We start from the raw sequence: 102,420 nt of genomic DNA, 5'->3' as shown, positions 1-102,420 counted from the left end.
TATTAATTTTTAATTATTATTCTTTAAAAAAAATAATAAAAATAAAAAATAAAAATAAAAATGTACTGACCCCAAACTTTTGAAAGGTAGTGTACATTACTATACACACACATATTAAAATGCACAATTTCAAGTTATTTATTTTTTACATAATGCAGGGATTTCTAAACTTTTTGGTCAGCCAAACCTCTTCCACCTAATATATTAACTTAAAGTATCCCTGAGACTTTAAGGTAGCAAGTTAATAATTAAATAGCACATTTGCATGTTGCATGTGATTCTTGAGACATGGGACAAAAAAGGCGAGCAATTGTAACTGCGATTAGGTTTAAAAATACAAATATCTTCAAGTGTAAATGTTACAGTTATCCTCTTCTATGACACTTAATGCCTTCTCATACACCAAAAACAGTGTCCACAGAGAAGAGTTCAATCGTTCATAAGCAATTAAATGGTTTAAAATGTTTTTAATGATGAAAAAGTGATTGTTTTATCAAAAGCAACACTTAATATATATATATATATATATATATATATATATATATATATATATATATATATATATATATATATATATATATATATAATATATCTCATATCAAGACAAGGTTGTTTTTCAAGGACACATGCCTGTTTCAGAAGGTTTCAAAGTTGTGTCCCCACTATTTTTCAACACCGTCAGACGTTGAAAATGTTATAAAATCATTTGATATCATACGAATATGATAAATAAACAGACTGCCTTGCCACATTCCACCTCTACAGAGTAGGCTCTGGTAAGTTTTTTAGCTTTAGAATATTTTAAATCCTAATGTTAACATTTCCTGTGTCACAACCATAATATGTCAACACCATCTTTCAATTCCTGAGGAAATGTTTAGATTTTTCTCTCTGATGGTGGTGACATTCAACGTAAAGTCATCATATTTTTGTGGTTTTCAAGTAACTTTTAATTACATTAAGTATAAAACAGTGCTTAATTTTTAAAATAATGTATAATAACTAAATATACTGTAAAGCATATGTTGCTTTTGTGGATTGATAGTCATCGCTTCTAGCATTTAAGGTTGAGAAAACAGATTCAGGGAACACAAGGCTGAGGGAGCACCAAATACTGATAAAGCATCTATACATAATACAGTTTGTTTGTATTCTGATCATGTGTTCTGATCATTTGTTAATATGCTTAAAAGTGAATTTTAAGATCCTGGTTATTGTATATGGATAGAGGTAACAACTAATTGTTTTATTTGTTCAAGATAGCAGAAGCTCAGCAGAAATACTGTTCTGAGTGAAAATAGATCACTTTAGACAGAACTTTATAAACAGTGACATACTGTTTGTTGTGTTTTTTTTATACAGTTATTGATTGATTCAATGTTTTTGATATTTAAAATGACAAATTCAGGTGTTTGTCACCACCATTCAGATGTGTCAACTCCGATGGAGGGGACAGATTAATATTTTGATAATACTTCATTATGATATTTTATATTTGTTGGTCAAAACATCTTGATTGCTTGATTGTAAAATAGCAAGGTAAAACCCACATTTTCCTACTGCACAAAGATGTGAAAGACACGTCCAAACAACGTCTTTTGTACGTCGTTTTTGAATATTGACGTAATCTAGACGTCCGTCAGACGTCTAATGTTTAGTGGGTTAATAAAAGAGAAAGTGAATCAAAACATAGCTCAGTAGCTTAGTACATGTAAGATACTAAAATGCAGTGTACAAGGTTTTATTTTTTCAATATTTCTCCCTGTTTTCTATCACTTCTCAACAATCAGTGTTTGGTTATTGGTCACATGACATGCAGTACACAAACCAAATTTCATCTTTTTTAGTAAGCGTTTTAATTCAGTTGTTGTTAATTTACTTTAATTTGACATTTTTACGATCATAAATTATTAGCTTTTCATTAAACTCACCAGCTATTTCCATCGCGAAACTTTGACGGAATGTAATGCTTAACAGACTTCATTTTGTTAAGGACAATGAATTTTCTTTTCTTTGTATTTTTATAATATGTTACAGGATGATCCTATTTTAATCAATGTGATTAACGAGTTAGGTCAAGTAATCTGAAAGTAATCAAAAAGCACTGATTATATTACCTAAAGTCTGTAATGTAATGGATTCCGTTGCTAACTACAATTTTTGTCATGTAATTTGGAATCAACGAACTACAATTTTCGAGTAATCTAACCAGCTCTGTACAAATGTTTCAAGCGTTTCGAGCATTTTTGTACTTACCTGACAAAGGTGTCATGTTGTTGGTCATGGAAGACAGTGATAATCTGTTTCAATAATTCCTCTTCTTATAGGTTACACTGATACTTAAAGATAAATAATATATTACCCTCTAAGTGATTTTATATAAAGGATACATAAACGGAAGCCAACCAAAAAATCGAACTACTCAGACCATTGGTAAACACGTTTCCTGTTGAACAGTTTCATTTAACACATTGAAGTGTATACAGGTTTTTCAGGTCCGTCTATATTGATGTAAACACACATACACACGCGCGTTTACTAAGCTACCTAAATGGGGACACTTACATTGTTTTATAGAGTTTGTTAACTTAACCAACACCCAAACAGAAAACTTTCTGCATATTTACAATTTAGAAAAAAAAAAAAAAAAAACTTTATTCATACTGGATACCATTCTTATGATGGCCATAGAATGTTATGTCAGGTTTAGCTCACTTCTGATTACAGCTTTGTCCCCAAAATATTAAGAAGCTACAGGTCATCTTTTGTTTCTGTTTCTATGTATATAAATAGCACACACACACACACACACACACACACACACACACACACACACACACACATATATATATACAATGCCTTGCGAAATTATTAATTATTAATACCCCTTCATTTTTTTCACATTTGCTGCCTTATGTTAAACTACTTTAAATTACTTTTTTCCCACATCAATCTACACTCCCTACTCCATAATGACAAAGCAAAAAATAGGTTTTTAACATTTGTGCAAATTTATTAAAAATACAAAAGTGAAAAGATCCCGTTGCATAAGTATTCATACCCTTTTCTGGGACACTCAATATTGAGCTCAGGAGCATTCATATTGCTTCTAGCTGTTACGACACTTCGAGTGGAGTTAAACTTTAGCAAATTGATTTGAATGAGTATGATTTAGAAAGGCACACACCTCTCAGAAAAGGTCTAACAGCTGAAAATGCATATCAGAGCAAAAACCAAGTCCGGAGGTCAAGATAACTGCCTGTAGAGCTCAGTGACAGACTTGCGTTAAGGCAATGATCTAGGGAAGAGTTCAGAAAAAAATCTGCTGCATTGAAGGTTCACAGAAGCATTATCCATAATGGAAGACGATTGGAACAACTAGGACTCTAGAAAATGTCTGCCAGCCCCCATCCAAGCTGACAGAGCTTGAGAGGTGAAAAGGTGAGGCAAAGAATGGCAGATAATTGCCAAATGCAGATGTGCAAAGCTTGTCACATCAGACCCAAAAAGACTTGAGGCTGTAAAGGTGCTTCAACTATGTACTGAGTTAAGGGTATGAATACTTATGCAATGTACTTATTTCAGTGTTTTATTTTTAATAAATTTGTAAAATTTGCAAATCTGCTTTTTGCTTTGTCATTATTATGGTGTATGGAGTGTAAACTGATGTGGGGAAAACTAATTTAAAGTAGTTTAACATAATGCTGCAACAAAATGTGAAAAAAAAAATGAAGGGGTATGAAAACTTTTGCAAGGCACTGTATATAAACCTCAGTAGGTGGAAACAGTGGTATTTTTCCTATACCTTTTCTCAGAAATCTAGCTCTGTGCTGAAATGCCTGTAGGACAAGACAAAACGAAAACCCAAACGAAATATGCTCTGCAATAAGAATTTATTATAGCTTGTGACAGACACTCTTTGCAGGTTAGATCTCTGTTCTTTGCATTGAGGTGAATAGATTTCTGCATAGTATTTGTAAGTCACAGAGAAAGGCCATTAACAGGGAAAACAGTCTAGTGGAGTTAAAACAGGTACACCCCAAGATTTCCAAATAAAAGTACTTATTATATCCATACAAAATATATGTATAATATATACTGTGTATAAAACAAACAAACGAAAAATATTAAGGAAAAACATTTCAAGTAACATCTTGAAAGAAATGACTGTGCACCTAAGTGCACTTTGTAAACCATATATAAACTAAAATAAAGCAAAAAAAAAAAAAAAAAAGATAATATATGTTTATTTACAAGGTTAACTTAAGCAAGGCTTTGTACAAATGTTACAAAATCGTTTGACACACACATACTCGACCACATAATGTATACACAGGCAATTTCAGACACACATACACACTCATATGAAGTGATTTCACAAATGAGCCGTTACTTAATGAACATGTGGAAAGGTGAACACACCACACTGCCTCTTCTGGATCTTGATGTAGTGAGTTACTGGTAGAATTATGCACCTGCTCTGAGCTCAATGGCCTATGTTAAAACTAGTAAAACTGTCACTATCAACACTGTTCCTGTTTCTCTAACACTGTTTAACCAATACTGTACCGGCACGTTTGAAGAATTGGTTCATCTGGGACTTGAAAACACAAAAGCACTCCATGGCGTGTGAGGCGTGAGGGTCTTGGCAGTAATTTAAAGAGCAGAATGTTGTCATGTGACTGGCCAAGAACACGAAGGACATGTGAAACTTTGGCAACACCGAAAAGCCCCTTTGCCTTGCAGGTGAAGTAAATCTGAGTAGAAGTAATGTGACTTAACTGAGGGCTTCAAACTGTTTTTCTTTTGTATTCACACGCCAACCTAAAGGGCTGTTCACACCGACAGCGATTTGCAGTGACAAAATCACTGGATTCAGTTTCACGAAGAATGATTTGAAGCAACATAAGCAAAAGCAACATTGGTCGCTCAAACCTGCTAGGAAGTTTCTAGTATGCTTAATAAGAGCTTGATTAGCTGGTGTCTAATAGGGGTTGGAGCTAAATTCTGCAGGACACCGGCCCTCCAGGATTGAGTTTGGGCATCCCTGGTTTATGCAAATGAACAGCAACAGGAATATAGACCAGGGCTAGGCAAAATGTTCTGTTCTGTGTGAATGGCCAGTAAAAATACTTGCGCATAGAGTGACAGAGATCAAGACAAGATCACTGAGAGGAAGATCACATGCAACAGCAATTATGAGTCAGATTCACATCTATAACTATGAGGGCAAAAATATATATAAATAAATAATAAAATGATAACAATAATACAATTTTAAAAATAAACATAATTGCAATTAATCAAGATTTTGATTTTAGGGCATATGATTCAGCCCTGTGCACATTGTCTTGTGAAATCAAACCGAACGAAGTCCCTATTTCAGAGCTACGAGTCTGTATCACACAATTCTGAGAAAAAGTCAGAACTGCGAGATATAAACTCATAATTGTAAGTCAAAAAGTCATAATAGCAGGGTATAAACTCTGTATGAAATAAAGTCAGAAGATAACTCGCAGTTCTGACTTTTTTTCTTGCGATCACACAATTTTGACTTTTTTCCTCACTATGTAGATTTCTTCCTGGAATTCTGAGTTTATATCTCTCAATTCTGACTTTAAAACACACAATTGCAAGTCTATATCAGACAATTCTAAGAAAAAAAAAGCAGAATTGTGAGTAAAAAAAATCAGAATTGCGAGATATAAACTTCTTTCTCACAATTGCGTGTCTATATTATACAATTCTGAGAAAAAAGCCAGATTTGCTAGTAAAAAGTTAGAACTGCGAGATATAAACTCACAAAAAAGTTTTTTTATCTAACAAATTAGACTTTTTACTCGCAACTCTTACAATTCTGACTTTAAAACACAATTGCGAGTCTATATACAATTCTGAGAAAAAAGTCAGAATTGTGAGATATAAACTCAGAACTGCAAGAGAAAAGAACATTTTTATTTCACAATTTAGACTTTTTACTTGCAATTCTGACCTTTTTCTCAGAATTGCATGATATAAACTTGCAACTGTAAATAATAAAGGCAGAATAGCTGGGTATAAACTCACAATTGCCAAAAAATAAAGTCAGAATTGCAAAATAACTTGCAGTTTTGACTTTTTTCCTCACAATTTCGAATTTATATCTTGTAATTCTGACTTTTTCTCACAATTCTGACTTTTTTCTCAGAATTGCATGATATAAACTCACACTTGCCAAAAAATAAAGTCAGAATTGCAAGATAACTCGCAGTTCTGACTTGTTTTCTCGCCATTCTGAGTTTACATCACACAATTCTGCGTGTCTATATCATACAATTCTGAGAAAAAAAGTCAGATTTGCTAGTAAAAAGTTAGAACTGAGAGATATAAACTCACAAAAAAAGTTTTTTATCTCACAAATTAGACTTTTTACTCACAATTCAGATTTTTTTTTCTCAGAATTGCATGATATAAACTCGCAATTATGAGTCATAAAGTCAGAATAGTGGAATTCAGAATTGCAAGATAACTTGCAGTTTTTACTTTTTCACAATTTCGAATTTATATCCTGTGATTCTGACTTTTTTCCTTGCAATTCTGACTTTTTTTCCGTTAGAATAGAGATATAAACTTGCAATTGTGTGTTATAAAGTCAGAATTGTAAAGTATGAATTTGCAATTCTGAGAAAAAAAATCGTGAGATAAAAATTTCAATTCAGCACTGTTTGCTACTCCAATTTCTTTTTTTTTTCCAAATTTAAACAAATTCTCAATGGTGCCCAATGATGCTCACATCATCCGTCACCAGATACAGTTGGACACTACAGTGAGTATGAACGCAGTCAACAGTACTTAGCAACGGCGAAATCGCTGTCAGTGTGAACAGTGTGAACATACCGAAGACACAGCTACAACACAACCCAAATCCAGCTCTCTTGGAGTTTTACTAGCCTGTACACACCATCACTGCTACAAGAAATCACGAAAGCGCGAGGTAGGCAGGGCCCGACGTACAGTAGGGGCTTCAGTCTCTGAGCACTCTGGGTGGGACTCTCCAACGTCCTGCTTTTCAACAGAAGAGGGCAAAGCTAGCGGTTTGGGGGGTGTCGCCGGTGGTTTTTTGTCCGAACAGTCCGTAGGGGAAACCACCACGGTGTGCCTCCTCCATGCACGTCTTTTTCGGCGCGTCTCCGGCGAGAGCTGCTTCCTCAGGCCGACGCTGCGTAGGTCATCCGCCGAGCCCATCAATCGAGCCCGTACCTGATCCGCCAGGGAACCCTGCCCCGTGGACAACAAGCAGCTCTTACTTCCGGGACCGGCTGTGGACGTTGGCGTGCACTCGTTTCGCACGCTAACTCCTTTGGAGAAGGTTTTGGCTTTTGGGGAAGGAGACGGAGAGGAATCAGGGATTTGGTTTGAACCCGACCGCCGTTCTCCCTCCGAGCTGGACAGTTCCGAAAGGTCTACCGAGGGTGCTTTGGCTTTGTCTGCCTTTAGCCGACGCCTTGCAAGGGTGTCGCACTGTATGAGCCGGTGGGAGTTAAAAGAGTGGCGGCTGTGGAGGCGCTGGGAGGCAGATGATGAGTAAGAGGAGGTGGAGGGAGTAGATGAACGTGCTGCCGGATCTTCAGGACTTGTTGTGAGGGAAGGAGGAGGCGGAGCGAGGGAGGTGCTAGAAGCAACAGAAGGTGTCTGCGATTTGCAGTGTGCATAGAGGAAACTGCGTGGGGCAGTTGGTTCAGGTGAGGCTTGTGAGTTTTGGCTTGAACGGCTTGGTTTTTCTGGCCTCTCTTGGGTGAGGGAGCGTGAGGCAAATCCACTTTCGTTATCGGTTTCACTCACCAGTTCGCTATGCTCATCGTCTGCATCTTCACCCCGTCCCTCAGATGCTAAACTCCGCCCTAGAGTGGACAAAGTAGAGTAGCCTGACACAATAGACCGTGCATCGTCTCCTCGCCAGCTGCGACTTTTCACTTCAGACCTTTGCTCTTCCTCCTCGCTCAGCAGCACCGCTGGTGCCACTTCCTCTGTGGAGCAAATGCTGGGAACTACTTCTTCCTTCGGCTCTTGTGCCTTCTGTCTTTCACTTTCTTCTTCCTCTTCCTCCTCTTCCTCCTCTTCTTCTTCATCCTCTTCTCCCTCCGCCCGAGGGGCGCAGAAAGAAGCAACCTGCCCCATCTCTTGCAAGTCATCTTTTTCGGAGATGCAGGATTTAACGGGTTCATGCTCGGAATCGTCGTCTGTGCTGCTCCCGAGAAGACGGCCGTTATGCCGTTTCCGGCGTTTGCGGGTCACAGCCGACATAATCGATAACGTCAGGATGTCCTTGGCAGTAAAGTCACGTTTTGATCCCCACGACCCCTAAGTAGCCAATATATATAAAAAAATTATTAAAGTGAATACATTAACATTAATTATTATGACAAATGTATTATTAATAATAAACAATTTAATTGACAATAATAAATCAAGAGTGCAAAATAAAAACAATAACAACTTATTTTATTACTAATAAACTATGATTTAAAGTTACAAAACTGCTTTTACAGTAAAGTATTACTATTTGATAGCATTCAAAAAGCATCCAAATACCTACAGTGAGGGAAACAATTATTTGATCCCCTGCTGATTTTGTACTCTTGCCCATTGACAAAGAAATTATCAGTCTATAATTTTAATGGTAGGTTTATTTGAACAGTGAGAGACAACAAAAAAATCCAGAAAAACGCATTTCAAATAAATTGATTTGCATTTTAATGAGTGAAATAAGTATTTGATCCCCTATCAATCAGCAAGATTTCTGGCTCCCAGATGTCTTACAAGTAAGTATACAAGTAACAAGTAAGTATCTCCAAAGGGAGTGCTCGTAATCTCAGCTTGTTACCTGTATAAAAGACACCTGTCCAAAGAAGCAATCAATCAATCAGAATCCAAACTCTTCACCATGGCCAAGACCAAAGAGCTGTCTAAAGATGTCAGGGACAAGATTGTAGACCTACACAAGGCTGGAATGGGCTACAAGACCATTGCCAAGCAGCTAGGTGATAAGGTGACAACAGTTGGTTGGAAGAAACACGAAATAACTGTCAACCTCCTTCGGTCTGGATCTCCATGAAAGATCTCACCTCGTGAAGTTTCAATGATCATGCAAACAGTGAGGAATCATCTCAGAACTGCACGGGAGGATCTTGTCAATGATCTCAAGGCAGCTGGGACCATATTCACCAAGAAAACAATTGGTAACACACTACGCAGTGAAGGACTACAATACAGCAGCACCCGCAAGATCCCCCTGCTCAAGGAAGCACATGTACAGGCCCGTCTGAAGTTTGTCAGTGAACATCTGAATGATTCAGAGGAGAACTGGATAAAAAATTGTTGTGGTCAGATGAGACCAAAATCAAGCTCTTTGGCATCAACTCAACTCACTGTGTTAAGAGGAGGAGGAATGCTGTCTTATGACCCCAAGAACACCATCCCCACCGTCAAACATGGAGGAAACATTATGCTTTTGAGGGTGTTTTTCTGCTAAGGGATGGACAACTGAACCACATCAAAGGGATGATGGACGGGACCATGTACCGTCAAATCTTGGGTGAGAATCTCCTTCCCTCAGCCATGGTATTAAAAATGGGTTCTGGATGGGTATTCCAGCATGACAATGACCCAAAACACATGGCCAATGCAACAAAGGAGTGGCTCAAGAAGAAGCACATTAAGGTCCTGGAGTGGCCTAGCCAGTCTCCAGACCTTAATTCCATAGAAAATCTGTGGAGGGAGCTGAAGGTTTGAGTTACCAAACGTCAGCCTCGAAATGTTAATGACTTGGAGAGGATCTGGAAAAATTAGTGGGACAAAATCCCTCCTGAGCTGTGTGCAAACCTGGTGGCCAACTACAAGAAAACTCTGACCTCTGTGAATGCCAACAAGGGTTTTGCCACCAAGTACTAAGTCATGTTTTGTGAAGAGGTCAAATACTTATTTCACACAATAAAATGCAAATCAATTTCTTACTGTTTTGAAATGCGATTTTTTTTTTGTTATTCTGTCTCTCACTATTTAAATAAACCTACCATTAAAATGATTATTTCTTTGTCAGTGTGCAAACGTCAAAAAAACAAACAAAAAAAAAAATCAGCAGGGGATCAAATATTTTTTCCCTCACTGTGAAGTACTCTCTTCAACCTTTAAAACACAACATATTAAACAGTTTTTGGTCAATACTGACCTTAGATTTTGCAGAATCACTGTTGGTTGAGTCTGGCCAGTTAAAAACGGAGAGACAGGGAGAGAGATTTTAAGAGGAAGTTAGTGAAATTAACAAATATTTTGGCACCATGTTAAATCAATGCTGTATTAATGAGAGGCACAGAGGAGGATCAACCTTGTGATTGTCAGTAAGTTAACTTCATACATTAATAAACCAGACCTGTAGCAGCCTCTGTGTCAATCATTAAGAATCACCCCCATACACAGTGATTGTGAGACAGTGTTCACACAAGATCCAATATAAACAGCATCTGTGTAATAAACTACCAGCCGTTGATTGTCAGTTAATCTTCCAATGTGAACAGGGTCTTAGGAGAAGAAGTAAGGGAGCGCATATATGCAGAGGTAAAGATAAAGCGCACACTGATGACATCACATCACATACGGATGACATCGACCCATGAAAGAAGCTATGGGAAGGCAAGGGCAGAAACTGTAATTGTCAGAGGGGGAGAAGGACGAAACAAACACAGTTTGCCACCACACACAGGCCCCCTTTATCTGATTTGGGTGTTCATTTGTTTTTTTTTGTTTTTTCAAAAGTTACGAATTGTGAAGGCTTAGCTATGGAAGCCCGTTTCTGCCACTGACTGAATAAACAATAAAAAAGGTAATTGCAAGATATAAACTCAAAATTCAGATTTTTTCCTCAGAATTGTAAGTTTGTTTCTTGCAATTGTGACATTTTTCTCTTTATAATACTTTGTAACACACAACTGCGAGTTTATATCTTACCATTAAAAAAGTCAGAATTGCGAGATGTAAACTCGCAAATTGCGAGAAAATTCTGACTTTTTACTCACAATTCTTTTTTTCAGAACTGCATGATAAAAACTCACAATTGTGTGAAATAAATCAGAATTGCAAGATAACTCATAATTCTGACTTTTTTCTCTCACAATTTTGAATTTGTATCTCACAATTCTGACTTTTTTTCTTGCAAATATTACTTTTTTTCTTGCAATTCTGATTTTTTTTCAGAATTGAGATAAACTTCCAATTGCGTGTAATAAATTCAGAATTGTGAGATATAAACTTGCAGTGATTTTATAGCTTGAAAATTCTGATTTTATAACTTGCAATTTGTTTTACACAATTGTGAGTAAAAAGTTCAAAAAAAGTTTTTATTTCACAATTCAAATTTTTTACTCACAATTCTGACTTTTTTCTTGTAATTACGAGTTTATATCTCGCAATTCTGACTTTTTACTCACAATTCTGACTTTTTTTCTCAGAACTGCATGATATAAACTTGCACTTGTGAGTTATAAAGTCAGAATAGTGAAGTATAAACTTGAAATTGTGGGAAATAAAGTCAGAATTGGAAGGTTACTCACAATTTTGACTTTTTTCTCACAATTCTGAGTTTATCTCTCAAAATTCTGACTTTTTCTTGCAATTCTGACTTTTTTCAGAATTAAGATATAAATTAGCAATTGCGTTATATCTTGCAATTCTGACTTTATTACTTGCAGTTGTGAGAATTCTGAGAAAAAAGTCAGAATTGTGAGTAAAAAGTACGAATTGCAAGACATAAACTCACAAATTGTTCAAAAAGCAAGTTTTTATTTCACAATTTTGAAAATTTTTATGTAATTGCAATTTTACATCTCGCAATTCTACCTTTTTACTTACAATTCTGACTTTTTTCTCAGAACTGCATTATATAAACTTGCAATTGCCAGTTATAAAGTCAGAAGTTTTTATCTCACAATACAGACTTTCTCCTTGCAATTCTGACTTTTTTCAGAATTGAGATATAAACTTGCAATTGTGTTATATTTCGCAATTCTGACTTTACTGCAATTGCAGTTTCTGAGAAAAGAAAAGTCAGAAAAGCAAGTAAAAAGTCTGACTCTTTATTCACAATTAACTTTTTTGCATTTCTGACTTTATAACTTGCAACTGCGAGTTTGTTTAACACAATTCTGATAAGAAAATCTTAATTGCGAGAGGTAAACACAATTACAAGAAAAAAGTCATAATTGTGAGATAAAAAGTCATAATTACATTTTCAAAAATTGTAATTCAGCAACAGAAATGGGCTTCTATACTTATCTAAGGCGAAAGTTAGCAAAGGAGAAACTTTGCTCAAAAACATTCAAAAAATCTTACTGACCCAGTTTGAATTAATCTGTATATAGTATAATCCATACTAAGCAGTGCTTGCTTATTCAAAAGTCATTAAGGTCCTATTTTTAATTTAGACCTACATTATTAAGATCTAAAATAACAAAATATTAGCTACACCCCTGGCGTGAGCAATCCTTTTTGAATGTGTTGGTTTGAATGAGAGGATAAAAAGTATCCTGTTGACAGCTGTATTTAGCACTCTGGATTAACACAGATGTTAAGAGCATTTGTAAACGGGGCCATAAACACCTCCATCACTTGTGCATATATCCATTAAACACACACTCATGAACACACACACACAAACACACAGAGTGCATGGCAGGCAAAACCCATCCTACCGCAGTGGCTGTTCCACAGGCTCAGCTAAGAGAAGGATGCAGAAATGTACAGAGAAAGACAGCAGAAAGTGAATATAATAAAAGAGATCGTTTAAAAAAAGAAACCAAAACTCAGAAGTAAAGAGCATCCAACATGCAGGAACACAGAAACATGTTGGACCTGCTGTTTCTACTGTTCAATGGACAGACCTGTCCATCCACATGCAGAAGAAAGAATGTATTCTAGTGTTAGTCATCTAAGGTGGAATATGACTGTTAGCCAAAAGTCAACTAATGGAAACTACTTTTAACTATAACTGGCTGTTATTAATCTGAACATTGTAACTGCTTAAGCACTCTTACCTGATGCTTCCCCTAGCGGGCCCGTCCGACCAATATTAGAGAGGAGGTGATCTATGTTTGGGGCAGGCTGAACGTCCTCTGTGTCCACTGGTGTCTGAGGGGTGACATTTAAATATTGTGACCCTGGACCACAAAACCAGTCTTAAGTAGCACGGGTATATTTGTAGCAATAGCCAAAAATACACTCTAAGGGTTAAAATGATTGACTTTTCTTTTATGCCAAAATCATTAGGATATTAAGTAAAGATCATGTTCCATGAAGATATTTTGTGAACTTCCTACTGTAAATATATCAAAACATATTTTTTGATTAGTAAAATGCACTGCTAAGAACTTCATTTGGACAGCTTCAAAAGCGATTTTCTCAATATTTCGATTTTTTTGCACCCTCAGATTACAGATTTTCAAAAAATTGTATATAAGACTAATATTGTCCCACGCATCAATGGAAAGCTTATTTATTCAGCTTTCAGATGATGTATTAATCTCAGTTTCATAAAACTGATCCCTTGTGAATAGTTTTGTGGTCCAGGGTCACATTTAGACAAAAGCCAAGAAACACTGTACAGCTTCCCCAGCAAGCAATTTTTGGTCTAAAAGACGTCTATTAGCCGTGAAAACACAGCCCAGACGTCTAGGCTAATACAAGTTTGTATTTGGGCTGTCAGTGAAAATTTTATAGACGTCTAAACATATCCCAATATTAGACTAGTCATCAATTAAAAAATTAAAAATTGAAATAAAATAAAAAAATTAAACCATTGTAAATGCTGCTGAGTTTGCTTACAGGATGGAATATCATACATCTAACTAGTTATTTTGCTAAAAAATGACATGCAACCAAATTCAAGGTTATTTGGGCTGGAAGTGGGTTACACATAGCCGGACTATATCGGGTTTATAGTTAACCCAGACGGTGAAATGACGACTATTGCTTGCTGGGTAGTTATTAAATCATATACATCAATTAATGACTGATAAATTAATTTTTATGTATAGTTAAGTATAAAGCAAACAAACCTTTTCATCTTTTTCGTGTTCTTCACAGAAAAACCATGTATACTGTGTAGAGAGCAAGACAACCTTTGTTTAAAATCATAATTAAAATGTAGGCTAGCTGTAAAACCGTTGGTAATTTTTGTCAGCTGAGTGCCTCACGTGCTGAATGAGTGTTTCCACAATCTTGTAGCGGTCAGGCATGTGGGTGACCATGTCTGTCATGTTGTCCTCTGAGGTCCGGACAAGAGTGGGGCCAAACACCAGTGCCAAATTACGCGGTTCCATCTGCATATGCACAAGTGCTCAGTAAAACATCCTACAGCTAACATGAACCAGCATGCCACAGGATAAATAAGCAACTCTGCTGCTTTTTTAATATGAAATGCCAAAGTCAGATACTACTAATCAGTAATAAAATTTAAAGGGGCCACGAACTGAGAAACCAAAATTTCCTTGATCTTTTGACATATAAGAGGTCATTGTACTATAGAGGGTTTCCATGATGCAATGCCACTGAACTGAACAAAACTTACATATTTTGCTTATTATTGCTGCTTAAAATGGTCAGTTATTGTCATGTTTTGGGCTGTACTAATCAGTCAGACCAGGAAAAACATTTGGAGTACTATAGACTGCCAAAAGTTATAACAAATCAAGGAGAAGAGTGCAAAAACTGAGGAACAAAAGGCGTTTGTGGTTGGCCAAACTGAACCAGGGTTCCAGAGCAAGAATCTTGACAACATTCATGTTTGTTTGTATCATTTCCGGCTAGGAAGGTGAAATAATAGGCTTAATTAGTACTGCTCGTACATATCTTTACCACCTATTAGCTTTAGTTTGTCAAAATACTGCGCAATCACCTGCAAAGTCCTCCTCCATGAGATTTAGCAGCGTCCACACTTTTTTCAGTGGTTTAGACAGCATAAATTAACAGAACAATGTATTTAGTCGTACATTAACTGCACAGACCCTCTATAAAAGCCTCCTGTAACTTTCACGTTAGTCTAAAACCAGCTTATATTGAAGCCAATCTGCCAAAAGATCAGATTGTGAAATGTGCCACTTTTATGACGTAATAGTATGGATCTGGCAGTTGGCCACACAAGTATAAGTAACTTTTTATTATGTGGTCAATGTAGCCTTGTCTGTTATTACAGATCATTTGATATGTACTGAGTATTTCTGAGTTTTTAAACTAAATCACAGTTTACAATCTTTTCATGTCTGTTAAAACAGAGCATTTAGATGAGGGGGTCAAAACAGGACAGAAAATATCTTATTACTTTTAAGTTATGATGTTTTTTGATGTAAAAGTCTTGATAACATTTAGTGGACCTCAAAGAACAGCACAAAATAATAAAAAGGCAGTTCATGACCACTTTAATCAATATTACTTATTCAAATAGACTATTTGCAAAAGTTGGCATAGGCAAGGAAAAACCCAGGTGCTTTTTAAACTCAACACAAATCCATATATATATATATATATAAATACCCATGTAATTTAATCTAAGGGTAAAATACACTGTAATTTAAAATACTGGAATATCTGATTTACAGAAAAGCAACTATTACTCACTTTGTTCTTCTCACAGTGGTCTGCCACAGTCTTTAAGTGTCCAATTAGAAATTTTAAAGTGTGGAAGTAATAATCTGGTAGATCACGTATCTACAGGAAGACAAAGCGAGACAAAATGGAAAAGGTCAACATAGAAACATAGTACAGAGTACACAAAATCAATGTCCTCAAATATTTGGGTCTTGTTGAAATTGAAAATACACTACCATTCAAAGTATGGGGTCAGTACAGTTCTCAAAGATTTAAAACGTTTGTTTTTTTTGCAACAGTATGTGGCTTTTAAGGAATAGTTCACCCAAAAAATGAAAATTCTGTCATTAATTACTCACCCTCATGTCGTTTCAAAACCGTAAGACTTTTATTAATCTTCATAACACAAATTAAGATATTTTTTTATATAATCTGAGAGCTTTCTGACCCTGCATAGACAGCAACGCAAGGTAAACATTCAAGGTCCAGAAAGGCAGCAAGGACATTGTTAAAAGTTAATTTGACAGTGGTTTAACCTTAATATTCTAAATCTACAAGAATACTTTTTTGTGCAAATAAAACAAAAATAATGACTTTTTTCAACAATTTCTTCTCTTCTCTGTGTCTTCAACATGCATTCAGGAGAGTAATTTGCCAAAAATATTTTAATTTGTGTTCTGAAGGTGAACGAAGGTCTTACAGGTTTAGAAAGACATGAGGCAGATTTTCATTTTTGGGTGAACTATCCCTTTAAACATGCAGAAAACAAGTTCATACCAGTTTCTTCATTGTCTTTAGCCTATCACTGGCACTCTCCATCCGATTGGCCTCAATAAAGTCATTGTATTTGTCTTCAAGAGGACACAGAGAAAAGGAAACAGGAGAAAGAGAAAATGTCATCACATGACACATATTTCTTCACGATTCCATTATATTTACAGTTTTATGCACATAAAATAGCGCTAAATCACAGCTAGCACACTCAAAACCTCACCATCTGTGAAGAGGGGTTCTGGAAGTTTGCGGAAGAAGGACTTCAGCAGGCTGCTGACCACATTCAGGTCTTGCCATTTCTGTACAGGAGTAAAAAGTGAAAGCAGTTGTTGTTGTTGCACTTAATTATCATTGAGTTCTCAGTATGAGGAAGCATTTGCTTAAACAATGGGAAGTGAATATAACCAGCATGTTGACTCAGTCTCAAAGAGCCAGTGGCATTTTAACAATAACCGTGTCTCTGTGTGCGAGTAAACAGCTCACCTCCTCAGCCGTGTTGATGTCTGATCCTTTGTTGAGCTGCTCCTGCAGACTGGACACAACTGCATTGTTTCCTGGCACTCTGTAGATCCCTGTATACTCCAGACCCATGTCTTCCACCAACCCACAACAGATCTCCACAATCAGGGGAATGAACTACACAGACAAACACACAGACACATGTAAACATACTAACGTAAGCATGTACACATTCAGCACACTGCATGAAGGACATACCTTGTTGTTGGTAGCAGGCTGGCAGTCCTCTAGACGCACACCAAAGGCTTTAGGACCGGTTTTCTTGGCCTTCTTCATTATATTTATGCCCCAAGGAGATTTAGGGGGGCTGCTTTCATCTTTGGCCTCGTGTTTTGGGGAACGTGGAGGTGCGCTGTTGTCTTGCTTACTGAGCAGGAATGTCATTCGAGGCACTCTGGGTGAGGAGTCTGGTTTGTTACCTGTTGGACTACAGAAAGGAAACAAAAGCAAGCATATTATTATTATTTTTTTTTCTTGTGACAGTAAAATGTGTTAAAATGCTACAGTGGTCTCCAATCTCACCTTTGCTTCCTGTAGTCATTAAGTTTCTTATTGATGAGAGCTTGTCTTGAGAAACCCAATTCCTGCAGACAAATATGAATAAAGAGATTTACATTTAATTGAAAAATTATTCATTGTCCCAATCCAAACACCAAATTTTGCCATTTTGGCCGGTGCAAATACAGGCGACAAAGCCACAATGTTCTCAGTCTTCAGCGAAATCAACCAACAAACTGTTATTAAAAATGACAACAACGACAATGTAATGCACTAAAATAAAAACTAATTGGACAAAATAAAACTTAATTGTAAGTATTTTGTAAGTATGTTTATTTTAGCATGTTTAAAATAGAATAAAAATTGAAAACAAAATAAAACGTACTTGATTTTACTGTATGTTAGGTTTTATTTTATTTCCATAAACCAAGAAAAAAAAAAAGATAATAAAATTAAATAAAACAAATGTACTTTATTTTAATTTTAGTTTTTCTATGTATGCTGTTTTATTTTAGCATGCCCATAAAATAAAATAAAATGAATAATAATTTTAGTTTATCCAAGCATGTTAGGTTTATTTTAATGTTCCTAAATTAACATTTAATTTAATTTAATTCAAGTTCTTTATTCTGATTTTAGTTTCTCCAGATAAGTTAGATTTTATTTTAACATAAAATAATAAAACGTACTTTATTTTAATGTTAATTTTTCCAAGTATGTTAGGTTTTGTTTTAGCATGTCCGTAAATAAAATAAAATAAAACTTTAAAACTAAATAAAATGTACTATATTTTAATGTTAATTTTCCAAGTATATTAGTTTTTGTTTTAGCATGTCCATAAATAAAATAAAATATAAAATAAAATATAATATAATACTGTCTCTCCAGATATGTACGGTTTTATTTTAGCATGCCCATAATATAAATTAAAATAAATTCATAATATAAAAGTTCATTTTAGTTTATCCAAATATGTTAGGTTTTATTTTAATGTTCATAAATTAAATTACATTAAATTAGATTAGATTTTATTTTAGCATGTCCATGAAATTGAATAAAATAACAATTTTAAACTATAAAATGTACATTATTTTAATGTTTTTATTTTTATAAAGTATATTAGTTTTTTTAGCATGTTCATAAATAAAATAAAATAAAATAAACGTACTTTATTTTAGTTTTAGTTTTCTCCAGATATGTTAGGTTTTATTTTAGCATGTCCATAAAATGAAATAATTTTTATGAATAAAATCACATATGCGACCCTGGACCACAAAACTTAGTCTTAGTTGTAGCATGGGATCTAGATTTTCAAATAGTTGTATCTCAGCCAAATATCGTCCTATCCTAAAAAACAATAAATCAATAAAAAGCTTTATTCAGCTTTCAGATTATGTATAAATCTTAATTTAAAAAATGACCCTTATGAGTAGTTTTGTGTTCCAGGTTAACGTATATTATACAAGCCCATATTTTATGACCATATTCACATTTACTAGCGCACCTGGGAGAGAGAGGAAGAGAAGCAGCTCTCAAAAACAAACTATTTAAACATGCACTGCTTCCTGTACTGGCAATTACAACTTCAAAAATCAAGTGTCAATCATCTGGACAAACCCAAACCCAAACCCTTGCCATTTCATTCAGTTGAAGACCTCTATATACCACCATTCTCACACTCTCACCTCGTTGTCAGTCTTGCTGTTTTCTGTAATAACTCTGATCCACTCCAGCATATCCTCTCTGTCCTCCGCCTGTAGCAGGTATTCACAGAAGTCCTGTGTGGTCAACCTCAGCGCATGCTTGCGCTTCGTTTCGCTGTACGCAATGTCCACGAGGCAGCCCCGGATGCTGATTGGCTGCTCCTCTTCGGCCCCGCCTCCCAGCGCTGCCCCTTTGAGCACCGCCTCTCGCTTGTCTTTGTAGAGGAACAGAGAATGGGAGCGAAGCACGGAGAACACCCGCCTCCACGGCCAGATGGCACTACCAACCTTCTGCAAGAGTCAGAGAATCAGATCATACAGGTAACTGATTAGTCATATAACAGACACTTTTATCCAAAGAAACTTATAATATGATGAGTTTGAACCCAAACCTTTTTGGCTATAATCCCACATCTTTATCTAAACCACTAACAACTGTTCCCCCAGATTACAAATGAACCCTCGCTGTCGGTTTGGCTTACCTTGCCCTTCTCCGTGTGGACCTGTTTGAAGTGGAGCCAGCCTTCTCTCTTCACGTCACTGTAGCTGATGCTGCCCAGCTCCGAGGTAGAGTGTCGTTTAGAGCGAGCCTCTTCCGCAGCACCCAGACTGTCCAGAGACTAAACCATCACACAGGACAGAGAAATATACATCTGTGAACACACTGACATGGAACTACAGTACACAAAGACCCAGAATACAGCAACAAAACATTTAAAGCTGTATACCACAAAGTTTTAAATTACAATGTTATACAATGCGATTTAAAACAAAATGGACATTATTAATTTCTTAATCCATTCTTAGGTGAAAGGAAAATGTTTACATATAACTTAATACCTATTTAGGCACTGCTTTAGCAAATGTGCATACTGTATTCAATAGAAATAAAAAAAACAGGATTGAGAGGTCAAAATGGTTATTATAGCATGGATTATAATGTGGCTAAAATGCTGTATTGACTAGTGTTGTTATTGTTAACTAGATTAAAATTAAAATAAAGAAATAAGTATATACACTACCAGTCACATGTCTTTGAACGGTAAATTATTTTAAGGTTTTTAAGTCTCTTCTGCTTAACAAGCCTGCATTTATTTGATCCAAAATACAGCAAAAGCAGTAATACTGTGAAATATATTTTTACTATTTAAAATAGCTGCTTTCTATTTAAATATATTTTAAAATGTGATTTTTTTCCTGTCATCAAAGTACAATTTTTTAGCATCAATACTTCAGTCTTTAGTGTTACATGATCCTTCAGAAATCATTCTAATATGCTGATTTGCTGCTTTAAATTTTATTCTCATATTACAAAAATAACAAAATCTAAGATTACAAGATTAAAGTCGTAATATTTTGAGAATAAAGTCAAAATATTACGAGAATAAAGTTGAAATACTATGAGAATAAAGTTGAAATATTATAAGAAAAATAAAAAATACTATGAGAATAAAGTCAAAATATTAAGAGAATAAAGACGAAATATTATGAGAATAAAGACAAAATACTACGAGAATAAAGTCGAAATATTACAATAATAAAATTGAAATGTTTCGAGAATAAAGTCAAAATATTATGAGAATAAAGTTGAAATACTATGAGAATAAAGTTGAAATATTATAAGAAAAAGTAAAAATACTATGAGAATAAAGTCAAAATATTATGAGAATAAAGTCAAAATATTACGAGAATAATGTCAAAATATTACGAGAATAAAGTTGAAATACTATGAGAATAAAGTCGAAATATTATAAGAAAAAGTAAAAATACTATAAGAATAAAGTCAAAATATTAAGAGAATAAAGACGAAATATTATGAGAATAAAGTCAAAATACTACGAGAATAAAGTTGAAATATTACAATAATAAAATTGAAATGTTTTGAGAATAAAGTCAAAATATTATGAGAATAAAGTCAAAATATTACAAGAATAAAGTATATATAAAATATTGCTAAAAAACTAAACATGGCCCTGTGTTGACTAATGTTGATGTAAAACAATAATAGCCTACAGTACATTTGTTAATTGAAGTTTCAGAGTGTATGACCAATTTTTACTGTAATTCAGAAAACTACACTCACCCCTTCAGTAAAGAAGCTCTTAACTCTTTTTGGAAGCCTCCTGTTGAAGAAGCACAATGAGAACATGTTGACACATAAAATCGACTCACAACATCCATACTGAGATATAAACACTATTCAGTACTAATAGTAAAGTCCCAAAACTCACGAGAAGACCCGCCCCTCTTCTCTATATGCGTTAAGCCCCTCATCACATGACTTGGAGCGTTCAGTGGTGATGGCCAGCAGGTACGAGGAGCGACGATTAGACTTAGGATCACCTGCTTAAAGAGAGAAAAACCGAGACGTCCACTCATCACAAATCATAAAAAAGTACTGTTATACAGGAAAAGAAAGAAAGCTGATGAAGGACAGTTAGTGTGGAGTTGAGTAGGATACAGGTAGTAATCTGAGATTAGGAGGTGGGAAGGCGCTGGTCTTCATCACAGTCTCAGTGAAGTCCAAAGACGGTGCACGGCCATTATCGACGCTCATGTGAACATACTGCAGTACGGCATGCACATATACATTTGGCTTATTTGTGCTGTATGAGTACGCATGCAGTAGGAGTAGCTTTACAGCCATCTCATGCAGCTTCTACATTATTTCATAACTCGTCGCAGTGTTTTCATGTTATGACGGAGTTTTAATGCCACGTTAAAAAAAATCTAGGAGATTAAAGTCATAGTATTTCGAGTCAAAATTATGAGAATAAAGTTTAAATATTACGAGAATAAAGTCAAAATATTACAAGAATAAAGTCCAAATATTACCAGAATAAAGTCAAAATATTACAAGAATAACGTTCAAATATTACAAGAATAAAGTCAAAATATTACCAGAATAAAGTCAAAATATTACAAGAATAACGTCCAAATATTACAAGAATAAAGTCAAAATATTACAAAAATAAAGCCAAAATATTATGAGAATAAAGTCAAAATACTATGAGAATAAAGTCAAAATATTAAGAGAATAAAGTCGAAATACTACAAGAATAACGTCAAAATATTACAAGAATAAAGTCAAAATATTACAAAAATAAAGTCAAAATATTAAGAGAATAAAGTCGAGAATAAAGTCGAAATACTACAAGAATAACGTCAAAATATTACAAAAATAAAGTCAAAATATTACAAAAATAAAGTCAAAATATTAAGAGAATAAAGTCAAAATATTAAGAGAATAAAGTCGAAATACTACAAGAATAACGTCAAAATATTACAAGAATAAAGTCAAAATATTACAAAAATAAAGTCAAAATATTAAGAGAATAAAGTCGAGAATAAAGTCGAAATACTACAAGAATAACGTCAAAATATTACAAAAATAAAGTCAAAATATTACAAAAATAAAGTCAAAATATTAAGAGAATAAAGTCAAAATATTAAGAGAATAAAGTCGAAATACTACAAGAATAACGTCAAAATATTACAAGAATAAAGTCAAAATATTACAAAAATAAAGTAAAAATATTAAGAGAATAAAGTCAAAATATTAAGAGAATAAAGTCAAAATAGTACAAGAATAAAGTCAAAATACTACAAGAATAAAGTTGAAATACTACGAGAAAAATTGTCAAAATACTACGAGAACAAAGTCGAAATACGTAAAAAATTATGTTGAATGCTACAAGAATAAAATAAAAATATTAAGAGAATAAAGTCAACATACTATAAGAATGAAATATTATGAGAATAAAGTCGAAATATTAAAAGAATAACATTTTGAGAATTTAAATCGTAGAAATTAAAGTTATAATATTTTACTTTATTCTTGAAACATTTCGCCTTTATTTTTGTAATTTCGACTTTATCCTCTAATTATATTTCAACTTTATTCTCGTAATATTTTAACTTTACTCTCGCAATTTTGACTTTATTCTCGTAATTTCAACTTTATTGTCAAAACGTTTTGTATTTTCGACTTTATTCTCTAAATATTTCAACTTTATTCCCCAAATATTTCAAATTTATTGTAATTTTGATTTTATTCTGTTACTATTTCGACTTTATTCTCGAAATATTACGACTTTAATCTCGTAATCTTAGATTTTTTTTTTTTTTTACGTGGCACTAAAACGCTGTTGTATGATGTATAGCTTCAGGCAGTGACTTGATCATCAAGTAGTAACAGTAACAGTGTTTCTCCTTCTCTGCATCACTCACTGCAGTCGTGGGAGAAAAGGCGGTTGAGGGGAAAGGTGAAGGTTGGGGAGGCGGGGCTTGTGACCACAGCAGGGGCGGAGTTTATACCGCCACTGGACACGACGGAGGAGGCGGGGACATGACGTGCCCGCAGATCTGCACTTGGACTGGTCGGCTCATCTGTGGGAGGAGTGGAACCAAGGAAAGGATAGGAAAAGGGGAAAGGAAGGAAGGAAGGAAGGAGGGAAGACAAGAATAAAAAAAAAGTTATATAGGTAAAAGGAGTAAGATTGAAAGAAGGGAAACCAAAAAGAACAACAAGGAAGGAGGGAAAAGTTAGAGGGAAAGCAAAATGGTGTTGCACAGTTAATTTCAAGATATTTAAATATCATAACACACCAAAACACAAGAGACGCTTCCTCTCTGACATACTAAAGCAAACAACTGAATTTCCAAACACTCAATTTCTTGCAAAACCTAATGAGACTTTAGACAGAGGAGTAATCGAGTGTTACTGTAAGAAGAAGCTGTAGTACACACACTTTATCTGTACCTACTCAAATTAAAAATGTTAAAACATGTGATACGTGGAAAATGATCAGAGATAAAAGAAGAAAAAGTAAAAGAAAGAATGTATAAGTCATACCGCATTTTGTACCTGACTCGTGGCCCTCCATGAAATAAATGCACAATGTGGAACTGAGATGTACAAGTCCTTTTTGTATTAGCACATGGTTTCAGTTCTTGCTAAAGCGCATAGAGCTCAGCGTTGTGCTTTTCTCATATTGAAGTAGTTAGTTGCTACAGGTACAACCCTTTTTGGAGTGGTTAACTGGTTAAAGCTAATACATTAAAATATCCATCCTGTCAAAGTGTTTCTTTTCCCTAAATCCCTCATATGAAAGCACATAATAGCCAAGTGTGAGATGAGTGGCAACTTCAATGAATTTTTCAAAAAAACCCTGTTTTCAATGCCTGTGCTTGCAGTTACAGTATGTGTCAGGTCTTTCTTGCCCTGCAGGGGTAACATGATCGCTTCAAAAACACATTTTGGCAGCATGTTGGTATTTCAGTGACTAAGGAGATTCTGTCAACCGGTAAACCACCTGCAACAATGTCTATCAACACCACCAGGTGGCAGCAGAACACAAATACTACTAAACGAGAGGATTTCTATACAAGGTTTGGCTGGTTGGCATTGTCCAGTTATTTCTAGGCAAAGTTGTTCAAAAGCAATTTGATCAGATTTGGGTGCATTAGATGAAATTTTGAAAACTGTTTGTTTAAAAGAAAAAACAATTCTGAGTTGATCATTTAATCCAGTCTTGGTTTTGATCTGGATCAAACCTTTAGTATGTGTTTTAGTGGTATTGGCATACACAAGTTATTTCAATTTTGAAATATTGTTAGTGTTTAAAATAACTTCTTTTTTATTTGAATATATTTTAAAATGTAATTTATTTCTGTGATCAAAGCTAAGTTTTCAGCATCATTACTCCAGTCTTCAGTGTCACATGATCCTTCAGAAATCATTGTAATTACTGATTTGCTGTTCAAGAAACATTTTTGATATTATTGTTATTATCAATATTAAAACAGTTGAGTACATTTTAAAGATCCAAAGATCAGCATTTATTTAAAATAAAATGTAAAAAAATTGGGAAAGAAATTACAGAAATTATAGAAATATAGATGCTTTAAATTGATCAGAAGTGATGATAAAGACATTTATAATGTTACAAAAGATTTTTTATTTCAGAGAAATGCTGTTCTTCTGATCTTTCTGTTCATCAAAGCCTGAACAATTCTACTCAGCTGTTTTGAACATAATAATAATAATAATAATAAATGTTTTTTAAAGAGCAAATCAGAATATTAGAATGATTACTGAAGGATCATGTGACTGGAAAAATGATGCTAAAAAATATAGCTTTGAAATCACAGGAATAAATAACATTTTAAAATTAAAATAAAAAAACAGTTATTTTAAATAGTAAAAATATTTCAAAATTGTACTGTTTTTGCTGGACTTTGCATCAAATACGTACAGGCTTGGCGAGCAGAAGAGACTTCTTTGAAAACATTAAAAATCTTACTGTTCAAAAACTTTTGACTGGTAGTGTACATTTAATAATAAAAAAAAAAAACAGGATTATCCTTATCCCAAGAGAAGCTGGGACAGATTTCAGGACCAAAACTGATCAAAACTTGAAAGTTGTTCAAATAATTTGAATATAATAGTAAATATAGACCCCTCAAAAACACCTGTTAAAAACAAACAAAAATAATACACTTATTATATAATATATATTATATATATATTATATAATATACAGTCATGCATCATCCTTTTCAAACTATTAAAACCAAAAGTGCCATTCTTGTAGTGCCATCAGCTTATCAGTGTTATGTCATATTTTTACTGATTAGTCACAAGATGTTTACAGCTCAGGTGACTGGACCAAAAATACCTGGCTGAGGGAGTTAAGAGGAAGGATAATACTAACAGACAGCTTCCTTCATCTTAAAAACACAAATTAAGATATTTTCGATGAAGTCCAAAAGCTTTCTGTAAAAGACTCTGTATAGACAGCAACTGACATGTTCAAGGTCCAGAAAGGTCTAAGGACATAGCCCATGTGACGTCAGTGGTTCAACCTTAATGTTAGGAAGATACCAGAATGCCCAAAGAAAACAAAAATAACAACTATTCAGCAATTTCCTCTCTTCCCTGTCAGTCTTTGACACGCTTCCTGAGAGTACCACAACAAGACTGACACAGAAGAGAATAAATTGTTGAGTCGTTATTTTTGTTTTCTTTGCGCACAAGAAGCATTCTCATAGCTTCATTAAATTACGGTTGAACCACTGATGTCACGTGGACTATTTTAACAAAGTCTTTCTGGACCTTAAACATGTCAGTTGCATTGCTGTCCATGCAGGGTCAGAACACTCTTGGATTTCATTAAAAATATCTTAATTTATATCCCAGAGATGAACAAAGGTCTTATGGGTTTGGAACAACATGCCAGAATTTTCATTTTTGGATGAACTATCCCTTTAAGAAGTATTCCCCTGTTTACACTTATCAGCATGCCCTCATTAATTGTGTTTCTTTATCTCTGTGCATCACTTTTTCTCATAATAATGTGACTTTATCTTTATCTCAGCCATCCATCTCTTCTTACTTCATATGAAGTCCACTTCTTTTCTTCTTAGTCATCAGTTTATCTCAACTTCGACATTCATTATAATACACATACATCAACCAACCTCTAATTAAGCATGTTCATCTTGAATTAAGTGAATCCTATTTCTTTTAATTCCCTGCCACTGTCTACTCTTTCTCTCTCACACTGGAAGGGAGCAGGGCGGAAACATTCCCAATCTAGGATGTGGAATCTGGACTGTGCTTGTTTTCCAGCCACTGGCAGAAATAGCTGTTCTGTGGGTTTAACAAAGGCCCTCATTACTGAAGCCCGAGAATGAGCTCACACACACACACACACACACACACACACACACACACACACACACACACACACACACACACACACACACACACACACACACAACTCTATACAGTCTGTATCATGGACATACAACACTTGCACATCCATCTGTACTCAACATGGGTCATGTGCAACAGTCGTATTTTGAGCTTCTGATGAGATGCTGTAAATAACCCAACCCATCAGAAGTACTTTTCGGACTCTCGCTGGCCACGACACACAGTCTTTCTGCAGACGTATCCACAAAACCAAACAGTGAAGAACACAAATATAACGAACATGGCGAGGTTTCCTTTTATAGCATCACAAATCAAAATGAAATCAGGCCTGACAACACTGAGCATGACAAATATGAGCAAGTGTGGCCAGAGGGATTTCTCCAAAAAATGAGATGAGCTTAAAAGAGACAACGTGTGTGTGGATGTGCAAATGTCTTTGGTGAGTTAGCGTGTAGCGTGTTAGTGTGTGAAGTAGCTGGTAGTGAAGACGCCTCCTCTTTTTATTGGAGACACAATGACCACATTGAGGGCAGAAAGAGCTGAGTGTGCCGATTGTGTCCGGTAATATCTGATTGTGTGAGAGTGTGTATGTGTGTGTCCTTCACCCCTAACCCCAAAAACCCCTGCTCCCTGCCCCTCTTCCTTCTGCCATTCCCAGTTTATTACATGATTATAAAAAGTGCAAGTCTTCTTGCACAAAAAAACACTACATGAAACTACATTCACTCCGAAACAACTTTAACTTTCCTCATTCCTCTGAAAACGGTTTTACCTGAATACCTGAATGAACTGACCCTTCACTAAGTTCCGCCTCCCTCAATTACTGTTGCTGACTGAGACAATTTTACATAACCTCCAATTAGAATGAACTAGAGATTTCTGATCAGCTTGATTTTTCTGTGAGCTGGAATGAATAAAGATATTACGAAGCCTATGTATTTGCTTTTTTGTATAAGGTTCATTAGTTAACACTAGCTAACTTCATTAGTTAACATGAACTAAGAATAAACAATCCTTCTACAGCATTTATTAATCTTAGTTAAGGTTAAAGGAGCAGTTCACTTTCAGAACAAAAATTTACAGATAATGCACTCACCCCCTTGTCATCCAAGATGTTCATGTCTTTCTCTCTTCAGTCGTAAGGAAAATGTTTTTTGAGTAAAACATTTCAGGATTTCTCTCCATATAATGGACTTCTATGGACCCCCCGAGTTTGAACTTCCAAAATGCAGCTTCAAATGGCTCTAAATGATCACAGCCGAGGAAAGAAGGGTTTCATCTAGCAAAATTATGGGTTATTTTCTAAAAAAAAAAATTCAATTTATATACTTTTTAATCTCAAATGCTCATCTTGTCTAGCTCAGCAAGGCGAGCGTTTGAGATTAAAAAGTATATAAGTTGTAAATGTTTTTAGAAAGTAATCAATAGTTTCGCTAGATAAGACACTTCTTCCTCGGTGGGATCATTTAGAGTCCTTTGAAGCTGCATTTAAACTGCATTTTGGAAGTTCAAACTCGGGGGCACCATAGAAGTCCACTATATGGAGAGAAATCCTAAAATGTTCCTCAAAAAACATAATTTCTTTACACTCTAAAGAAAGACATGAACATCTTGGATGACAAGGGGGTGAGTACATTATCTGTAAATTCATGTTCTGAAAGTGAACTACTCCTTTAATTTCAGAATTTACTAATGTATTATTAAAGTCACAAGTTGTGTTTGTTAACTTTAGTTAATGCACTGTGAACTAACATGAACAAACAATGAACAACTGTATTTTTTATTAACTAATATTAACATAGATTAATAAATAGTGTAATACATTTATTGTTCATTGTTCGTTTATGTTAGTTAATAGATTAACTTATGTTAACAAATGACACCTTATTGTAAAGTGTTACCGTGAAATTTACACTTCTGAAAGCTGAATAAATATGCTTTCCGTTGATGTATTGTTAGGATAGGACAATATTTGGTTGAGATGCAACTATTTGAAAATCTGGAATCTAAGGGTGCAAAAAAATCTAAATACTGCGAAAATCGCCTTTAAAGTTGTCCAAATGAAGTTCTTAGCAATGCATATTACTAATCTATTATTAATTACTAAGTTTTGATATATTTATGGCAGGAAATTCACAAAATATCTTCATAGAACATGATTTTTACTTAATATCCTAATGACTTTTGCCATAAAAGAAAATCATTTTGACCCATACAATGTATTTGGCTGTTGCTACTTAAGACTGGTTTTGTAGTTATGCAGTAACCAGGGTTATTATAGTTAACTATAACTAAAATATTTTTTTACTTGAAATAAAGTAAACATTAAAAATAAAACTTAAAACATAAACACACACACACACAAAGACAAAACAAAATTACTAAAATTTTAGCTAAAATTTAAATGAAACTGTAAAAACTATAAATTACTTTAAAAATATTAATACAAGTTACAATAGGTTTAGAATTATACTAAAATAACACTTTCAAGACCAAAAGTTTGTCTAGAAATGTTCTCAATTTTAAAACAAGGCATGAACAGGCTTTTAGTTTGTTGCATGCTGTAGATTGATAAAGATATGGCCCTTTGCAATGAACATCATTTATGTTTCCTGGTTGTAATCATGACTTGAATGTCATCTTTACACAAAAGATCCAATTGCACAAACACAATAATGCAGTTTGAAAACCATTCACCCCAAATAAATACGAGACATTCTAGTACAAACAACTCCACTGACATGGCAGGTAAAGCAGGAACAGACGGTCTGTTGTGTTTTTTTTTTTATCAGTATGGTGTAACATGCCCCAGCTTGTGAGCATTTCTGTTAGTTTCAGTTTAGTCCTCTCTGTTTCACAGCTTTTCATGCTGTTTTGCGTCCATCAATCTCTAAACCAGGGCCTGAGATACAACCCCCTGCTCCAATCCTAAATATGTAGATACATTTTTGCAACTTCTCCTTAACATACTCAAACACATACAATGTAAGCATGATCATTTAAACAAATGTATTCAAACTGAAGGGTCTAGCTAGCTTAAGGGGTGTGTTGCACCGTACAGGTATGTACTGTAGTAGTGGGAACGTGCTTCTCGTCTGAACTGAATGCTAAAGGTGGGGCACATTTATGCATAGTGGTTTTAGGCTTAACCTCCCTCAGGAATGAAAGCACTGCGCTAACAACAGCTTATGCAATCACAACAGATCATAAAAAGATGTCCAGCAGTGAAAAGATCAGAACGATCTAAAAATCCCTAAGAAATAGGCCTGAAATTAATTGGTTTTGTTTTAATGCTGCCATTACAACTCCTAATGCAATGTTAAAGGAAAGCAAATGACCAACTGAAAGCTTTTAAGGAAACTGCAAAATCAATAGCACTCCACTTGAATCCAGCTGTGCTATAAACATATAATTAGAGGAAACAGAGATTCATGGCCAACCATATATAACCCTGTAGCACATTTAACAGTAAGAGTTTTGGTGTCTATGCGTCTATCGCCGTTTGTTTTGAATGTTTTGCATTCAGCCAGCCATTTTGTTTCAGATTTCCTCTTGCACTCTGGTTTAGTAATAAAGGCATGCAGAGACAAGATCACGTCGAGTTACAGGCCAGAGCAAACACACAAACTAAACACATGTAGACAGCAGCTTTTTTCAAATAAAACCAATCATAATTACTATAAACTAACCCCAACCCAACCCTAACCTTACCCTTAAGAAGCATTATTTACTTTATTTATAAACCATTTCATCATTTAAGGGTGTCACTTAAAGAGATAAAGAGAGTTCACCCAAAAATTAAAATTCTGTTTAATTACTCACCCTCATACAGTTTCAAACCAGTATGACCTCTATTCATCGTAGGAACACACATTAAGATGTTTTTGATGAAGTCTAAGAGCTTTTTGACCCTGTATAGACAGTAACACAACTACCACGGAACTCTTGTGAATGTGTGTCGAAAACTGACAATAAAATGTTGAATAAAGTCATTATTATTGTTTTCTTTGTGCACAAAAAGCATTCTCGTAGCTTCATAAAATTACGGTTGAACCTCTGATGTCACATGAACCATTTTAACAATGTCCTTACTACTTTTCTGGGGCTTAAACTTGTCAGTTGCGTTATTCTCTATGCAGGGTCAGAAAGTTCTCAGATTTCATCAAAAATATCTTAATTTGTGTTCTGAAGATGAACGAAGGTCTTACAGTTTTGAAACAATAACATGAGGATGAGTAATTATTGACAGAATTTGACAGAATTTCGGGATGAAAAAGGTGGATAAAACACACATATTCACACAATTGTGCCTTAGTCAATCAATCACCATTTCTAGAGTATGTAAATATGTCGAGACAATTCACATGTCAAGACAATTCTCTTCAAATGCTTTAGCTTCATAGTGCTCCCATAGTGCAAACAGTAGAGTGTGGCACTAGCAATGCAAAGGTCATGAGCTCAATTCCCAAAGAACGCCATCAACTTGGATTGAAGTGTCTACTAAAAGAGCAAAACTGTAGGCACTACAGGAGTAGAAATACAAGCAGAGGAAGAAAGAAAAATAGGACTAATTTAAATCCAGTAAGTCTGATTCAGCCACAGACAACTAATATTGTCAGGCTGACCATGGGAGATTCCAGCATTACCTAATGCACAGACATGCACACTGGTTCACCAGACATAGGAAATGAAGGGTAAGACCAGTGGGGTTGTGAGTTATTAAGACAAGTACAGTCATTCTCTAACATTCCCATCAGTCTATTTTAATGGTGTCTGGATACTAAATCAGTTTCCTTGTTAAAATACCAACCATGTGCAGAATAGAGTGAGCAAATGATGGGAAGAGGGAATGAGAGTGAACTGAGAACTGAATGGAACTCAATGAGCAGTAGGGACTTACCTATGAAGGGAATTGACGCGAGGGAATCGTCCTCGATGGATAGCGGCGGTAGGTTACCATTCGTACGACGATGAGAAATAGCACTTTCCGCTTTGGCAGGTGGCTCCGTAGGATCAGAGGTAAAGAGTAGAGGGTCACTGGAGTCAAGTGCTATGGCGTAATGTGGATGCCGTAGGGCGTTCGCACCCCTGCGGCCGGTGGGAGGCTTCTGCCTCAGAACCACTTCTTGTGTTTGGGCTTCGACTGTTGCTTCCCCTGCCCCTCTGTCATGATTTGTGGGTCGGTAAGTTCTGTCTTGTCCTTCAGGGGGTGTGGGAATACCAGTTGTAGAAGAGGTGGTTTGTGGAGCTGGGGAAGGAGATGCAGAGGGTGGAAGCACCTCTGGGGGACTGGTCTTGGATGTAGGGGTCCAAAGGTGTGGACCTGTGTACGAAGGGTCTCTGAACGACTGGGCTTGCTGCAAGATACGGCCGGTCTTCCGGTTGAAAGAGGGGCTGTAGCTACGATAGCCAATCGGCTCTTCGTCGAGACTCTGGCAAGAAGGCAAACGTCTTGCCTGTGGAGCTGCCTGCTGTGGTTGCTGAGTCTGAGATGAGTGTTGGTGTGCTGCATGTGTTAGGTTTTGATGCTGGATTTGGTGGTGTGACTCTGCGTGTTGGCCAGAATGTCCACCACGTCTCAAATAGCTTTCAGTCCTGTTTGAGTGCTGCTGAACCCATGTAGATCTTTCGAGTCGTGGTGAGAGTATTCCCACAGCTCTGTCGAGAGTTTCCAGTGAACGTCCCGAGTGTCCGTACCGGGTTGCTAGAAGGTTTTCGGAGGACTTGCGCCCATAGGCCATCGCGGATGGGTGCTGTCCATAGGCATGCTCACCCCGCCAGTCTCCATGGTTCCAGTGGGGATCAGGGTACACTGCTGAGCTCTGCTGAAGCAGCAGCAAGGTGTCTTGCGATGCACTGTGGGGAAAACCAACTTGCTGCGAACGCCTGGCCCTCCCAAGCTCACCTAGACGGTCTTGTGAGAAACTCCTGTGGCGTGGGTGCATGGAGCGAGAATTTGATCGCTCCCGCTCTCGTTCCCGTTCTCGTTCCCGGCCTGGTACTTGGCTATAGTACCAGTTGGAAAGCGCTTGTTGGGTGCGTTCGCTGCGGCTGGATGGGGGTGTTGATGTTGACTGAGAGGGGCTGGGCCAAGGTGGGCTTTCCTTGCGGCCTCCGATGTGCCCCATGGCAGTACCCACGTTGTGGTTGGCAAGATGAGCATGATGCAATGGACTCTTCATCCCTCCCGAGGAGGAACACGATGAATATGAGCGTCCTCTCATTTGTCCGGTTGCCTGCTGTCCCCTGTCAGTCATTCCATACTGGATCTCCTCAGTTCGGTGTGCAGGGCTACTGTGACCAACGCCTCCTGGCTCACAGCTCCTGCCCTCGGCTGCCCAGACAGCATTGGAAGCAACTGTCCGGTTGTCAAGGGGCGGAGAGGGACCAGATGAGGAGCCGGGCCAGCGGCTCCAGTTGTCCAGCTGGTTTTGCCCCATGTGTGAAGAAGCTGAGGCAGGGCTGGAGGGGTACCCCGCAGGAGACTGTGATTTTGTACGTGGAGGGTAGAGGACAGGGGGTGGTGGAGGAAGATTTTGGGCCTTTCCTGTATATGGATTGTTCCCTCTTAGGTAGGCATCATGGGAATATGCCTGAAAGAGAGAAAGACAACAGTTTCATTCTAAAGGAACATATAGGGGTGACTTGAGTTCAAGAAAGCGAGAGAGGTGTCAAGGAGTGGAGGTGAAAAGTTCATAGAAAAAAGGGGTAAGAGAGATGACATTACTATTACATAATGACCATGATACACTATACAATGGTCACTACATAATGATCATGTGATTGTGTCACAATACTGAGTTTCAGTGTAGCACTAGCTTACTCAACTACTTACACAACAAAACATACCTTACAAATGGTCCTGGGCAATGATTAATCATGATTAATTGCATCCAAAATAAAAGGTTTTGTTTATATAATATATGTGTGTGTACTGAGTATATTTATTATGTATTATGACGCCTCTGTCACTCTCTTGCCCAGCACTACCTAAAAACCAAAACTGGCTTATCTAAAGATGTCTGGTTATAATACAGTTGTGACCCTGGACCACAAAACCAGTCTTAAGTAGCACGGGTATATTTGTAGCATAGCCAAAAAATACATTGTATCGGTCAAAATTATAGATTTTTCTTTTTTGCCAAAACCATAGGATATTGAGTAAAGATCATGTTCCATGAAGATATTTTGTAAATGTTTTACTGTAAATATATCTAAACTTAATTTTTGATTGGTAATATGCATTGCTAAGAACTTCATTTGGACGATTTAAAGGTGATTTTCTCACTATTTTTTTTTTTTTTTGCACCCTCAGATTTTCAAATAGTTGTATCTCTGCCAAATATTGTCCTATCCTAACAAATCATACATCAATGGAAAGCTTATTTATTTTACTGATATCCCAGATGATGTATAGATCTTATGACTGGTTTTGTGGTCCTGGGTCACAAATGCTAATGATTTCTAATAATATTCTAAAATTATCTGGAAAAAAATCATTGAGAGATTCATGAGACTCACAACAACACCACAACGAAATAAATACTTTTTTTTTTTCATTTAAAAAAGAAAAACTTTTCTTGAGACACAAAATGGTAAAATTTAATTAATGCAAACTATGTTTATAGGCTGATTTAGTTTGAACATTAACTCATTTGAACATTAAATCTCTAAATCACTCCAAAAATGTTGGGTAAAATATGGATAAACCCAGCGATTGGGTTGTTTTGACCCAGCAGCTGGGTAAAATGTTTAACCCAACCTTCTGGGTAGTTTTATTTAACTCAACTATTGTTTAAAAATAACTATATGGCTGGCTTAAAATGAACCCAAAAATAGGTTGTAAATTTAAAATCAGACACATAATTACTGAAGCCATCAGCAATAATCAAAAGGTGAACATTTAATAATAAGCAACTTAAAAAATGTTTATTATTTAATTAGCATTTATTCAACACATTAAAAAAAAAGTTAATTTCCAACCTATTTTGGTTTAATTTTAAGCAAACAATATACTAAATGTTAAGCAATAGTTTAGGTAAATAAAACTACCCAGAAGGTTTAGTTACATTAATTAATTAATTTAATCCAACCACTGGGTTTGTCCATATTTTACCTTGCGCTGGCTTGTTTTTAAATATTTATTATAAATACATATGATATTTAGATTTACAGTTAAAGCAAGACAAAATACTTAAAACAGGATAAGGGTAGTATGAGAAAAAATTCAAACTTATTTCACATCATAGGTAAAATCACCATCTAAATTGAATTTACCTCATTTGAAGTATGTATAAATAGAAAAATTGTCAAAAATATTGACTAAGAAAATTATTTTTGCAGTATAATCACAAACTAGAAGACATCGACTCCAAAAAACAATTTGCACTGTATAGTGACTACTGTGTGCCTGTAGAGAGGATGTCAAGCTGACCAGAAGCACTAGCCCTCCATCAACACAAACCTCAAAACACACTGACACAAAGTAGACATGTGCCACATTAAAAATGTATTAGCAAAACAGAGACATGGCCGGCTGACAAACCGGCAGTCCGGCTCCAGACACGCAAATTGACTAACATAGCATAGTACATGCAGTCTGCTAATACATGCAAATACAACCGACAGACAACTGAAACTCACTAATCGAGAGAAACATTCCCTAAAGCTTCAATGTGCCGAACGTCTCTCGTTTTCTTTATGGTGTCCACTTTAAAAGCTTAAATTTACCTCTTGTGTCCCGATTTGTGCTTTTTCAAGTTCATGGCTCGTTGTCACGTCCCTGTGTTATTCCCTGTATCTCTTTTTCTCTTTCTGTCTATGGTGAGCCCTACCCAACCCAATGCTCTTGAACTCCCTCCTTTCTCTCTCTCTCTCTCTCTCTCTCTCTCTCTCTCTCTCTCTCTCTCTCTCACGTCGTCTCTCCACCCTGTGGGAGTGTGGGAGGGGCCACATAACTGATGATGTCATCTCTGGAATGTAGCTGATGCGGGTGTAAGGAGGGGTGTGTAGAGAGACAGAGAGAAGGAGAGATAGACATGGGGGGAAGAATAGAGGAGTAAGAAGGAGTGGGGTCTCTCGGGAGGCTATATGGGTGATTAGTTTAATATGAGTGCCCTACTACAAAGATTGTAGTAGCTCCTCAAGCATGTATCTGTATGTGCCACACAAGTGCATAAAGGTTTCCCTTCGCCTTTAGTGAGTTGCATGTCCGATCATGTGGGCAACTGGGTAATTTGTACACTGAAGAAAATATGCGAGTGGGAATGTTTGTGCACTGTGTGTTTGTGTGGTAATCATATGACCGTCTGCATGCTTACGACACGGCTGATTCTTGATTTCTTGCTTGGAAATGTTTCAAAAAGATACAGCTGAAGCAACCTACTGACTCACACATTGCTTTATAATGACTACTGAATATATTAGAGTTGTCAAACCTCGGTGTCTGTTACAAAGTGTGAGAAATGTGTACACACCTCTGAGGGTGTGTTTGGGTTTACTAACTTTACTCCGGAAACAAAACTAGACTACAGAGTTAGCTAAATTCTATACTCTATAATTGCAAAATGTTCACATCACAAGTTTCTTAATCAATCAATAAACTTAAATCAAGAATCTTTCTTTCCAAAACAAGTCTTAATTTAATTTATCTTATTTATTTAATTAATTGAACATCTATTAATTATTTAATTTACAGTAACAATGAAAAGTATTTAATTGCTTTTTTTTTCCTTTTGAGTTTGGGTTAGTCTGGAGTTATTAATTTCATTAACAAAAACTATGACTTTTTTCATGACGAAGACTAGTAGAAAGACAATATGTGACCCTGGAGCACAAAACCAGTCTTCAGTAGCACGGGTTTATTTGTACAATAGCCAAAAATGCCTTGTATGCCAAAAATCTATAGGATATTAAGTAAAGATCATGTTCCATGAAGATATTTTGTAAATTTCCTACCGTAAATATATATAACTGAATTTTTGATTGGTAATATGCATTGCTAAGAACTTCATCTGGACAACTTTAAAGGCGATTTTCTCAATATTTAGATTTTTTTGCACCCTCAGATTCCAGATTTTCAAATAGTTGCATTTTTTTATTGTTGTTGTTCTACCCTCACAAACCATACATCAATGGAAAGCTTATTTACAGCTTTCCGATGATGTATAAAATGTATAAATTCCAAAATGAACCCTTATGACTGGTTTTGTGGTCCAGGGTCACATATAACACTGACATTATTTAACGCTAACTAAATAAACAGGCAATATTGTTGACAAAAAATTAGGCTAAAATTGATTAAAAATAGAAACTCTCTATATCCAAAATCTTTCAATATTTCTATTTTCCCTCAACAAAAAAGAGGAGTAAAAACATATGGAACTCTATTCGGTTTCATGCTTGGAGTTGCCAGATGTTAAGAGTCTAAATCCCCCTATCAGAGATTCTTAAAAGGACAGATTTTCTGCCATGTGTTTTAATTTATCTACTTTATCACAAACTGGCAACCATTCACACAAGCTCTCTCTTACACTATGGAAAAAGTGCTGATGAACTGAAAACATCAATAAACGTAAAAACTGGAGTTCAGCAAACTCCATTGAGATATTCTGCTCAACTGCCAGTCTGTCTGTTTTCACACAACCGTTTAAGCTGTTTGCTTCAACTAAATCTTCCATCGAACCATCTCAGTGACAAACTATAATAAATCCAAACATGGATCTTGACTATATTTTTAGTGACTGGGTTGCCAAATAAACTCACTTATGCAAGAAAATGTTGGTTGTCATTTTAACAGAAACACATGAATCTCATTTGAAATTATTGGAATTAATATTAAAAATATCACTGAATTATCTTTTGAGGTAAGCTTTTAAATTTGACCAGTTTTCATCATGTAGAGAATGTGTTCATATTTATGATCATATTATAAAAAAATCTGACAACTAGATGAGGTAAAATCAACCATGTGCATGAGTTGACGCTGTTTATTTGTGCTTATACACTCTTAAAAATAAAGGTGCTTCACGATGCCATAGAAGAACCTTTTTGTCTGAATGGTTCCATAAAGAACCTTTAACATCTAAAGAACCTTCTGTTTCACAAAAGGTTCTTTGTGGGGAAAGAAGGTTCTTCAGATTATAAAAAGGTAAGAAAGAGATGGTTCTTTAAAGAACTTATGAATGAATGGTTCTTTGTGAAACCATAATGGTTCTTCTATGGCATCGCTGTGAAGAACCTTTTAAAGCACCTTTATTTTTAAGAGTGTAGGTGCAATAATTCTTATGAAATTTCTTAAATGACAACATTAATGATCGTAAGATCGACCACAACTTTGAGCAAAATAATTATGATTATCACTTTAACCAGTATACAGCGTGACTAAAATGTGACTAAGTTGTAATTGACTAAAAGTAGACTAAAATTCCCAGACTCTGAGTCTCAAGCTTGACTAAACAAAAACAGGGAAGGTTAAATAAGACAAAAAATACAGTTTTGAACTAAAAAGTTCACACAGGACTAATGTCAGCTGTCAGACTTCCGCTGACATTATGAACACTAGTCTAGAGTAAGTATAAAACGCTTTATAAAATAAAATTAAACTAAATTACATTAAATTTAATTACATTTAAATAAATAAATAAAAATAACTGCGTATGGTATGCACTTCTTAAGTCAACCAGGTAAATGTGTAGGCATGAGTAGGTGTGAGAGACAGAAAGAGTGGCAAGGTGTGGCAAAAATGCTGAAACGTACACTTACCAGCTGCAGCACGTCCTCGTCCTTTGGCATGATGGAGAGCTCCAATACACTCTCACTGCAAAGACAAAACAGAGACCCAGAGAGCATGAGATTCCATAAAAGTATCTACAGTTTATAGGATTTACAATGAGAATGGAACACATTCTCTCTATTAAAAAGTTTTGAGTTGTGGTTTGGGTTGAGTACAAAGACAACCTTTACACTGGGGTCAGTAGTAACCTTTTTAAGTAATGCACATAATCATCCGCCGAACACTGCCCGAGGTCATTCTGTTACGTAAACCATATGTCACAAATTCCACATGAACAACCCTCATGTGAAAACGTTTAGTTCAACTTTTAACTCAACAATCCAAACAATGTTGCAGATCAAGACATCTACTTCCTAGGTTAGATTGAACAGCTGTAGAAGACATCATTTGAAACTGCCCATGCAACAAACTGCAACAATCTTTTGAATAGATGCTGTTTGACTTGAAAAAGCTCACCTGTTCTGAATCAGTGTAATGACCTGTGAGTATGTTTTACCCAGCACACTCTCTCCATTCACTTTAACCAGCCTGTCTCCTGCAAACACACACACAAAAAAACATGCTTAATGTTAGATGATAAACATTTAGAGCAGGGCAGGGTTGGAAATTAATGAGGGTTTGTGGCAAAAATGGACCAAAATGAACAAAAATACCCTAGAAATTTGACACAAAGGGGCCAAAAATGCCCCTGCACAATTAAACATTGTTGCAATTAAAATAAAATGTGAAAATGAATGACAAGTGTTGAGCCTTATAACCAATCAAATGCGTTTCTGTTGAATTTAAGAATGCACTGGCCAATCAGAGGCTTTTAGATTAGTCAGCGCTGAAAACGTCAGAGCTGTTGTTGATTCCCTCATCATAAACAACACAGTGCAGATACGACATAAATAAAATATTAATTTCATAGCTTCAGTGACTATAACAGGAGTTTTAGCATAACTTGTGCTACACTGGGCTAACATCCTAGACAGACATCTTTGTTTTTGAAGCCAGAATGTGACGTACCCAAATGAAACCGAAAGTTTTATATTGATTTCTATATCGATAAATGCTAATATTTCATAATATTACTGTTTTATTCTATTTTGATAAAAAAAAAATACAGCCTTAGTGAACATAGATTGTTTAATTTTTTTTACAAACTCCAAACTGTTGATTGGTAGTGTATTCTTTTAGTATTTAATTAGCATCATTCACACAAATGTGCAAAACTTAATGTACAAAACCAGTCAAAAGTTTCTTCTGCTCACCAAGCCTGCATTTATTTGAACCAAAGTACAGCAAAACCAGTTTAATATCAAAATATTTTTACTATTTAAAATAACTGTTTTTCTATTTGAATATATTTACTCAAGTCTTCAGAGTTACATTATCCTTAAGAAATCATTCTAATATGCTGATTTGCTGTTCAAATACATTTTTCTTTTTATTATTATCAATATTTAAAACACTTGAGAACATTTTTTTTTCAAAATTCTTTGATGAATAGAAAGATCCAAAGATCAGCATTTATCCGAAAGCTTTTGTAAAATACTTTTGTAACATTATACACTATACCATTCAAATGCTTGGAGTTCTTTGAGCAGCAAATCCGAATATTAGAATGATTTCTTAAGGATAATGTGACTGGAGTAATGATGCAAAAACAATCAGCTTTGAAATCACAGGAATGAATTACATTTTAAAATATATTCATATAAAACTTGACAAAATTTGACTGTTTTTGCTCTACTTTGCATCAAATAAATGCAGGCTTGGTGAGCAGAAGAGACTAATTTACAAAAAACATTAAAAATCTTACTGTTCAAAAACTTTTGACTGGTAGTGTGTATCACATAATTTTACACAATTGCATGTATTTTTTTAATTAACCATTAATTTAATAGTTGCTTGCGCAATGGGTTTAATGTTTTTAACATTCTTTACATAGTGAGAGTGAGCTAACATGTGCATTCTGTTCACATAATAAAGATAAAGTAGACTCATTCCATGTGTTTTCCTTAGATCTCTGCTGTGTTTTGGGTTCATGTCAGGGTTAGGTTATAGGATCATCTCCATCAGCGGCGGTTCGTCAGAGGAGTCAATAAAGTCATAACCAATCATATTAAAATACATTCATCAGACGTAGTGCATGATCTGTTGCACCGGGTTCCTCGGAAAACACTTTTTTAAAAGGCTATTTCCTCAGAATTGGATCACTCATCACCCTTGCATATTTGTTTATGAAATATTTTGGTTAATCTGATTATGCTGTCAGCTACTCACAGCTCCATGTAACAGATTTTATACATTCCATTGACTTTACATCAAGATGATCACATAAAATATCAAAAAGGTTTTTGATATTCCTATTTAATGTGTCTTAAATTCTGTCAGGGAGAGATATTTGTAGCATAGTTATCAGCAATAAATATAGTAAACATACTACAATCCTGTATTGTACGTATTGTACAGTTTAAGTAAAGAACATAAGGAGAACGTGCCCTCATTGAACTCAACCTATTCCTGACCAGGAAGCAGCCTTGTGTCTCTCTCACACATACTCACACACACACAGAGTGAGAGATAATGAGTCACCTTCTGTCACGCTGCAAGTGTTGCGTATGAATAACAAACCATAATTCACCAAAGCTAATATTCCATATAAATAATGCTCTGTATTAGTTTCTTTCTCTAATTCAAGTTTATAGATGTTCATAGATATCAACAGGAATAAGTCTCTAGGTTTGTCTGAATGCAGTGAGAGCACAGTGGACCGTTCATGGCAGTCAGGTGACATGATTAGTCACAGGAAGCAAGACATATCAGCCCTTCAAATATGTCTCAGTACAGAGACGCATTCCTGTAAATTTGTGACAGGCTCTAAAGAAGAAACAAACCATCATCGACTGAGGTGGGCAAGTCATAACAAGAGATTACATAAGTATGTACATCAGTGCATGGGGGCGGGTATAATCAAAAAAGCTAAAATCGTTTAGCATGTACATACACACACACAGCTGAGGTCAAAAGTTTACATACACCTTGAAGAATCTGCAAAATGTTAATTATTTAACTAAAATATAAGGGGGATCATACAAAATGCATGTTATTTTTTATTTAGTGCTGACCTGAATAAGGTATTTCACGTGAAATACGTTTACATATAGTCCACAAGAGAAAATAAAAATTAAATTGATAAAAATGACCTTGTTCAAAAGTTTACACACACTTGATTCTTAATACTGTGTTGTTACCTGAATGATCCACAGCTGTTTTTTTTTTTTAGTGATAGTTGTTTGTGAGTCCTGAACAGTTCATGAGTACTAAACAGTTAAACTGTTTGCGGTTCTTCAGAAAAATCCATCAGTTTCCACAAATTCTTTGGTTTTCCAGCATTTTTGTGTATTTGAACCCTGTCCAATAATGACTGTATAATTTTGAGATCCATCTTTTCACACTGAGGACAACTGAGGGACTATTATATATGTGACCACGGACCACAAAACCAGTCATAAGGTAAATTTTTACAACACTGAGATGTGTACATCATATGAAAGCTCAATAAATAAGCTTTCTATTGATATATGGTTTGTTAGGATAGGACAATATTTGGCCGAGATACATCTATTTGAAATCTGGAATCTGAGGGTGCAAAAAAATCTAAATATTGAGAAAATCACCTTTAAAGTTGTCCAAATTAAGTTCTTAACAATGCATATTACTAATCAAAAATTATATTTTGATATATTTATAGTACGAATTTTACAAGAAATCTTCATGAAACATGATCTTTACTCAATTTCCTAATGATTTTTGGCATAAAAGAAAAATCTATAATTTTGACACATACAATGTATTTTTGGCTATTGCTACAAAAATACCCCAGCGACTTAAGACTGGTTTTGTGGTCCAGGGTCACATATATGCAGCTATTATAGAAGTATGCTCACTGATGCTCCAGAATGAAAAATGATGCATTACGAGCCAGGGGTGTAAACTTTTGAACAGTTTAGTATAATTTAGTATTCTGCCCTTCAGAAGCTACAGAACATACTTACATGCTTCCCAAAAGACAAAATAAGTTACATTTACCTTGATATTCAAATTCATAAAGTTTTCACCCCCCAGCTCTTAATGCATGAACCTTCTGTAATAGTTGCATATGAGTCCCTCAGTTGTCCTCAGTGTTAAAAGATGGATCTCAAAATCATACAGACATTGTTGGAAAGGGTTCAAATACACAAAAATTCTGAAAAACCAAAGAATTTGTGGGACCAAACAAGGGACTCATGAACAACTATCACCAAAAAAAAAAAAAAAAACAGAGCTGTGGATCATTCAGGTAACAACACAGTATTAAGAATCAAGTGTATGTAAACTTTTGAACGGGATCATTTTATAAATTTAACTATTAGTTTCTCTTGTTGACTATTTGTAAATGTCTTTCATGTGAAATATCTTATTCAGGCCAGTACTAAATAATGTGACCAAAAATGCTAATCTTATTGGTTGGCCAGTTTCTTTGCAGTGTGACGGAAACTAGAAGCCCTCTTAGTTACACTAAGAGGCACGCTAAAGTTTGTATCGGTCTAAACAGAAAAATTACAGCCAATCATTTGGCAAAAATCTAAATGTTTATTGGACCAAACACTCATCTTTTTGTAAACAGGACTTCATTCTGATGCAATGTTGTTTCCATGAACATATCATCAAACTGTTTTACCTGTACACAAGCCAGCCTGGTGAGCGGGGCCTTTCTCCCTCACATTCTTAACGAAGATGGTGTCCATGGGCTCCAGACGACCCCGATGGAGCCCTGCATGAAACACACACACACACACACACATAGAAAATATATTTCATATTTTGTAGAGAAGGCATTTACAGCAGAGAAAATCTGAAATCGAAATATTTAAATTCTAGGTCAAAATCTAATTTAACCTTGCATATCTTCAAAGACATTGTAGATTTTTTAAAATAATATATGAAATATTGAATGTTCTGCACTATTTCTAGATCACTAATCAAATAAGGAAATCAGTGACAATGATCATGTCTTAGTACAAAAAGTCAGACATTCTTCCAATGAAGCACAATATACTCTTTGGATCAATTTATTTTATTTTTTTAAATATATGTATTAAATGAATAGCTTATTCAAAAATGAACATTTTTTCAGCCTCAAAACACATCCTCATGTTGTTCCAAACATGTAAGACCTTCGTTCATCAAATTAAGGCAGTAAGGACATTGATAAAATAGTCCATGTGACATCAGTGGTTCAACTTTAATTTTATAAAGCCACGAAAATACTTTTTGTGTGCAAAGAAAACAAAACTAACAATGCAGAGTCAGAAAGCTCTCGGATTTCATCAAAATATCTTAATTTATGTTCTGAAGATGAACGGAGATCTTACAGGTTTCTAAATATTGAATAATAAGGAAAGGAAGGAAGGAAGGAAAGGGGGTGAGTGAGGCCAAGTATGGTGACCCATACAAGGAATTTGTGCTCTGCATTTAACCCATCCAAGTGCACACACACAGTAGTGAACACACACACACCGTGAACACACACCCGGAGCAGTGGGCAGCCATTGCTGCGGCGCCCGGGGAGCAGTTGGGGGATCGGTGCCTTGCTCAAGGGACTCACCTCAGTCGTGGTATTGAGGGTGGAGAGAGTGCTGTACATTCACTCCCCCCACCTACAATCCCTGCCGGACCTGAGACTCGAACCTGCAACCTTTGGGTTACAAGTCCGAATCTCTAACCATTAGGCCACGGCTGCCCCACAGTCTGACATTCATGTTAACATTTCAACATGCTCTTTATATAATTTGTAATGAAAGAATCTGTATAAATTAGAAAAATCCAAATCGTTTCACTCGTGGACTTTTGGACCTCATTGTACAGACACACAAACGCACACATTCACAGATGTTTAGGCTGGCACTGTGGAATGTGTTTTGCTCATACTGATGCCACTGTCTCATGATGGCATGATAAGATGAGGACAGACGGTAACAGTCAACAAACAGGTTGAGGTAGCAATGCATAAACCGATCTGGGAACTGTGGGTCTTTGGTGTAGCATCAACACCAGTCTTATATCATCAGATGATCTGTCGAAAGCAGCTTTCATTCTCAGCCCCCACAAATCTCTATGATCTGGAGCTCCAGTGTGTGTATGCTTGTGCACCTCTGTATCATTGGATTTTAGTTGCATTAAAATTGCCTGGGATCCATGAGTAGTATGCCTTTATGACAATATGTAAAGCACAATAAGACATTAGGGCTCAACAGTATAGGATTTGCATCTTTTTTTCATATACAAGCACCTTGATATATAGTACTGCGATATGATATCTTGTTTTGTTTGATATGAAAATAAGGAAACATTTTCATATGTCAGAACTTGCAAATGATACGGCATATATTTCATATCAATCATGCTCCTTCCTGTATTTCTGTTTAAACCAGACTGATTTGAATACAGATGGGCACCCTGAATGTGCATGAATGGAAACTTGCTCTAGAGGGCGCCATATAACACACATCAGTTTCTGATTGATATTGCTTATGCTAATAATTTATCATCAGTCATTGAGTAATAAAAAAATTCCAGCGGATTATAATGTAGGAGGAAAAAGCAGTTTTTAAGTCATATGAAGATCAGTCAACTCAACTGAGTGACAAAACTTTTTCAAATGACAAGAAATCATATTTAATGACTGCAATTCACATGACATGTATACAAAAGAAATACAAAAGACAGACTCACCCTTTCCATTCCCGTTCTCTTCATCCTAACAGGAAACAATAAGAAGAAAATTAGATCATGGCAAAATGACAACATGGCTTTCAACTTAATGATTTAGTCATTTACAAGATACTTAAGTGATTATCAAGTTATTATCATCTGCAATAAGTACTCTACTAATCGTATAATAGAAATGTGACAAAACAAACAAAAAACGCTCATCAAGTCTTTTAAAGTTTTTGTTTCAGCCAAAAATGAACATTTTGTCATTTTCACTCACCCTTATGTCACTTTCTAGTGTGGAACACAAAAGAAGACATTTTGCACAACCATGCTAATGCTATTATGTCACTTATTTTTTTATGTAATTACTATGAATGAGTACTGAGATTTCAAGCTATTATCAATAATATTATTGATATTAAATAATGTATATTATTGTATAATATATAATGTATAATATAATCTATATATAAATATATTGCTATTATTCTGCACAAGTCGTTTGGACCAATTTATGACACTTTTAAGCTGTTTATTTGTCATTTTATCCTTATTCAATTTAATTATATTGAAATCAGTGGCCAAAACGTCTAGGTTACATAGGTAACCCTCGTTCCCTGAAGGAGGGAACGGAGACGTTACATATGGAAACTCGCTTGAGAGACCAATCATCTCTGAGCCTTATTCAAAAGGCCAATGAAAATTGGCGAGTGGTATTTGCATGCCAAGCCACTCCCCCGTACATACGGGTATATAAGATGGCGGCGTGCAACCACTCATTCAGGTTCTCTTACAAGAGGGAACGAGTACTGCGTAAGAAGTATCTTACGCTAGGGGAAAATCCTTTTCTGCGAGATATTGAAGCCAAAAATTATCCTTAATTTTGAAATAATGTAAAGCGCGTTGCAGCAGCATACAGACATAGGCGAAACAGCTTGCGCGCCTATTGGCTGCTCTGCGGCAACTGCAGCAGCCTATTAGAGCGAGGCCTGACGCGACGCCAGATCCAATGGGGGCATTTCGCGCCCTTTGCGTCGCTTCGCGCCCTTTTCGTAGCTTCCCGCCTAAAAGGGCGTGGTCTAGACCTATAAATATCGCTCATAGGCAGCTATTATCTGATTTTTCATCCTTCAAGCGAAGCACACGCATCGCTGGAGCCGGATAAGAAGCCGCCGTTTGACTGCAAGCATCTCAGCGGGACGAGCCACTGAAGCTGCTGGCCACGCCGCCTTCCGTGCATTCCTGCTGCGCTTTCCGGCGCCTATATCCTTTATAATCTACAGTGTGTGTCGCCGCTGCGATACACACTGTTTCTCTAAAAAGAGCAAAGCGTCTTTTTAAAGATGCCTTCATACGGCTCGTGCAGATGCCAATGGTGACTCTGAGGACTTGCCTTGCCTTCTTCACTGAGACTGCTCCCCCGCCCGCCGCGGTGTAGCGCCGTAAAAAGCGCCGTGCCCAGCGGGCCCCGGACACTTCCCCCAGCCGACAAAGCTCGCCGGTTCGCCCGCCTGCTTCATCGACCTCGTCAGCCTCTGTTCCGGACGTAAAGCGGCCGCTGTCTGCCACCGCTTCCATCGACGCCGCTGACGAGGGGGGCCATGAAGGAGGAAGAGGTTTCTGATTCTGATTTCCGTTTCCCGCCAAAGCAGGAACGCGCATGCTGCTCAGAAGAGGCGATAGCAGCCCACTTATGTCTGCCCTCCACTGGACGGCGTGCTAAGTCGGCCCTCCCCTCTAAAGCTTGCCGTCAGACGTCAAACCTGCTTCGCCGCGCTTTCGCCGCCGCCTAGCCGCGTCAGCGCTGCGTAACATGGTCTCTCACCGTTGCTGAGAGGCACCCGTGGTTAACGCTTTCTGACGTTTTTCTCGTCTGGCCGCCGCCCCGCCAGACGCGGCCCGCGGCCCAGGATTGAGTTGAAACCTGAGCCTCCGAAATCGTCCTAGCACAACTGGGAAAACGACGGTGTACGAGTCCCGCTGTTGCCGGACCCCCACCAAAGTTATTCGCTCGTCCAGTTCCAGGAAATGTGACTGTTCCAGTGTTTTCTGCAGCCAACAAACCGGCTCCGTCGCCCGTTTGCCTGCACACAAAAGTCGTTCCCACGGCTACACAGATAAACCCCCAATAAAGTGTATTGTCTGGTGTCCCGGCCACGGCCGATGGTGTTTCATGTGTCGTAAGAATGCCCACTAACCAGTGCTCATCTCTAACGTTACACACAAGCACAGCGCACATAAAATCGACACAGATCGATTGCGCTTCACAACCGGCCACGGCCGATGGTGTTTCACGTGTAAGAATGCCCACTGCAGTGCTCATCTCTACACACAAGCACAGCGCACTTAAAATCGACACAGATCGATTGCGCTTCACAACCGGCCACGGCCGATGGTGTTTCACGTGTAAGAATGCCCACTAGCAGTGCTCATCTCTACACACAAGCACAGCGCACATAAAATCGACACAGATCGATTGCGCTTCACAACCGGCCACGGCCGATGGTGTTTCACGTGTAAGAATGCCCACTAGCAGTGCTCATCTCTACACACAAGCACAGCGCACATAAAATCGACTCAGATCGATTGCGCTTCACACGTGGTAAATATGCCCGCTTCACAGTGGCCACAGACACCACATTATGCACGTCAAACGGTTTCTGTGAAAACGAAACCAAAAGTGCATTCGCTCTACGCAGGCGAACGTTGTTTGGAGTGTGTTAAATGTGCCCGCTGCCCCACAGCCACATCCACACACAGACATAATAGTTCCCGCTATCAGCGTGCCCCATGCCTCAAATATCACGAGCACGTTTTGCATGAAATCAGCGTGCATTCGCTCCATGCAAGCGAACGATGTTTGGAGTGTGTTAAATGTGACTGTTCCAGTGTTTGCTGCAGCCAACAAGCCGGTTCTGTCGCCCGCTTGCCTGCACACAAAGGTTGTTTTCACGGCTACCCAGATAAACCCCCAATAGAGTGTATTTTCTGGAGTCCCGGCCACGGCCGATGGTGTTTCACGTGTAGTCAAAAATGCCCACTCCTCCAGTGCTCATTTCTACACACAAGCACAACCTGTCATACAGACCCTGCGAACATAAAATCGGCTCAGATCGATTGCGCTTCACAGTGCCCACAGACATCACATTATGCACGTCAAAAGGTTTCTGTACAAACGAAACTAACGTGTATGCAGGCGAACGGTGTTTGCAGTGTGTTAAATGTGCCTGTTGCCACACAACCACATACACACACAGACATAATAGTTCCCGCTATCAGCGTGCCCCTCGCCCCGAATGTCACGAGCACGTCTCTGGTGCCACAGCATACCGAAACCACTCCGTTAATGAAAGAACGGAGCGCGCTTCGTATTCAGCCTCTAGCTATTCATGCAAACGCATTGGAAAAGCTTCGTGCTGGACATTATAAAAGGAGGCTATTCGCTACAGTTTCACCGACGTCCGCGCCGCTATACAGCGCGCGTCGAGACCACAATGCAGACAGAAGCAGCACACCTGCTTCGAGCCGAAGTGGCGAAACTATTGAGCAAAGGGGTCATAGAGCCCCTTTCTCAAGCTCAAAGCGAAGGGAGGCTGTACAGCAGATATTTCCTGGTACCGAAAAAAGACGGGGGTCACAGACCCATATTAGATCTAAGGCAACTGAACAAAGCGTTGGTGAAGCGTCGGTTCAGGATGCTCACGACCAGAAAAATCCTCGCGCAAGTTCGCCAAGGAGACTGGTTCGTGTCAGTGGATCTGAAAGACGCGTATTTTCAAATACAGATAGCGTCACGTCACAGGCGATCTTTGAGACTCGCCTTCGAGGGCCAGGCATATCAGTACACAGTCCTGCCGTTCGGTTTGTCCCAGGCACCCGTACATTACGAAGTGCATGGACTCAGCGCTCGTTCCTCTCAGACTGAAAGGCGTGCGCATACTGAACTATTTGGACGATGGCTGATTCTAGCGCAGTCTCGCTCAGTGCTTGTACAGCATACGACCATGTTACTCGATCACCTCGAGAATTTGGGTCTCAGAGTCAATTGGGCGAAGAGCTCACTATCCCCCAGTCAGAAAACTTCCTTCCTGGGCACAGAATTGGACTCGCTGTCAATGATAGCGCGGCTGTCACCACAGCGCGCAGCAGACATTCAGCGCACAGCGGGCTCGTTCGCTGCGGCGCGTCTGTCCCGCTCAAAAAATTTCAGAAAATGCTGGTCTCATGGCCTCAGCGTCATCAGTTCTGCAGCTGGGTCTGCTATGTATGGCGCCCACTGCAGTTCTGGCTGAAAGCGCGCGTTCCGCGTCAAGCGTGGGCGCCCGGTCGGCTTCGTATCACGGTCAATCAGTAATGTGTCACAGCCCTGAATCCGTGGAGAGCAATCGACTGGTACCAGTTAGGTGTAAGCCTGGGGACTTCCTCGAGAATAAAAGTGGTGTCTACGGACGCGTCCACCTCGGGATGGGGGCTCTGCTCGAGGGTAGACCGTCTTTTGGCCAGTGGTCAGAACGGGAAAAGCTCCTGCATATCAACTGCCTCGAAATGTTGGCAGTACAGAACGCGCTGATGCGCTTCTGTCCCCAAATAAAAGGAAACCATGTATTAGTCCGCTCGGACAACATGTCAGTGGTTTCCTATATAAATCGCCAGGGCGGTCTCAGGTCCAAAAACCTATACAGACTTGCAGAACGCCGCCTGGTATGGGCTCAGCGCAACCTGCGCTCGCTGAAAGCAGCGCATGTGCCGGGGCTTCTAAACATAGGGCCAGACAGACTGTCCAGGAACAATGTTCCAGCAGGCGAATGGTCTCTACACCCACAGACAGTACAACTACTGTGGAAGAAATTCGGCAGAGCGGAAGTAGACCTGTTTGCGTCTCCGAACAACGCTCACTGTCTGGAATTTTGCTCAAAAAGCAGAGACGCGCTGGCCCACGAATGGCCCCGCCGTCATCTCTATGCTTTCCCCCCCGTCTCTCTCCTACCTCAGGTGATAGAGAGGGTCAGCGAAAAAGGATGTTCAATACTGCTGATAACGCCGTTTTGGGAAAACCAGCCCTGGTTCCCAGCGCTGATGCAGCTGACGAGCACTGTCCCGTGGCCGATACCAGTGAGGAGAGTCCTTCTCTCTCAGGCCAGCGGCTCGATTTGGCATCCTCACCCAGAGCTGTGGTCCCTTCATGTCTGGGCCACCAGCGAATATATGATGAACTCCCTAAAGGAGTATTAAACACGATCACGCAGGCTAGAGCCCCGTCTACGAGACGGCTCTATTCCTCAAAATGGTCAGTGTTTTCGGGCTGGTGCGCAGCTCGCGGCTCGTCACCCACTAACTGTGGTGTGATGGAGGTGCTTTCCTTTCTACAAGAGCTGCTGGACAAGGGCAGAACCCCGTCCACGCTCAAAGTCTATGTGGCGGCCATAACAGCGTTCTCGAGCACAACGCTAGGTCAGTCAACAGGAAGGAACGATTTAGTTATTCGCTTCCTGAGGGGAGCTAGAAGACTAAATCCCCCCAGACCTCCCACAGTCCCCGTATGGGACCTTTCTGTGGTACTAGAGGCCATGAAAGGTGGACCATTCGAGCCTCTGCAGACTATTGATTTGAAATACCTGTCTCTTAAGACCGTGTTTCTGCTGGCTCTCGCTTCAGTGAAGCGCATAGGGGATTTGCACGCACTCTCTGTGAGCGCGACGTGCATGGAATTTGGACCTAATGACTCTAAAGTCATACTCAAACACAAACATGGTTACGCTCCAAAATCACTCAACACACCGTTTAGGGCACAGGTCATCGCGCTGTCAGCCCTACCGGTCAATGATGAGGAAACGGACGCGAGCCTCCTATGCCCAGTCAGGGCATTACGAGCTTACGTGTCTCGCTCGTCTGCTTTTAGACAGACAGAGCAGCTTTTTGTTTCGTTTTACGGGCGTCCCAAGGGACTGGCCGCGTCGAAACAGAGCTTATCCAGATGGATAGTTGATGCTATTGCGTTGGCATATGCTTCCAAGGGCATGCAGTGCCCGCTAGGTGTCAGAGCACATTCCACGAGGGGCGTGGCCTCATCGTGGGCGTGGTCGAGTGGGATTGCCTTGCAAGATATTTGTACGGCGGCGGGCTGGGCCTCTCCGTCTACATTTATAAGGTTTTACAACCTGGAGGTTCCCGCCTTACAGGCCAGATTGCTGTCAGTCTAGATGTTCAGTGTTGTCTGACCTGATGTTATCAGCTCGGAATGCTGCGTCTACTGAGCACAGCTCTAGGGTCGACAGTGAAAGTGATAGCACAAGATGTGTCTGAGCAAACTGTGTGAAGACCCTTATTTTTACGTCAGCTCAGGCCGTAACCCCGCCCTGTATGTACGTTTACTTAGCGTCTGAGTGACGCTGCACTATGTGGAAGAGTGCGGCATTGCCCCTCCCTCTTCCCCGGACTCCCTGTGAGTTCCATAGGTGATTATGAACTGTATGAACCCCGGGCTTTCGCCCTTGGGTCTTTGGTGTCAGATCTCACGATGCACGGCGTTTTACACTGGGTCCCCTAGCGTAAGATACTTCTTACGCAGTACTCGTTCCCTCTTGTAAGAGAACGTACTCGGTTACTAACGTAACCTCGGTTCTCTCTAGAGAGGGAACGAGTACTGCGTATCTTGCCGTGCATGCGCACGCTCTGGTTGCTTTGATGATGAAAAACCAGATAATAGCTGCCTATGAGCGATATTTATAGGTCTAGACCACGCCCTTTTAGGCGGGAAGCTACGAAAAGGGCGCGAAGCGACGCAAAGGGCGCGAAATGCCCCCATTGGATCTGGCGTCGCGTCAGGCCTCGCTCTAATAGGCTGCTGCAGTTGCCGCAGAGCAGCCAATAGGCGCGCAAGCTGTTTCGCCTATGTCTGTATGCTGCTGCAACGCGCTTTACATTATTTCAAAATTAAGGATAATTTTTGGCTTCAATATCTCGCAGAAAAGGATTTTCCCCTAGCGTAAGATACTTCTTACGCAGTACTCGTTCCCTCTCTAGAGAGAACCGAGGTTACGTTAGTAACCGAGTACGTTTTTGCTGAGGAGCTGGAACGAGCCGGCGTCAGCGCGACGCCAGGGTCGTGGCAGGGGATGTAACGTCTCTGTTCCCTCCTTCAGGGAACGAGGGTTACCTATGTAACCTAGACGTTCCCCTTCAGTCGTTTCACTACGACGTTACATATGGGAACAGACCCATGGAACAGGCCACGATATGTAACGTCATAGTGAAACGACTGAAGGGGAACTGTACATATTCTTTTGCAAAACATGAGACAAAAGGTTTAAAACAATATGAGGGTGAGCAAATGATGACAGTTTTTCATTTTTTAGGTGAGTTATTATCCCTTTTATGTCTTTGGTGTGCAACATGAATCAGAAGTCAATAGTTATCCTCAGTTATGTATCATAGACACCAACACAAAACAAAAACAGAAAAAAAAAACATATATATATATATATATATATATATATATATTGTGCTGCTCAAAAGTTTAGGATCAAGATTTTTAATGTCTTGTCTGTTCATCGAGGCTGCATTTATATGATTAAAAATACAGAAAAAAAAAACAGTAATATTGGGAAACATTATTGCAATTTAAATAGTGGTTTCTATTTTAATATACTTTAAAACTGAATTTATTCCTCTGATGCAAAGCTGAATTTTCAGCATCATTACTCCAGTCTTCAGTGTCACATGATCCTTCAGAAACCATTCTAATATGCTGATTTATTATCAATGTTGGAAACAGTTGTGCATCTTAATATTTTTTTCGAAAGCTGTGATATTTTTTCAGGATTCTTTGAAGAATAAAATGTTAAAAAGAACAATATTTATTTAAAATATAATTTTTTTGTAATACTATACACTACCGTTCAAAGTTTGGGGTCAGTAAATAATTCTTTCTTTCTTTGAAACAAATGAATACTTTTATTCAAAAAGGATGTGTTAAATTAATTAAAAGTGATAGTAAAGACTTATATTGATAGAAAAGATTTCTATTTTGAATAAATGCTGTTCTTTTTAACGATTTATTCATCAAAGAATCCTGAAAAAAAATCACACTTTCCCAAAAAAATATTAATCAGCGCAACTGTTTCCAACATTGATAATAAATCAGCATATTAGAATGATTTGTAAAGGATCATGTGACACTGAAAACTAGTAAGGATGCTGAAAATTCACCTTTGCATCACAAAAATAATTTTTTAAGTATATTTACATAGAAAACCATTATAATATTCCATAATATTACTTTTTTTCTGTATTTTTGAGCAAATAAATACAACTTTGATAAGCATAAGACACTTCTTTATAAAACATAAAAAATCCCAAACTTTAAACAGGTCTCAATTAATAGGCTTGATCCCATGGGAGTGATATCGACACTGAATCTGTCCCAGCACTAGAGGTCAGCACTGGGAAAAATTGAGCACTTTAGGAGTGAATGTGCTTCTTATAGTCACAAACTCATAAACACACCGCAAAAAGAGCCGCAACACCATTAATCTTTCCATCTGTGCAGGAAATGACATAACCTTTATAATATTCACTCTGCATCTTTATTTACAAAAGACACAGTTTAGATAACATGTACAGCCTCCACAAAATAACCAGACTGCAAACCAGAGGCTCAAGTCACACACACGCAACGCTGATCAGGCAGTTTAAAGTGGGCAGCCCAATGTTTAGTCTGCGCTGACTGGGCTCATTCCTAACAAACTCACACAATACTGAGGCTTTGCCGTGCCGGGGAGAAATACAGACAGAGGGGCAAACAGATGGGTACCGAGTGACGGACAGTGACCACAACTTTAAGATTTATAATCAACATCCAACCCACGGATCAAAATGAAAGTCCACACGTGCATTAACTTGGAGCTGGTGGGGTGACAGATGGCCACGTGGACACTGGGAACAGTGAATGGACCAGAACACATTGTCCAAGCAGCCCTGGTACGGCCCGGACCAGCCTAGAGCGCGCGTGGTACCAGTCAAACACAAAATAGGCCCTTTGATTAGAAAAGCAAACAGCAGCTTCTCAGAGAAGAGAAGGCCATATGCAGTCATAATAAGGGCTTTGTTTCTCCAACAACATCCACACACACCATTTAATCATCTGTAGCCCGTTTTTAATAAAATATGGAAATAAAATACACTATGTTCATGTCTTTCTTTCTTCAAAAAGAAATGACATTTTTTGAGGAAGCAATTCCAGGATTTTTCTCCATATAGTGGACTTCAATGGGGATCAATGGTTTGAAGGTCCAAATTGCAGTTTTAACGTAGGTTTAAAGGGCTATACGCGATCCCAGCCGAGGAATAAGGGTCTTATCTAGTAAAATCATCGTCATTTTCTAAAACAAATTAAAATGCATATTCTTTTTAACCACAAATGCTTGTCTTGCGATGCACATAAGTGACTTCACGCATTACATAATCACATTTGAAAAGGTCAAGCGTGGTTAGTTTTTCGTCTGTGTGCTGTTGAAAAAGGTTGAAAAAAGGACTAAAAACTCAAAATCGTCTGGCATCGCTGTTTTAGATTTTTTTGTAAAGGGCATTTGACTTTCTTTGCACGGTCGCTTTGTAAACCCTGGTTCATTACTTCTGCATACGTCACACGTGACCTTTGTGACCAACGTGATTACGTAATGCGTGAAGTCGAGCTAGTGCAAGATGAACATTATTGGTTAAAAAGTACATACATTTTAGTTTTTTTTAGAAAATTACCAATCGTTTCACTACATAAGACCTTTATCGATCCCCATTGAAATCCACTATACAGAGAAAAATCCTGGAATGTTTCCTCAAAAAAATTAATTCAACTGATGAAAGAAAGACAAGAACATCTTAGATGACACAGGGGTGAGTAAATTAACAGAATTTTTTAATCCTTTCTAATAATGAACTAATCCTTTAATATGACTGAATCAAGATGACCATATTAGGTTACATCAGCAAAAATAATTAAGTGTCAGATCAGGTAAAACACTCTTTTAAAAAAAGTAAGTTAAAAACGGCATATATCCACATTCTACATGGTAAAAAAACAAAAACAAACAGATGTCAGATGTCATTAGATGTCTCACAGCTTACCTTATATAAGCCCTCGATTTTTTCGCTCTAATTCACCGAAAACCTTTCTCTTGAATGACTTATTTGGTCTTTCCCTTTATTTCTCTTTAGAAAATGTGCTAAAGGAAAACTAATGCCAATCTAGACATCTGTGAAGTCAAATCCTTGGTGAACCAACTATTGCTAGCACGACCTAAACCCTTAAAACAAAAGGCATTTTAGAGTCTGATGCCATAAATGAGCCACAAAATAGCTGCTCCAGTTTTTCTAAGAATATTTCTTGAGCTCTAATATCATGCAAATGGCTCTTCATAAAAAGTGGCTTTTTTTAAAGACAGAAGGCCTTTCAGGCTTAATGAGCACAACTGCTCTTTGTAGTTGAGAGACAGGGACAGTTTGTTGGGCTTGTATCTTATCGGATGGTTTATTTCAGCTGTTACATAACTCTAAGTCAGGGCTGTCCACATTTTGTAGCTCGATTTTGTGATAGTTGGCCGACATCCTCACCTTGAGATTGGTGTGGAGGGCGGACTCTGGCGGGTAAACGATGAAGTGACGTAGTGTGAAGCCAAAGCCCTGAGAGTTCTTATGGAGCACCAGTGTACGTGGACCCTGCCAGGACACACCCATCCCATCTGCCCCGCTCCTGACCACCGGCCGAGGATTCTCACTGGATGAAGAGATGCCATCTCTCCGCCCCTTTGCCTGGAGGAAACACACAGAGAGATAACTATAATTAGACATTTACTATTCAATAGTTCAGTCGTTTAATCCAAAACTATTGTTTCAATGGGATAACATGTCACACAGAACACTGTATCTGATGCAAATGAAATGCTTATGTTTTGACAAACAAGTCACATTTAATGTGATAATTGGAGAATACTCTTGGCAGATAATTGCTAGAAATAACACCCTGTTGTTCTAAATGACCATCCCAACTGTTTTGGATCTGTCAGTCTACTTACGCCACCTGTGCAAACAAAACGTGGGCACGTGAGGAAAAGTAACCGAAAGGGGGAGGGAACGGGAAACATCTCTCCACATTTTGGAACCACAACGTCATTTTTGTGATGTCAACATTCTCTAAGGAATTCTCAGATGACACTAACAGAAACATTTCATAATGCAAGTAAAATAAAATAAAAATTTTCCATACGAGACCCTGTGACCTAGTCATAAGGGTACATTTTTTGAAATTGAGATGTATATGTATCAACTGAAAAGCTGAATAAATCATTTTCAACTGATGTATGGTTTGTTAGGATAGGACAATATTTGGCAGAGATACAACTATTTGAAAATCTGGAATCGAGGGTGCATAAAAATCTAAATATTGAGAAAATCACCTTTAAAGTTGTCCAAATGAAAATCAAAAATGAAGTTTTGATATATCTACAGTAGGAAATTTACAAAATATCTTCATGGAACATGATCTTTACTTAATATCCGAATGATTTTCGGCATAAAAGAAAAAATTATCATTTTGACTCATACAATGTTTTTTGGCTATTGCTACAAATATACCCGTGTTGCTTAAGACTGTTTTTTGGTCCAGGGTCACATATTTTCTTTGCTTTGTTTCTCCATGAAATACATATTTAACACGTCAGTCCACTAAAGAGTCCGTTGACGCCTAAATATTGGGAAAAAAAACAGGTCACAGACGTGTAGTGGTGTATTATTTGAAAGGTGACATCATCATTCCTCTCATTTTGCAAGAAATGACCGCTTTCCTCTTCAACCTAAAATCAACAAGCTCTCCGGCCCTGTGGTTTCACTGTAACAGGAAGCATCCAGTTAGGTTAGGAAGATCCCTAAGAATGGTGCCAGTCACCATATACATATAAAAACAAGGGGATTTTTTTGTTTTTTGCCAACTCAATTATAAAAAGCAGATATTTACTTCTCAAATGTCTCCTCTTCACCCTGTTACTCCTCACATCTCTGCACTCAGCAGAAGTCATACTCTATAATCCAGTGGTCCTGACTCCGACCGCAGCCTCACCCCCTCTCTGCTTCTCACTCTATTTCTGTCTCACACGCTGTTTTCATTTGACTGTGCTTATGTCTGAACCTTCTTTCTTTCACTTGCATTCTTACCAACTTGCACGCATGATCACACACATATAGACAAATGGTAACAGCCCCGCATATTGTGTGGAATGATGTAATGTTTTTTTATTTAATTTCCTCTTCTTCTGTTAAAGTGATATTTCACCTAAAAAAAATAGACACCCCGCCATCATTTATCCATCCTAACGTCTTTTAAAAGCTGCATGACTCTGTTCCTTCTGTGGAACAAAAAAGGAGATATTAGCCAGGATGTCCAGGCTAATCTTTTCCATGCAATAAAAAAAGGCGTCATGAAATAAGAAATTAAAACTCGGAACTTAAAAATCGCAACTTAAATCTTTCTCGTTGGTCTAAAAACAACTTATATTGAAGCCAATCAGCCAAAATGACAGGTTGAAAATGCCACTTTATGACGTAATAGTGTGGCTAAACACCACCTCCGCAGAAGAACACCAACGCCTGCTTGTACATCACTGCCTGTTTGGCCCTGCCCACCGATTCACGCATGTAGTTTAAATAATGAGGCAGAAACCAAACAATAAAGATGGCCCTGAAGACAACAAGACGCTATGCAGTGCCAACTTGTGGAAAAGCACAGTCGTTGCATTGCCTTCCTTCTGATCCCAACATAAGGAAAGAGTGCATGAACTTTTTTTTTTAATGAAGATCCAGACCACGTCCAGAACTTGATCCTTTGTCCACTTTATTTTACCGCAGATTCGTTTACAAACAAAGCACAATTCGACAGATTTTTTTTTAGACAGATTGAAACTAAAATATGATGCTGTGGTGACTACACTCTTATAAATAAAGGTGCTTCATGATGCAATAGAAGAACGTTTTTTGTCTAAATGGTTCCATAAAGAACCTTTAATATCTGAAGAACCTTCTGTTTCAAAAAAGGTTCTTTGTGGCGAAAAAAAAAGGTTCTTCAGATTATAAAAAGGTAAGAAAGAGATGGTTCTTTAAAGAACCTTTGACTGTATGGTTCTTTGTGGAACCAAAAATGGTTCTTCTATGGCATCGCTTGAAAAACCTTTTAAAGCACCTTTATTTTAAAGAGTATACATTGGATCTGACAATTATGTAGCAACACACAGAGTAACTGTTTTTATTACACAGTCACTATTGCTTTGTTTATTATTACAGACTGTTTGACATGTAATTGAGTATTAATGTGTCCATCTGTGAAGGATGTAGGCTGTCAAACATACACAACTGTTAGCCAATCATAGCAGTGGGCATTTACTTCCGAGTCTACGTTCCGCCATGCTTATTTAAATAGTCTGTTTCAATGAGAGTGGTCAAAACAGGACAAAATAGCCTGTTACTTCTAAATTATGATGTTTTTTGATGTAAACATCTTTGTAAGTGGACTTCAGAGAACAGTGCAAAATAATAAAAGAAAGGCTCACAATCCCCAGTTTCAATTCGTTTTATTGAATGACCTCAAAGGACTTTGAAAAAAGTTCACATGCCATTTGACCTACTTTTATGATGCTTTTATTTTACTTTTTTGTATTTTGGAGCTGGGCAGTGCCTGGTTCCCATCCACTTTCATTATATGAAAAAAAGCAGAGCTTTGTTCATCTTTGTAACACAAATTATATAGATTTTTTTTATGAAATCCGAGAGTACCACAGTCTAGTCCGAGACAATAGCAGCGGAGATTGACTAAGCGAAAAAAAAATTGTTGATTTTTTTGTTTTCTTTGTGCACAAAAAGTATTCTCGTAGCTTCATAAAATTATGGCTGAACCGCTATTTTAACAATGTCCTTACTACCTTTCTGGACCTTGAACGTGGTAGTTGTGTTGCTGTTTATGCAGGGTCAGAAAGCTCTCGCATTTCATCAAAAATATCTTTTTTGTGTTTAAATTTTTGTTCTGAAGATGAGGAAAGATCTTACGGGTTTGGAACAGCATGAGGGTGAGTAATTAATGTCAATTTCTTAAAAAAATTTACCTCAGAAGCTAATTTGCACAGACATCGCAAAATTATTAAAGGAGTAGTTCACTTCCAGAACAAATATTTACAAAGAATGTACTCACCCTATTGTCATCCAAGATGTTCATGCCTTTCTTTCTTCAGTCGTAATAAAACTATGCTTTTGAGGCAAACATTTCAGAATTTTTCTTCATATAGTGGACTTCAATGGTGCCCGCAAGTTTGAACTTCCAAAATGCAGTTTTAATGTAGCTTCAAGGGGCTCTAAATGATCCCAGCCAAGGAATAAGGGTCTTATCTAGCAAAACAATCTGTCATTTTATAAAAAAAAATGTCTTGTCTAGCTCTGTGATGTGCATGCATACTCTGTGTAATCCGGGGTCAATACAGTTAGGATATGTCGGAAATCTCATTTTCTCCTGCAACTTCAAAATCGTCCTACAAAAACATCCATCAAAATCGTTTAGAGCTCTTCGAAGCTGCATTTTGGACATTCAAACTTCCGGGCATCATTGAAGTCCACTCTATGGAGATAATTCCTGAAATGTTTTCCTCAAAAAACATAATTTCTTTTTGATTGAAGAAAGAACGGCATGAACATCTTGGATGACAACAGGCTGAGTACATTTTTGTTCTGAAAGTGAACAAGAGAATGGATCTTGAATTAAAATTCTTGTCTTTCTCCATTTAAATTTTTGGGAGCTTTCTGCAGAGTTCATGCGCGCGTGGACCTGCTCAACGGATTACACAGACAAATAAAAGTGAAAGACACAATAAGGCTGTGTAAGTGACAGGATGAATGTACAGGGGAATGTGTGAATTCCATAACATTTACCGTTAAGCCAGGACATGTTCCGACAGAGACAGAGAGGCTAGCTTTAGAAAGAGAAAGAGAGGGAGAGCTCCGTCTCCAGCATGCTCCAACACGCAGGTTTCGACCACAAGGTTCCTCCCGGCACTGAGAATACCAAACCCTGTTATTACCCCCCCTCAAAAAACACACAAGTGTACACATAAACACATGCACACATGCTGGTCTCCTTACAGTCCAGCAATGTCCATCCATTTGAAGCATTAAACAGTTCCTTCCGTTCTGTTCTTGTCATTGATGTTCCTTCATAACTAACATTCTAATGGATTGGAAACATGACTCTCCAAGGAAACCAAGCACTAAACTCAAACAATCTGTTTGACGTCAGATGTTCTTAGTACATTCCTATTAGATCATCAAGCTTTTGAGAAAGCTCCAATCCAACAGTCCATTATATCGCATCTTATATGTGACCCTAGATCACAAAACCTTAAATAGCACAAGTATATTTGTAGCAATAGCCAACAATCCAATGTATGAGTTAAAATAGTAAATTTTTCTTTTATACTAGGGATGCACGATATTTATCGGACAGATAAATTATCGACCGATATGGGTAAAAATGACGTCATTTTTATTGCTCCGATAAATAAATGAAACCCGATCCGATAAAGTACTCTTGCTGGTAAATCAATCAATCAGTCTGGTTTATCTGAGATTGATCTGCTTTCCGAGTGCAAGTGACTGCAGCTGTAAACTGCAGTGACTCTCGGACTTTGTCGCATTTAATACGTCATCATCTGTGGAAGTTTTTCACGGTGACAGAGGAGGACGATGATGCTACTGCTATTTGCAACATAAAATAGGTAAAAAGCCGTTAAGTTTTAACAATCTTATATCTCACTTCAGAGGTCGTCATCGCGGTGAATCTGTTTTAGGGGCCGTTCACATGTCGCGCCTAAAAACGTGTGGAAAACGCTGAAGCGCCGCCTTCTCTTTCTTTCCAAACCCAAAGTCTTTGCCAAACCTCTCTGTAGTTTGAGCTCCAGTGGCGTCTGCCATTGCTAAGCAGCCATGACATGCGCTCTCTGTAAAGACGCGGTAGTTTCAGCAAAGAATAAATAGATTTTCAGCATTAAAAATCGCTTGCAGTAGCTCTGTTATCAAATTTATTTAAAAATGTTTATTCCTGTACAGCTTTGATAAGCTGTTTCTCCACCTTGCCAGTGCTTTCAGTGTTCTTAAGGGAAAGGATGAAGCTGATTGGTTGGTTCATGTCACATGACCTGCGTTGCACTTGCGGCATTCTGAAGAGTTGAGATGTTTTTATCTCGATTCTGATGTTTTATTCCCCGCCTTGTACGATTTGGCTGCTGCACACATTCATAATATGATCAATAAGAATAGACTACATGTAAGCTTTACCACAGACATTTGGACATCTGACTTTACTCCATGATGCACTTTTCATTTTTTCCAGGTTGACAAAATGTCAAAGCATTTTATTTTATTTAGAATCGTGGTGCCTTACACAAAAAAATAAAAAACATTTTTGAAGAGTCAGGACTGTTTGCTATGATTGTTAGACCCAGATATATGATATAAATTTAATTAGTTTATCTTAGATTTTGTATTCTCCTGTGTGCACAAAATTATCATATAAAAATATGAATGTATTGGTTATCGGTATCGGTATCGGGCAAAAGAAGGACTTAATTATCGGCTATCGGTATCGGTTAGAATTTTTCATATCGTGCATCCCTATTTTATACCAAAAATAATTAGGATATTAAGTAAAGATCATGTTCCATGAAGATATTTCAACTTGTGATTAGTAATATGCATTACCTAAGAACTTAATTTGGACAACTTTAAAGGTGTTTTTCTCAATATTTCGATTTTTTTGCACCCTCAGATTCCAGATTTTCAAATAGTTGTATCTCAGACAAATATTGTCCTATCCTCACAAAACATACATCAATGGAAAGCTTATTTATTCCACTTATTTTTTTTGAAATTTCAAATAATGGACCTTTATGACTGGTTTTGTGGTCCAGGGCCACATTCAGATAGAAAGTGTCTCATTATATCAATATATCTTGCTTTTTCTTTTTTGTGCACCACTGTGATTATGCATAAAAATCACAAATTCTTTCTTAGATTTATGCTTACGCAAAACAAATCTTACAAAATAATTTTTTTTATAAAAAACTAAATAAAACTGTCAACAGCAACAACAAATGGATCTTTTTTTCACATTTGCTTTTAACCATGCATCAGCCAAATTAATAAATGCAAATATCGTTGACATCATAGTAGTGTTTTGCTCTGGAATTACACCCTGATGACTTCTGCTCAACATCCAAAATTCATTCAGCCCAACAGCCGGGTTGAGGTCATAGTTTATGACCAGCTGATGATGGGTTAACACACACCCGACACATTTTTTCTTTGGAGGTGACATGTTTGTAGTGTTGATTCAGGGCAATTTGGTCATAAATCATGGAAAGAATTGGAAAGTAAATGTGGACACTGACTTATGAATGTATATAGCAAAGTGCCCTCAAAATACTTCATTCGATGAGTGTTTCATTATGTCTCCAATCCTCTAAGTTGTCAGGCTATGCTTATATACACACGCTCACAGGCCGTCGCCAGAAACAATACACTCTAAACAGCTGAGTGTGTGATCCTGCTGAAAGTTGAGCGTAATTAATGTTGAGTGTTTAATCCCTGACACCCTGCCCTATGACTGCAACACACACATAACTGAGAAAAGGTGTGTGTGTGTGTGTGTGTGTGTGTGTGTGTGTGTGTGTGTGTGTGTGTGTGTGTGTGTGTGTTTAAACCTGTCTGTCAGCTCTTTCAGTTCCGCTGGAGCTCCGTTAAACAGGGTTTTCCACCTTTATAGCAAGTCCAGGAGTGAAAAAAATAAACAGAACTGCAGGGAATATGAATGAATATGCTTGTATCCAGCAGTGTGACTTCAATATCAACATCATTTCAATATCAAACAGACATTGCTTACATACTTATAACCATATAATGACTATATAATGTGCTAAATGGACATCTGGGAGCACTGTGATGCATATCATGAGCATGGACCTTTACAATCAATGTTATTTTAGTAATATTTATACTTTCATAGCATAATTAAGACTTGTAAGAAGCTTTTATTTTAAATGTTTTCAGTTTTATATGTAATTTTAGATGTTTTTAGTATTTTTTTAAATTTCTGGTTTATGTAAATAGTTTTCATTTCTTTTTATTTCAGTTTCCCTTTAACTTCAATTCAGTCAGTGGCCAATGCAACATTTTAAATGAATCGTTTCATAAATGTATGACTTTAGTTAACAATATTACTGTTTAAAATAAGGTAATTTTACATTATTAGGGTGGTCTGGTATAGTGGCTAAAGATTTGTATTGTGACTGAAAGGTTGTAGGTTCAAGCATGATACCTGAGCTTTCACTATTGTGCCCTTGAGCAAGTCATCTAAACCCATGATCCAGGGGGATCGTCCTTAAGCATACAATAAGTCACTTTGGGTCATGTCTGCTAACTGACTACTTACCTATTAGGGGTCTAAGCAGCAAAGGTATTTGAACTGATATTCTTATTTAGTCAATTTAGTTCACTGTAGTCTAATTTTACCAATAGGGGTGCAGTGTGTAATGTAGCTGTATGTGAATGCAAACAATCTGCAAAGTAGTAAAGCCAAAAGTGTGTGATGAATGAAGTTATTGTCTCCCAAAAGAAAGAATCTCTTAACAGCTTGAACGAGTCATTAGTAATTTAAATCCTACTTCATCACAATCAAACACATTTGCACAATGGCCGCCTAAGTTCAACGCTTGTTTTTGAAAGATAACTCAGTACCCAGTTTATTTGAAACAGCTGGCTCTACTGAATCATGTATTGTTTCTGACATGCGCTGTACGTGGTAGACCAATCACAACAGACTGAGGGAGGAGTTTAGAGAACTGAACTGTTAAACTGCTTCAAATGAATCGTTTGAGAATCGCTGGAAATGAGGTGATATTAAATGCACATTCTAAAACAACGAAAACATTGTTTGACATTGCATGGATGTAAACCTATTGTAGGAGACTCCCCAAATCATATTAGGAACCTTAAAACCTTTCTTTGCTACAAATTCTAACATATTCTGACAAAAATGTCATCATTTTCTGGATAAATGGATATAATGGCAGCCAACAGCCAATCAAAATACAAGTCAGTTATTTCAATAGCAAATGGTTGATCATTATGAAATTTGGTACACATGTGCAGATATCCTTAATGAGGCTATGTGCCAAATTTTATGACAATTGGCCACAAGTTGACGCTATAACAGGTAGGTTTACACATAAATGAGAACAGATTCATATTAAAATTCCTGTTAAAAGGGATAGTTCACACATCATTCGTTTATCCTTTTGATGAAATCCGAGAGCCTTCTGACCATTTTCTGATGCAACTGACACATTCAAGACCCAAAAAGGTAGTAAGGAGGTTATTAAAATAGTCCATGTGACATCAGTGGATTAAGTGGTTTTCTTTGGACGCAAAAGTATTCTCGTATTTTCATGACACTAAGGTTAGACCACTGATGTCACATGGACTATTTTAATAACCTTCTTACTACCTTTTTGGCTCTTGATCATGTCAGTTGTGTTGCTGTCTATGCAGGGTCAGAAAGCTCTCGGCTTTTGTCAAAAATATCATAATTTGTGTTCTGAAGATTAACAAAGGTCTTACGGTTTGGAACGACATGAGGCTAAGTAATTAATGACAGAATTTTCATTTTTGGGTGAACCACCCCTTTTAAGTAGTATCTGCCTTTTTGAATTTTACAAAAAAACTATTTTTTTTATTATTTATCCCCAGTCGTTAGTTCGATTCACATGTTGTGTGTATCATCTAGAGTCCATCCTGACAAAACGTTCAGCAACCCTAGAGCGCACCTCCAGTACTTGTGTATTTTAACACAATCTTGCTAAAGGACACCACCTGGCAACCTTCTGTCAGCCTACTAACCCAAGAGAAACACACAGCTGAATGATACCCATCAAGAAAACTGGAGCATTAAGTCCTACAGTAAATCTCAACAAACCCAAGCAGCTTCATTTAAATACTGGCTGTTTTAATTAAAACAACGTGGCTTCTCGCCTTCGCTAGCAATTCAGTCATTTCTAGAGTCATTTTCCTTTTCTGTGATGGGAAAAATTGGAAAGGTTCACCTCAGAATGGATTATGCTGGTTGTTCAAACATGGTAATGCACAGTTTGCTTTTTTAGGAGGACATGGAGCAGTTAACCCAACTGAAGGGGCAGTCCAACCACACATAGTTGAGTTTGGTTTGGGTTTGCGTCCCATTTAAGCATGTGTCTGGCCAACAGCTGTCTGTATGTAAAATTCTGAAGAATATGCCATCCCATTCCACACTGTTTCATTGTGACATGCCTGGGAATATGTCTTATGAATATCTTAATCACAGACACAAACAGACTTCTATATACACAACAGACCTAGACATTCCCTAACTATATCCTATAATCTAGGTGCTTAAAGCAAAGCCACACCAACCAATGAGTTTAACACACACACACACACACACACACACACACACACAAACATACAGTTACCCGAAGGGCCTTTATAACCTCTTATCTGGTGCCTTTACTTACTAATTAGTGTATCTTACCTCCCACAATTATCTCTGTGGTTAAAGGCACATGATGATGATGATGAAATATGTCAAATGTTAAAAATATATATAAAGCTAAACAATATCATGTAATTCTAATGCATTTTTGTTCATTTTGGGCTTTTGTATTTTTTATATTTTGGGCTTTTTTGAGACTTTTAGTGGCATTTTTGCTCAACACTCAGGTCAATTTCTGACCCTTGTGAGAAATAAATAAAAACTCTTATCGATTAGGCTATAAGTCACTCTTTTTCTTCACACACACCAATATACAAAAAAAACAGCTTACCCTGCAGGTCTGTGAGGGTCTCTGTAGTGCTTTGCTGGCACTGATGCCATTTGTGCTGTCAATAGTGTCATTTTGGAGGTTCGAAACACTTATTTGTGGTGTATCCCCATGTAAAACCGCCACCCAGATACATCGAGGTTCTGGAGAGCTGCAGTCCACTCCTACCGCATCCTGAAAACACCACTCTTTACCCCCTACACGCGGGCACACAGCAGGCATCGCCAACGGCACCTGAGCCGCTGACCACATCACACACCAACACGCACGGGAGTGTGCAAGGGATCACAAAAGGACAAGTTGCAATCACAAAGGAATCATTAAGACCTTTTGATGTGGAGGGGGAAAAAAGAAGAATCTGATAACCAGAAAAAGGGAAAAGTTAAAAACTACAAATCAGCTTAAAGTCATGTCCGTTCTCTCCCAAAGAGAGGAGAAATTCCAGACGCGGTTTCTGTTGAACATGCCCAAATCTCCTTAGATTTCATTAATCCATGCTGGCGAAACTTCTTAAAGGATTCCGGAGTTAAACTGATAGCTCCACATCACACCGTTGAACTCCGCACCTCCCATGCTCACACACACGCACGCAGACGAGTGTTACGACCACAGAGGCATATCCAGAGATGAGAGCGATCCAGGATGTAGCCACATACCCCTGTCTGGCAGATCCAGAAATGTGTGTGTGTGTATGTGTGAGAGTGTGTGGTGAGCACGTGGCAGTGCTGGCAAGATGTAGATCCAGCGAAGCCGGCTGCAGAATGGAAAAATTAATTAAATCCAAGTTGTTTTACGCATCAGTTTTCCTCCTCTCTTTGCTTCAGTCGGTCTTTTTTCTTCTATTCCTTTACTTTCTTAGCCATTCAGCTCATTCAGTCTTTCTCTCTCTCTCTCTCCACTCTGTCATCTCCTGACAAACTCTAAACTCTGGCTCTCTGTGTCACTAGAAGTGGGCCGGCCCTCCTGCTTTTCTTTGGCTTGCCGTCTACTTTTCTCTCTCTCCTTCTCTCCCCCTTTCTCTCATTCATTCAGGTATCTTTCTTTCAACTCCTTCCTGTCTGTATCTATTTGGTGCTCACCAGCGAACTTGCATACTCTCATATGCCTGCTTCTACTCTTTTTAAATATCCCACAAAATCAAAATGAGAGTTTTGCTGCTTTTAGGCAAGGCATGGCAAGGCAGGGCAAGGCAGTTTTATTTCTAAAGCACGTTTAAAACAGCGACTGCTGACCAAAGTGCAGCACAATAAAAGCATCTTCACAAGTTTAGTCCATGTATGTTAGCTTTGAGGTCATGTTCAAGCTAGTTCACGCCTAATAATCACTTTTAACACATTTTTAGACACAAAATTCACAGCTTTACTCTTCCGGAACACTCTACAGAAATCTATAAATCCTATATGTGACCCTGGACCACAAAACCAGTCTTAAGTCGCTGGGGTATATTTGTAGCAATAGCCAAAAATACATTGTATGGGTCAAAATTATTGATTTTTCTTTTATGTCAAAAATCATTAGGATATTAAGTAAAGATCATGTTACATTAAGATTTTTTGAAAAATTCCTACTGTAAACCTATCAAAATGTAATTTTTGATTAGTAATATGCATTGTTAAGAACTTAATTTGGAGAACTTTAAAGGTGATTTTCTCAGTATTTTGATTTTTTTGCACCCTTAGATTCCAGATTTTCAAATAGATGTCTCTCGGCCAAATATTGTCCTATACTAACAAACTATACATCAATAGAAAGCTTATTTATTGAGCTTTCATGTGATGTATATATCTCAGTTTTGTAAAATTTAACCTTATGACTGGTTTTGTGGTCCAGGGTCACATATATCTGTAAATGATGACTCATCCTGCACTGCACAGAATTCCATCCAAACAGATGCTCTCTAGAATGAAAATTCCCAGCCACTAATACAAACTGCAACTAATTTTCAATGCTTCTAAACTTTATTTTTTTTTTTACAACAAGAAGTTTAAATGAAATCAGCTAAAAAATTACCAAAAAGCTGATAAGGGTTAAAAAAATCCCTTTATTATGTCATTAAACTCAAACCTAAAACTGTAGCCTTTATTTTCGTTTTACCATCTCTATCCCTCTGGCTCCTGCGCTTTTTTTTATCATTGTCATCTTTACAGTCTCTTCCATCAGCCCTCATTACCGTCTGCCGCAGAAAAACCTTTGCCTTTTGCCCCTGAGAGCTCTCAGATTTCTGTATTATCTAATCTGTCTATTTCAGTTTCATCTTTTTCACTCAAGCCTTTGTTCCATCAAGCAAAAGACATGAAAAGAAAGAAATTCTGAAGAACTCAGACAGTACTAAAAAAGTCCATGTAGTCCAACGACATGTTGTGGCTCTGCTGAAACCTGCCGGAGCCCCCAGCAGCTCTGAAAGACCATTCGACTGTGTGTGAAAACAGGAATCAACAGAGCAAAGGCAAAAACCCCCCGCTCTCTAAAAGTCCCCTCAGAGCAAGAGCAGAATAATAGCTCCGCTAGCAAACACAATGAGTCCAAAAAAGTCTAAAAAGGACAGAAAAGCACATATTGCTTCTGACTAAAAAAAGCACAAATGCAGGAATGACCACTATGAGAAAGAAAAACCAAAAGCCACCAGAATGGCAGACAAAAACACAGGGTGCCAGACACCTCAGTGCAGCTGCTCTCTGAGGGCAGACTAAAACAGCTGCTATAAAACAACACACACACATACACAATCACACCAACACAACACAGTAACATATCATCTATCAAGTCACATATTGACACCAACACACACACATCCGAGGAAAATCTCACCCAACAAGCAGGTCTCTGGTGTGTGTGTGAGAGAGGCAGGCAGCTGGCCATCGATGAGACATTTCCCTCTTATTCAACTCCACAAAACACACACACCTGAGATCCGTTACAAATGAGGATGGACTGGTTTCACCTGCCGCACTGTTAGACGTGTACTGGCACGACAACTTACAGGCAGAACATGTACACAATACACGAAATACAACACACACACTGTTTATCACGCCAGATGAATGTGTCATGAATAGACTGAAGATTAAGCCAAGTCACTGTGAATCACATAGAAGCCTCATATTTTATGTCTAAACACACAAAAGATACTTATGACCTCAAATATCCTTTTGTTATTATGAAAGAGTATGCATGGAAAGCTTTAATGGAGCAATCAAACACACACATGCCTGAGGTGTGTTGGGGATGAAGACACATAAGCTCTAGTAATTAAATATGAATATCAAGACTTCCTGCAGTCTAATCTGCAGCTCATCCTTCTTTTCCTCACCCCTGTATGAACTAAACAGAACAATAACAATAAGAGAGAGAGAAAGGAAGAGGGAGAGGGAGATGTCGCTCTCAGATTTGCGAGGACACAAAAGTCTGTGATTTAAAGTCAATATGAACTTCCCATTAAATTTCTTCCAGAAGAATTTATTTGAGCTATGCATTCCACATTAATTCGTCAATAATCCTAAATAAATTTTTTTTTGAAGAGGTTGCTTTTTTAAAGCCCAGAAGACAAAATAAAAAAAATGTAATAGAGAAGATGTATCATTGTCGCAAATACTTTTCTTAACTTTCTTGTGGTTTTCAGTTATTTTAATCAGTTTTTTCCCCTCACTTCATCGAAATGTAGAAAAAAACGATGTGACTTGCTGCACTTGCTATATCCACCTTTTTCTTTAACGAGGAAGCAAGTTTATGGGTAAGACTTCCTGTTCACTATCCACTATAGGGAAATAATGAGAAGAATAACAACGTGCAGTAAGCAGTAAAACTGTTTTATAATTAAGATAATACATTAAAATAACATGGTAAGACACACAAATGTGCAATTTCAAGGAGCAAAACAAGCCGTTTTGTACAGCTAAAAATAGCTGGATGCGGATGAGACCAGAAGCCAGACCCATAAAATTTACAAATGGCCGCGCCCGTTCTTACGGGAACAAATGAGTGGATAAACAAGCACAATAAAATCATAACCATGATTAGACAAGGCTAAATGTAAAAAAATATGAAAAACACAAAAATACAGAGAAACATTTTTGGTACAATATACAGTCATGTCTATTTGTAAAGTTTAATTATTATGTCTGAAAATACTTAAGCAGGAAATACAGTCTTCTGGTGGTTACATTATGATATTACAGGGTTGCCAGGTCTGCGAAAGTCACCAGCCCAACCGCTAGCCCAAATCTATCTGATTTGTGTTTTTTTTCTCCACTTTGTCAAAATTGTGTTTCACGGAGATTGTTTCATCTGGCAGACTTCAAAAGCAGTGTAAAAGTAGCCCAATTCCGCAGTAAAATGGAGGACTTGGCAACCCTGCATATGATTTTCTTTATTTCTTTCACCAGATGGCACTAACCAATCTGCCTTACATGAAATGGATTTTAAATACCCTTTTAACTTAAACACTGCATTAAACAATGTAGTAGTTAAAAAAATAAACAAAAACAAATATGGTGGCAACTTTTTGTGCATCCATAAAATGGAACTCCATCCACAGAGTCACTTCTGAGGAATACTGTACATTTTTCATCTTAGCTTCTTTATCTACAGAAACGCAAACAGCCCTGTAAAGCCCTCATGTTTAAATAGACTGGAGCTGTGAAAGCTACGTGAGCAGCAGATGTTTGATCTGCACATGCTCTGATATGAGCTAATCCCTTTCATCCTCAGACAAACATGGCTGATTCATTTATCAACACATGCTGATGGAACAGATACTCTAAACCAGAGCAACTCAACTCATGGGTCACACATGAGTCTCGAAAAAATGCTTTATGCAAAAATAAATCATGCTTTATGCCAAAAATCTGGTTATGTGGTCCAGGGTCACATATAACATAACTTATATATGCCTATATCTTCGTAAAAGCACACATGCATGCATTTAAAAAAGGATGTAGTCTGTCCCCTACTGGTCACATGAGAGGAAACACTCCGCATTCATACACACAATGAATGAGTATGAATGAATGAGAGCTGCATTAACAACCACCAAGCTAAAATCAATTCAAACACAGCTACATCTGTATGTGTATAATGTGTGCTGATATTGAGTATGTTTTAAACCAGGCCTCAGTGAGCGCATGGCGATACAGGGACAGGAGATAATAGGACACCTGTCAACACCATTTGGTCCCAAGAGAATTAGATAGCAGAACACAGTCTAGACCCACTTTAATCTGACTTTCCTGAGAGTGTGTGCATGTGTGTGTGTGTGTGTGTGTGTGTGTGTGTGTGTGTGTGTGTGTGTGTGTGTGTGTGTGTGTGTGTGTGTGTGTGTGTGCATGTGTGTATGTGTGTGTGTGTGTGTGTGTGTGTGTGTGTGTGTGTGTGTGTGTGTGTGTGTGTGTGTGTGCATGTGTGTATGTGTGTGTGTGTGTGTGTGTGTGTGTGTGTGTGTGTGTGTGTGTGTGTGTATTGGTATTCACTACATTATGAGGACCAAATGTCCTAACAAGTATAGTAATACCAGTAAATTTTGACCTTGTGAGGACATTTTTTTAGGTCCGCATAAGAAAACAAGCTTATAAATCATACGGATTGAAATGTTTTGAAAATCTAAAATTGCAGAAATTTTTGTGTGAGGGGCAGGGTTTAGGTAAGGGGATAGAAAATACAGTTTGTACAATATAAAAACCATTATGCCTATGTTTTTGTGTGTGTGAAGTTAAAAAAATACTCCAGTAGTTTGAGCTGGTTAATTTGAACTATAATCCTCAGCAAAGCTGTTGACCAATAGGCTGCAGACCTGAAGCAAAACCAATGGGTTGTAGTGAGACAAAACCACCAACAGATGGCAGCACAAGAGTGTTTCAGAGTTCAAGTGTATCTATATACAGTAGGCTGTGCCTGAAACAGAGGCACATTTGAATCAAAAGTTAACCTATTTACCAACTTATCTACTAAGATACCTCCTTTTTTTTTGTCTGAATAAAATCAGATTTACAATACATATTGTTTCAATGCAGTTTCGCATTGCATTGAAAATACCTGGTGGACAGGCTAGAGGCGGATGGGGCAAGGAAAAAACAACATAAAAATGTTTAGAGAGGAAAAAAACTAGAGAAAAGAACTAGACTTGCATGCAAGGAACATCAGACTAGGCACATATTGCACACATATGTATATTAAAGGGATAGTTCAGTCATAAATAAAAATACTGTTATCATCCCATAACCCATATGTCAGTTTAAACATGTATGACTATCTTTCTTCATAAAAAAATTTATAGAAGATATTTTGAAAAATGATCTTAACGGTTTTGGTTACTACTGACTATTGTATGGGGGGGAAAAAATGTACAATGATCAGTTTCACCAAAGTCAAGAAATATTCACTAGTTTATATCTAAAGCTCGCTTGAATTTGCTCTGGGTCACTATATATGGGATTATGGTTTCCTTGGAAGGAGGTTTGAAACCAGTTTCCTTCATAGTAAAATTTACTGACTGGGAAGTATGGCAGAAAAGCAGCTGCTTTAGGTTTAAGACATGGCTAGACAGAAACTCTCAGATTCACACTAACTAGGTATATTTATCAAGGATAATGTCCAATAACCACACAAACGGTATGCATGTGTATGACTGGAGCTGAATTATGTGCATGAGAGGAAGCCAAAAGGGGGTGTGAGGGCCATCACACCTGTTCTACATGAAGACCAGAGAGATTAGAGCAGAAACTGAACACAGAGCAGATGTGCCGACAACAACACATGCACACACACACATGCACTATACTGTTCAAAGGTTTGGAGTAAGGATGATTTTTTTTTCTGGTTATTAAAAAATGAATACTTTTATTCAGCAAGAATGCATTAGATTGACAAAAAGTGACAGTGGAGACATTTATAATGTTACAAAAAAATTAAATTCAAATAAATAATGTTCTTTTGAACTTGATCTTGAACAAAAATATGAGGCAGAACATATGTTTTCAACACTGATATTAAGAAATGAGCAGCAAATCAACATATCAAAATAATTTCTCAACTTGAATACTGTAGTAATGATTATGATACTGAAAATTCAGCTTTATATCACAGGAATAAATTATATTTTAAAATGCTGTCAAATTAAAAACAGTTTTTTTAATTGTAATAATATTTCACAATATTACAATTTTTACTGTATTTTTAATCAAATAAGTGCAGACTTGGTGAGCATAAGTTACTTCTTTAAAAAAAAAAAAACATTTAAAGGGAACCTATAGAGATAGCCTTTACGGCTAGAGAATTACACGGATACTGTACAAAATAGTTAGATTTAAAAAAAGATTAGATTATATTGATTAAATGTCACTGTTATTTAACAAAATTTACGTTAGATAGTGGGATAGTCTTTCAGGTCCAAAACAGTGATGACGTTTTTATGGACAAAGCCTATCTGGTGGCAGAAAACTCACTATTTTTGAGTTAAATCGAGTTATAAAGTCCAAATTAGGAGGTATAAACTTGCATTTGTGAGAAAAAAAGTCTGAATTGTGAGATAAAATAAATAAATGTTATGTAAAAATGTTAATAGTAATAGGTTTCAAATATTTCATGCTGTACCTGTAGGGCTAATACAATACATCCCCTATGAACAGCGTATGTGAATATTATGTAGACCTATTGTCTAAATCAAATTTATACTTTAAAAGTAGAGTAATCATAGCAGGTTTCATCCATAGTATGTCCGTTTAAACGTCTGCGTTTAGCTACAAATGGCGTCTTTGACGACAGTACTCTATAAAAATAATTCCGATTTTGACATCAACATTCCATGGATTTTACCTGTTTACCTCCACTTGTTACCAGTGTTTTTCTCAACTGTGACGTCTACTTTAAATTGGTCTATTATGCCACTTTTTACAAGATGTAATATAAGTCTCAGCTGTCCCCTGAATGTGTCTGTGAAGTTTCAGCTCATATACCCCTCAGATCATTTATTATATCAGTTTGAAAATGCCTATTTTGAGTGGAAGCAGAAACATGCTGTTTTCGTGCATGTCTCTTTAAATGCAAATGAGCTTCTGCTCCCCGCCCCCTTTTCCAGAATAAGGCTGTGCCTTTACAGCTCGTACCTCGTGTTCGCTGCTAAAAAAAACATCTGTTTGGTTTTGATTCTCATGTCTATCGAGCTGAAATACTGCATTTTAAGCCATATTAGTTTAAACTTACGATATACGTTTTTCTGAGTGCACATATCCAAAGCACACACACAGAAAGCGGCTGTCACGTGACATGTGAGTACTAAATTAAGTTCTCTTTCATGTCATATTGTGCTTAAACTGTCAAACACTTAAGTTATTAAACACAGTCGGTTATGTCTGTGAAGGCAAACAGCTGGTAAAGAAACTGCAAAATCAAAATGGCTGCGCTGTGGAAGGAAATGTGCCGATAAGATCCCCTTTTTACCGATCACAAACTTTTGAACATTAGTGTAAACTCACGTAAAAGTGAAAATATAACTTCTAAATGTAAACGTACACAACAAAAGCACACAACCTGACATGTGATTCTTAAGAGGTTTAGAGGGGCCTGAAGGGGTCGAGATGAGTTGTGTATGTGTCAGATACCTGAAGACATTCTCCTCACCAGCTGCCACCTCAACACTGACCCCTTTTAAGTCAACTGTGAAATTGTTCTGCTCTAAAAATACATCCTCTACAGCTCTGAACGTTAATGTCTGTGTGAATGGCGTGTTTCAGTGTGTGCGGTTTCCCTTCTGCATTGCTGAATTCCACATCAGTACAGCTGCTTTGACAACCACACCCCATCACTATGGCGACCGTGCCTCCTGGCAACCATCAATGTTTCCACAATCCAGTGGGTTATGGGGAGCTGAGCAACAACACGGCAACTTAAACTGGATGTTCCTGTAACCACAAGCCAAATCATTTATCAATAGGGCGGAGTTTGTGTTCTGGTTTATTAAAGCAATCTCTTGATGTAGATTTCTGTGCTGGAGTGTTATGAATGAGATTCTCTGACACTTCTTTCTTAATCCTTAGATCATTCATCTGTACTCATTTGTGTGTTTGACTGCATCTGATCAAGCGCAGCAGTACATCGATGTGATTTTGTGTGTGATTTTACACACAAAAAACGTATATTTCAGCCATTTAACCAACTGAAGTTCTTGAAGGCTTAACCATTTTCACCACCAGTAGAGATGCATAATATAGCCTATTAAATGGAAGTTTATATCTCCCAACTCTGACTTTTTTCTCAGAATTAACAACTGTGAATACAAATTCAGAAAAGTAAGATATAAACTCACAATTGCAAGAAATAAAGTCAGAATTGTGAGATAAAAACATGAAATTCAGACCCTTTTTTCAGAATTATGAGATGTAAACTCACAATAGCTTGTTGTAAATTCAGAATTGCGAGATATAAACATGCAATTCTGAGAAAAAAGTCACAATTGCAAGGTGTAAACATTGAATTCCAAGAAAAAAGTCAGAATTGTGAGTTTATTTCTACAATTCAGTTTTTTTCTCAGAATTGCGTGATATAAACTCACAGTTGCTTGTTGTAAAGTCAGAATTGCGTGATATAAAGTCACGATTATGAAGTCAGAATTGTAAGATATAAGCTTGCCGTTCTGAAAAAAAGCCACAATTGCGAGATATAAATCTGAAATTCTGAAGAAAAAAAAAGTCACAATTGCCAGATACAAACTTGCGAAGTCAGAATTGTGTTTAAATATTGCAATTCTGAGTTTCCTCTAGCAATTGCAAGTTTATATTGCAACTCTGAGAAAACAAGTCAGAACTGTGAGTTTACATCTACAATTCAGTTTTTTTCTGAAAATTATTTTGAGGCGAAAAAGGTTTCCATAATATATTGGTAACATAAGGGTTATTAAACAATATATATATATATATATATATATATATATATATATATATATATATATATATATATCATCGTGGCTGGGAGACCCGCTAAAACCAGCTTAAAACCTACTTCCAGCTTAAACCTGCTAAGACCAGCCAGCCACCGATGGTTTTAGCTGTGTTTTTTTTTTCCAGCAGGTTGTATTTTTGGTTAAAGCATGTTGAACATTTTTTTTTAATTAATTGCTTATGCTTGTTTCCCCTATTTTTAATTAATCAAAAAACCTAAAGTTACCCACCTAAAATTAATCTTTAAAAACACTAATAATTTAATAGAACAAAATGAAAATAATTATAGCCTTGCCATTTCATATCATTGCATCCCTCCCTATTTGCCATTTAACTAGACAACCTTTTTAAGAAAGCTTTGGGCAACTTGCTTGCTCATGTGTAATGGTGGTATTTAATTTTTCGCTGCTATTTCTGAGTGCTTCAGCATGAACGCATCAGTAAACTTCAGTGACCAGTGAGCAAATTCCCTAACCATCATAATATTTGCATAGGTTTCTATAGGAGTTTCTATATAGAGATCAGTGCAACATCCAATAAGACTATTTTGTGAAAAATACACTCAAATATTGAATATATGATAGATGTATTTATATAAAAGACAAAATAATTCATTAAAATCATATAAGTCTAATTGAGATCCCTGAGATAGTATAGGGTTAACCAATTAAAAAGAGAAGTCACATCTGGCGATATGAAGTTCATTTTTTTTACAATAAATTTCCACTTCTCTTTCGTCATCTCCTAATCTCCATCACCCTATGAGTCTCTATTCTCTCTGGCTGGTGGAGAGCTGCAGAGAAAGGGGCTTGTTGTGGTCAGAAGTGGCCCAGCGCCCTCCCTCTCAGGACCGACTCTCTGCATCTGCTGGGCCCCTTCAGTTCACTCAACCCCTGTGTAATTAGTAGATGTAAATTACAATGTTGGCCTGCAAGGATGACGTGTTTTTTTCCATGTGTGTGTGTGTATGTGTTCACATCTGTAGAACTGTAGTGTAGACCCCAGTGGCTGAAACTCAAACCTCCACCGGGATAAATGTAATGAAGAGAGGAGAGGAGAAGCCAGAGAGAGACAGATTATGGTCCTGCGAAAGAAACACAAATTTTGATAGTCTAATATATGATTAAGCCATGACCCTAGCAGTCAGCTCATCTCTATGCAGCACACTGGCACTGGCCCCTCCAAAATCCAGACATGGTTATTGAAGATGATTCCTGCAGATCCTGCTTGATTTTCAAATATTTCAGGCCTCCATGTAGTCTATTTTAATTAATTAAAATATTTTTGATATGTCTGCCAATGACAAGTGAATAAAAAATATGTGACCCTGGACCACAAAAGGGATTATACATCAGATTTTCAGATTTATACATATTATAAATCTACACATCTATACATCATGCATGAATAAATTAGCTTTCCATTGATGTATGATTTGTTAGGAGAGGACAATATTCGGCTGAGATAAAACTATTTGAAAATCTGGAATCTGAGGGTGCAAAAAAAATCAAAATATTGAGAAAATCGCCTTTAAAGTTGTCCAGATGAAGTTCTTAATAATGCATATTACTAATCAAAAATTAAGTATCGATATATTTATGGTAGGAAATTGACAAAATATCTTCATAGAACATGATCTTTACTTAATATCCTAATAATTTTTGGCATACATAAAAATAAATATCATGGCTTCCACAATAATATTGTGCAGCATAACTGTTTTCAGCATTGATAATAAATGTTTTTTGAGCACCAAATCAAAGAACATTAGACATTTTTAGACTGAGTTTTGATTTGAATAACTCACGTCATGAAATTAGAGAGGGTCCAATTTTCATTCTTACAAGCTGATATAAACAATGTGTTATGTTTCTAATAAAGCATTCAGCCAACTGGCAGGTAGTTTTATTCACTTGCCAAAGTCCATTTTCACGCATTAGCCACTTGTCAAGTGTTAATTCTGTACCCTGAATTAAAACACAAAGCTGGGACTTGGGAATATTCCAGTAGTGCCCCCCGAAATCATCCAGACGATGGCACTCAACCATAACAGAACAGCCCCTAGGAGCTTCCAGCCCGCTCTGAGAAGGGTTTTTCAATGATATTAACTGAATCATACTCTTTCTTTTTTACAAACACACTTGTGTATGGATCATTTTGGTTTCCTGTCCCAATGACACACATTCTCACATAAACGCTCACAAAGCTCCAGACGTTATTATGAAAATAAACCATGGTTCTCACTATCAACTAATCTGTGCTTTCTTTCCTGTTGTTAGTAAGGACAGTGCCGAGACACAGTCTGTGAGTGAATGGGTTCTTGGAAAGGTGTATTGTCCCGCTGGCCTCTTGATGTAGCCACGTGAGATTCATGTTAGCAGAACTGGCCGAGGAGTCACGCAAATGCTGATTACAGATGTGGGCAGCACTTCCTGCTCTCTCCTTCTGTGTCTTATGGCTGACAGGGAATTTTTGTTTGCTGGAAACCTTATGACAGTCTCTCATTAGTCTTCCAGAGCCACATTTTTGACTACAAGGTCAATGACCAGGATCAGGGTCCATTTTGAACTATCGTACAAAAGTTTGGGGTCAGCAAGGTTAGTTTTTTTTTTAAATAAATTAATATTTTTTTCCAAAAAATATGAATTCAATTACTCAAAGCTGTCAGTAAATACATTTTTAAAGTTATGAAAAAATCTACTTCAGATAAATGTTTTTTGTTAACTTTGCATTCATCAAAAAAACTGAAAACACTTATATTTAGAAATGTTTCTTGAACGGCAAATCAGTATATTAGAATGATTTCTGAAGGATCATGTGACACTGAAGACAGAAGAGTAATGATGATGAAAATTCAGCTTTGCATCACAGGAATAAATCACCTGAACTAGCCATAATTTTTCATTTTATTTTATTTTTCTTAATTTTTTGGTATTTTATTTTAATTACTTATTACAATTGAGGTCAAAGGTTTGCATACGCCTTGCAGAATCTGCAAAAAAAAATTATTTTGCTCAAATCAGAGGGATCATACAAAATGCATGTTATTTTTATTCAGTACTTACCTGAATAAGATATTTCACATAAAAGATATTTACATATAGTCCACAAGAGAAAATAATAATTGAATTTATACAAATTACCTTGTTCAAAAGTTTACATCCCCTTGATTCTTAATACTGTGGTGTTATCTGAATGAACCACACCTGTGTTTTTTTGTGATAGTTGTTTGTCCTGAACAGTTAAACTACCTGCTGTACTTCAGAAAAATCGTTCAGGTCCCACAAATTCTTTGGTTTATCAGGGACTCATATGCAACTTTTACAGAAGGTTCAAATGGTCACTGATGCTCCAGAAGGAAAAGAATGAATATGTGTCTATTTTTCTTATTTTGCCTTAATATCATATTTTTTCATTTAGTTCTGCCCTTCAGTAGCTACAAAAGATGTTTCCTAGATGACAGAATAAGTAAAATTTACCCTGATCTTCAAATTCAAAAAGTTGCCAGGCTCTTAATGCATCATGTTTCCTTCTGAAGCATCAGTGAGCATTTCAACCTTCTGTAATAGTTGCATATGAGTCCCTCATTTGTCTTCAGCATGAAAAGATGGATCTCAAAATCATACAGTTATTGTTGGAAAGGGTTCAAACACACAAAAATGCTGAAAAACCAAAGAATTTGTGGGACCTGAATGATTTTCTGAAGAACAGCAGGCAGTTTAACTGTTCAGGACAAACAATGGACTTATGAACAACTATCACTAAACAAAAAAAACAAAAAAAAAACAGCTGTGGATCATTCAGGTAACAACACAATATTTTTTTGTAGACTATATGTCTTTTATGAGAAATATCTTATTAAAAAAATAACATGATGTATGATCCCTCTTATTTTGGAAAAATAGTCAACATTTTGCAGATTGTTCAAGGTGTATGTAAACTTTTGACCTTAACTGTTGATCCAGATAAAAAAAACATGTCATTAGCATAAATACATTTCGATATTATTTGTAGCTTATTCTGGCTAAAAAACGCCCACTTAAGAGTGCCTGACAGATATGTAACACAATAAACCAATTTTGCTATTGTAGTATATTTTTTGAAAACAAAAAGTCAAAACCAATCCTAAGTAGGCACCTCAGCTACACAACCATCAGACCTACACAAGCAGCTGAGAGAGAGAGAGAAGATGACTGGAAGGAGAAAGAGGGAGGCAGAGAAATGTGTATTCATAGATTTCAGCTGAGAGATAACCAAATAAGGCAACAGCCTAAAGAAGAGACTGATCTTGAGAAAGAAAGTGGCTGAAAAGATAGACAGAGGAGACAGAGGTATGGTGGAATGTAAGTGGTGGAAATAACAAACAACATCACGTGCAATAAAAAACACAAGCTGAACAGATGATTCACTGATAAAGAAAAGGTCACAGATTGCTGAGATTTGCTACAGGGGCCATACCATGGAAAGCTGAACTTTCTTAGGTCTTCAATGAAGCCAAGCTCCTTAACCAGTCCACTCAGATTTTATGGAAACTGAGCTGCAGAAATCACGATGATATTGACGTCACAAACCATGAGCACTTTAACATATGACCACCCACGTTTGGCCCAGCTTGATGAAGAACGCGTATGTGGAAGTTATTCTGCACTTCTCTCAAAGTTGGATGTGGGATATTCCTGCTTTACATTTCTTACTTACGGCCATTAATTCATTCCACTGCCTGACACTTGGAACAAGACATATAAAGAAACAAAATGGCAACACTACTGGTAACTATGCAGGTCAAGAAAGAAGAACAATGTCAAAAAGCACTTCCAGAATAAAGAAATGACCAACGACCAATGAATAAAGAAATAAGAAAAAAGTGACCAATCGTTTTGCTAGATAAGACCCTTATTCCTTGACTGGGATTGTGTAGATCCCTTTGAAGCTGCATTGAAACTGCAATTTGGACCTTTAACCCGTTGGCCACCACTGAAGTCCACTATATGAAGAAAAATCCTGGAATGTTTTCCTCACAAACCTTGATTTCTTTTCGACTGGTGAAAAACAGACATGAACATCTTGGATGAATTGGAGGTGAGTAAATTATCAGGAACTTTTTATTCTGAAAGTGAACTAATCCTTTAAAACATGAGTTCTGACGGATATCTAATAAAGAATATGACAGGAGTGGGTAGAGAATGAGATAAATGAGTTGCGTTAGGAGAGTTGTCCTCCCTGCCCTCGGGCTGCTGCTGTGTTACCCTACGCTCGAATTATCTCTACATCAGCCGCTACAGCGAGGCAAGTCCCAGGCTCCAATCCCGGCCTGCCTAGACACGCTTCCCTAGGGAAAAACATCTTATCCCTTAACACAGACACTGTGAGAGGGATGTTTGTGCTTATAGGGCAAGGGTTGCATGTTCAATCATATACAGAATGTGAGCCTGTTAAACTGTGTATTTATGTATAAATAATGATAAACATGATGCTGAGGTCAACACATGTGCAAGTTGTTAAGGAAAAACAACATTTGAGTGCAATTTAGACTGTTGTTGGACTTATCTAAATCTTGATGAAGGTCAAAAAGTTAGCAACATTTGTAGAATAGCTGAAGAGAAATTGCTTATGATGCTAAAAGTAGTAGATTTGCAGTCATGCAGATTTTAATGTATATTAGCAGGTATAAAACCTGTTTTGTTCGTGAATGAATCTTTCCCTTATAATAGACAGACTAGTGGCCATCTACTGATGTACTGATAAAATCTACACAAAGGCTCAGTGAACAAATGTCTGAGCAAATCTTTTAGTGAAGATTTGAATCACTGGAATGAATAAACTCTGGACAATGACCTCATGCCCAATGAGTTACAGCTAAATACACATTTTGATCTGTCTTCTCTTCCTTCCTCTCTCTCACTCTCTCTCTCTCTCTTCCACACACACCAGCTGTGTACCATCAACAAGCTGAGCTGCATTAGCTGCTGTGTTCTGCAGAAAAGAGAGAGTCATTGTGTGAATCTCCTCACAGCACAACAGCCCTGTGCCCTGCCCAACTATTCCTTTAATTCTGCTTTCGTCTCCCACTCTCTCCCTTTCTGCAGGGCACACAGGAATGTTCTCCAGTGGGAAGAGAGGCATTTTCATCATACTTAGAAAATTCGCCCTCTGCCCACTTTGTACTGACAGAAATGGAAAGTTTTGGCTTTTGCTCTGTTATTACAATCAAACTTGCAAAAGGTTTTCTGGACTGAAATGTTTAAAAATTGCAGAAAGCATATATATATATTTATACAATTAAACAGTTATTTCTAGTCCTTGAATCTGATTGGCTGAGAGGAATGTGATATTCTAGTATATATGATTATGTTACATATATATGTAACTCCAACCGTTTCACTGTTTGCATCAATCCACTTGCGGTATTTCTCACAGCGAGTGTCATGGCAGACACCCAAATCTACTATAATTTTATAAATAGTACTGTTTTTGTCTCACGGAATGTAGTATTTAAGAGAGAATGTACTTGTTTAAACTTAAAATATGTAGATTGTTAATAAAGATAACGTCTATTTAGAAGAGATGTAAGCTCCAGGGCTGCAGCGGCCGTTCAGCGTTCATGAACCTGATGAGAGCAGCCTTACCTCGGCCAGATCTTCCGGAATTTGCTGTTGGGTCTGGACCTCTATTTGTTCCAGAGCAAACAGTTTTGGCTGAGGGCAAAATCTCATCATCTTATATTATGCGAATTTAATGCTGTTTATTAGAGCGCTGCCTTTGTACTTTTGACTTTTATGATTGCTGTTGTTGTTTATCAAATCTTATTCAATAAATAATAGTTCATATAAATATTAGTAGTATGTAATTATAGTACTGAGTCTTTAGAATTGGTTTGTGTGTTCGTGACGGTGATTTTAGTTCAATTACTCTGCCATTAGATGGCAACAAGAGGTTGTGAACTAGGTAAACAAGGTAGTTTTTTCTTTTAAAAAATTGCACATAACACACAGCCAACAAATGCATGAGCAGTGCTGTCATCGGAAATCACCCTTAACAGATGAAAGGATAGTACTACAAATTGCATTCCTCAGCGGACATTCAAGCTGTTTTATTGTGAATATGAGATTGATCTTAAGAATGAATGCTGTATCAGATGGCGGAATCACTCACTCAGTCCATTTCTCTTTCATAATACTTTACATTATACAGTGAGCTTTTAATACAAGTAATACAATAATGTTTCAATGAAGCAACTCAATGTTCCTTCGTTACTATTTCTGAAGCGACAATTTCGAATTAGTAACAGAGGCTTGGGCTCAGCTATTAAAGTGTCAACTTGAGATTTGAATCCAATGTGGAAGGAAGTAGTTCACACTAAAGAGGTTTTTTATAGACAGTCCGTTGTTGATTTTTATGTATTTACACACTCATGCTATTGAACTGTTGTATAAATGCAATATCACATGAGTAGCTGTGCAATATAACTGTATATGGGCATGGCTGTGATTACCTACGGCCGAATCACAGCTGTGTCAATATACAACCATATCGCACTGCTACTCATGTGATATTGCTCATATATATGCCAAGAAGTGTAACATATACTATAGTATTTTAGTGGAAACCATGCACGGTAAATAAAGGCTTTACAGAAAAATGCTACAGTGCATTTTAGTGTTGTGTCTTTTTTTAACCATCAATATTTGAGTAGTGGCCATGTTTTATTAACAGGCCACTTAAGATTAACTCTTATTTATCTTGTGGCTTTTTATTTTATACCACCGTTATTATCATGGGGGTTATTGGTGCTTTTTAAGTCGCAAAGCATATTTTGTTACTTCAAGTAGCCTAATAAGTCATCTTGTAATACCATTAACATTGTACCCATGTTGTTTAGAGCAAACTTCTGGCAACCTATTTTTACAGTGCAGCAAAGCTCATTAAAAATATACTACCTGTAATGGACACTCGTTGTAAAAAACCATTATCTGAAATGATTTTAGAAGTATAATATCACACTGCATGATGCATAATGGTTGAAATTATAAGTCAAATTACACAATTTTACTAGTATTTCAGTAGAAACAATAGTTAATGTGGTATGTTTTGTTGAAGTATTACTGCAACCCAACAGAAAACTCATATACACAAACACACTTGCAAAAAATAACCTCATGAGTCCATCAGTCAGATGAGCTGCTGATAGAGATGGGTGGTCAGGGTCACTGGGTCACTGCCATGGCTATTGCCATCAAACACAGGTCACTGGATTGACTGCAGGCTACTGAGGCAGTCAAATGACTAACAAGAACACTTCTGTAATGGTTCATCAGGTTCACTTTAAGGTTATAGAGACAGACACAGGGGGAGAAGGAAAGCGCGAGAGAGAAAGAGATCAATAAGCAGCCATTATGCGAGTGCTGTCATCCGCTGGGAACAGCGGTGGAGAACAACGCCCATCTGCGGCTCTGCATTCAACATCTAAAGCCTACAGTGATCATTCCTCAAATACAGTCCCAACAATACCGCAGTGAATAGCAGCATACTGCGCACACATGTCTTATACTGTGCCGCTGCATTTCAATATGATGAGTCAGCGATATCTGAAGGGTGGAGTGTTAGAGCGATGTAGCTCAGTGCTGTTTCTAATGTATGTCACAGGAAGCCTGCACTGTTGCGCTATTGATGGGAATTTTCAATTATTAATTGTTATTCTCTTCTTCTGTTTTGGTAAATCACCAGAGGAGGGTGTGTGTCATCTCACCCCACCCAGACCATCAGACTTCTCAGAAAGGAAGCCTTTCTAAATTTGGGTTTGTAGTGTCATGGATCGTTAGAAATGATTCGGGAAATTCACCACACAATTTCCCAAAGTCACAGAGGCATTGAACTGGCATGAGATGGGAGAGGGTCTAAAACACTCCCCTCTGTGTCCGTCTGACCAATTAAAATCATGAATCTTCTAATGAACATCCCTCAGAACTGATAAAAGCAGATCTATCTTTGCATCGATCCAGCTATCTATTCATCTAACCATCTATTTTCCTCTATTTCCATTCATCAATTGATCTATCGACCTAATGATCTCCTCCATAATTTGATGTGATCCAAAGACCATCTTGAGCTTAAGTGGAAGAACCACTGACCTTCTTACAAAAGTGATCAATGTCACAAATTTCTTTTTTACATCACAAATGCATACTGCAGAATGTGAAGTATTTCTTATTTTACATCATAACTAACTTAATATCACAGTTTTTGAACATGAGTATATGAATATAGATATTTAGACCGCATTGAATACTGGCAAGAACACATTTAATTGATCAAAAGTGACAGTAAAGATATTTATAATGCTAAAAAAGATTTGTATTTTAAATAAATGCAGTTCTCTTTAACTTTCTAATCATCAAAGAATCCCATTAAAAAAGTATCACAGTCTCCAAATAAAAATTAGGTATGCAGCACACCTGTTTTCAACATTGATAATAATGAGAAATGCATCAGCAGACATAACCCTGGACCACAAAACCAGTCATAAGGGTCAATTTTTTGAATTGAGAATTTATACATAAGCTTTCCATGTTTGTTTGTTAGGATAGGACAATATTTGGCCCGAGATACAACTTTTTGAAAATCCAGAAAAAATCTAAATATTGAGAAAATCACCTTTAAAGCTGTCCAAATGAAGTTCTTAGCATATTACTATTTAAAAATTAAGTTTTGATATATTTACACTAGGAAATGTACAAATATCTTCATGGAACATGATCTTTACTTAAAATCTTAATGATTTTAATATAAATAAACAAATAATCGATAATTTCAACCCAATGTTTTGTGGTCCAGGGTCACATATTAGAATGATTTCTAAAGGATCATGTGACACTAAAGACTGGAGTAATGGCTGCTGAAAATTCATCTTTACATCACAAGAATAAATTACATTTTGAAAGTTCACAATATTACTGTTTTACTGTTTTTGATCAAATAAATGGCAGCTCTGATGACCATAAAACATTTCAAAAACACACCAAACTGAAAGTGAATAAAGAATGAAACCAAAAGAATGAGTTGAATGTCTAAAGCAGCTCTGGAGGCCTGTGGGATGATGTTTAAAACAGCAACTGAGTGCTAATGGACCTCTACTTTCACATTCACCCACACTTCCCTCATAGACCTAAACTTTAGGTTTTTAGCTTTCCATACATGCTCTCTCTCTTTTTAACACTCACTTTTTCCGTACCACAAGTGATCAAGATAAATAAGACGAGAAACGTCAGGAAGCACAAACTGCTCATGTAAAACTGCGAGATCCTTCCAGACTTGAGTCAGATCTTCTAGGCTAAAGTCTTATATAATGAATTAGCAATTAACTGCATTTTTAAAGCAGTGTGGGAAAACTCAGTTGCGTAATGTTTCTTTGCATGAGTAATAGATCATGCCAATTAAATCATTAACGTAATGAAATAATATTGATCACACAACAATTAAGTAATACAGACTGACAAAACAATTGTGTACAATGTGTTCACTGGAGTCTGTGTGCATATGGCTGACTGCTCTGATCCGATGTTTGTGAACACTAAAAGCAGTCTGCTGATCTCTCTAAATGAAGTGAAGTGTGTTCTCATGTTCTCTTCTCTCTCTATCTTTCTTTCCCTCTTCTCTGCCTAACTGCTTTTTGTGATAATTGAATCAGGGTTCAATTAGGCATGACTGAGAGAGAGTGAGCAGCGCATTCGCTCTCTCTCTCTCTCTCTCTCACACACACACACACACACACACTCGTACCACACCCTCTGATCAAAACAACACCAGACTATATTTATCAAGTGTATTTGGGTCCATAATGAGAAAATAGCATCTTTCTTCTAATCTCCTCCCTGAGCTTTTCTTGTTCTCTGTAAATATCTTCCCTCTCTCTTTCTCTGTGCAGGTTGGGGATAGATTCATGTCATATTCACACACACACACTCGATTCCTCACATAAATTACTTTACTGTCACACTCTAAGAAATTACTATGCCACTATTGTCAATAATATCTTACCTTTTACATTGTCAAGTAAAACAAAAAACAAAACAAAAAATCAATTCTGTCAATAATAACTCACCCTCATGTCGTTCCAAACCTGTAAGACCTTTGTTCGTCTTCAGAACACAAATTAAGTTAAGTTAAGCTTTCTGACCATCCATAGACAGTAGTAAGTACATTAATAAAGTAGTCCATGTGACATAAGTGGTTCAATCATTGCATGCGTCATGATACTCTCCAAAATGGCACGAAGCTGACGCAGAGGAGAAAAATTGTTGAATAAAGTTGTTATTTTGGGTATTTTTTCGCACAAAAAGTTTTCTCATAGCTTCATGAATTTACAAATGAGGGAAGGACCTTGCTGTCTATGGACGGTCAGATAGCTCTCGGATTTAATAAAAATATTTGTGTTTTAATTTTTGGATGAACTAACCTTTTAACACAGAGAATCTTTAATAGGGCTGGGCGATTAATCGAAAAGTAATCGAAATCGACATTCAGAACCTATAATCGATCAAATTTTTCCAGGTCAATTATTTCAATTACTTTCCCTTTAAAAACACTACTGCGTGTGGAGTCAGGTGACCCCGCTCCGTTACGTTACGTTATTCCTCCGACATGTCGATGGAGAGCTTAAGCAGTATTTATACAGTAAAAAGTATTTACAGGATATACAAGAGTAATTTTATTTAGAAGAGATACTGCTTATTTTCTACTTTTAATATTTATTATTATTTTATAAATAATTAATTTTGTTTCCAAAAGTGCAAGTTATTTATTTTCACAAATTTAAGAAAAATGTGACTTTTCGTTTTAAGCAATGTGTGCTTTAATTTCAGTTGTTCAACACTGATGTTCAATAAATAATCATAGGTAGTAGATAGTGTGTGCACCCTTCATTCAAAAATCTCTCACTTGTAATATGTGCGCATATTTACTGTACAAAACTTGTCAGTGAACTATGAGAGCAAAAAAATTAATATTATTTAAATATAATTAAATATAATTTTATTAATGAATAAAATAATCGTTCATTAATCGTAATCGGGTTAAAATGTTCAATTAATCGAGATTTTGATTTTAGGCCAAATTGCCCAGCCCTAATCTTTAAAACAGTGAGTGTCAATTGTTTTAAATAAAGTCAATTTTTCAAGCATAACACCTCACAAAAATAAGCTTATCAGGTTTCAAATGTTAAAAAATTAATATCAAAATCTGGACTGGCTGTCAAATATTAATTATTCATGTTTCATACTGCTTTAATGCATGGAAAGCTTGTACCTCTGAGCTGGGGATTGGTTATTACCACATGGATTCATGGATTCAAATCAGAAACATAATATGGAAGTAGTCTAAACACAACAAAATAAATGGTTAACCCCAAAAACTACATTGGATGAAGAAACATTATCACTTATTTTGAAGTAGTATCACAACCTATTGAAAGTTGAGTGATTAGCTTCCCAGCATTCACTACAGATTTGCCTTTTGCTCACTGACCTCTAAACATAGATTATAGCTATATGATGTTGTAGTGTCCATTTTATAGCTCAGCAACTCAAGAATGAAGCGTTTCTCGCTTGAGCATTCACACTGTCAGAACTAACATCAAACTACACTCTTAAAAATAAAGGTGCTTCACAATGCCACAGAAGAACCTTTTTTGTCTAAAGGGGTTCAAAAAGAACCTTAAACCTCTGAAGAACCTTTCTGTTTCACAAAAAGTTCTTTGTGGCGATAGAAGGTTCTTCAGATTATAAAAAGGTAAGAAAGAGATGGTTCCTTAAAGAACCTCTGACTGAATGGTTCTTTGTGGAACCAAAAATGGTTCTTCTATGGCATCGCTGTGAAGAACCATTTAAAGCACCTTCATTTTTAAGAGTGTAGTTTGAATATTTCCATCTCCACTTGTAGGGCACAATGAGATGAAGTATAGTGGGTTACCCTGACAGAACACCTGTGTGAACTTGAGGAGAACCGACTGCATACATCCACTAAGAAAATTCAGAATCCATTCAGAAAAGAATCAGAATCAGGAAAAGATTTACTGAAAATTATGTTTACACATACAACAAATTTGTCTCGGTGACAGAAGAAGCTTTCGGATTTGATCATTCAGACATGTTTAAGCAACTAAATAATTTTGGTGCAAATCAAGATCTCTTTGTTTACATGACTGAGCTCTAAAACCATTCTGGCTTGCAAACATCAACATTGTGATGAATCGTTAGAAATGACATAAGTAACTGAACAGACGCAATAACAAAAATGATAGAATACTACTAATGATGCACAAAAACCATTTAGTCCTGCACGGCTGTACGCATAAATATTCTTTCCTTCCTCATTTCACATCAAAAGGGTCCAATAAAAGAGCAGAGGAAAACATCTGACTGTAAAACAAGAATTATGACAAAGAAAAGATCTGAGACGTACAGCAAAGCTATTGCCCAGGGTGATGTTGTAATGTGCGGGTACACACCCATACACACATGGACAACACACACATACACGCTCTCTCACTCAGATATACAGCGGTTTACAAATAAATGGTTCCTCTTTCCCTCCTCATAAATAAAAACAGACATACAGATGGAGGAGACTATATAGCCTGCTGGGAGAGAGCAGTGTCCAGATAGAAACTTTAGATAGACAATTTTAGGTTTAAATGGTCAGTAGTCAAGCAAATCAGTTTGAATATAATATCTATACCAACAAAAAAAAAGTGACATTATGGGATAAATCAATAATCAGTTTCACCAATATCAGTTCATCTGCAAATGCATTCAGATAATTTCTAAAGAAATACATTTTAAAGTAATAATAATGTATTGTTGGAATAAATTACACACTTTCTACAGTCAAACCAAAAATTATTCAGACACCAGATATCATTTTTGATATTTTTTACAAGTGGGTGCAGGACACTATTCTTCATTTATGTAAGTGCGGATAGCAAAATAAAGTAAACTGTGACATATTATACCTAAAAATTCTTCATACAGTGGACTACCAGTAAAAATTGTACAAATTTAGGAGCAAACATTACACTTTGACACTTTGAAGTGTTTTTCCTTAATTGCTAATGCGAACTTTTTACACCACAGAATGAACAAAACTAAGCATTTCTTGGTAACTGGTCAATCAATTGCATACCTTTTTATCAAAGTTATCTGACATTATCAAGATGAATTTTTCTGACACAGTTTAACTTAGTTCTTGTCATATTTTACTACTATTTTCGAACTGTTTGTATCAGCCATTTTACAGTGGAATACATTTTAAATAATACCAATTTAATAACAGTAGATTTATTAATAATTAAAATTCGATTCTGCACATCAAACATAAAAATGATTAGTAACACTACTTTACGATAAGGTTCATTAGTTAAGTACATTAGTTAACATGAACTAAGTATGAACAATACTTCTACAGCATTTATTAATATTTGTTCATGTTAATTTCACTATTTACTAACGCATTGTTAAAACCACAAGTCGTGTTTGTTAACATTAGTTAATGCACCGTGAACTAACATGAATAAACAATAAACGACTGTATTTTTATTAACTAACATTTGCAGAGATTAATAGTGTAATAAACGTATTGTTCATTGTTCGTTCATGTTAGTTAATACATTAACCGATGTTAACAAATGACACCTTATTGTAAAGTGTTACCAAATTATCTGTGAGATATTTACCGCACATGAAACAATATCAACAGACTTGTTGATAAGTAAATACGTGAATGACTTGTGCAGTGATTGATTGACAGGCTGTGTAGCTGAATCCTGAGCTCACGGCAGCGTTGAAAACAACAACAATGTGGTTTTTATATTACAGTACAACCATTTCAGTCGTTTAGCACGATAAACACACGCTTCATAAACTACTGAAGAGTAAACGCGATCACTAACCCAAGCTAGAGGTTAAAAAGAGTTTGTGTTGGAATAGCGGTGTCATCTGTTTGTACACACTGTAGCCACGCTACTTAATCCTCTTAGGAAATCATGCTCTCTGACTAATACAACACTGTTTAACACACACGATGATGTTCAACTCGACTTTACACAAACATTTGCGGAGCATCCGATGCTCAGCGCGCTTTGCGTTAGTGAGGAAAAAGTCTTGCACTTACTTCGTTTTCAGGATACGGAGGTATTCCAACAAGGCAAAATGCAACTCCATTCATTGGACAGCTTAACTTGTTTTGCAGGGGGATACCGAGAGGGGGTTTCGGGGGGGTCGCGATAAGGATATGTATAAAATAAGTCTGCTATGAGCGTTTTATCTTTCACCAATCCAGTTTTCTTCCGTCCACTCGCCTTTTTCCCGTTGTTTGGGCTGCCCCGCAGTGCCCTCCCTCTTCCCTCGCCCCGATGCGCCCTCCCTCTTCCCTCGCCCCGATGCAAATCCGTTCAGTTCTTCAACCGGCCTGTCCCACTACGGCACAACGAGCTGGATTACTCTGTGTGTTGTAATGAGTGGCGCGACGCTCCCTCTGGCGGCTGCATGCGGCGATTGCGTGAAACGTCGCTTTGCGTTCGGAAACTATGACGTAGCAGGACGCGTGACGGGCGCCAGAGCGCGGTGCGTTCAAGGCCATGAAAACAAAGCCCTCTTTGTACCCAGATAAAAAGATAGACGGGAACGAAAAGACATAACAGAAAAAGGGAAGGTGAGTAAAGTATGAGTGTGTAGAGAGATATACAACTGCTTTATATGCTAGCAGTAAAGTGATGGAATCAGATGATAAAACAGTGGTGTTAAATGATTATACCTACTAGTCATTTTTACATGTGTGTTTTCACCAGTTAACTACGGAATTCTTAGAATAACGTGTAAAAACCACAATAAATACATTGTGGTTTGCACTTAAGTCAGTTTGGTCAGGTATACCCGGATGCACGGCCATATTGGAGATACTCAGATGTAAACAACAGCATGGATTGCACGGTTAATGTACTACTGAATATGCTGTTCTGCTAATTTATCCTGTCTAAACCACGGATAAAATGTGTGGAAGCTGTTCAATCATATTGAGAAGGACTTTCCAAGCAGGAAAGGGATATTTTGACAAACTAAAGTTAAAGGGATAGTTCACCCAAAAATGAAAATTTGATGTTTATTTGCTTACCCCCAGGGCATCCACGATGTAGGTGACGTTGTTTCTTCAGCAGAACACAAACAAAGATTTTTAACTAAAAACGGTGCAGTCTGCCAGCCATATAATGGCAGTGGATGGGCACCAGACCTTTAAAAGTAAAAAAAAACCCTGCACAGACGTCTATTAAAATTCTATTCTATTTGAAGGTATTTTAAAATGTAATTTATTCCTGTGATTTCAAAGCTGCATTTTTAGCATCATTACTCCAGTCACATGATCCTTTATAAATCATTCTAATATTCTGATTTGTTGCTTAAAAACATTTATTATTATTAAATATTGAAAACAGTTGAGTAGAAGTTTTTCAGGTTTCTTTGATGAATAGAAAGTTCAGAACAACAGCATTTATCTGAAATAGAATTATGTTGTAACATTATAAATGCCTTAATCATCACTTTTGATCAGTTTAAAGCATCTATAATTTCTTTCCCCACCAAAAAAACAAAATTATACTGACTCCAAGCTTTCAAATGGTATAGTGTATAATGTTAAAAAAAAGCTTTTTATTTCAGATAACTGCTGATCTTTGGATCTCTCTATTCATTTGTTTTAAATATTGATAATAATATTTTACTGTTTTTGCTGTATTTTGGATTAAATAAATGCAGGCTTGGTGAGCAAAAGAGACTTCTTTAAAAAACATTACAAATCTTACTGCTCAAAAACTTTTGACTGGTAGTGTATTTTTAGATATGTATGGTAAATGCACAGAAAACATATAGCTTTTTAGCTTTTGTAACAGGTAGTTGTAGTAAATGACGTGCAGTGATTGACAGGCTGTGCCGTAAAACCACTGTAGTTAAAAAATAAACATGGTATTACCATGGAATTTTTATTAGTATATATTCTGACTCATACTATGTCTCAATGGTGCTATAAATGACTGTTTACTAGAGAGTAAGCATGGCAAAAATAGTTTTTTTCTGAAAGAGTGACTCAACATGGGATGATTATGAATCGTGTAGGGAGGGAAATGGAAGCTGGAGAGGTCAGAGGTTACAGATTGGAAAGTATACTCAACGCAACCTGCAGAATGTGACGATTAAACATGCAGGCGACTCAGTCTAGAGCTCTGCAGGTCACGCTGTGGTCATGACAGATCAATCAATGAGATGCAGGCAAACAGACAAGCAAATGTAGTATTGATTGAAAGGGCGCTGCTTTAGACCGGTCACTTTACCACAGAAAAACACAATGCCGGATTTAGAGTCTTACTTAGAAACAATGAATAAAAATAGCTCACAAAAGCATTCATGTTTCTGTTTTTTTACTCTTGACTTCCTTGAAGAACTGAATTAGCGGACCTTCTTTGGTATGTTAGTTTGATTTGCGGGAAGACTTGGGTGTGAAATGACTGTCAAGTAAATATACAGTAGGAAGTCGACTCAAGCTGGCTCATTGTTATTGGCCGACCGGCGGCACATTTACAAAGCCGCCTGGAGACATGGCAAACAGTGTACTCACTTCTTTGCTCACTTAGATCAAGTTAAGAAACTCAGCGGTGGAGTACATTAGGTCACAGTGGGACAAAGACACAACAAAACCTTTCTTTTCTATGCCGTCTTGTCGATTAAACTGAACTGGATTGAATTGAAGAGTTTGGGAGCTGTGGAAAGCTGTAGACCATCAGCCAGCACCTTAAAGTTTCTCGTCCTCAGGGCACTGAGAAACACACTGCTGGTGCAGCAGAAAACACAGAGAACGTGGCACTGGGCCCTTCCACTGACTCAATGCCTCAGCCCATGTGGCTGTCATTAGAGAGACCAAAAGAAAAAGAGGCTTTTGCAATACTCGCAGCTACTTTTTGTGTGTTTCTTTAACACATAAATCAAACGAAGCAGGGGATGTTTTGCTGATTTTGTGTGCATGTGAGTTTTGAGGACAGTAATGGTCCTATTAAAGCCACGCTATGTGGACTAGAATGAAAATTAATATGTATTTTTGTTTGTTTTGAGGAGCAAATCAGCATATTAGAATGATTTCTGAAGGATCATGTTACTGTGAAGACTGAAGTAACGATGCTGAAAATTCAGCTTTGCATCACAGGAATAAATGACATTTTAAAACATATCAAAATAAAAACAGTTATTTTAAATTGCAATAATATTTCACAATATTGCTGTCTTTACTGTGTTTTTTATTACAGTTAAGTTCAAATGTTTACACCCCCCCTTTCAGAATCTGCTAAATGTTCAGGATCAGGGTAAATTTGTCTTCTGGGAAACATGTAACTATCTTCTGTATGCTCTGAAGAGCAGTACTAAATGAAGAAAAAGAAGATATTTAGGCAAAATAAGAAAAATGTACACATCTCCATTCTGTTCAAAAGTTTTAACCCCCGGATCTTTATGCATTGTTTTTCCTTCTGGAGCATCAGTGAGCATTTGAACCTTCTGTAATAGTTGCACATGAGTCCTTCAGTTGTCCTCAGTGTGCAAAGATAGATCTCAAAATCATACAGTCATTGTTGGAAAGGGTTCAAATACATAAAAAAAGCTTAAAAACCACAGAATTTGTGGGACCTGAAGGATTTTTCTGAAGAATAGTGCACGGTTTAACTGTTCAGAACAAACAAGGGACTCATGAACAACTACAACTAAACAAAAAAAGCAACAACAAAGTATGTAAACTTTTGAACAGGTTATTTTTATAAATTCAAATATTATTTTCTCTTGTGGACCATTATTAAACATCCTTATGTGAAATATCTTATTCAGGTCAGTACTAAATAAACAATAACATGCATTTTGTGAACTCCCTCTTATTTTGGTAAAATAGTTAACATTTTGCAGATTCTGAAAGGGGGGTGTAAACTTTTGACCTCGCTTGTAAATAAATGCAGCATAAAAGACTTTGTTCAAAAACATCTTTCTGACCTCAAACTTTTGAACAGTAGTGTTTTTCTCAGACAATGCATCTGTGTTTTGATCAATTCATTCCTATTTTTAATGTGCGGTGTGTATGTGAATCCCCTCCAGTGCTCATTATCCTCTCTTACCACCAAACCAGATCAAATTATCCCAATAACCCCTGCAAGCCACAAGATAAGAGGAGATACAGTGATTGGGAGACCAAACACAGTGCCAAAACACAGCCACATGTAGGCTTTTTCTCTCATTATTTCCACAAGCTCTTTTGGGCTCAAGATGTTCATGAGGCTAAAAGAGGAGAGGGACTATTCCAGTTATTTACTTTTACATTAGTCACTGTTACGCATTGTACCAAAACATTTATTAAATCAAGCGTGTATGTGGCTCCAGTGCTGCTCAGAGTCATTCTCATGTGCTTCTCTCATCATCATCATCATCATCATCATCCATGCAACGCTCGTAATAAAAGCACAGCAGCTAGGTTGTAAAAACGACACTAAGTACTACAGTGTGTTTTTATGTAATGATCTAATGTTATGCTATAAATTCAAACTGTGTGGTTCTTTCCTGTTCTTTCAAGATGTACAGTGGGGTTCAAATAGTGTCCCATAATGAAAAATCCAAATTTAGTACTTTACACTTGAATTTATATTATCGACATATCAATGTTTGCTTTAATAACAGCACTAAAGCTGGAGGAACTGCACACATTTGATGTTTACATTTTAATTTGATGGTCATATGATCCAGCATGTTGAGCTTCAGTGCAAGAAGAACATCTGACCATCTGTACAAAGAGTCACTTGATCAATATCACTCATTTCATTTAATTTAATGTAATTGAATGACCTCTCCTATTCGTTTTACATCATACTTCTTTGTTTGTGCTTTCTGAAAATCATTCCAAAGCCTTGTGTGAACTTCCAAGTTTAAATACAATTTTAAAATCTGTTGGATATGTTTGAACCCCACTTTATGTGCTTGGGACAGAAGGACGAAGGGGTCACAGGGTTCATGACCCCATGTCTTCTGTGGTCCCTACAACCTGTCGTAAATCTATGTTGCTCGTTTTCCTCAGTGATGAAATGGCGCTGTGCTTTGTTGTGGAAGGGTGATACATTTTGTGTGTTTTACAAATTACCAAGCTAAAGAACGAAGGAAGCGTGTTACTAAGTCAGCAGCAATTGCTCAACCCTGACTTAGATTAAAAACTTAATTGTTGACTACTTGCTATAAATATTTAATGTATTTCGAAGGCCCTTAGAAAGCAGTGATTATATATAGTATGCCTGTACATCAATGTGCAGCAGAAACATCTGTGATCCTATGCTATATTATCCCTGGAGGAAAGCACTAAAATGTAAAAATAACTGGAGTGAAAGGAAATGCTCAGAATGGCACTGTATTGTCTTACATGAACTACCATTTTCTCTATTTATGAGCTGTGATGAGGATACTGAAGCTGTTTTTGGTCACTGAGACCATCTCATGGTGCTTGTAAAGCGCTAACGTCCTGTTTCCTCATAATTCATGTGACATAGCATACATACCACTATTTCCTCTCTTTTTACATCACTTCCTCTGGGCTAAAGGTCAAACGCCAAAGGGATGATGCTTCTGTCTGACCCCTAACATGTTCAAAAACATCCATAACATGCACATACATATGAATACTTACTACAGTAGGGCTGAGTAAAAAAAAAAAAAAAGATTTTACTCGATTTTAATTGATTCTCTGTTACTTCTGATATGAAACAAAGTCTCAGAGTCTTCGAATTCTGCCCATTATTACAGTATTCAAACAATAAATGCCATTTTGGCGTTGTTTAATGTGGAGTGACAGATCGCCTCAGCGCCTCAGTTCAGCAGAAGGGGGAGCACTGTTCGTCTCCTCCGCTTTCGTTCCAGTTTCAGCAAGAAATGAACATGAATAAAGGTAGGCCTATGTTAAAAGAAAGAGTACAACTTAACCGAAATCCGTATCCTGTCTCATGTAATCGTTCAATGAGTGTTTCAACCGCGCAAAGACGTAGCGTCACATTCACCTCAGAAAAAAACATATTCGGTGACCATAACCATAAACTCGTTAGTCAGCTAGAAAAATGAACTATAGAGAGGAGCATTTCGCTAAATATGTGTCAATATTTAATTTATGTTTGAATAAATCCATCTAGGTTTTATGACAGCCATCATTTAAATGTTTATATTTCAAAAAACAAACGAGTAGAAATATATTGTAACTTTATTATTATAACTATACACTATAAACTTAATTTAGTGTAACAGGCGTTTGTATACAAAAAAGTTAATATTAACCTTAAATATTAGGCTACAGTAATGTAATAGTCTACTAATTGACTCTCATGTGTACTTTACAGCATTAGTTGAGTTTGTTTGTTTTTTTGCTAGAGAAAATTCGGCATGTACTGTACCTGTTTTATATCCAAAATAATTGATATTGAATTGGAAATCTAATCGAATTGTGAAATTTGTGTCAAAACCCAGTGCATGGTTTTGAAATGTTTACGTACTACAGTATTTCAGCACTGAAAAAACAGATGTTAAATGCTGGAAGAAACATTTTTGTTTCTACTTTCGGGTTAAAGTTCATTAAAATGTGCTCTTTTGAAAAGTTACATTTAAAAAAAAAAATATTTGTATATAATAACCAAATATCCTGTTCAATCCGATCCCAGGCATTGGTTTAAAGTGAGCTGACTCTGTTAAATACATTAAGATCTGAGCAAGAGAAAGAGCGTCATCTGTAAAACATATCTCAGAAGTACGAGCCAGTTTCTTCAAAGCCAGACAGTCCATGCTCTATTTAAGAGCAATAGTTTTGCCCCACAACCTTCCTTATAATTTACTGAAACTACAAAAACAATGTTTGCATTATAAATCTATCAATAATGTTAGTTAGTTTGCTAATATGAGACCGATTTCTGCTGCCACGTGCAGAATAAACAGGGAAACATCTGCTTCGGTGAGCACAAACCCTCAGCCATCTGCCCACTAACTGCAGAGCGGGATGAATTTCCCTCCAAACATAATCCATAATCCGTGTAATCTAACCAGCATCATACCAAAACCTAAAATATCACAATATGGCCATAAGAGGGATGAAATAAATGACAGAGGCAGAATAGAAGAACTGGTGGATGTAAAAGGGTGGAGTAGAAGTGTCCACAAGATGAAGAAGATAGAAATGAGACAGAGACGAATGAGTGCAAGACAACCTCCCAAACATATATGGACAATGATGAAGTAACAGGTCATTAGCTTCAGCTGTAACGTCAATAACAACTAAGACAGAAGCAGAGTATTTTCACTTGAGCTCTTTTGTCTTGTGGTGAGCCTTCGGAAGAGAGATGACCTAAAGTTTGTCCCTCTAAGTACATTGCTGTAAATTTATTGTCTACTTCAAATGGCAACTCGTTTTAGTGTCTTCCAGATATAGAGTATAAAATGCACAGCAGACAGCAGCTGTCTGAGTGCTGATCTAGAGTGATTTAATGCTGATATTGCTGGAGCATCTGCAGTTTTCCTTTCAATACACTGCAGTGCAGTATCTCAGAGATTGTGTGTACATTTGTAGGCACTCCCTAGACACATTAAAAATGGCTTGTAGACAGTTTGGTGAAAATGAAAGATGAGACCAAAACTTGATTCAAAGTCAAAGCAAGTGAGCAAATTAAGTCTCTTGGTAGAGATTATTTTATGTTTGTTTATATCCATTCGCAAGCCATTTTACCTCAATAATGTGACAGGTGTTCTTATTTCTGCTATTTTTTAGATTGTTAATAGGCACTCAAAATGTGCTAATATACAACCCAGCAGCATTAGGACTTTTTACTGTTTGTATCACTCCCCATGTCTGTGTTCACACATGCCAGACAAACTATCAGCCTGTGGGTATTTTTCAGTGACTCCTTCTGCAGGTTTCATCAATAACACAAGTAGGCGGTGTAATTAACGTATTATTCTAAGAGTGAAAATATTTAGGGTAGGATCGGCATTACATAACACCTGCTCACCAATGGATCCTTTGTAGTGATTGGGTGCTGCCAGAATGAGTTCAAACAGCAGATAAAAACGTCACAATAATCAACACAACTCCAGTCCATCAATTAATGTCTTGTAAAGTGAAAAGCTGCATGTTTGTGATATTTCATCGTTAAGATCTTTTTAAATTCAAACTTGTTTCTGGCTAAAATGCAAGTCCTCTAACCATAGCATTGCTTTTTCCAGTGAAAAGTTTGTCTTGTCTGAATCAGGAGAAAAATATGCTCAGATCAGGCACTGTTTACAAGCAAAATCAGTTCTAAATACAGACATATACTTACTTTTTCACTTGAAGTAAACCACCTTAATGGTGGATTTGTTTATTACAAACATACAGGTTTTCATTTCACAAGACATAATTGATAGACTGGAGTCATGGATTGTATGTGGATCATTGTGTTTTTATCAGATGTTTGGACTCTCATTCTGACGGCACCCATTCACTGCTGAAGATCTATTGATGAGCAAGTGAGGAAATGACACATTTCTCCAAATCTAATGATAAAGCAAACTCAAGTACATCTCAGATTATCTGAGGGTGAGTCAATTTTCAGCAAATTTTCATTTTTGGGTGAAGTAGTCCTTTAAGACAGTGTATTGGTTAAGACATATGTGACCCTGGCCCACAAAACCAGTCATAAGTGTAAATTTGTTGAAATTGAGATTCTTACGTCATCTGAAAGCTGAGTAAATAAGCTTTCCATTGATATATTGTTTGTTAAAATATGACACTGTTTATCTGAGATACAACTATTTGAAAACCTGGAATCTGAAGATGCAAAAAAATCGAAATATTGAGAAAATCGCCTTTAAAGTTGTCCAAATGAAGTTCTTAGCAATGCATATTACTAATCAAAAATCAAGTTTTTATATATTTATTGTAGAAAATTTACAAATTATCTTCATGGAACATGATCTTTACTTAATATGCTAATGATTTTTGGCATAAAAGAAAAATCGATAATTTTGACCCATACAATGTATTTTTGGCTATTGCTACAAATATACCCCAGCGACTTAAGACTGGTTTTGTGGTCCAGGGTCACATATGTGTTTTGGTTAGAAATTTCTTCTGACTTGATCGTATGTATGGCATCACAGTGTTGAGAGTGATGTTGGCTGGCTCAGTCAACGCAGTTTCTCCAGAGCAGCTGCATGAGAATCATGTGTTTCATGATAATCTGACAATTTAAGTTTTGCTAGTGCTTGCTAATCTGTGCTTTTATAACAGTAAATACTCTTTCCATGGACACTACCGCTCAAAAGTTTGGGATCATTGAGATTTATTATGTTTTTTAAAGAAGTTTCTTATGCTCATCAAGGCTGTGTTCATTTGTTCAAAAATCCAGAAATAAATATATTGTGAAATATTATTACAATGTAAAACAGTTTTTCTATATTAATATACATTAAAATGTAATTTATATCTGTTATTAAAGTTGAATTTTCAGAATCATAACTCCAGTCTTCAGTGTCACATGATCCTTCAAAAGTCATTCTAATATACTGATTTATTCTCAATGCTGGAAACAGTTGTGCTGCTTAATATTTGAACTTTTTTTCAGGATTCTTTGATCAATAAAATGTTAAAAAGAACAGCATTTAAGCATTAAGTTTGGAGTCTGGAAATTTTTATTCTTTCTTTTTTTTGAAAGAAATACTAATGCTAATATTATTGACCAAGAATGTGTTAAAATAATAAAAAGTGATCATATAGATTTACATTTTTAGAAAAGATTTATATTTTGAATAAATGCTGTTCTTTTTAACGTGTTATTCATCAAAGAATCCTGAAAAAAAGAATCACAGGTTCACAAAAAATATTTGGCAGCGCAACTGTTTCCAACATTGATCATTCTAATAATAAATCAGCATATTATAACGAATTCTGAAGGATCGTGTGACACTGAAGACTGGAGTAACAGCTGATGAAAATTCAACAGAAATAAATTTTAAAGTATATTAAAATAAAGAACATTATATTATTTTGTAATAACATTTTGCAATATCACTGTTTTTTTGTATTTTTTATCAAATAAATGCAGCCTTGATGAGCATAAGAGACTTCTTTAAAAAACATTACAAATCTTACTGATCTCAAACATTTGTGTGGTAGTGTATATATGAAATGTATGTTCATGTTTGAAGTTTAAATTAAACTGATAAAAATACATTATATAGACTCCACTTTATTGGTTTGTACTAAACATTATTGTTGCATAAACAGAAACTGTATTAATGGAGTAGTTCACCCAAAAATGAAAATTCTATCATTAATTACTCACCCTCATGTCATTCCAAACGCGTAAGACCTTTGTTCATCTTCAGAATAAAAGACACATTAAACAGTCTTCGTAAACATATCTGAAAATTTCGACAGAGAGCATGACTTGTAATTTTTTGCCCGGCTGTACTTATTTGAACCTGAATATACAGACAATAAACTATATGTCAAAATGCTGGCTCCAGCATCAGCAGCTCCTCTAATGAACGCACGTTGAAGACTGACACGGAAGAGAAGAAAGTTTGTTTTTTTCATTGTGCACACAAAGTATTCTTGTAGCTTCGTAAGATTACAGTTGAACCACTGATGTCACATGCACTGTTTTAATAATGTCCTTACTACCTTTCAGGACCTTGAAACCTTTCAGGTATTTCTGTTGCTGTCTATGGAGGGTCAGAAAGCTTTCGGATTTCATCAAAAATATCTTAAGCTGTGTTACGAAGATGAACGAAGATCTTACGGGTTTGGAACGATACGAGGGTAAGTAATTAAAGACAATTTTCATTTTTAGGTGAACTGTCCCTTTAAGAAGTATATAAACTACTGACTAAATATGTTTCTGTTGCTGTATGTAAACATCTGTAATGTCTGTTTATTTAACAGATCCTGTATCTAATCCACATGATAAAGAAATCAAACAACATGAGAGAGTCTCACTAAGGGACAACACTGACTACAAGAGGCAAATCACACCAATTGGTAAGGACGGCCAAAGTTGAACACACATGCTGTGCATTAGACACCAGTAAATACTGACCAAATTGTACAACTGGGTCCCTTTCCTCATTAG

At 37.0% G+C, this 102,420-nt stretch overlaps 1 protein-coding gene across 1 annotated transcript; it reads right to left on the bottom strand.

The window, feature by feature from the left end:
- Nucleotides 1-3,876: 3,876 nt before the first annotated feature.
- arhgap23a (Rho GTPase activating protein 23a) lies at nucleotides 3,877-66,844 on the bottom strand. The gene is made up of 23 exons (XM_073839119.1): nucleotides 66,301-66,844; nucleotides 55,973-56,170; nucleotides 45,383-45,407; nucleotides 43,329-43,421; nucleotides 39,077-39,155; nucleotides 38,590-38,644; nucleotides 31,727-33,419; nucleotides 23,337-23,495; nucleotides 21,338-21,449; nucleotides 21,190-21,229; nucleotides 19,589-19,726; nucleotides 19,089-19,397; nucleotides 17,428-17,489; nucleotides 17,104-17,332; nucleotides 16,870-17,022; nucleotides 16,607-16,685; nucleotides 16,390-16,463; nucleotides 15,643-15,732; nucleotides 14,223-14,348; nucleotides 14,085-14,126; nucleotides 13,065-13,158; nucleotides 10,208-10,239; nucleotides 3,877-8,340 (listed from the first exon to the last, which is right to left on the bottom strand). Exons 1-23 carry the CDS (start codon nucleotides 66,547-66,549, stop codon nucleotides 6,949-6,951), a joined length of 5,523 nt encoding a protein of 1,840 aa, XP_073695220.1. The 5' UTR covers nucleotides 66,550-66,844; the 3' UTR covers nucleotides 3,877-6,948.
- Nucleotides 66,845-102,420: the final 35,576 nt, after the last annotated feature.

The sequence above is a fragment of the Garra rufa genome, chromosome 1 (genome assembly GCF_049309525.1).
Source record: "Garra rufa chromosome 1, GarRuf1.0, whole genome shotgun sequence".
NCBI classification, from domain to species: domain Eukaryota; kingdom Metazoa; phylum Chordata; class Actinopteri; order Cypriniformes; family Cyprinidae; genus Garra; species Garra rufa.
Note: the sequence above shows the minus strand (reverse complement) of the source record. Positions and strands in the feature narration are given on the sequence as shown.

Excerpts from the sequence above, each read along its gene's own strand:
- arhgap23a (XM_073839119.1), bottom strand. The coding sequence starts at position 66,549 with ATGTGGTCAGCGGCTCAGGTGCCGTTGGCGATGCCTGCTGTGTGCCCG. Across the intron at positions 33,420-38,589 it reads ACGAGGACGTGCTGCAGCTG|GCATATTCCCATGATGCCTA; the intron begins GTAAGTGTACGT and ends TCTCTCTTTCAG. Across the intron at positions 14,349-15,642 it reads ACCACTGTGAGAAGAACAAA|ATGGAACCGCGTAATTTGGC; the intron begins GTGAGTAATAGT and ends GTGCATATGCAG.